Source organism: Vitis riparia, chromosome 19 (genome assembly GCF_004353265.1).
Source record: "Vitis riparia cultivar Riparia Gloire de Montpellier isolate 1030 chromosome 19, EGFV_Vit.rip_1.0, whole genome shotgun sequence".
Classification (NCBI taxonomy): Eukaryota; Viridiplantae; Streptophyta; class Magnoliopsida; order Vitales; family Vitaceae; genus Vitis; species Vitis riparia.
Window position 1 is genome coordinate 20,158,467 of NC_048449.1, and position 144,179 is coordinate 20,302,645.

The window sequence follows — 144,179 nt, forward strand, 5'->3', positions numbered from 1 at the left end:
TCAACCACTCAATAAGTTTTTTAAAATACTCAAAATAACCAGGGCAATCGTCAAGTGGACAGGGTAGAACCCATAACAATAAAGGACGAGGTCTTCATTTTAATGAACATGGATTAGGAAAATTATCCAGTGCCCAGTACGTGGGAAATCAGGTGATGTGACTCTCAATTGCTATCACAGGTTTGACTCAAACTATCAATCTCCTGTCACTAACAACTCTAATTCCATGGTTGCCAGTCCTGGAATGGTTTCTTTCTTTGATCTTCTTGACAAATTTGGTAAAATTATCAGAAACCCTAGTGGTGGAGCTCTTAGTTAGACGGATCTTTGATATTGGTGTGTTCATTTTGTTTCAATACCTCCTTCTTAGAGGCAAAAATCCAGTTTCTCTTCTTTCCAGTGAATATGTTTTTTCAAGTCATTTATCCTTCTACCAAATGCCCAGACTTCATTTTATTTGTACAACCCTTTATCTTTTCTGTTCATTGTCAGGAAAATTTTTCTTGGGAAAGTTGCTGGTGTTTTCTTAGGGTTTTACTTGATTTTTGCCAGAAACTAAATTGAAAGGAAAGGAAGAATGAAGTGCAAGTTCCATTTATAATTTTTCTTTTTAAATTTTCAAATTTTTTAATCTATGTATTCTTCTTGTTCTAAGATGGCAACCAGGTTACCTTTGATTATTACTTATGAAGAGAAGGATTTTTCCCCATTTTTTAGACCAAAAAAGGTCTCTTGGAGCTTTAGGTCACTAGGATCGGATTCCTTAGGCAAAGGGGGAGATTCCGGATCTTCTCCTCGCGTTGAGGACAATAACATAAAGGACGGTCATCTCCCGAACCAGTTTTGTATTTAGCAATGAAGATTTGATCCAAAGGGTGCATGAAAATGGCAATTGCTTCCCATTAATGGCTTCAAACATTAAAGACCCTCACCTTGAACCACCTTCCAATGGCTCGTAAATGATAATTAATAGACATCCATGGATCTAGCAATAAGCATGCATAGAATCCGAAAAGCTTACCAAGTATTGGCCATTCAAGGTGATTTTAACCTTGAACCACCTTCCAATGGCTTGTAAATGATAACTAATGGACATCCATGGATCTAGCAATAAGCATCCATAGAATCCGAAAAGCTTACCAAGTATTGGCCATTCAAGGTGCTTTCAAGGGATTTAAAGCTAAACCTTAAAATAAAAACTATTAATGGTTAACAACTACTTTTATTTAAAGCAAGGACAACTCCCACCTTTGCATTCAGGTCCTTCACCTAACTTCCATCACTCCAAGAAACGTAAAACCTAGCTACTCATCCCCTAAGAAATCATCCTCAGAGGTTGTTTGACTAGAAAGAAAAGTGAAAACAAAATGAGAAGGAAAGGTAGAGCAAAAACTCTGTATATTTCTTACTACGGGAATTTACAAGTGTTTCATAATTGATATCTTTGCATCTGTTTGTCTTCCTATATATCTACCAAAGATGTTACCAAAAGATATCAAAGAAAATATCTAGGTTGATTATAAGGAGAAAATAGGAAATTACTCAAAATATCTAGAAATAAAAAATCTAACGGAGTTGGTGCACAGAAGGATTTCACATACCATGCGAAATTTCGCATGGTGTGCGAAATTTCGCATGGTGTGCGAAATTTTGCATGGTGTGCGAAATTTCTTTGGCTCAATCCTGCAGCTCCTCCTCCTCTTGATCTCGCATGCTATGTGAGATTTTCGCATAGCCATGCAAAAATGCTAGTTGTTGGATTTCTTCTTTTGATTTTCTTCCTTGCATCACTGATTGGCTTGATAACCTATTGCCAAGCTTGGCAAAGGGCTATGAAGTGCTCCAAAGCTCGGATTCTTCATGCAGTTCAACTTCAACTTGCATTGCCATGGATTTCACAAAATTCTCCCTCATTCTTGGCTTGTTTCAATAATCAAATAGCTACAAAAAATACCAAAACTTGCCAAAAACTGATTAGTAACCCTTGCTAGGTTCCTTAATGTGTCAATTGAGTTAAAAGGTATTAACTACTACTCAAAAAGTGTTTAAAACAGTTAGTTTCAAGTTATAAAAGAGTACTTTTTTGAGTGGTAATCAAACATCTCTCTAAAATAAAAAATTAGAACTGATACTTACTATATTCTGAAGGCATTTGGAAAATTTCACTTCAAGGTCACATTAATTTAAATTTGGTTTTACCTAATTTCATATTAATGTCAAACCAAAGTATGAGAAAGATCAATCTCTTTTATAATTTCATGATAATTGGAGGTAAAGTGCTAGTATTTAATAAGTTTAGGGGGCAAAATGTTGGGTTTTGAATGTGAGAGAGTGAAGTATATATAAAACACACCGGTTTACAATGGTCGAAACAAAAAATTTCTATTTTAAAATATTTAACTAATGTTTTGAAATAGAAACATATATAGAGGAATTTTTAGTTGTATATCATCTATAAAGCAATTTTTATTTTTATTTTTTAGAAAAAAAATTAAGAATTTTTAAGGTGATGTTTGAAAAACTGTGTCAAATTAATAAAGCGCTTATAATCTTTCCATAATCATCTCTCATTGGGGTATTAAGTTTTTAGTTCAACATGAAACAAAGAGGGCTTGCATGTGCAAAGCTTGAAATTTTTGTTCGTTGGGCAAGAAGCAAAATTTAAATTTGTAATATTTACTTATTGTTATTTGACAAATTAATTAATTTTGAATATAGTTATAAAATAAAAAATATATACTATTTTAAAATTTAATAACAAAAATAATACAAACTAAAAGAAATTTCATTAATTTTAACAATTTTTGTAACAAAATATTCTAAAAAATATAATAATTTTATTAATAAATGTATGGATTTTTTGGATAATTAGTTGAGAGTGATAGAACTTTTAGTTCAAGAATTATATATCATATGTTAATATAACTATTACACTATCGTTGTTTGATGGTTAGAATTTTGATAAAATCATGAAAAAATATAAGTTATAAATGAAAGATTAATTTTAACCTACAAAGTCATAATAATATAGTTATATTTTATAAAGATTTATTTCATTTTCAAAATTAGTGGGGAGCATATGCCCCCTGAGCACACTTAGGCTTGACCCAGTGTGCAGGAGACAATGGGGCATGTTAGACAGATGTGTGAGATGAATTAGGTTCATGTAATAAAAGCCATTGATAAGGGAGTTGAGTCTCTCACCATATGCATGAAATTTATGTTCACTTTATTTCCATGATACTTTGGCATATAAAAGTGAGTTCCAAGAATGTTCTCAAAATTGAACTTACACTAGCACTTCTTATTTATTTATTTATTTATCAATATTTTAGGTCTTAATCTTTTGTCTTGATTTCCTAACATTAAAAATCAACTTTTTTTGTTCATAAATAAAGCATGAGACATTGGAAGAAATTAAATTAAACTGAAATAATTTGAGATGATAAGCATACAAGATCTTGTTTAGCTTCAAATAAGAGAAAAACGCTTGATGGATAATGATTTATGAAGCACGAAACATCTAAATGGGGCATGAGAAGGTTATTGCAGATAACTGACGATCTAATGTTCAAAATTAAGTTGCATTTGGAGTAAACGTTACGACAAGTTTGAATCCTGACTATATAGTCTAAAAACAATAAGATCAGCTTTTACAAAGTTGGTTCTGGTTGAACATCTAGGTGATGTGACTCTCAAGTGCAATCACAGGTTTGACTCAAACTATCAATCTCCTGTCAATAACAACTCTAATTCCATGGTTGCCAGTCCTGGAATGGTTTCTTTCTTTGATCTTCTAGACAAATTTGGTAAAATTATCAGAAACCCTAGTGATGGAGCTCTTAGCTAGACAGATCTATGATATTAGTGTGTTCATTTTGTTTCAATGCCTCCTTCTTAGAGGCAAAATCCAGTTTCTCTTCTTTCCAGGGAATATGTTTTTTCTAGTCATTTAGCCTTCTACCAAATGCCCCGACTTCATTCTATTTGTACAACCCTTTATCTTTTCTCTTAATTGTCTGGAAAATTTTTTTTGGGAAAGTTGCTGGTGTTTTCTTAGGGTTTTACTTGATTTTTGCCAGAAGCTAAATTGAAAGGAAAGGAAGAATGAAGTGCAAGTTCCATTTATAATTTTTCTTTTTAAATTTTCAAATTTTTTAATCTATGTATTCTTCTTATTCTAAGATGGCAACCAGGTTACCTTTGATTATTACTTATGAAGAGAAGGATTTTTCCCCCTTTTTTAGACCAAAAATGGGAGTTCACTGTCTTCTAATTCAAATCTTCATACAACCAGAACTGCAAACTAACTGAAATCATCCTCGTAATTTGTGGACACTCTTATACTCACAAGTAGTAAGTTTTCAATTGAACATGAAACAAAGAGTGCTTGTGTTCTAGGTAGAGCCTGAAATTTGTGTGTGTGTATATATATATATATATATATATATATATATATATTAGACTGTGTATCAAAATTTTCAAAAGAAAACAAAAAGTGATTGTAGGATATTTCATTAATTTTTTTAGGAAAAAAATTCTTAAAAAAAATTAATAATTAATTTTATTAAGGAATTGTAAAGCTTTACTAGATTATTAATTGAGTGATTGAACTTTTAGTTTAAGAATTATAACTTATAATGTCATAATAATAAGGTTAAATTTTATTTTTAAAAAATAAAGGTTAGTTTGGGAGCCTGTACCAGCAAACATTGGTTCTGCTCAGTGTGCAGGGGACACAATGGGGATGTTAGAGTGTGTGTGAGAAAACTCAAATTTATGCAAAAAAAAAAAAACCATTGATACGAGAGTTTAACTTAACACCATATGCATGAAATATATGTTCGCTCTATTTGCATGATACTTCAGCATATAAAAGTCGGTTGGAGGAATGTTTAGCTCAAAATCGAACTTACATCAATATGTCTTATTTATTTATTATAGATACTTTTCATCTTAATGTTTTGACTCAATTTCTTAACATTAAAATATCAACTTATTTATTAATGAAAAAGGCATGAGATATTGGAAGAAATTACAATAAATTGAGATAATTTGATATGTAGGATCTTATTTAACTTTAAATAGAAGAATTTTTTTTTGTTGTTTTAGCTCATGATGGAAAGAGGCATCATATGGAAAAAAAAGCCTAAAAAATATGCAAAAATGAGATAATAGAAATTAATTAACTATTCATAGATGTTAAAAATTGAGTTGTATTTTCTTCACAAAATCACAAGTTTTAAAATGTCAGATTATATTCTCCATAATACCATTATTAAAAAAACAAATCTCTTTTAACCATCCATTCTTATATAGATAGTAAAGTATTATCAGATATTCTGAAGCCTCTTCAACAAACTCTAATTTGGATGCTAAAACCTCTCCAACAAACTCTCCATACCAAAATGCATGAATAAATAGTTGCAAAATTGAATTTTTATTTCCAACTAATAATCATAAAATATGTGGGCCTCCACTAAGACTTCCGGCCTGCCTAACAACCATCAATCTCCTCAAATATCACCTGTCTTTCATAATTCAATCATCAAACTTCCATCCATGGGGCTGATAAACACAATTTAATCTCTGGCAATCCTAGGTTCTACAAAATCAAAGTCCATCAACTTGTTGGCTTTTTATTAGGCATACAAGCACCTCCAACCAAATTCATTCCCTTATCTGACTAGGAAACCACAGAAACTATTTGAATATTGAATATATAGTCTGAAACAACAAGATCAACTATCAAATTGGCTTTTGGTTCAATATCTGAGACCATCCTAGGGTACATGGTAGGATGTCAAACTTCTCTTGATCCTATTCAACCCTCTGTCAACTTTATGCCTTGCATGACCAGCAATTCAAAACAATCATCAACAACATTTTTCAACCATGAGGAAAATTCCCAAGTGGACAAGGTAGAACCCATAACAACAAATGAGGATTTCGTCATTTTAATGAACATCCATTAGTAGATTGTCCACAATGCCAAGTATGTGGGAAATTAGACTGTGTGGCTCCCAATTGCTATCACAGGTTTGACTCAAACCATCGATCTCCTATCAATAACAACTCTAATCCCATGGCTGCCATTGTTGCTAGTCCTGAAATGATTGCAAATTTGGCATGGTATACCAAGGATTAAAAAATGGCGTTACCAATTTTTAGTTATTTTTCGGTTCACCAAGCACCTTAGGAGAACGGTGGGCAAATTTGCCGTTATATATATTGAACCACAATTGGAAGCTTACGTTTCCATTTTATAGAAGGTCCATATGTTTTATGGAACCCCAATTCCACATTCAATTCAAAAGTCTCCCCTGCAGGGTTTGGATGGATCCTCCATTGTTGAGCTCTTACAAGCTCATAAACAACTAAGGGCTAAACAAATGCAAATAAGATCTCGTCAAATTACACCAATATATCCAAAATTGATGTCTACGATTAATGTTGTTTATAAAATAAAGGGAAAATAAAAGTTTCTTATAATTTATGATTTTATGCTAAAGGTTTCCAAAGATCAAAAAAATTATGAATGGCAAATTTGACACAATTAGTTAATACGACTCAAACAAATACTAATGTTAACTAGTTTGGATTAAATATAATTATTTTTGTATCATAATCATGTATAACTTGTTTAATGTTCAATTTATGTTTAAGTTTCACTACTTAGCCTATTTAATCAATTTTTATTTTTTTTTAAGAAAAAACAACATAACATCTAATGAAAGTATAAATAATGAGACTAAGGTGGTGTTTTTTTTTTTTGCTAAATGGAAAAAATAAAAATATTTGACCCAATTGAAAAATTCAAAATATTTTTCTTTTTTTATTAAGTTAAAAGTAACTTGTTAATATCAATCAATATAAATAAAATGAGCTTATATCAATAGGTTGAATTTAGTTATATTGCTTGTTTTAGTTGAATAGAAAAAGTCAAATATTTTGACTTTTTCTATTTAACCAAAACATAAATACAACCTAAGATACAAGAATATGATCACATGATGACATTGAACCTAAGACACACAAGAATATGATCAGATAAAGACAATGAAACATGGTGTAATTCCAGAACATCTCATCCTTTTTGGTAACAAAAACACCAACAACAAGTTTATATTGTTGAGTTGTAATTCAATGTTCCTTTAATATGGTGTTGTGGTGTAGTTGGTTATCACGTCAAATGTCAGTCTAACACATTGAAGGTCACCGGTTCAAGTCTAGGTGACACCAAATTCCATACTTTTAAATGATATTCAAGGACACTGATTTTGAAGATGAATAATTGTATTTGAGTTTATCCACCACTATATATATTTCAATACTCCAAGAAAACAAAAATAAGAGCTTTCGCACCCCCTTCCCAGGATGTCCAATGTCAAACAAGAGAAAGACGAGCATCTCACTTTCTAGGCTCTGTTATGGGTAGAGAAGAATGCAGGGACACACTACTACAAGAAAGTAGTTAAATATTTTAGCAAAAGGATTGTCATGTTATAGATAATTCTTGGAAATATTTAACGTGCATGTGTTGTGATCATAAATATTTAACTCTTGAACAACTCACATACTCTATGAGCATCTCATGTTCTAGGCTCTATTAGGGGTAGAGAAGAATGCAAGGACACACTACTATAGGAAAGTAGTCAAATATTTTAGCAAAAGGATTTCCATGTTATAAATAGTTTTTTGAAATGTTTAACGTGCATGTATTGTGATCATAAAGATTTAACTCTTAAACAACTCACACATTCTATGTCGGATAATAAATTTCTACTTTATTGATGTGCCTACTCATAGGTCTAGTTTATGAGTGCAATTGTTTCAATGAAAAGATCACCAAGATTCACATACAGCTTAAAGGCCAATATGTTTAGATCAATAAATGTAATTATAGTGTAACAAAATCATGAAGAATTTCTATATCAAATGCAATAACAGACTTCGCTCATTAATTAAGGATAGTTCATCATAGTAAATTACTATTATCCATCAATTTGGACATATGTGTATGTGAGAGAGAGAAAGAGAAAGAGAGAGTGATCATAGGAAAAAAAATGTACCACAGATCTTCTGTACAATTTTGACTTATAAATGATATAAAGGTTTCTCTAGAATGGCCTTTGAAACATGAAGGAAAGTAAAAGGTACTTTGCGGTGAAGTCGAAATCCTTTAAGATTTCTTTTGAGTTGGTGAAAAGGAAGTTTGTTGGGATGGTGTTGTAGAGGAGTCAAGGCTTCTCAAGTTGGATTGTATTTGGAGAAAAGATCTTAGTGGCCTTGCTTATAAGGGTGAGGGATTATTGTTAGATGAAATGCAGGCAAGATGAAGAGAGAATAATAGAGAAAACAGGGAGGCTGGAGAGGAAGAAAGCAGAGAGTATTCTAGAATTCCAGCCCAACACAAAATGAGCCTGGGACACATTTATATAGTGAAGGAAAGATAAAATCCACCATACACGTGGCAGAACCTACAGTTGAGTATAACTAATTACATTATTTATCATCCCCCCTTAAGCTGAGAGGGCTGTGAAGCACAGTCAGCTTGTTTCGGAGACTTTGAAAGCGAGGTGCAGACAGCGGCTTGGTTAGGATGTCTGCAATTTGCTCTTGAGAATGTGTAAATTTGACCAACAAGGATTTATGGAGCACACAATCATGAATGAAATGATAATCAATTTCAATGTGCTTTGTACGAGCATGAAAAATGGGATGAGCAGCAAGATGGGTGGCAGTGAGATTATCACAAAAGAGGACGGGGGAAGTGAAGAACGGAATGTGTAGTTCATTAAGAAATGTTTCAATCCAAATAAGTTCTAAAGCGACATTAACAAGGCCTTTGTATTCGGACTCAGCACTTGAACGAGAAACAACTTTTTGTTTAGTACAAGACCAGGAAATCAAATTAGGGCCAAGAAAACAATAATGGTCACTTGTACTTTTCCGATCATCCGGGCAGCCAGCCCAATCAACATCAGTATAACAAGTAAGAGAGAGGTCAGTAGATGGTTGAAGAGAAATACCATGATAAATTGTACTCTTAAGATAATGAAGAATCCTCTTCACAACTTGCTAATGAGTTGTGGTCGGAGAATGCATGAATTGGCAGACGTTGTTGACAGAAAAACTGATGTCAGGTCGGGTGATGGTACAATACTGTAGAGCCCCCACAATGTTGTGGTTCAAAGATGGATCCAAAAGAGGCTCACCATCATACAAGGACAAAGAAGATGAGGTGCTCATAGGAGTAGAAGCATGCTTACAGTCAAACATTTGAGCCTGATGAAGTAGATCAACAATATACTTGTGTTGACATAGATGCAAGTATGATAGAGTACAAGTAACTTGAATGCCCAAAAAATAAGAGAGATACCCCAAATCCTTGAAAACAAACTGATTATGTAGTTGGTCAATCAAGGAGTTCACCAAGGCAGAGTGACTACCTGTGATAATAATGTCATCCATATAAATCAACAAAACAATAATGGAAGAGCCTTTGTTGGAGAAGAACATTGAAGTATCAAATTTGGAGCCTTGGAAACCACACTGCAGCAGATAAGTACTGAGCTTTGTATACCATGCACGAGGACTTTGTTTAAGGCCGTATAAGGCCTTGTTCAACTTGCAAACATAACCTGGATTAGTAGCACTGATAAAACCAGGGGTTGCTCCATGAAAACAATTTCTGATAGGTTACCATTTAAGAATGCATTATGGACATCCAACTGTTTGATGGGCCATTGAAGAGACAAAGCTAAACTTAAAACAATTTGGATAGTAATGGGCTTAACAACTGGGCTAAAGTTTCAAAATAATCCAAGCCAAGTGTTTGTTGAAAACCTTTAGCAACTAACTGAGCTTTATATCTTTCAAGGGAGCCATCCGGTTTGAGCTTGACCTTAAAGACCCACTTGCAGCCAATTACTTTGTGATCAGGTAGGAGAGGCATCAATGTCCAAGTATCATTTCTAATAAGGGCCTCATATTCTGTAGTCATAGCTTTTTGCCAGTGATCATTTTGACTGCTTGGTGAAAAGTAGGCTAAAAAAGAGCAAGATCAGCAGGGACATCAAGTGCTACCACAAGGGTTTTAGGTTTATAAATCCCAGCCTTGGATCTAGTCACCATGGAATGAGTGTTGGTGGGAGGTGGGGGGTGGGGGGCGATGAAGAGCAGATTCTGGTGAGTCAGTAAGTACAACAACTGGAATTGGACATACTGAAGTAGTAGGATGAGTGTCCTGTGAGAGACGAGGAGAAAGAGATGTGGGAGGAGAAGGAGAATGAGAAGACAATGGGAATGTAGATTGATGAAGAGAATAAGAAGAAGAATAAATGGGATGTGGAGTGGTTGATAAGGGAAAGGAAAGGGAAATGGGGATATTAGGAGTAATGAAGGAGGAGGAGAGGAAGAAGAAGAAGAAGAGAAAAGAAAAGAGAACTCATTGAAAACAACATGACGAGAAACATAAATCTGACCTGTTTGTTTATTTAAGCACAAATAACCTTCATGGTGAGGACTAAATCCAAGAAGAACGCATTCAGTGGAGCGAAATTGAAGTTTATGTTGATTCAAAGGTCTTAAAAATGGGAAACAGGAGCAGCCAAACACTCGAAATGAAGAATAAGATGGAGATTTATCATAAAGCAAGTCAAAGGGAGTTTTGTTATTCAAGACAACAGTAGGTAATCTGTTGATTAAGTACACAGCATATTGGAATGCATATGGCCAATAGGAAATAAGAACAGAAGAATGTGCTAACATGGAGAAGCCAACTTCAACAACATGGCGATTTTTGCGCTCAACTCACCCATTTTTTTGGGGAGTATAAGGATAAGGATGGCGATGATGAATACCAAGATTTTCAAGAAAAGGCTTAAGTGGGCGAAATTCACCGCCCCAATAGTTTGCAAGGCCTTAATAGTTGTGTTAAATTGATTTTCAATGAGATTTTTGAATTTCAGAAATAGGAGAAAATTTCATCTTTACTTTTTAACAAATAAAACCAAGTAAAACGAGAGTAATCATCAATAAAAAGAAGGAAGTAACAAGCACCGGTGACAGATAAGATAGGGAAAGGACCCTAAAGATCAGAGTGAACCAAATCAAAAGGTTTCATTGCTTTAGATTCTGAAAGTACAAAGGGTAATCTATGGCTCTTAGCAATTGACAAGAGGAACACAAATAAAAAGATTTAGAAAATTTCAAATTACAGCTCCTCATAACTTGAGTAACTACATAAGAATCAGGGTGTCCTAGTCTATTATGCCACAATACAGTATTATTATGCTGAGTGATGAAGGCTTGAGCACGATTAAAGGATAGTTGAGTAACAGAAACGAACTGAAAGTGAAACTGATGAAGAGGAGACAACAAGGGATGGCGAAATACTGACTGATGATGAAACTTTGTAGAGTCCATCTTCAAGTATTCCCTGAAGAAGTACCCTCCCCGAGACTTGATCCTTCACAAGAAAATGAGAATGATAGAATTCAACAAAAGCTTGATTATCATAACAAAGCTTAGTGACACTGATGAGTTGTTTAGAGATTTGAGAAGTGTGCAAGACATGTTTTAAATGAATCGGTTTCACAGGGCTAGAAATCATAGCATTACCAATATGTGAAATTCCAATTGACTTACCATTGCCCACCATAGCCTACTTATCACCAGTAAACACACAAGAATCTGTTAAGTTGCCAAACTCTGGTGTGAAGTGATGTGTTGCTTCAAAATCCATATACCAAGGAGTATCACAGTTATTAGAGGGCATAGTGGGAGATGTTGAAGTAGTGAGCATTGCAGCTATGGGATTTGGAGGTTGAGGCTTGGGTTGAGAATTTGGAAACTGTGGTTGGTAGTTCAAGTTGGCTCGATGATAACAATTTAAGGCTATATGATTCAACTTCCCGCAAATTTGACACTATGTCCTTAGTTTAAAATTTCTAGTTCCTTGTTTTTGAAACCATTTAGAAGATGATTGTGGTTGTCCTTGAGGTTTTCCAAGAATGCTAGGCTGGGAGTTTGGACGAAAGGACTGATAGAGATTAATAGGTTTGTTTGGAAAATATGAATATGAACTTTGTGGGTATTTGGGAAAATTGGGTTGCTGATTTTTGTGAAATTTGTTTTGGTCGGAATAAGCAGTGAGGTTAACCTGAGGAAATTGAAGTTGTTGTGCAGTATTCCTTTGCTCCAACCGATATTCATAAGTGTAAAGAAGACTATGAACCTCTTTTAAATAAGGCTTATCAGATCTATTATAGATGGAGGTCACAAATCCATCATACTTCTCGGTCAATCCATTCAAGGTATGCATCAGTTTATCTCTGTAAGATAATGGCTCACCCATGGCAGAATACTTATCAAAGACTTCCTTAATACGGGCAAGATACTCAGAAATAGTAATACCTTCCTTTTTAATCTTTTGAAGTTAAGAGTTCAGCCCTAGCATTGTAGCAATCGAATGAGACTAATAGACTCTGTTCAGAGCTCCCCATATCTCCCAAGCAGTCTTGTATTCTACTATTCTTCCTACCATGGTAGGAGTTAAGGAAGAATAAATACAACTCATGACAAGTCTATTAGTTCATTCCCATTGTATGAAGAGTGGGTTGATCTATAGTTGGGCATCATCCAAGAACTTGGCTGGTATAGGCGTTTCTCCCTCAATGAAATCTTTCAACCTATTGGCTATGATCACATTCAGAAACTGATTTTTCCATAGGAGCAGGTTTGTTTCATCAAGTTTGATAGTTAGAGGCTGAGAAAGAGATGGGTAATTGGCTTGGGTAATGATCGGATTGGAGATTGGAGTTGGGTTAATATTTTAGGGATTTGTTGTTAGGGTTGTTGGAGATGAAGTAGTATTGGACATTTTTGGCTTTGATACCAAGATGAAATGCAGGCAAGACGAAGAGAGAATAACAAAGAAAACAGGGAGACTGGAGAGGAAGAAAACAGAGAGTATTCTAGAATTCCAGCCCAGCACAAAATGAGCCTAGGACACATTTATATAGTGAAAGAAAGATAAAATCCACCATACACATGGCAGAACCTACAACTTAGTATAACTAATTACATTATTTATCATTGTTTAAAGGTTGCAAGGAAATATTTCAAGAAGTGCAAGAAAGAGGAAATGAATTATAGATTAGAGCTTCAGAGTAATAATGTGGGTCGTTTTATTTTGTGTTTTGCTTGCATAGGAGAATCTAAGAGGTTCACCTTGATTTTTTTTTTTTTTTATAGTGAATAGCAAACAAATTAAAAGCACAAAAAAAGACACACTAGGTACACATGGAGTGTACAAGTAACACCAAAAAGCAATAGAAAAGACAAGAAATGGCAAACCATAAACCAAAACAAGGAACCTAAAACCAAGACAACACCTTGGGTGACAAAGAAGAAGAGGCTCCCAAACTACTACACCTAGTCAAAAGCAGCAACTATTTGTTTCACCAAGGACAATTTCCCTGAGCCTTTACCTTTACCTTGGTATTCCCTGAAGAGAAAGTGTATCTGAGAAATTGGTTTATGTTGGCGAGAAAGTAAAAAAGCTTTAGTGTTGCCCCTTATTCAAGTGCTTTTTCGGCCCCTTTGTGACCTTCCTATCTTCTATGGTGATGTGTTGGCTTTAAAGAAGAAGAAGTCTTATGCGAATGCTGTGGAAGTCATCAGGTAGTAATCAGTGTTAATCAAGCAAAAGTTCAAGAGGTAGTATGGATTGATATAGGGGAAGAGTAAGGGCGTTTGTGAGGACCTTCAACAGTGCTTAATGGAATGGTGAAGATAGCTTTTTGACTTTATCCTAGATTTATATTCATTGAAAATGTGGGTAGTGGATGGATTTGAAACTCTAGTTATTAATGGCCCTGGTCAATAGGAGGTAATGATGCAGTGGGTCGTCAATAACGGTGTTATTAGCCTTTAGTATGCCATTGATTAGAAACTGTTTCATCCACTAGTAAGAGAAACAATTTGAGGTTAGCCACCTAGTGTAAGATTACAAGTCCCACTATTTGGGCATAGTGTTATTTTGTGAGTTGACCAAAGTAGAATGTTTGTTAATGAAATCGTTTAGAATATGAATGGATTATGTTAAGTGTATTATGTTGTTTTATCTTTAAATTGAAAGTGTCCAATTTTTTGAAAAAGTGAATTAAGGTATTGAATTGAATGAGCTTACTTGTTAATTTGTTTTTTTAGTTTTTTTCCACAAAGATATAAGGCTCATTTGGCAATGTTTTTAAAAATTGTTTTCAAAATAGAGAACAAAAAATAGTTTTTAATTCTTTTTAAATAAGGGTGTTTGGCAAGATGTTAAAAAAAATAGTTTTTTAAAACAAAAAACAAAAAACTTGTTTGGATGAAAGAATTTGAATTATTTTTAAAAACAATGTCTTACTTTTATTTTATAAACTTAATTTATAATAATATGAAATCAAATTCAAGTTAAGTCTTATTAAAAATTAAATATACGATTATGTATGATTTAAAGATAAATATTTTTTTTAATTATGAAACAATTTTTTTATTCTAGTAAAACAAAAATTACCATAAGATAAAAATAATTTTAATATTCATTTTTAATACAAGTCAAATAAGTACTCTAATTAATTTTTTTTTTAATTTCTTGTTTGACCATGATTTCTTATACTTGTTTTTAAAAACTGAAGTCTTATTAAAAATAAAAAATAATTTTGTAATTAAAAATAAATTAAAAAATAAATATTTTTTAGTAACATTATAATAAAATCATAAATTATATTTTTAGTAGAAAATATACTATTTTATTATATGTTACAACATAAGGATATTAACATCTTTACGTTTTTTTTTTTTTTGGTTAAAAATTAATAATACTAATTGACAATAATATTTTATTTAAAATGAATAAAGTTTTACTTTTTTAACATATAAATGAGTCAATTTTTTTTATTACATATACTCAATTTTAAACATAATATTCTGGAATCTTTTGATTTAATCTATAATTAATTGGATTGGTTTTTTATTACAAATTATTTATAAAAATTAAAGGATTTATTAAAAAATTTAAAGTATTAATTATGTTTTACTTAATTTATAATCTATTTACTTATTATTTTTTTTAAAAAATAGTTGTATGTATGGGATAAATAGTAAAGTCATGACTTATGGTATATCGGTTTTCCTCACTTATTTTTTTTTTTTCAATGATTAAATTTATTTTTTAGTTCAAAATTATTTTAAAAAATTATTAAAATCATTAATAAATTCAATAAAAAGTGACACTTGATTTGAAACAATGTTTTCAAAACCGGACTGATGATCGAACCGGAAAAGTTATCGGTTCACGGTTCACTAGTTAGACCAGCGGTCGAACCGGTGACATCATAAATATATAATTTATATATTATTAAAATTAAAAATAATTATAAAATTTTAAAATATATATGAATAAATTAAAAATCAATAATATTATCAAATTAAATCATATTAATATTTTTAATTTTATTAAATGAAATATGTAAAATATTTAAATGTGAATATATTAAAAATAAAAATTTAAACTAATTTTATAATTTTTAAAAATATTATATTATTTTTATTTAATATTATAAAAAAAACCTTAAAATCCGATATATATTATTTTGTTTGGCATATTAGATAACAAAAGTTGTGTAGTCGAGTGGTGTCCTATGATGGCTATAGAATTTGGGTCCAAGGTTCAAATCCTCTTTGGTGGGATTTGTTATTTTATTTTTATTGATTAGGTTGGTTAGCAATCCCACATCGGATTCTAAGAGGAATGAGGATGCAAAGGATGCCTATAAAAGCTATCCTCATTGAGTAGGGTGTGGGCTTTTGCCAAAGCTTTTTATACAAGGGAGCCTTCCATGCTAGCAAAATGGTGGTTCAACTTAAACCATTCGGTTCGATTAGAACAGTCCAGTTCTATCGGGTCATCGGTCCGACCGTCGGTTTAGGCAGTTCGTGACTGATTTAATCCTCAAACGGTTTAACAAGGCAAACCGAACCAGAAATGTCACCAGTCGACGGTTGGACCGGTCGATCTGGTTCCACTTGGTCACCGGTCCGACTGCCGGTTTAGGCGGTTCGTGACCGATTTAATCCTTAAACAGTTTAATAAGGCAAACCAGATCGGAAATGTCACCGGTCAACGGTTGGACCGGTCTAGTTCCACTGGGTCACCGGTCCGACTGCCAGTTTAGGCGGTTTGTGACCGATTTAATCCTCAAACGGTTTAATAAGACAAACAGGACCGGAAATGTCACTGGTTGACGGTTGGACCGGTCGGTCCGATCTGCTTTTTAAAACACTGAAGTTCATTTTTCTAGTGGAAAAATTTATAAAAGTTTAATTATATGCAAAAAAAAAAAAAAAAAGTCATTATAAATCAAATTTTATCTATAAGTTTATTATTTGAGTTTTAAATTATTAGACTTGTTAATGAAACTAACACATTTACTCTTATTTAATTTGGAGTTCATTTGCCTAGTAAAAAAAACAATTGAAAAATAATAATTTTATATAGAAAAGAAATAATAAAATCATTTTAAATCAATTTTTGTTTATAAATATTTAGTATTAGTGAGTTTATTATTTGATTTTTAAATATATTTTTAAAGACTTGTTAACAAATCCAACCCATTAAATCTTATTTAATTTGGAGTTAATTTGCCTAACGAAAAAAAAATAATGATTATATGTAAAAAATAATAATAATAAAGTATGTGTGTGTTTCTATTGTTTTTAAAATAATGATTATATGTGTGTTTCTAAAAATTGTTTTCTATTTCACTTTGTTTTTAAAATATGGAAATAGAAATAGTTTTTAAAAACAAAAAACAATTTTTAAAAACTCCACCAAATAGGCTAATAATATTTCTCATAATTTAATTCTAGATTTTACTTGATCCTCTTTTTGAACTATTTTTTCTTATTGAGTTGCTAAACTCACATTTCTTTATTATTCCAATTTTTAGAGGATAGGAAGGGTACTTCTTTTGGAAACAACTTTAAACTTGTTTATTTAGGATTGGCTTAAGACTCTTTTCGGTTATATATATATTTTTTTTCATTCTTGTTCAAGTGCTTAAAAAAATATTTAAATTCATTATTTAGATGTTTTTATTTTGATTTTGTTTTAGGTTTGATATGTGAATTGACAGTGGTGCTCTCAGCCTCAAGGTTCGGGGTGTCACAGTTGATTAAGCCTTTTTGAAGAGAACCATGGGTTATCATATATATTTCATGCAACGCTCCAATTCATGTAAGAAAAGCCTTTTGATGTAATAAAGGATTTTTGATATGACAGTTATGGCACCATACTCATGAGACATGTGCTTATTTCATGTTTTTAGCATGATAATTAAGTCTATAAAGTTAGAGAGCTTGTAGAAACAGCTAAGAAAAACAATTTGGTGAATGTTTTATCTTGTAATATCAACGCTTCATATTCATTCATTGGAAATTTCTTTTCTAAGTTAGATTTAATTTCAATTTTGACATTAGATAATATTTTTTTATATATATATAAACAATTTTAGTTTAGAAAAAAAAGTGAGATATTGGAAGAAATTGACATTAATCTTGTCTAGATATGACAACTTTTGGGTGTTACCTCAAATCATTGCAACCAAAAAGGGCGCTGTCTGATCAATGGCCATTCTAAGCTCTTTCTATGTGATTTTGATTAACTTAATAAAATGTAGGTGAGAATCATCTATGAATATTGGTGAATATCATAATCATATACTCAAGCTAGCATGCCAACAAATTTTACTTTATAATTTTTATTTAATAACTTTGTATTGGATATAAAAAAATCAATCAGATTTTTTTTTCAAGAAAGAGATATTTTTGGAAGAGCATTTTAAATAAATTGGTAATTAAAAAAATTTATATTTAAGATTGTATTGTTAGATTTAAAAGAAATTATTTAGACTTTATTTATATTATGTTCCCTTAATTGTATGAACTCTTTTAAAAGTCGTGTCGAATTTAGTTAGTGGACAATAAGTTGAAGCAACAAAAAGTATGAAAGAAAAGAATTTAGTAAGTCAACGATAAGTTGAAGTAGCAAAAAACTCAACAAAATAAAATAAAATGATATAATACATCTCACCCAAGAAAGTATAGAATCCATAAAAAAAACTCTCGCGAAGATATTTTCATGCACTAAAAATTTAAAACAGGCAAAAGTTTTCTCTCCATTTATAATACACAAATTATTTCTATTTATATATATAAAAAAACATTATTTTATACTTTTTGATATTCTAAATTGGTAATTAGAAAAATTATGCTAATATTGTATTACAACGTGAGATCCCACATCACATATGTAAAAAATTCTTTTTATTTATATTAGGTTATTCATAGACACATTTTAAAATTTGGAGTACTTCACCACAAAGTGAATAGTGAAGCAAAAAGCAAGAAAGGAAAAAATAAAAAAGACACGTCTTGAATTCACTAGGGAAACTATCCAGAAAAGATTTTCATTAACTAAAAAATTAGAACAAAATCTAAAATATGACCTCCTCATCTATCCTTCCTATTTATGTTGGTAACCCTTTAATGTCTTCCAACTTCGGATACTTTGAAAATGAAAACTCATATAAATAACTTTGATATACTAGTACAAATCTTAAAGTTTCTTATATAATTTAAATATTACTCTGATACTAGTTGACTTAAACTACTTTTTTTTGGACTAGTCCTAGATCGTAAGTATACAAGGGGATTTTGAAAAAAAAATACCATATTTTAAAAATTTAGTAATTGAAAAAATATTTTCAAATCTATGATACTTGTTGAGACATTAATAGAAAGTTATCATTTGAAGAGGTAACTTTAATTTAAATATTGAATTTGAAGTTGTCTTTTAAAAAAAATAATTTGAAATTCGAAATTTACAAAAGAAACTACTTCAATATAAGTTATCACTTGAAAAAGCAATTTCAAAATAAATTTTAAATTTTAAAGCTAAAGTTATTTTCTTAAAAGATAACTTCAAAATTTATATAGTACTAAAACTAACTCCCTATTTGACTAGCTATATGTTTAGAAATATTTTTTGAATTGACATATCTTTAAAAATAAAAAGCGTTTTTTTAAAATAATTTATATCTAGAGCAATACCCATTTTTTTAGATAAGTTGAAAATTCAGTTAAATTGTTTCTTCAAAAAACAAATTTCAATTAAATTCCTTGAAAGCAACATAAATTTGGAAATAATTTCAAAACTATATATCATATTTGAATAAAATATTTTTTAAAGTTTTTTTATTTTTTAAAAAATACCATTGTTTTTCCTATTTAAGAGAGGTCTACCTAAATTGGACTTATATTTCACCTTGCATCAAAGTTCTAGAGATATATCTTTTTTCATATTTAATAAGTTAAAATATCATATTAAGTAGGTGTTTGGTAAACTAATTTAATAACTTAAAGTGACTTAATAACTTAATTTAAGTTATTAAGTGAATCAATTATGTTAGGTAAAATAACTTAATGGTATGATTTAAAGTAAAAAACAACTTTAAGTAATAAGTAAAAATAACTAACTTATTTTTAAGTCTACATCTTCATTTTACCTTTTATCTTCATTTGTCCTAATTACCTCTATAATCTCATTTGTTATTTCATGATCACCATCGTTACTTGACATTTTTTATCCTAATTATAGTTTATGGGGATAAATATATGAATTTGATGATTTAAAATAAATTGTAAGTTAATTTTATCAAATAACCTTAATAATTAAAGGAAAAATTAAGTAAAAAGTTTTAATAACTTAAGTATAATTTAATTTAAAGTCAACTTAAGTCGTTAAATAATAAGTATTAAGTTTTACCAAACATCCTCTAAGTGGGTATTTAGTAAACCAGTTTAATAACTTAAAGTGACTTAATAACTTAATTTAAGTTATTAATTAAATTAAGTATGTTTAATAAAATAACTTAATGATATGACTTAAAGTAAAAAAATAACTTGAAATAATAAGTAAAAATAATTAACTTATTTTTAATTCCATATCTTCATTTTACTTTTTTACTTTCATTTTCCCTAATTATCTCCACAATCTCCTTTGTTACTCTATGACTTTCACTGTTACTCAACCTATTTTACCATAATTTTTAATTTATGAGGATAAATATGTTAATTTGATGATTTATAATAAGTTTTAGGTCATAATTTTATTAAATAACCTTAATACTTAAAGTAAAAAATTAAACAATAAGTTTTAAGTCAACAACTTAAAAATAATTTAACTTAAAGTAAACTTAAATAATTAAATAATAAGTATTAACTTTTATCATACACATCCTAAAACTTAACTTTAAAAGATGATAATTTTACACTTCAATCAATGAAAATTCATTGTCATTATATTGTTTCCCTTGTCAAATTAGTGAGAAAAATGTTTTCAAAGAAAAATACCACTTTTTGATCGGTCTGGAATCCTATTAATTTGTGATCCCCATTATGTAACAACAACATTATCTTCTAACTAACTAGTCATCTTGACATGTTTATGCATTAAAGTCTTCCCTTTAAAGCAAAATTTTGTGGGTTATTGTAACACTTCAACCTTAACTTAGGGCAAATGGATAATTTAATTAATTAAGAAAATAAAATTTTTAGACTCTTGGAAAATAATAATAATTTTTATAAATAATGAAGGGTGGGATTGTCTTTTCTCCTTTAGAAACCTTAAATATTGGGCTCTCTCTCAATATTCTGCATAGTCAGATCGATCAATTTGTATATCTCAAGGTAAGCATATCCAATACTTTGGATTGATATTCCTTTATATTATTTGAAGTAAATAATTTGAAATGGTTTATTTATCGAAAATCTGAATTTTATTAAATGTTTTATTTCAAAAAAAAAAATTATTGTTTTTTCTTGCCATGAAAGGCATGGTTGGTTGGGAAGAGTATGGGCAAGGCAATGCCACTGGCTCAAGGCTAGTGCTAGTTTCATAAGTGGTTGCAGGTTAGTTGTTCCCACCCTACTGCACAACCAACTTTTGCTAGTGGTAGAAAGTATGAAGGATAAAAATAAATAAAAATAACAAAAGATTTAGAAGACTAAGAGTTTTAGTTTAAATAAGTGGAATAGGATACATTCTTGGATCAGAGTTGAAACCTACACAATTTTATAAAATTTAAGAACTTACTAATGTTAGATAATTAGTTAATAATAATAATGTTAATTTTGGTAATTTATTAAATGCAATTATACAAAATGAAATTAGAGTCTTAAAAAAGGGCTTAGAACTTAATACAAGATTTACACAATTAGGAAACCATTAATTTAGATAATTAATCATTAATAATAATTATTTTTTATTTATGTTTATGCTAGGTGTGGATTAATTCTTTCAGAAATTTGAGTGATTTTTTTAAGCTAAGTGTTAATAGTACAAGTTGTTTTTATAGTTCCTTATTTGTCATCATCTCCCTTTTTTTTTTTTTGAAGATATCAAAATGTTTAAATTCCTCAAAGTGGATCATGTAATATTTTTTTAAATATGTTATGTTTTGGTCCTTATTTATTAAATAAATTGAGGATATTATATGATTTGTTTATTGCTTTATAAATGAATTTTATCTTTTAATTTATTATGATGATTTTGAAACTTTAGTTATTAGTTGTCATGGTTAACAGGGGATAAATTGTTAACCTTTATTATCCTTAGTGAGGGCAATGATGCGGTGCAACCCTAGTCAATAAAGGTGTTATTAACCTTTGATATACCATTGATTGGAAACTCTTTGGTCCATTAGTAAGAGGAACAATACCTAATGTAAATTCTCTATTTGGACATAGTGTTATTGTGAGTCAAGCAGAATAAAATGTTTGTTAGTGAAATCTTTTTAAATATGAATGGATTATATCTAGTGTATTATGTTGTTTTATCTTTAAATTGAAAGTGTCGAATTTTTTGAAAAAGTGAATTAAGTTATTGAATTAAATGAGCTTATTTGTTAATAGTTTTTTTTTTTTTTAAAGATGTAATATCTCTCATAATTTAATTCTATGTTATACTTTATCCTTCTTATTGAGTTGTTGAATTAACATTTCTTTATTATTCCAATTTTCAAGGGATAGGAAGGGTGTTTCTTTTGGAAATGACTTCAAGAGTTGTTTATTTAGGATTGGCTTTAGACTTTTTTCAGTTGTATTTTTTTATTTTTTATTCTTGTTTAAGTGTTTAGAAGAATTTTGGTTTGATATGAGAATTGACCATGGTGCTCTCAACCTCCGAGTTCGGAGTGTCATAGTTGGTTAAAGCTTTTTGAAGGGAACCATGGGTTATCATATATATTTCATGCAATGCTCCAATTCATGTAAGAAAAGCCTTTTGATGTAATAAAGGATTTTTTATATGACAATTATGCCACCATACTCATGAAACATGAGCTCAATTCATGTTTTTAGCATGATAATTAAGTCTATAAAGTTAAGAGGCCTTGTAGAAACAGCTAAGAAAAACAATTTGGTGAATGTTTTATCTTGTAGACTTAAATAGCTATTAGTTAGCCTACTTCATATTCATTCATTGGAAATTTCTTTGCTAAGTTAGATTTATTTTTAATTTTGACATTAGATAATATTGTTTTAAATATATAAAACAATTTTAGTTCAGAAAAAAAAAGTGAGATATTGGAAGAAATTGATATTAATCTTGTCTAGATATGACAACTTTTGGGTGTCATATCTACATGTGTTTTGTATTCCAAAAAGATTATATTCCAATCTCTTTCCACATGTGATTTTTATTTATTTAATAAAATATAGGTTAGAATCATATTCATTTACTCAAGCTAGCACGCCAACCAATTTTAATTTATAATTTTTACTTAATTTTTTTAGTAGATATATATATATATATATATAAAATCAATCAGTTCTTTCTTTTAGAATGAGAAATTTTTGGAAGGGCATTTTAAATAAATTGGCAATTAAAAAATCTATACTTAATATTGCATTGTTAGATCCTTTGTTACATTCAGAAGAAATTATTTAAACTTTATATATATTATGTTCTCCTTAATTGTATAAACTCAATTTAAAATTGTGTGGAATTTAGTTAGTGGATAATAAGTTGAAGTAACAAAAAATAAGAAAGAAAAGAATTTAATAAGTTGACAATAAGTTGAAGTAGCAAAAAGTAAGAAAGAAAATAATATAATATGTCTCACCCAAGAAAGTATAGAATTCATATAAAAAAAATTATTGTGAAGATATTTCCATACACTAAAAATTTAAAATGAAAGGCAAAAGTTTTCTCTCCATTTATAATACATAAATTATTTCTATTTATAAAAAAAATCATTATTTTATACTTTTTGATATTCTAAAATTGGTAATTAAAAAAAAATTGTGCTAATATTATATTACAACGTGTGATCACATCACATATGTAAAAAATTCTTTACACTTTATTTATATTAAGTTATTCTTAATTTTATAAATATTTCTTAAAATTTTGAGGACTTTACCACAAAGTGAATGGTCAAGCAAAAAGAAAGAAAGAAAAAAATAAGAAAAGATTTTCATTAGGGAAACCATCAAGAAAACATTTCATTAACTAAAAAAATTAGAACAAAAACTAAAATATGACCTTCCTTGCATCATCTATTCCCCCTATTTATACTAATAACCCCTTATGTCTTCCAACTTATACGTAGAAAATGAAAAGCATATAAACAACTTTGATACTAGTACAAAGTTATGTAATTTGTACTACAAATCTCAAAGTTTCTTATGTAATTTAAATATTACTTTGATACTAGTTGACTTAAACTACTTTTTTTGGACTAGTCCTAGATCATAAGTATACAAGGGGATTTTGAAAAAAAAAATACCATATTTTTAAAATATAGTAGTTGAAAAATTATTTTCAAATCTATGATACTTGTCCAGACATTAATAGAATGTTATCATTTGAAAAGAGATAACTTTAGTTTAAATATTGAATTTGACGTTGTCTTTTTTAAAAAATAATTATCTCTTCAATATAAATTACACTAAAACTGTTTTTTTTTTTTTTTTAAGAAAAAAGAAAAGAAACTACTTCAATATAAATTATCTCTTCAAAAAGGAATTTCAAAATAAATTTTAAAATTTAAAATTAAAGTTGTTTTTTTAAAAAGACAATTTAGAAATTTATATGTGGTACTTAAAATAACTCCCTATTTGACTAACCATATGTTTAGAAATATTTTTTGAATTGACATATCTTTAAAAAAATAATACACTTTTTTTTTTTCAAAATCTCTATACACAAGGGAGCAAATCTTACAAAAACAATTAGACTTGGGCTTGAAAGACTATAAATCATAATATTTATTAAAATAGTTTAGGTTTCGATAAAAAAAATGTAGACCTCGACACAATATTTCATAGTGTGAAGGTTTTACTAAGTTCTTTTGGAGACTCATGGTGCTTGTGAAACTTCCTATTGAAGTTATTTTAAGAAGTTACACTTGTGTTAAATGCATTAAAAAGAAAAAAACTATTGGAACTTTTAAATGTTTTTCAATGAGCATGATATGGAACATAATTTTTTGACTCCTAGAACATGTAAAAAAAAAATGATGTTGAAAGGAAAAATAGGATTTTACAAGAAATGGCAAAAAACATGCTAAATAAAAATTATTGAAGCAAAAGCGAAGAGATCACCACTCTCTCGTCCACCACTACAAGGAGAGGGATCACACCAATAACTTCCAAAAAAGTAGAAGTTTGTTTCTCACCATCCTTAAAAGCGAATCATAGGTATTGCAAGTAGTGAGCTAAGAATTAGATCGTCTCTTACAAATATTTGCAAAAATCTTTAGATTCTCTCCTACAAATATTTGCAATAACCTTACTTTTCTTTTTCAAACTAAACATAAGAATATTCATGAAGCCAAAAATAATGAAAATTAGCTAATGATTGTACAAGAAAAATCAAATCAATTTAGAAGAAATTATGTGTGAGAATTAGTACCTTGTTTGCTAATCAATCATTAATCAAAACATGATAAAGAGATGTTCAAGATTTATCCATAAAGCAAAACACACAATAAATTGATAAATAACCAAAGTAGCTACAAAATACACCCATAGCAACAAGTAGCTAAACAAATTAGCTATCAAAATACATTAAGAAAATCTTAACAGCATCTAGCTAGAACTATTAGAATGTGGGAATTGACGAGTACTCAAGCTAGATTAGGATGATAACCATCACTCCATAGAAGTAAGTTGATGTGTTTAAAAGTCAGCTACGGTAGTGTTAACATGTACTCTCAAATGATCGATATAAAGAAGCAAGTGCTTAAGCGAAAGTTAAACCCTCCATGGGTTAACTCTCTATCATGAACTACTAACCTGACCTCTACTACCTTGCCCTCTAGTCCTAAGGTTGTTCCTCTCACCATCTTACTTCATACACCGAATCTTATCTTTCTTAGCGCCTTTGGTGTGGCTAACATGCTTGGACCAAGAGCTCTAGTCATAGGGAGACTTTTGATCTTGAACTTGGGTATCATTATGAAAGTCAAATCCAACATCAACTAGTATATGATATGCTAATAGTGAGTAACAAACTCTAACTGTAAGAGGAATCGTGATAGCAAACCATGGTATCTATGATAAGTTGGGTGATGTCAATTGATTGCCCAAAAATAATATAATGAAAGAACTTCACTATCACTTGTTGAATCTAGATCCTTCGGTATGATGGATAAATGGTGTAGGTAGCAAACATTGGAAGGATCTAGGCTAGCTTGGTGAAGCCACAAAAAAAAAAAAAAAAAAAAAAAAAAGTGCATGAGAAGATCTCATGCCTTAACATAGAGACTCATAAGAATATCATAAAGCTCAAAACAGATTAGCTATTGAAATTTAAGGGGAAAAAGAGGAATGGTTTCAAATAAGGCTCTATGACCTAAGACTTAAGAACCAAATGAGCATAAACCAATATGATCTTACCATTTAAAAGATATGCCTGAAGAAAAAGAATGGATGTTCACATAGAACATCTAGAAAAAGTGAGGTTAAGGAATCTAAGCTTTAATTCTTTAAGTGGTCAAAACACCATCTTGATGAAAATCTTTCGAAATTTAAACAAGAAGCTTTTGAAATTATGCAAATTCTTCATAAAAATTATCTAGATAGAATTAATTAAATTAATAAAAAGTTAGACTTCAAAAATTTTCAAGAGTCAATAAAATATAATAAGAATAAAAGCATCCAAAGTAACTAATCTCAAGGCTATCAACTTACTATTTGATTTAAAAGAAAAATTTACAAACCTAATTGGTTCATTAGATCATATCTAACTTTAAATCAATGTACGACTTATTTAATTCAAAAATAGCTCTTCCAGATTTTTGTTTAATATATAAGACTTTGATATTTAAAGAACAACTTGAAACACTTCCTCTTGACCCTCTAATTAATGACTTTTGATTTTCAATAAGTTTCTTATAATCATGGAAGCTTCCCATAAGTATAGAAAAGTACTTTTCATGCATGGAGTCTTTCCATAAAGGGTTTTCCCAATTTTCAAAGTGATTGATTCCACCCTTGGTTTAAAGATATAAATGTTGGAAACTCTAGATTATTTCATTCTCAGGCCCTAGATCATATAAGATGAATGCAATCTAATTCTAAGCATCTCTAAACCTAATTTAACGGAAATAATGGCATCAAAAATCATAATGAAGACTAGATCTAGAGATTGGAAAAGAAAAATACTTGTAACTTGGATGTTCTTAGATCGAATCCAATTTAAAGAAGATGTAGAATCTTCAATAATCATCCTAAAACTTGTCTCTCCAATGACTTCCACTCAATTCCTTGATAGGTCCCAAACTCAAATAATATAAAAAATTAGTAAATGGGTTTCTCTTCGGGTGAGAAAGTACCACAAAATTCTGAATAGCAAGTGATTATTCTCCACTGATATCTTCCGGCTGCTTTAAATAAGCCAAGCCATACACGGAAACCGAAATAAAAGGAAAGCTGGAAATGGAAACAGAACAATACCCATACTAAACACAAACCATGACTAACAGAAATTGACGTAAAACTCGCAACCACAACGCCACTACCACAACGCCAGTGACCCAGTCCTACCCCAGCTACATGCACTTCGCCTGCGACTCTTTCCACGTACAACTTCATCCCAAATATTTGGGATTTGGCCTAAGGGCCCTTGCTGACCGTCGTGGCTTATCAATACCTCCCCCATTAGGTGGATCCTTGTCCTCAAGGTCCACGCTCAGAAACCTTTCCAACAGCTGTTTGGTGGGTTCCCACGTTGCTTCTTCTACTGGTAGAGTTTCCCAATGGACCAAACTCTCTTCGATAGTCTGGGCTCCCTGTTTTATCCAGCGGCGATCTAGTATAGCCCGTGGCTTCAGCATGACTATCCCCTCGTCTGTGAATGGTGGCAACTCTTCGCTGTGGTTCACCCCATTTTCTTCATTAGTGTTGTATCGTTTGAGTAGGGATACGTGAAATACGGGATGAACGCGCGACCCTTCTGGTAAGTGGAGCTTGTATGCGACTGGACCGATTTTCTCCAAGATTTCGTAGGGCCCATAGAAACGGCTGGCTAATTTCTGGTGAACTCTTTTGAAAACGGTTTGCTGGCGGTATGGATGTAACCTTAGCAGCACTCGCTCTCCAACCTCGAACGACACGTCTCGTCGTTTTTTATCTGCTAGTTGTTTCATCCGATTAACCGAGCGTGTAAGGTTGGCCTTGAGTTGTTGGAGTAATTCATCCCTGTTTCATAGTTGCTGATCAACTTCATGCACTGGTGAGAGGCCCTCGTTGTATGAAGGAATGGTGGGTGGCAATCTACCATACAATGCTTGAAAAGGGGTCATTCCCGTGGAGATGTGGTAAGTGGTATTGTACCAGTATTCAGCCCAAGGTAAGTAGAAGTTCCATTTGCGTGGCCACTGATGTACAAAGCATCTGAGATACTGTTCAACACAGCGGTTGACAACTTCCGTTTGTCCATCAGTCTGCGGGTGATACGCGGAGCTGAGCTGCAGTTTGGAGCCCGACATCTTGAAGAGCTCTTGCCAGAAGTTGCTCACAAAAATTGGGTCTCGGTCACTAACGATTGATCTGGGCATCCCGTGTAGCTTAACGACACCTTCCACAAATTTTTCTGCAACACCCTTGGCCGTAAAGGGATGGGTTAAAGTAAGGAAGTGGGCTGACTTACTGAGCCTATCGACGACTACCATGATGGTATCCTTGCCCTGTGAAATCGGTAACCCTTCAATAAAATCCATCGTGATGTCATCCCATACTTGATTTGGAATGGGCAACGGTTGTAGGAGTCCTGTCGGTGCCAAGGTTTCAACCTTTGCCTTCTGGCACACCATGCAACCCTTGACGTACTCCTGGACCGATCTGAGCATCCCTGGCCAATAAAACTGTTGCCCTAATTTTTTGTATGTGCGCAGTATGCCTGAGTGTCCGCCCATCTTGGTGTCATGCATCTCGTGCATCAGCTTGGAACGTAAGGCAGGATCGGCTGGTACGATGACCCGTTCTTTGTAACGTAGTAGACCATTGCGCCACACATAGTGGTCGTGGGGCTGGTCCGCAGCTACCCGACTCATGTTTTGAATATACGGATCCTCCTTTGCAGCTCGCTTGATTTCCTCCCATATGTTAACCTGAGGAATAAAGATATTGTGAAGAACCGGGCTACCTTGTTTTCGTGAAAGGGCGTCAGCTGCCGAATTCTCACGTCCCGAACGGTAAGTGATCTCGTAGTCATAGCCTAAGAGTTTGGCTACCCATTTTTGCTGTTCAGGCGTAGAGATGCGTTGTTCCAAAAAATATTTTAGGCTTCTTTGATCCGTCTGAATATAGAATTTTCGGCCTAGGAGATAAGGCCGCCATAGTCGTATTGCTTCCACGATGGCTAGCATCTCTTTGGCATAGGTGGACCATGATTTTTTTGCTACCCCAAGGGCCCGACTCATGAAAGCTACTGGTTTACCTTGTTGGGACATCACAACTCCAATACCATCTCCTGATGCATCGGTTTCAATAGTGAAGATGTCGTTGAAGTTGGGCATTGCCAGTGTTGGTGTGGTGGTCATGGCTTTTTTGAGAGCCAGAAAAGCATCCTCCGCTTCCTCGTGCCACCCGAATTTGCCTTTCTTAAGAAGGTTGGTGAGGGCACGTGCTATAATGCCATAATTTTTGACAAACTTCCGGTAATATCCTGTCAACCCTAAAAACCCACGTAGCTCAGTAATGTTAGTAGGTCGTGGCCATGCCACCATCGCTGCAATCTTACTGTCGTCTACTTTCACTCCTTGACAGGTGACTATGTGCCCCAAATACTCCAACTCTTGTTGCCCGAAAGCACATTTGCTAGCCTTGACAAAGAACTGTTGCTGCTTCAATATGGCCAGAGTCTGTTTTACATGCACCAAATGCTTGTCCCAAGTAGGACTATAAACTAATATATCATCGAAGAAAACTAGTATGAATTTTCTAAGATGAGGACGAAATATAGAGTTCATAATAGCTTGAAAGGTAGAAGGTGCATTACACAAGCCAAATGGCATAACCAAATATTCGTAATGTCCGTTATGAGTTCGGAAAGCAGTTTTAGGAATATCTGGGGGATTTACTCGTACCTGATGGTACCCAGCTCTTAGATCTAGCTTGGTGAAGTACGAGGCACCATAGAGTTCGTCCAACATATCCTCCACCGTGGGAATGGGAAAGCGGTCCTTCACAGTGGCAGCGTTGAGTGCCCGATAATCTGTGCAAAAACGCCAGTTTCCATCCTTCTTCTTCACTAGTAGTACTCGTGATGAAAACGGGCTCGTACTGGGTCGAATGAGGCCTGCATTTAACATATCGTGGACTTGTTTCTCGATCTCCTCCTTTTGGTAGTATGCATATCGATACGGTCGGACGTTAATCGGCTCGATGCCTTCTTTGAGAGAGATGCAATGATCAACTTCTCTTATGGGAGGTAGACTTGAAGGTTCGTGAAATACTTCTGAAAATTCTTGTAATATTTTCTGCATGTCAGGATGCATTTTTCTGTTCGACTCCTGGGCATTGATGGATAGGCATATCGCGAAAATGGAATGGCCCTGTCGAGCCTCCTTTGAAAGCTCCTTGAATGATGCGGCTTGAATAACTTCACCATTGGTCCCTTGTAACCGCCTGATCTGATTCTCCCAAAGAAACTCCATGGTTAACTGCTTCCAATTGCACACCACGGAACCTAGCATTTCAAGCCATTGAATTCCCAGAACTAGATCCAATCCTGTCAGAGGAAGAGAGTAAAGAGTTAAAGAGAAAAAAGTGCCTTGGAGGTCCACTCGCACCTCTTCGAAACGCCCCTGGCATTTTAGTTTGTCCCCGTTAGCTATCCGCACAGTGAACCTCTCGGTTGGCACTACGGGCAACCTCAGTTCATGGGCCAACCTCTCACTGATGAAGTTGTGAGTTGACCCACTGTCTATGAGTATGATGATTTCGTGGGAACCGATCTTGGCAGCTACACGCATGGTCTTAGGCGCGGACCATCCCGTTAATGCATGCAACGTAATCTCTGGTTCGAGGGGCTCCTCTCGATTTTCTTCCACTAGCTGTTCTTTTGTGGTGTCGTTGCAGAATTCATTGTTGCTGTCATCACGTCCTTCCAACATAAGTATTCGTGGCCCTTGGCATTTATGTCCTGCAGTAAACCGTTCATTACAATTAAAACATAAACCTTGGAGACGTCGCCGCTGCATTTCTTCCCAACTCAATCGTCTGACAGGTGCTACGGGTGCTGCATGATTTGCTAGCGGAAGAGCCAAGGGAGCTCGCACTGGTGGTGCAGGTCGTGTAACCCTCCTTTGTCTCATTAGTTGGTCATCTCTCATCCGCGCGAAGCGAATAACATCTTTCAATGTCTGTGGTTTAAACATGCGGATCCCGTCAGATATCTCAGTCTTTAAACCACCCATGAAGGTTCCCACCAGAGCCTTTTGCGTCCAGCCGGTGACCCGATTGCCTAATTGTTCAAATTCCCGTTGATATTCGCGCAAGGAACCAGTCTGTCTGATCCGTGATAGAGCTTCGTCAAAATCCTCGCAATCTGAAGGTCCAAAACGTGCCCAAAGTTCATCTTCAAAATCTGTCCATGAGAGAACTCGTCCTTCTTCTTGGAACGTCCTGCGGATCCATTGCCACCATTGATTGGCCTCCCCTTCCAAGTGATAAGAGGCCAAAGAAACCTTCTGGTTATCAGGAGTGTTTTGGAATTCAAAGAATTGATTCACACGATTGAACCACTCTGTCGGGTCATCTCCGGAGAATCGAGGAAACTCTAGTTTTGCCGTTTTTGAGGATACGACAAGTCGTCCCCCATTGTGGCCTTCACGGTATTGGTTACCATGATTTGGAGGCTGCTGATCTGCAAGGAATACATCAGAGAGACGGTTAAGAGTCTCTTCCAAATGTCGCAACCTATCTGGCATGCCGAGCTCTATCCGGTGTAGCCCCTCTTGCACTTCACCGAGCCCAGCTTCCAACAGTTCAATTCGCTCTTTATTGGTGCCCATAGTAGCCTGGCTCTGATACCAATGATAGGTCCCAAACTCAAATAATATAAAAAATTAGTAAATGGGTTTCTCTTCGGGTGAGAAAGTACCACAAAATTCTGAATAGCAAGTGATTATTCTCCACTGATATCTTCCGGCTGCTTTAAATAAGCCAAGCCATACACGGAAACCGAAATAAAAGGAAAGCTGGAAATGGAAACAGAACAATACCCATACTAAACACAAACCATGACTAACAGAAATTGACGTAAAACTCGCAACCACAACGCCACTACCACAACGCCAGTGACCCAGTCCTACCCCAGCTACATGCACTTCGCCTGCGACTCTTTCCACGTACAACTTCATCCCAAATATTTGGGATTTGGCCTAAGGGCCCTTGCTGACCGTCGTGGCTTATCATTCCTCCCTTTATGAACCTTGGCATAAGAGAAAGATGAGCTTTTCTCTCTTTCTCTTAAGGGTGGCTAGGGTTTGCTCTAATTTTTAGATAATTGAATGGTAAAAATCTAAAGCCCTAACCCCTAAAGGGGTATTTATAAGTTTCCCTATGGGCTTAAGTGACTTATGTCTAACTAGGACTTGGGTCATCTAATCTAGCTTACTTCGGTCCTAATTAATTAATTACCCATTTTGGATTTTAATTAATTAACTAACTAAATCTAGAAAGTTCATTCATAAGATCTTATGCAACCCTATATTTTTACCAAAACACCCTTACACACATTTATGAACTATAAACCTAAATCTCTTAAACAAACATGCTACCACGAAACAAGAGCTTGACCAAGGACCACTAGCGTCCATAGAAAATATTGGCTCCCTCATAATCCAATTATAAAGTTAACACTCCACCAAATAGAGTTAATCACACTCCAATATCAGATGTAATTACAATGAGGCAAAGTTTGAGTCTATGACTTACTATCCATTGCATGTATAATCCTTATGAACTGGTATTCATAATCTAACGAGGTAATGTTATCAACCTCTCAAGTACTAGTGAATAGAATGAAAGAACTCCTTTCATTATCTAAACCAAAATAAAAAATTAAAAGATCTATCATATTCCCCTATTTTGTATTGTGTACGAAATTTATGGTTTCCGTTGATGCAAATATGATCACCTAAATTTAAGATGATAAACAATTCCCCATTGGCAAAACGGTTATCCATTAAGCGACGAAAATCAACAAAAAGATCAAGCTCTCACACTTGCAATGACAGACTAATAGGGTCAACTACTTAGCTAACCTTCATAATTAAATACCATTACTATATTGGTAGATCTCATTGTGAAAGACCTATTACTGTATAATTCATGGGTAGAGCCAAAGAATGTGAACTGTACAAGTTACCAATAAGATTTATTAAATAATCATTGAGTTATAAACCCCCATATTATGTTATCAACTGACATACTCTACCTCACAAAGATCATATTTCAAATTCCTCTAAAGGAATTATTATAACCATGGTTTCTTGATTACATGTCATTAGGATCACCCAAGAGGACACGTTGTCTCAATCCCATGTAATATCATGGTACATATATTGGAAACACCTGTTGTCACTAACCTCCATCAATAGTGACCCAATTCGTAGGGAACATGTGACCATCTTAGAGTCTTACCCATAGGTCAAAATCTCCCATTAATTTTAACACAAGCTCAATATCATCTCAAGGTTGAGAGTCCGTATAATATTGTAGTTTAGCGAATCATGACTACACAGTATCTAATATGTACCACTCTTTTCTATAAATAAACTAAAATAGCATATGCATGAAACTAGAAGGATGGTTAAGTAAACAAAGTCTACAACTTTTAATTAAGCCAATGAAAAAAGAACTTCAAATACAAAAGCATGATGTTCCATGAAGTTCATAATTTAATCAAAAACCCATATTTCTATATGGGTGGCACTAGACATCACATTCTTGTTTTCCTTGAACGGCTCTTTCATATTGCTTTTTGGACCAAAGCATTCTTGTTAAAATCTTACTTGTAGTGCTAATATTCCTTTTCCCATTATTAATTCCATTGCTTCATTCCACTTCTTCTAATATTCTCTTGTACAATTCAAGTGACTTCTCATGAGATAGTAAAACAAACGTTAATTATACTTCAACTTAGATCATAAATAAAAAATTCATATTTACACCCTATAATCAAGTTAAACCTACAAAGATGATTGTAATTTTTCTACTTTCCCATCTTATATGATATGGGAAGTTATCTAGGCTTGAGCCAATATGAATTTAACTATTGTTGGCATTTCAAAAGCTAAGTGTTCATTTGGGTGCACTTCCTGATTTCTATTTTGAAAATAAAAAAATTAATATTAATTTTTATATAAAATGTAAGAATTTTTATCGATTTACATTGAAAAAAGTAATTATTTAAAAAAAAAATTAAAATTTTGAGGTATAAAATTGATTTTAAGGTATAAAAAAAAATTATCTCAAATTTTAAATTTTTTTTTGAAATAATTTTAAAAAATATAAGGTAAATCTATAACATTTTTTATAAGATTTTTCAGCTTTTATATTGAATTTATTATTATTATTATTCATTTTCAAAAACAAAAAATAAGAAGTATAGTCAAATTTACACTAAGTTTTACTTAGATTAACATCTATTGGAAGACTTTCATACTATTATATTTCCCTTATAGGAAATTTGGAAAACAAAAAAAAAGTGTTATACATAAAGGACCTGCAACTTTCCTTATAAATAATATATTATCTTTAAAAATAAAAAACTTATAAATGTAACTTTCCATGGCCAAGCTCTTGATATGAAACAAATTGCATTTTAATCGGATTGAAAATTTAAAAATTTTTCATATTTTTAAATATTTTTATCCTATTATACCAATTTTTCCCTTTTTAAAATTGATTTATTTTCCTCTTTAATCTCTTTGATAATATATCAATATTATGATGTGATGACATCTAAAAATGCAAATATAGAGTAGGAAACGTCTTAAATTAAATTCTAATAGAAAAACCAATAAATTTCAATAAAAAATAACCATAATTTCAATAATTTTTTATGGCAAAAAGCTAGCTCTTAAAATTTTGTAAAAGTAAAAATAAATCATTTTAGTAAGAATTTCACAGTTTTAATTTTCTTCAAATAATTAAACATAAGTTGATTAAGAGTTATGAAACTTTTCGGTTGAGAATACACCTTCTCTAAATATGTTTTGTAGACAGGAATGTTCTTTCTCTTTTTAGTAACTTCATACTGGGACATGGTATGTTGCTTTTTTAGCTACCTGGCATTACATTCTTGTTTTCCATATTCTTCTTCCACCTTTTCCAATACGTACCAGAGCACTTTGGTTGAAACCTTCCTTGTAGTGCTAATGTTCTTTTCTTGTGCTTGTATATTACCCCATTGTTAATCTCATTGCCTCATATCACTTTACCTTTTTTAATATACCCTTGTATAATTCAAGTGACTTGTCAATAGAGTTTGAAAAGCAAAAGTTAATTATACTTATCTTAATATATACTCAAGAAATATTTCGAAACTATAATTTTCAACTAATAAGATTGTACGTGTCAGTGTAATAAACATGCGAAGAAATATAATGGTTGTAGGTGTAATTAGAAATAAAGGTCTATCTTTTATATATAGATAGATAGATAGATAGATAGATAGACAGACAGATATTTACCCACTAATATTTAAGATTCCTATTACACCCTACAAAAATGATTCTAATTTGTTATGTTTTTTACTCTCAGGAAAGTTTTTTTTCCTTGTTTTTTCAGATTCCAAACTTTGACTCAAGAAAACTCATTTTTTGTCCTTTTTTTTTTTTATAGAGAAAAATGCAAGTCTTGTTTGACAATTGCTTTACGAAACAGTTTTCTAATCTTCAAAATATAAAAAACATGAAAACATGTTTACAATCAGAAAACAAAAAACAGTTTTCTATTTTTTATTCTTAAAAATGAAAAATATGATTTTTTTTTCTATAAAACACCTTTTAGTTGTTTTCTAATGACAAATTCAAAAAATAAAGTACTACAAATGAAAGTTATTTTTAAAACATATTTAAACATTAAAAAAATTATATATGTTAACAAAGTTTCAAGTTTTCAAACAAATATCATGTGACAACTTTAGAATTTGTTCTCAGTTTTTCAAAACTGTTTTAAAAAAACTTCCCAAATAGTAAATAAATTCCCACACAAAAGAACGACTTTTGTTATCAACCTCTCCTCTTGCTACTAATGCTTATGATAGTGTTGTTAGTCATAGAGCTCTTCACAAGACCAAGCACTAGCCTTATGATAATATATCCTATGATCACTCAGTCTAAAATTGGAATTTTTAAACCAAAGGTTTTTACTACTACCTGTGAACCTACTTGTGTTAAGAAAGCTTTATGTATGGATCATTGGAAACAAGTAATAATTGATGAATATATGGCTCTTTTGAAGAAAACATTGTCCTTAGTCTCATTACCCCTTAAAAGAAAGTCCATTGGCTGCAAATGGATGTTTAGAGTGAAAGAAAACCCTGATGGCTCCCTTCAGAAGTACAAAGTCAGGTTAGTGATAAAAGGGTTTCATCAAGTTGCTAGTTTTGATTTCATTGAAACTTTTAGTCCAGTTGTTATACCCAAAATTATTCAAGTAATGCTTATTATAGCTTTGTCTAGAGATTAGCTAATTTATCATCTAGATGTTAATAATGTGTTTTTGAATGGAGTGTTGTATGAGGAAGTTTTTATGGAACAACCTCCCAGATTTATACCGTCCAACTAGTCTCAGCTTGTTTGCAAAGTAAATAAAGCTCTATATTGCTTAAATCAAGCACCAAGGGCATGGTTAGAAATTTTGGGTGTAGGAAGTGAATCGGTTTAAGATGTGAAGTTGTATAGATTAATTGTAGGAGCTTTGCAATATGTACTAGTTACTAGGCTTGAAATTGACTATACTACTAATTAAGTTTGTTAATATCCATTGGAATCTCACTGGAAAGAAATCAAAAGAATTGTCTGATACTTGAAAGGAACTCTTCATCATAGATTTCATCTAACAAGATCTTTTGTTCTTAATCTTGTAGCATTTTGTGGTGTTGATTAGGCCACTAATGACCAAAGATCAACCTTAGGCTTTTGTGTGCATTTTGGTTCAAACTTAGTCACTTGGTAGTTAAAGAAGCAACATATTGTGGCTAGATCAAGTACAGATATTGTACCTAGATGAAGCACAAAAGTTTAGGTAGTTTGGTTGTAGAAATTACTTGGTTACAATCTCTTCTCTCATAAATTAAAATCACTTTGCCTATACCACCAGTTATTTGGTATGATAATCTTAGCATTGTTATGTTGGTTGCTAATTCAATATTACATGCTAGGACAAAACACTTCGAATTGGATTTATATTTTGTTAGGGAAAAGGCTCTATAGAGAATGGTTTTCATCCAACATGTGTCTTCTATTAATCAAGTAGTAGATGTCTTGATGAAAGCTATTTCAAGCACTCAATTTTTAAATTTAAGAAACAAACTCAAAGTAAAAAATCTTTCTTCCTTGAGTGTGAGGAGAGGATGTTAAGAAATAGTTACATATTATTACAAGATGTTATACACATGTCATATGTTAACTAGTTGTCTTCCATTATTGGTAGATAATTTGTTAAAGGAGTTTATGATATGTTTGCTATGCTACATATATATATATATATATATATATATATATATATATATATATATATATATATATGTTAGTATGTAACAACTAGGGTGGTTCAAAAAAAAAAAATTAGAAAAACTTATCTCGGTTGTTACTTTCTTTACTATCTTTCTCTCTAATTACTTTCTTTAGAAGTAGAAATGTGGCGAAGTTGCAAATCCAATTGAAAATGTAATGTAAGATAAAGGGCAAAGCGAAAGGATCTATTTTCTACAGTTGGCAAAGATAAGATTTGAAGAGCATAGGGTTTTTTGAAAAGACTAATGAAGAGAGGATGTGGAAAAAAAGTTATGATCATATGAGGTTCATGTCTTTCTTTTTTTTTCCCTTTCAGATAATATTTTTACATTGATGAGTTATTTTTACATCATAATTTATTCACTTATAAAATATTTACTTTTGAAAAATAAAACAATTTCTTATCATTAAAACTAAAAAAACAAGTTACAAATGCAGCCTTCCATGACCGGCCTCTTGATAAGAAATAAATTTTGCATTAATCAAATTGAAAATTTAAGGCTATGTTTGGTTTTCACAAAGTTTGAAAGAAAATGTGAGGGAAAGAAAATAGAAAGGAAAAGTAGAATGAAAATAAAAAATAAATTTAAAGTCAATAAATTATTTGTATACATTATTTCAAATTTTTTTTTTTATAGATTTAACTCTTATATATATATTGAAAGCAAATAGAAAGGAAAAGTAGAAGGAAAATAAAAAATAAATTTAAAGTTAATAAATTATTTTTATACATTATTTCAAACTTCTTTTCATAGATTTAACTCTTATATATATTAAATAATTTAAAAATATAAAATTTCTTAATAATTTTAATCGTATTTAACTTTCTTTTGCATTTTCCATAGTAAAACCAAACATTAAAAAATTATTTTACTTTTCGTTTTTTTTTTCTTTCCTTGGTACTTTTCGGGAACCAAACATAACCTAAAATTTTTCATAATTTTAAATATTTTTATAGCATTTTTCCTTTTTAATATTGAATTGTATTTAACTTTCTTTCATATTTTCCATAATAAAACCAAATATGAGAAAATAATTTTTCTTACCATTTTTTTCTTTCCCTAATACTTTCCGGGAACCATACATAGCCTAAATTTTTTCATAATTTTAAATATTTTTATTATGTTATACCATTTTTCCTTTTAAATATTGATTTTCATCTTTAATATCTTTTATAATAAATCAAAATTATGTCTAGATGACATCTAAAAATGAAGAGTTATGAAACTTTAATTTTCAGTTGAGAATGCACCCTCTTGGCATATAATTGACAACAATTTTGTAGACAGAAATTTATTTTCACATTTAATTTCATATCGGGATCTGGTATTACATTCTTGTTTTCCATATTCCTCTTCCACCTTTTCTAGTACGTACTAGAGCACTTTGGTTGAAACCTTTCTTGTAGTGCTAATATTCTTTTCTTGTGCTTGTATATTAGCCCATTGTTGAACTCATTCTCTCGTACCACTTCACTTTTTCTAATAATGTCTTGTATAATTCAAGTGCCTTGTCAACAGTAAAGCAAAAGTTAAAAAAATTATACAAACATATAGAATAATTTAAAAACAACCCTAAATGTAGAAATTATTTTTAAAACATATTTAAAAATATTAAAAACATGTTAAAAATATTTCAGGTTCTCAAACAGACTTTTGTTTTACAAAACATTATAAAACAGTTTTAAAAAAATATTCTCAAAAACTGTTTTAAAAAACAGTTACTAAACAAGTTCTTAGTTGTTTTAAATTGTTTTCACTTGTTTTTAAGGCCAGTTTCAAAAAGTAATTATACAAATATTAAAAGTGATAAAAAAGAAATAAAGCACTATAAATAAAATTTATTTTTAAAATATATTTAAAAACATAAAAATAAGTTAACAACATTTCAAGTTTTTAAACAAAACTTTTGTCCCACAAAATGCCATATGATAGCTTTAAAATTTATTCTCAAAAACTGTTTTTTAACATTGTTTTGGAGAACACTTCCCAAATAGTAGGTAAATTTCTATTTTAGCATTTGTTATTCTTTTGTTATTCTTTCAACCACTATATATACATGATCACTAGTTTGCCCGCTATCCTCTCTTACAATCCTCTCAACTTATTTCCTTACCAGATTTTCTTGCTCCTCTGCACTTCCAGCTGTTCAAAAAATGGCGGAACAAGTCCCATTCAGTATTGTGGAGCACATATTGATGAAGCTGGGGTCCAAGGCGTTTCAAAAAATTCTATCCATGTATGGTCTTCCGAAGGAGCCAGCCAAGCTTAAGGAGAAACTGGACACCGTCCGAGCTGTACTCCTCGATGCTGAGGAGAAGCAGCTGAAAAGCCATGCAGTACAACATTGGGTCCAAAGGCTCAAACTCTTTATGTATGATGCTGATGACTTTCTTGATGACATGGCAACCCATTATCTGCAGCGAGGAGGACTAACAAGTCAGGTTAGTCACTTCTTCTCTTCTTCAAATCAAGTCGTATTTCGTTGTCAGATGAGTCATAGACTCAAGGATATCAAAGAAAGGCTAGGCGATATCCAAAATGATATCTCCTTGTTAAATCTGATTCCATGTGTACACACAGAGGAAAAGAATAGTTGGAGAGACACACACTCATTTGTGTTAGCGTCTGAAATTGTAGGAAGAGATGAAAATAAAGAGGAGATAGTAAAGTTGTTGTCTTCTAACAATGAGAAAAATCTCTCCATTGTTGCCATTGTTGGTATTGGGGGATTAGGTAAGACCACCCTTGCTCAATTAGTATACAATGATGAGAGAGTGGTAAAACATTTTGAGCTTAAGATATGGGTTTGTGTTTCTGATGATTCTGATGATGGTTTTGATGTTAATATGATGATCAAAAAAATTTTAAAATCTATAAGTAATGAAGATGTTGCAAGTTTGGATTTGAATGGTTTGAAAGATAAGCTTCATGAAAAAATAAGAGAAAAAAGGCTCTTGATAGTTCTTGATGATGTTTGGAACCAAAATTTTGAAAAATGGGATAAAGTGAGAATTTTGTTGATGGTCGGTGCTAAGGGGAGTAAAATTGTAGTGACCACCCGAAAAACTAAAGTTGCATCAATTATGGGAGATAGTTCTCCCTTTATTTTGAAAGGTTTGGAAGAAAATCAGTCTTGGAATTTATTTTCAAAAATTGCATTTAGAGAAAGACTAGAGAATGTGCATCCAAACATCATAGGAATCGGAAAAGAAATTGCAACAATGTGTAAGGGAGTTCCTCTTATCATTAAGACTTTAGGAACAATGTTGCAGTTTGAATCTGAAGAATGGAATTGGTTGTCTATTAAAAACAATGAAAATCTCTTATCACTTCAAGATGAAAATTATAATGTTTTACCTGTGCTAAAATTGAGTTATGATAATTTACCAACACATTTGAGGCAGTGTTTTTCATATTGTGCCTTATTTCCAAAAGACTACGAAATTAAGAAAAAGTTGTTGGTACAATTATGGATAGCGCAAGATTACATCCAATCTTCAAATGAGAATGAGCACTTAGAAGATGTAGGGGATCGATATTTTAAGGAATTGTGGTCAAGGTCATTGTTTCATGAAGTTGAAAGAGATGCTTTTAATGATATAGTAAGTTGTAAAATGCATGACCTTATACATGATCTTGCACAATCGATTATAGGATCTGAGGTCCTAATTTTAAAAGACGATATAAAGAACATTCCAGAAAAAGTTCGCCATATACTCTTATTTGAACAAATGAGTCTTATGATAGGGAGTTTAAAGGAAAAACCCATAAGGACCTTTCTGAAGCTTTATGAAGATGATTTTAAAAATGATTCAATTGTAAATTCACTTATTCCAAGTTTGAAGTGTTTACGTGTGCTGAGCTTGGATAATTTCAGCATAAGGAAGGTACCAAAATATTTAGGTAAATTAAGTCATTTAAGGTATCTTGATCTTTCCTATAATGATTTTGAGGTGCTTCCAAATGCTATTACAAGGTTAAAGAATTTACAAACACTAAAACTCAATGATTGTTGTAATCTAAAAGAATTTCCAAAATTTACAAAGAAATTGATCAATTTGAGGCACTTGGAGAATGATAGGTGTGATAATTTGACTCATATGCCATGTGGAATAGGAGAGTTGACTTTGCTTCAAAGCTTACCATTATTCATTGTTGGCAATGGGAGAGAGTTCTCAAAGAACAAAAGAATTGGTAGCTTGAGTGAATTGAAAAGGCTTAGCCAATTAGGAGGAGTATTGCAAATAAAAATTCTTCAAAATGAAAGGGATGTTATACCAATATCCAAGGGAGAAATTTTGAAAGAAAAACAATACCTTCAATCCTTGAGATTAGAATGGAGATGGTGGGACCTAGAAGCTAAGTGGGATGAGAATGCTGAGTTAGTGATGGAAGGTCTCCAACCACACCTAAACTTAAAGGAGCTTTCTGTATATGGTTATGAAGGTAGGAAGTTTCCAAGTTGGATGATGAATGATGGGTTGGATTCCTTGCTTCCCAACCTATGTCACATTGAAATGTGGGATTGTTCAAGATGCCAAATTCTGCCACCCTTTTCTCGACTCCCTTTTCTCAAGTCTTTGGAGCTCTATAACATGAAAGAGGTGGAGGACATGAAGGAGAGTTCACCAGGAAAACCATTCTTCCCATCTCTTCAAATACTCAAATTCTATAAAATGCCGAAGTTGACGGGATTGTGGAGGATGGACATACTAGCAGAGCAAGGTCCTTCATTTCCTCATCTTTCAGAGGTATATATAGAGAAGTGCTCTAGTTTGACATCAGTTCGACTATCATCGTCTCCTTCTCTTTCTAAACTATATATCAATGGATGCTCTAACTTGACATCCTTTGAATTGCATTCATCTCCTTCTCTTTCTGTAGTAACCATACAGGATTGCCATAAGCTGACATCCTTTGAACTTCATTCATCTCATTCTCTTTCTATAGTAACCATACAGAATTGCCATAACCTAACATTCATAGCACAACCTCCATCTCCTTGTCTTTCTAAAATAGATATCCGAGATTGCCCTAACTTGACATCCTTTGAACTACATTCATCTCCTCGTCTTTCTGAATTAGAGATGAGTAATTGCCTTAACATGACATCCTTGGAACTACACTCAACTCCTTGCCTTTCTAGTTTAACGATCAGAAATTGCCCCAACTTGGCATCCTTCAAAGGGGCTTCATTACCTTGTCTTGGGAAACTAGCCCTGGATAGAATCAGAGAGGATGTATTACGACAGATAATGTCTGTCTCAGCTTCTTCTTCATTGAAGTCTCTGTATATTTTGAAGATAGATGGTATGATATCTCTCCCAGAGGAGTTGCTTCAACATGTTTCCACTCTCCATACTCTCAGCCTTCAGGGCTGCTCGAGTTTATCAACATTGCCACACTGGTTAGGCAACCTTACCTCACTTACACACCTTCAAATAATAGACTGTCGTGGCTTGGCAACATTACCACACTCCATAGGCAGTCTCACCTCACTTACAGACCTTCAAATATATAAATCTCCTGAGTTGGCATCACTGCCAGAAGAGATGCGCTCTCTCAAAAACCTTCAGACACTTAATATCTCTTTTTGTCCACGCTTAGAGGAAAGATGCCGACGGGAAACAGGTCAAGACTGGCCCAACATTGCTCATGTCACAGAAATTAACATTTACCCGCAATGATGAAGAGTAAACTGATACATAATGTCATTTCAGGTCAGCATCCCTAACCTTTCTTGCAATCAAAATGCTTCGTTTTCCTTTTGTTTTGGTAATTCTTTTACATTTGCGCCTTATATATAATTTTTTATTTTTTATTTTTTTGCATTTTTAAACCAACTGTGATGCTCTCTACTAAGCTAACTTCAATCTTTACATTCTAAGAGTTGGAGTAAATACTGAGGTATGAACAAATAATATTTGTCACAGATTTCATCTTGCTTAAGAAGATTATGGTTTCACATGGCCCAGAAATTTGTATCTTCTAGATGACTAATGAAGAAAAAGAATTCTACTCTGTTTTCAATTCAGTTGCATCAGCCATATATTTCAGGCAACCCTCTTCCCTCTATTGATGGTTGCATCATCTTTTCTTTTGCTTTAGATCTGTTGAGAGTGTTATATTGATTTTTCATATTTGTGATTGCGCTGAATTGACATCACTTTCAGAACTGATTCATTTCCACAAAAACCTGCAGATAATCAAAATCTTTCATTGTCAACACCTCTTGGAAAGATGCCAAAAGGAAAGATATGAAGACTAGCCCAAGATTGCTCATATCTGATGAAGATTCCGCTGACACAGAGAGCCATTGCAGGTCTAAAATCCACCATTTTTCTCATTTGTGGCTTCATTTTTATTCAATATCCTATAATGAAATGAATTATTTTATTTTTTTAATAATCCTAGCATGTATTAGAATATAAGGCAAAAGTGATTTTTTTATTTATGTTCATAACATATCCATTTGATGAAAAACTTAAGCAAGTTTGAAAATTTGTCTCTTCAAATAAAATGCTAATGCAATGTAAAATTAGACAGTTATGAATGGTAGTCGAAGGCCAAACTAATCATGTTATTTTAAGTTTTGTATTCTAAAGTTCCGGAAAATACTGGGGTTTCATTAATTACTATTTTGTTGCAGATTTCAGCTAGCTTAAAATGCTTGTGACTATTCTTTGGCTCAATTTGAAATCACTGCTTACATTCTTGCATTCCCCAACTTAAATCCCAAGGAACTAGAAGCTTGAGTTGTCTCTGCCATTCTGGCATATTTCAGGTTCATGATCCAGCCTCTCAGATTGCTTTCCTTCGCTTCATATTATATACTACTTTGCAATCAATGATCTAAGAAGGCTATATTTTGTTCACCTGATTCTTATGCATTGGCAAATATGAAGTCACAGCAAATATGTTTTCCTTCCCTCTTCTACGAATTTAAAATATCACTTGTATTGCATGCACATATAAAATTAAAGCAACTCTTTTTCCATCATTACTTTAATTTTTTACACTTTGAGTTGGGAAAATACTTGGGCTGATTTAGTTTCTATTTTCTTGCAGATTTCACCTTGCCTTTTGATTATCCATATAATATGTCCTTCATCTGATAAGGGTTTAAAAATTCCAATCTCTATAAAATTCAGATGTGTTGTCTGCAATACATTTCAGGTCTGGAATTCCAACCCTCTTCTTTTAAAGATTGAGCAATTACTAGTGCTTTTACTTTGGTAGTTATAAACTTATACTTATTGTGTGATCTTGTCATTTCATATTTGCATTCTACATGTTCAGAAAATTTATGACATTAACTACTTTATTACAGATAATCATTGCAAAGTTGAAGCAAAATCAGATATTGATGTGGCTGCAAATGCTCGCTTAATAGAGAATCGAACATCGCCTATACAGCTTCAAAGTCATGGCTTCTGGAGATGGTTCTATTGGATTTCTGTAAACACTAACAATTCAAGACTTCTCTGGTTTGGCAGCTCTACCATGCTCAATAGGCAGCCTCGCTTCACTTTACATACCCTGAAATTAGTATCTGCCCTGAATTCACATTGCTGACAGAAGAGATTGGTTCCCTCATATCAGTGCAGACCCTCATAATCTTCAATTGTCCAAGTCTATTGGAAAGAAGTCAAAGGGAATCAAGTGAAGATACTCAAAATATTTCATTGTCAACACCTCTTGGAAAAATGACAAAAGGAAACATATGAAGACTTGCCGCAAGATTGCTCATATCCCACACATTCATATCTGGTGAAGATTCCACTGATATAGACACATTACAGGTCTAAAATCCACACTATTTCTCTTTTCTTTTTTTTCTTTTTTTCTTTTTTTTGTGGCTTCATTTTTATTCAATATCCTACAATGAGATGAATTTTGTTTTGATGATCCTAGAATGTATTAGAATATTAAGAAAAAGTGATTTTGTTATTTATGTTCATAACTTATCCATTTGATGAAATGTTTCAACAAGTTTGAAAATTTGTCTCTTCAAATCAATTGCCATGTGATGTACAAGTAGGCAATTATGAATTGATAGTCAAAGGCCAAACTAATCATGTTATTTTAAGTTTTATATTCTAAAGTTCCAGAAAATATTGGGGTTGATTTAATTACTATTTTGTTGTAGGTTTCACCTTGGTTAAAATGCTTGTAACCATTTTTTGGTCTCAATTTGAAACCACTGGTTGCATTCTTGCATTTCCCAACTTTAATCCCAAGGAACTAGAAGCTTGAGTTATCACTCTCATCTTTCTTTTATTGGCTTACATTATTATGCCACTTTGCAATCAGTGATCTAAGAAGGTTACATTTTGTTCACCTGATTCTTATGCATTTGCAAATATGAAGTCAAAGCAAATATTTTCCTTCCATTTTCTATGTATTTAAAACATCACTAGTGTCACATGCATATAAAATTTATAAAACACTTTTGCGTAATGCAAGCCTTTTCTATCATTACTTTAATTTTTTTCACTTGAGTTTGGGAAAGTACTAGAGTTGATTGAATTTCTATTTTATTGCAGATTTCACCTTGCTTAAGAAGCTTTTGATTATTCATCTAATATTTCCTTCATCTGATAGTGTTAAAAAATTCCAATCTATTAAATTCAGATGTGCTGTCTACAATACATTTGAGGTCTGCAATTCAACCCTCTTCTTTTGAAGATTAACTAATTGCCAGAGGTTTTACTTTGATAGCTATAATTAATGTCTAATTTTTTTACTTCATGTTTGCTTTCTACATGTCAGAAAATTTATGGCTTTAACTATTTATTATAGATATAATTGTTGCGAAGTCAAATAAAAATCGGATAGTGAAGTGGCTGCGAAAGCTCACTTCTCTGAAGTAAATGGAAAGTGAAGTTTGCCATAGATTAAGGTCTCTCAGTGGTTGCCACACTTCATATCTCTCAATTTATCAAAAATTTAGTGGTACAATAGTAGGCCTAATGTCTCTATCGATCTCAAATGATTCAGCATCTCACCACCCTTGAAACCTTAGTTGTCTACACTTGAGGCTTCGTATTACTGTTGTTAATTGGCATACACAATATGATATCTTCCCCAATTAAGCTGCTTCAACATGTTACCATGCTTCAAACTCACTTTATTATGAGCTATTAGGGTTTGGGAACATTAGCATAATGGACAAGTAGCTTCTCATCACTTGCACAGCATAAAATTCATCCTTGCCCTGAACTCATATCAATGCCATAAGACGTGTTCCCTCAGCACTCAACAGACAACCATAGTTTAGGACTACTAGTTTTGGCAACATTATCAGACTTGATAGATAGGCTTCCCTCACTTACAAACCTTCAAATCTATGACTGCCCAGAATTGACATTACTTCCAGGAGACATGCATGCCCTCACCACCCTATGGGCACTCACAATTGGGAGTTGTTATGGTTTGGCAACATTAACAGACTTAATAGAGAGCCCTAACATCACTTATAGAGCTTCAAATTCATGACTTATTTGGATTGATATCATGCCGAAAGAAATGGTTCTCTTGGATCTCTGGTTTGACAAATCTACCATACTCAACAGGCAGCCTCACTTCACTTTACATACGCTGAAATTAATATCTGCTCTGAATTCAAATCAATACTAGAAGAGATTGGTTTCCTTGTATTAGTGCAGACACTCATAATCTCTCATTTTCCATGTCTATTGGAAAGAAGTCAAAGGGAAACAAGTGAAGATTGTCCCAGATATTGTTATTTGATGAAGATTGAATTGATACAAAAAGTTATTCCAGGTTTGAAATCCTAGCCTTCCTCCTTATTTCTTATGGTTTCATTTTTATCAATTTGCTTTGATCACTCCAAAATGTGTATTCAAAGTGTGGTTCCCTAAGTATGGAGAGTGGGTTGTAGTTTTAAAATCTCAGTGATCAGTCGAGAGTCGAACCTCAAGGAGCTGACCTTAGGAGGTGTAAGGGAAATGAAAAGATTTGGAAGATGAATAGAATTTTAATACGAGAACCACATTAACTCGTTTGTTTGAAAAAGGGATGATAGATTTTGTTAAAACAATGGAAATAGACTAAAATTGAGCTAAGAATTAATTTAGTTAGACTTCCTAAAATGTTGAGGATTAAGGGATCGCATGTGCTCCCTTTTTTCAATGAAATGAACCTTGATTGAGCTAATACAATTGAGATTACTATGGATACTTCCAATTGGACACAAGTACATTTTAACCAAGCCTAATGCCTCATAATTATGAGTTAAACCTTCATATGCAATGCTTAAAGCCTCACTATTTTGCTTCCAAATCATAGAATTAAGGACTCAATAATGGTTATCTCAAGTCAAAATATCTTTCAACAATTAAGTTCTTTGGGTGCCTTCAAAAAGGTCCCTAAGCTCCAATCTCAAGCATCAAGTCATGGTATTCTAATTGAAAATAGAGAGGTTTAAAGTTACAAGTTGACTATATTATTAATTACTTAAGATTTGAGGTTCATATCATGGGCACAACGAAGATCCTAAAGACCACCTTTTCCTTAGTCTAAACTACTACTTAAAAGACAGAAAAGTAGAAATGAAGAATAAAAATAGATTATATAAAAATCATCATTAAAATCACACATTCAACTTCAATATTATATTGAACTAAAGCTTAAAAGTAAGCAAATCTAAGTATAATCAAAGGAAATGAGTTTGAAACATTACAAACCAACTAAAATGAATAAAACACTAGGTAAAACAAGGTAGTAGCAACAAGCTTCAGCTAAGGTAGTTCTCATTTTGTTCCAAAAAAACATAGTTGAGAGTGGATGGGAAAGGCTTCAACTCTGTTTTAGGTGGTGCCAATTCAGCCTATTTTTCTTCTTCATCAAGCTCCATCAATTTCTCAAATTTGGCCATCCAATTGGGAATTTCTATAACCAGAAATGAATTCAAAGATTGAAAAGCATTAATTAGCTCTAAAGATTCATTCAAGAGGGGACTTAATGAATTGAATCAAGCATAACTCAAGAGGATCCTTCATGCAAAGAGTATGAATGTGTGGAGAATCAATTAAGCATTCTCCTCATGCACATCATCAACATCTAGGGGTACTTGTTTCATCAAATTGATAATATTAAGCTCTAGGGTCTTATTTTCAAATGTTAATTGCATTACCTAATTATTTCTAACAATTAATAAATGCATTGGAAGTAGCAAGGAAGGGCCTATCTAGGATAACTAGGATAGGATTGATGGCAATCAAAACCGGTTGGGTGTCTAAAACAATGAAGTCTATAGGATAGAAATTTTTTTCCACTTAAACTAAAACATCCAGAACTACTTCTTATGGTATTTTTATGGAGCTATCAGCTTAGAGAAGAGTGTTGGTGGGTTTCAACTCCTCCAATTCTAATTTGTAATACACCAAGTAGGAAAGCAAGTTAACGCTTGCCCTTAAATTAAGCAATGCCTTATCTATTTTTAAGTCCTCTATCACACATGAAATGGTGAGGCATCCTAAGGCTTTATATTTAACTGAACTCTTGTTTTGTATGATCACACCTGTTTTGTCAAGAAGGCCTTTTTTTGCATATTCATCAATCGTTCTTTTAATAATACATAAATATTTTAAAAAACCTTGTGCAAGTTAGCACTTGATAAATGGCTTCCAATAATGGTATGTTCATCTTAACTTGCTTGAACATCTCCAAAATTTGTGGGTATGTGTCTCTTTTTCCTTTGGGTTGTAAATCATAAGGGAAAGAGTGTGTAACTGGCTCATTGGGTTCCCCACTCTCTTTCACCATTATCTTGCTCTTTTTTTTTTTTTTTTTTTTCACTTTTCCCTTCAATTTCCTTCTTCTTTTCTTCTTCTCTCACTCTCTTACTAGTCTCTCTTCCCTCAACTAACCCATTTATCACCTTACCACTCCTCAAAACAAGATAGCCTTCACCTCATCAATTCTTGGCTCACTTAAGTTCCCTTCATCTACACTAAATTATCCCTTAGGATTGGGTTGAGGTTAAGAAGGGAACTTACCCTTTTCTTAGGTTGACAAAGCATTTGTGAGCTTTGTTATGGATAACCTAAGGTCATTTAAGGTTTGAGTGGCCTAATTATTAAGGTTAACTTGGTTTTTATGAAGGAATTAAAATTCTTGTCTTCCCAAGTTTTCTTTAGAGGAAGGACACATAGAGCTATTTGTTGTTAAAGAAGAGAAAGGTAAGGGAATTGTTCATTGATTAGGGTTGGTTTTGTGGAAATCATTGAGTTTGAGGTTGAGAAGGCCCTCCGTTGACATTCTTCCAACTAGATTTGGATGCTTAGGTCATCCCAAATTATAAATTTCTAAAAAAATGTGAGTTTTAGGAGGGATTTTTTTAAAAGCACCTACAACATTAATGGGCTCATGCTTCCTCTTTCAACTTAGGAATTATAGGACAATGATAGATTATGTGTGATGTATTATCATATTGTGCGAAAGCATACCTCATCAGGGCTTATAACCATACTATTTACCTCAATCAATTTCTTCAAATCCTTTACCTCAACATCTAGCCAATTTATCTAATTGGGTATTTATGTCACATTCCTCATTTAGATTAAATCCCCCACCCTCCTTCCTCATGGCGTTTGATCGTTCTTTTCCTTTAATAACCATTTCCTTAGGCTCATAAGAGTACCAAACTTAAGATCTTTCAACTAATTGCTCTAAGGAATCATTGGCTTGATTAAGCTCTTTGCTCAAATTCCCGATTGCACATAGTCCCCAACAAATTGGCATAATTGAGGAATTAATGCATCATAAAATAGGCTAAATACACATCATGTCTCATAGCCATAATAGAGACACGAGTTGATCAAATCTCACTACCTCTCCCAATAATCATGGTATAGACCCTTATAATTTTATTTAAAAGGTATAATTTCCTCTTTATGGTTGTTGTATGTTGAAAGGAGAAGTATTGCTTTAAAAAATTAGTTTTATTACAAGTTAATTACCAATAGACCTTGTCTTAATCCATAAAGCCACAACTTCACCTTTTCTTTTAAAGAGAATGGAAATACCTTAAGTCTCATAATGTACATATTGTAATTAGGCTATTGAAAAGTACCATATATTGCCTCAAATTCTTTAAAATGGAAATAAGAATTCTCCCTATCTACCCCCAAGATTTAAGGAAGTAGCTAAATCATAGTCAGCCTAATGTGAAACAACGAAGTATTGTAGGGAATTACTATGCTGAAAGGGCACTTGACATAGGCTCCTAAAGGAAATCTCTAAGTTTGAATTTGAGGAATCTCATTTCCCTCGATCATTCTTATCATAATTGCCACCATCCTAAACCATGTTGGAAGGTTAGGATGGGTCAATATAAATATAAATATAACTAATTGGCCTTGACAATCCCTAGTCTAATCTAGTCTATTAAGATAACCACTAATATGCAACATCTCAACCAACATAATCTTCACAATCTGCCACAATCATCAGGTAAATGAATAAAATAAATAAATAAATAATGATATGTATAAGTGCAATAAAATGAAATAAAAGGAAACAAAGGCAAACATAATTCATTAGGTTTTACTTATCATTACAACCAAATAAACCCCTACTGGACTTCGTTGCCCCCCTTGTGATACTCCTTTCTTAGCAACAACATCAAAAACTTGATCGCTCCTAAATGTGTATTTCAAGTATAGTTTCCCAAGCATAAGGAGTTGATTGCAATTTTAAAATCCCTATGAGCTAAGTGTTGAACTTCGAGAAGATGACCTTAGGAGGTGCAAGGGAAATGGAAAGATTTAGAATATAAATAGAATTTTTATCAAGAAACCTCTTTAATCCATTTATTTGAGAAAAAATGGATGATGGATTTTTTTAAAACAAGGAAAATGGTCTAAAATTGAGCCAAGAATTAATTTAATTAGACTTGCCAAAATGTTGAGGATTGAAGGACCCCTTGGACTCCTTTCTGTCCATGAAATGACTCTTAATTAAGCTAACACAAATGAGATTACCTATGGGTGCTCTCATTGGGGGAATTCTCAATACAAGTATATTTTAATTAAACCTAATGCCTCATACTTGTGAGTTTGACCTCTATGTGAATCCTTAAAGCCCCCACTCCCATTTGCTTGTCAAATCATAGTCTTAGCGGCTCAATAATGGCCTCAAGTCAAAATGGCTCTCAACTATTAAGCATTGAGATACCCTCAAAAGGTCCATTAAACTCTAATTTTCAAGTATCAAGGCATGGTATTCAAATTGAAAATAAAGAGGTCCAACTTATAAGGTGAATATATCTTTAATTACCTCCTAAGGAACCCTTTCTCCCTAGCCTAAACTACTATTCAAAAGGCATGAAACTAGAACAAAAGTGAAGAACAAAGATAGTGTTAAGAAATCATCCTTTAAAACCTAATTATATTCTACTTTAATATTGTATTAAACCAAAGCTTAAAAGTAAGTACATCTAAGTGTAATCGAAAGAAATGAGTTTGAAACATTACAACCAAAATAAAACGAGAAAAATAGTAGGTAAAAAAGGGTAATAGCAGGAAGTTTCAGGTGGAACAAGGTCTCTTCCCTCAAAGCTCTTCTAAGGCTCTCCTAAGAAGAAGAAAAGAAGCCTCTAAGAACTAAGAAATATACATACATATATATATATATATATATATATATATGTATGTATGTATGTATATGGTATACCATTGAAGCATCATAAATCAAAATAAGAGGTATGATGGCTTAGGAAGTGTCTAAAAATGCAGACCCACCTATTTCCATAGTTTTAGCATAAAATGATGGCAGAGGAATGAGAAATGGCACAAAGCAAAAGGTGATGCCACTTAGTCTCCATGTTTTCCAAAAGTTTTACTTTTAGAGCTCAAAATGGTGTCAAGATAAAGAAGAAATGGTGTCAAGGCTTGTGCTTGTCCATCCTAGCACCATTTTTGGCAAAAAAAACTTCTCACTTATGAAAATGATCTCCAAATCTTCTAAAAATTGGTGAGATTGATTTTCAAAAAATCTAGAACTTAAAATTTTTACATGAGGTTATTTGGATGATTCTAAGCCCCTCAACTAGCCTAAAACTTTTGATTTATGGAAATATGATTACTCCATTGATCTACCGGCAACTTTGATACTCTAACTCTACTCAAATTCTACTCTTGCATCTAGTATATCCCAAGAGGCTCCCATGACCATCATTATTCATGAAAATAATTGCAAACATCAAGGATTAAATGGAAATTTTGAAAAAATTAAAAAAAAAAATTGAACATATGTAAGGTAGCATACAATTAACTAGTTGGGCAATGTGATTTTTTCCCTCATTATAAAAGAAAAAAATGGCATCAATCTTGCTTTTTTTAAAATCTATTTTGGTAATTGTGGTATACATTAGCATATGAAGCAAAAAAGGACTTGATTATTAATTTTGAAAGTTAGCATTTTTAAACCAATGTACATTTTGACATAGTCATTAATTGGTAATTCAAACCAAACTAATTGTGTTACTTAAAGGTTTGCATTCGAGAAGATTTAAAGTTGCTTAAGAAGTTATTATTATTCCTTCACCAAAAGATTTCCCTTGTCTAAGGAACTCATATCTATTATACGGTTAAGGAATCTAGTGGTGTTTAAAATTTCTGCTACCTTTCAAATTTAAGATATAATTTTGCAATTTTAACATTTGTCCTACTTTTGAATGTTGCGTCATTTTTATTTTACTATCAATGGGTTAAGAGCAATTAGGATAGTGGCTAGGTAATCGAACTTAGCAACATTTGTTGAGAGTATAATTATGTCAACTATTGATTATTAGATGAGTTAGTTATATATTTTTTGGTCACTTCACCTATTTTATAAAATCCATAGATTAGTAAATTTCAAATTGTGTGTCTTCAAAGATATCAATCTTTAGGGTTTTATACTTCAATGATTGATAACTGTTTGTCAAAATGATTTTGTTTACTCTATGCTTTTATTTTACATGTTGGGAAAATTTCTAAGGTTAACTATTTTATTGTAGGTGTTGTTGGGCTTTGTGGAGCCTTGTTTTGTTTTATCCGGTTTGACGACCTGACCCGAATAATATTGCATGGGTTTTTAATGGGAGATTTACTGAGGCTTAATCCATGGAACGAAGGCTTGGGCCGATAGGCCCGTTTAGCCCATTGTGGAACCGCCTTTTGTAATTAGGGTTTTTTAGTGTGGTGTGGTTGTTGTGTTTTTATACAAAAGAGAAAATATTGTAGCCGCAAGTTGTACTCTGTATTCTTCCCTGGTAATAGTGATATCCCTACAACTCCGTGGATGTAGGCAAATTGCCGAACCACGTAAATAATGTCTTGTGCGTGTGATTGTATTTGTTTGGCGTGTGTTTTCTTTTTTTTTTTTCTCACGGGTTGGGAATTTGGCTTAATTCCTTTCCACTGGTATCAGAGCCTAGAGTTAGGTTTAAGTGGGAGCAATGGTAGAGGAAGCAGGAAAGGCGTCTGGAATAGAAAAGTTTGATGGCACAGACTTTGCATATTGGAGGATGCAGATTGAAGATTGTCTCTATGGGAGGAAATTGCATTTGCCACTGATTACTACTCAAAAAGTGCTATTTCATAGCTTGTAATTAACTCTTTTAAACACTTTTGAGTAGTAGTTATTGCCTTTTAACCCAATTAACATGTTAAGGACCCTTGCAATCAATTCTAATCAAATTGTGTAAGTTTTGGTGTTTTTGTTAGTAATTTGATCACCAAAGTAATCCAAGATTGAGGAGAGTTATTTGGAATCCATGGCAAAGCAATGAAGAGCTCAAACTCATGAAGAACCAAGATTTGGAGCTCCATAGCCCTTTGCCAAAGTCGTTCAAAGTATGCAAGGAAAGAACAACGGAGAAAGGAGAAAAGCAAAGAGGAAAACAGAGGACAGCAGCTTCAGTCTTCTTTCACACTTTTGGAGCACTTACCAAAGTCCATTTTCTACATGCTATATACCATTTCAAAGCTCAGGAAGTCAAGAATCCAATGCTTCAAACCGTGTGCAATTTGGAGTCGAAATGAGGAAGTTACAGCCGTTGGAAGCCGATTACTCCAAGCTGAAGGAAGATTTTGCAAAGTGCTGCGAAATCACCCTTTTGTTGCGAGATATTTCGCAGCCTTTTTGCACAGTGCTGTGAATTCCCCCTGAAGTTTCACGCCGCGATGGAAGCCAAACACCACAAGATGAAATCCAATTAACAGCGGTGCGAAATCAACCGGTTGCTACGAAGTAATTTCGCAGCCCTTTTTGTACATCTGCGAAATCTCGCAGACCTTATTTTCACCTGCGAAACGATCCTGAAGTTTCCCGATAGTTGTGCACCGACTCTTTTAGATCTTTTCTTCTGATATTTTTGTGTCTAAATTTCCATTTTCTCCTTGTATTCAGCCACTCATGTAATTCCTTAGCTAGGAAGTATCCAATGAAGGGTAAATTACCTTCCTATATAAACTCCCTTGCATCCATTGTAAAAAAATATAATCCATCATATAATATATCATATATAGAATCAACGAACAGAGCACTTGCTCTATTTTTCATATATATTCTTGTTTTCTTATTAGTTTTCTTTCTAGCCAATCAAACTCTGAGGATTTTTCCTTAGAGGATGAGAGGCTAGGCTCTTCGTCTCTTGGAGTGAAGAAAGCCGGGTAAGTTCCCTCATGCATAAATTGGAAGTTTTGTTGTTTTAGTTTTTAATGAAGAGAAAGTGTGACCCGTTGATGGTTTTTATCTTTTTAGTTAACTTAAAACGCCTTTAAATCACCTGGGCCAACACTTCGTAAGGCAAGTGATCTCCATCCATGGAGATTCACGAGTTTACCCCTTGCGAGCCTTTGGGAGGTGACTTGAAGGTAGGATTTTCTAGAATTGGTAACACTTGGTAAGCTTTTGGACTCCAATGAGACATCCATTAGTTATCTCTTGCGAGCTTTTGACGGGTAATCCAAGGTTAAAGATCACCTTGAATGGCAAGTGCTAGGTGAGAGGTATGAGCCATTGCAAGATGCATCAGTGAGAGGGATTTAGTGTTTGAACCCATTAATGGGAAGCATCTGTACAACACCGGTTAGAGAATTAACTATATGTTAATTCTCTAATGCAAGGAAAAGAAACAAGTGACCGGAACTCTCCTTTTTGTATGATGAATCTGAGCCTAGTAATCTGAAACTCCAAGAAACACTTTTCTTTGTAATTAAAATCAGTTACTACTTTTGGTTAGCTTAAAACCAACCTTTTCCACCAAAGATTATGTTTTCTTTTAAAGCTAACCTTGAAATGAAAAGGCACCAATTCAGCTTTGAATTAATATCATTTGTGAAGTGAAAACCCATCCCAGTGAACGATCCTAGAGCCACTATGCTATAGTAGCTTTGTCTTTGCTACCCTAGTATATGGTGTAATAGGTTATAAATTTTGTTGATTACTTCCTCAATCAAGGAGCACCAGCTGGACACGAATCAGCTGAGACACCAATTAGGCATGAATCAGCCACTTTTGGGGACAAAACCTGAGAGCATGAAGGCTGAGGAATGGGTGCTTCTTGACAGACAGGTTCTAGGAGTTATTAGGTTAACTTTGTCTAGGTCTGTTGCACATAATGTTGTAAAGGAGAAGACCACAACAGATCTGATGAAAGCTTTGTCCGGTATATATGAAAAGTCGTTTGCAAACAATAAGGTGCATCTAATGAAAAAATTGTTCAATTTGAAGATGGTAGAGAATGCATCAGTAGCACAACATCTGAATGAATTTAATATAATCACAAATCAATTGTCGTTTGTAGAAATTGATTTTGATGATGAGATTCGTGCTCTGATTGTCTTAGCTTCTTTGCCAAACAGTTGGGAGGCAATGAGGATGGCAGTAAGCAATTCTACGGGAAAGAAAAAGCTCAAGTATAATGATATACGAGATTTAATTCTGGCTGAGGAGATTCACTGAAGAGATGCAGGTAAACCTCAGGATCTGGTTCTGCCCTAAACCTTGAGACAAAAGGCAGAGGTAATAACAGAAATTCAAACCGGGGTAAATCAAAATCCAGAAATTCTAATCAAAACAAAAGCAAATCTAGATCAGGCCAACAAGTACAATGCTGGAACTGTGGGAAAACAGGTCACTTTAGAAGGCAATGCAAAAGTCCTAAGAAGAATAATGAAGATGATTCTGCTAATGCTATAATAGAAGAGGTATATGATGCATTAATTCTTGCAGTAGATAGTCCACTTGATGGTTGGGTTTTGGATTCAAGAGCTTTGTTTCATACCACTCCACATCGAGATATCATACAGAATTATGCTACAGGTGATTTTGGTAAGGTGTATTTAGTTGATGGTTCAGCCTTGGATGTTGTGGGTTTAGGAGACGTCCGAATATTGTTGCCCAATGGGTTTGTTTGGTTATTAAAGGAGATTCGACATATTCCTGACCTAAGGAGGAATCTGATTTCTGTTTGACAACTTGATGATGAAAGACATGCAATACTATTTGTTAGTGGTACTTGGAAGGTTACAAAGAGAGCTAGGGTATTGGCTCGTGGAAAGAAGACCGGTACTCTGTATATGACCTCATGTCCAAGAGACATAATTGGAGTTGCTGATGCAAGTACTGATACAAGCCTATGACACCGCAGACTTGGTCACATGAGTGAGAAAGGGATGAAGATGTTGTTCTCAAGTGGAAAACTACCAGAATTGAAGTCCATTGATTTTGACATGTGTGAAAGTTGCATCTTAGAAAAGCAAAAAAAATGTGAGCTTCTTGAAAATTGGCAAGACATCCAAGGCTGAAAAATTGGAACTTGTACACACTGATTTGTGGGGGCCTTCTCCGATTACATCCCTTGGAGGTTCAAGGTACTACATCACTTTTATTGATGACTCAAGTAGAAAGGTATGAGTTTATTTTCTAAAAAATAAATCTGATGTATTTGAAACTTTTAAGAAGTGGAAGGCCATGGTTGAGAAAAAAACAGGTTTGAAAGTAAAATGTTTGAGGTTAGATAATGGAGGAGAGTACATAGATGGAGGGTTCAGTGAGTATTGTGCTGCACAGGGAATTAAAATGGAGAAGACCATTCCTGGGACACCACAGTAGAATGGTGTGGCTGCGCGCATGAACAGAACTCTCAATGAGCGTGCTAGAAGTATGAGGTTGCATGTTGGACTACCAAAAACTTTTTGGGCTGATGCTGTTAGCACTGCAACTTACCTGATAAACCAAGGACCATTAGTTTCCATGGAATTCTAACTTCCTAAGGAGGTTTGGAGCGGTAAAGAGGTAAAGTTTTCACATTTAAAAGTTTTTTGTTGTGTTTCTTATGTTCATATTGATTCTGATGCTCGTAGTAAACTTGATGCAAAGTCTAAAATATGTTTCTTCATTGGCTATGGTGATGAGAAATTTGGCTATAGGTTTTGGGATAAACAAAATAGGAAAATCATCATAAGTAGAAATGTGATATTTAATGAACAAGTTATGTACAAGGATAGGTCAACTGTAGTGTCAGATGTTACAGAGATAGATAAAAAAAAATCTAAGTTTGTCAACTTAGATGAATTGACTAAAAGTACTGTCCAAAAAATGGGTGAAGAAGATAAGGAGAATGTAAATTCACAGGTAGATCTGAGTACACCTGTAGCTAAAGTTCATAGATCTTCCAGGAACATTAGACCTCCACAACGTTATTCACCTGTTTTAAATTATCTCCTACTAACTGATGGTGGTGAGCCAGAGTGTTATGATGAAGCCTTGCAAGATGAGAATTCAAGCAAGTGGGAGTTAGCCATGAAGGATGAGATGGATTCCTTGTTGGGAAATCAGACATGGGAACTGACTGAATTGCCAGTAGGAAAGAAGGCTTTGCACAACAAGTGGGTATACATAATAAAGAATGAGCATGATGGTAGCAAACGTTACAAGGCCAGATTAGTTGTTAAAGGGTTCCAGCAGAAGGAGGACATTAACTACACAGAGATATTTTCTCCAGCTGTGAAGATGTCAACAATCAGACTGTACTGGGAATGGTGGCTGCAGAAAACTTACATCTTGAGCATTTAGATATGAAGACAGCATTCCTTCATGGTGACTTGGAGGAAGACCTTTACATGATTCAGCCAGAAGGGTTCATTGTTCAGGGATAAGAGAATCTAGTCTGCAAATTGAGAAAGAGCTTGTATGGCCTTAAACAAGCTCCTAGATAGTGGTACAAGAAGTTTGACAGTTTTATGCATAGAATTGGGTTCAAGAGATGTGAAGCTGATCACTGCTACTATGTTAAGTCTTTTGACAATTCTTACATCATATTACTGTTGTATGTGGATGATATGCTTATTGCAGGGTCTGGCATTGAGAAGATTAATAATCTGAAGAAGCAATTGTCCAAACAGTTTGTAATGAAGGATTGGGAGCTGCAAAGCAAATCCTTGGTATGAGAATCATTGAGACAAGGCTAATGGTACATTGAAGCTTTCACAGTCAGAGTATGTGAAGAAAGTTCTCAGCAGGTTCAACATGAATGAAGCTAAACCAGTGAGCACACCCTTGGGTAGTCATTTCAAATTAAGCAAAGAACAGTCACCGAAGACAGAAGAAGAAAGGGACCATATGAGCAAGGTGCCCTATGCCTCATCTATTGGCAACTTGATGTATGCTATGGTGTGTCCAAGGCCAGACATTGCACATGCAGTGGGAGTTGTAAGCAGATTCATGAGTAGGCCTGGAAAGCAGCATTGGGAGGTAGTCAAGTGGATTCTAAGATATCTGAAGGGTTCATTAGATACATGTCTTTGCTACACAGGTGCAAGTTTGAAACTGCAAGGTTATGTAGATGTTGATTTTGCTGGTGATATTGATAGTAGAAAGAGTACTATTGGGTTTGTTTTTACTCTAGGTGGTACAACTATATCATAGGCTTCAAATCTACAGAAGATTGTTACTTTGTCTACTATAGAAGCTGAGTATGTTGCAACAACTGAAGCTAGAAAGGAGATGATTTGGCTACATGGTTTCTTAGATGAATTGGGTAAGAAGTAAGAGATAGGCATTTTACATTGTGACAATTAGAGTGCAATTTTTCTTACCAAAAATTTGGCTTTTCATTCAAAGTTGAAGCATATACAAACAAAATATTATCCATTACCTTGTTGAAGATAAACTGGTAATACTTGAGAAGATTTGTGGATCTAAGAACCCGACAGACATGTTGACTAAGGGTGTCACTATTGAGAAGTTGAAGCTGTGCACAGCTTCAATTGGTTTTTTAGCTTGAGGATAGGAGGATGAGTTGCAGGAATGAGGGATTGTTTCTTGGAGGATAGCGGTTTGATGTTGGTGATTGAACTAGTCTCCAAGTAGGAGATTTGTTGGGCTTTGTGAAGCCTAGTTTTGTTTGATCCAGTTTGACGACCCAACCCGAATAATATTACGTGGTTTTTTTAATGGGAGATTACTGAGGCTTAGTCCATGGAGCAAAGGCTTGGGCCGATAGGCCCGTTTAGCCCATTGTGGAACCGCCTTTTGTAATTAGGGTTTTTTAGTGTGGTGTGGTTGCTGTGTTTTTATACAAAAGAGAAAATATTGTAGCCGCAAGTTGTACTCTGTATTCTTCCCTGATAATAGTGATATCCCTGCAACTCCGTGGACATAGGCAAATTGCCGAACCACGTGAATACTGTCTTATGCATGTGATTTTATTTGTTTGGCATGTGTTTTCTCTTTTTTTTTCTTTTTTTTTTCTCACATGTTGGGAATTTGACTTAATTCCCTTCAGGTGTAATTTTTCAAAGTTAAAGCAAAGTAGATAGTGATGTGGATGCAACACAATACTCATTCGAAATAAGTGGACAATGATTTAGCACCTCATTTCTCTAAGCTATTGAAAATTCACATGTGGTAGTGTAATGTCTCTAACTCTTAATTGTTTTGCACTTCAATGCCCCTTGACACTTTAGAAGTTATCTATGTAGTTGGGATATCAACATGTTATTCCAGAAATTCTAAAAAAAATTACCTATTTTTTCAATTTGATCAAATTGGATAGGCAACTTCAAATTGCTAATAGTCTTGAATTGAAATAATGATAGCAGGGATGCTACACCCATTAACACTCTACAGAGAACTCATGATCTACTACTCTTACAAGCATGTCAAAAGGAAGAGATGAAAATTGATGTAAGAATAGTTTGTTGTTGATTCATAAATTACTTGTGCCTTCCTTGATTCAAGCACGCCATCCACGTTATGTTTACAATCTATCTTTTATGAGTGTTTTAATATGCTAGACTCTACTATGAGGTCTGATTTTTGTAATTTTAATATGCAATAAGACACTAATGAAATGTATGAGGAGCACATATTAATGAATGTATGCCAATCTATTCACCGTTGTTCTCTCAAGGTTTTTGAAGTTTGAATTAAAATGCTTTAGAGTAAACAAATGATAATGGTAATGAGCCTTTTTCATCATCTACAATTTTATTGAGAAGCAATTTGTCGCATTATTTTTCGTATTCCTAAAAAGACTCAAACTTGGTAGTTTGCAAAATTTAGACATGTTTGATCAAATGAGCTTCTTACCTCATGTTTGCTTTCTATACATGTGAATTTTTTTATACTAAGTATTTTATGATAGATATGATAGTTTTCAAACTAATGCAAAAAGGGTGATGGTGAGAATGTTGAATATTACCTATGCCTCAGCTCAATTGTTGACAAGCTCTTAAGGGTTAGTGTAAAGATAAGCACTCAGTGCATTTACATCATACTCCTTTTCTACTATCTCTAGTTGTTGTCCAAGGTTCATATTATGACTTTAGATTTTCTTTTCCAACTTTTTTTCCTTATTTTTGTCTCTTTATGATTTATTACATGGCAACCAATTTCTTAGAATCTATCATACTCTATTCACAAATCTTGTTTTTCTCTTTGTTCTTATGGGCAATGAACTAACATGTTAATTGTATGAAAAGATGAAAATATTGTTTTTACGGAAATATTGATGAAAATTTTGACAAAAAAAATATTAATGAGATGGAATTGATCAAAACTCAGAGTATTGGTAAAAAAAAAAACTTTAAAAAATTATAAAACAAACAATAATAAACATATCAAAGTTATCTCATTCAAGAAATTGATACACGTAAGATTATAATTTGTGAGATTCCCAATAATATTCAGAATTTGAAAGCACATTTTATACAAATCTATCCAATTCGGATGTATTCAATGACATAAAATAAATGATAATACATATATATAAGTATTTTTATTTTCAAATATTGATAATTTTATTTATAAATTTATATTTATTTTGTATTTAGTTATAATTAAAATTAATTTATAATATCTATATATACAAAAATATATATATTAATTTATTCATGTATATATATAAATGTATTATATGATATATTTATAATATAAATATATATATATATATATATATATATATATATATATTATGTATGTATATGTGTGTGTGTGTGTGAAAGAGAGAGAGAGGCTTTTTGGGTTGAATTCGGATCACCAAACTCTAACAAAAGGATAATTAGTTTAACTATCCGTGAAAATGTTGTTATGCAGAGGAGCATATAATGAGATAATTACTAATGTCACTCCTAAAAAACTGAGTTGCAATATTCCTTACACTAGAGATTTAATTAAAATTTAGTATCAGAAAAAATTACACTACCAGTGTAGAAAGACCATGCATGAGATGCTTCCTCTGAAGTCTTATGAGTTGTCTTCTAGACTGATATTTGGTTCTTAAAAAATAAAATACCGAGGGAAAGAGAATAACAAGAAAAAGAATAAGAAAAAAAATAATCTTTGTGGAAGGGGATTCTTTGTGGATTTTTAGATAGTACCGTATCCACTGCTTGATTGTGTTTTTCTTTGTGTTTCCTTGTTCTGTCAGATGGTCCATGTTGCACCTACCTTGGCTGTGGTTGTGTTTCCTTTTTGGCACTTTTGGCAGTTTCCTTTTACAGTTTACTTGCAAAAATTAATTAAATTTCTGACATTGTATAAGGTGTCATTCCAGTTAAAATTCTTGTAATGCATTTACTCTTTTTGCAGGCCTTGTGCCAGGATTCTAGTTGAATCCTGCCATGCCCCCTAACCTAATGGAACCTGCCCCTGAGGTCACCTCTCATAGGAGGCACCCCATAGAATCCTTTCAACAGAGGATTAGCATTGTAACTGCTGAGTTGCTCTCTCAGGTACATACTAGCATAAGTTGTTGAGTCTGTAGATTCTTATTTGCTCAGCTCTTGCTTTCTAATTGGAAGATGTTCTATGACATTAATATTCTGCACTTGGTGAAAAGTCATATGCATTTTAAGGTTGTCACTATATTGTCCATATAGTTGTTCTAATTTGTTGAGCAAACTATTGTTGCAGTTGCAAAATTGGAACAATAGGCGGCAATTTGCACCTCCCAGTTACTTTCATGCTGATGCTGTCAATGAGTACTCAAGTGAATAAAAATATCTTCCTATTTGCATCTTTGGGTTCTAATGTTCAAAATTTTCAATGACTGATTGTTCTAATACTGCTTTGTCCAGGCTGTGGTTGAAAACACCTGGCCATATACTATATTGAAACTGAGCTTTCTTGATGTGCAGATATTTGCATCTGACAGCTTTCTTTAATTAACAGAGTATATTCGTGAGAAATATTGGGAAGAAATTGTCGGTATGTATATTTTACTTGTTAATTTAGTAATTCAATTTGCATTTTCTATCATCAACATCAATACAATTCTCATTAGCTTCATTTGTTGGACAGATTTCTTCAGGCGCCTGAAACTGATCAAGGAACTGTTGCAAAGATAAGAGATGCTATCAGACAACAAAGGGAAATCATTGTTCAGTTGATCAACTGCACAGAGCGGTATGGTGCTAATAATCTTTTCTTAGCTTGGAGACATCATGTTGGACAGTATTTGTGCATCCCGTGATGTATCTGATTTTTATACTGGATTTTGTCCAATTTTGTTAGCATTTAAACACTTAGAAAATCAAGTACTGGCCATGCACATGTACTTCTACTTTCTCTAACAGAATGCTTAGACATGGTTACTTCCATGATAAAATTCTATTGCACTCGCCATTTACGAGTATAACTTTTTCTGTACTAATTTCTTCGTGCAGGTTGGTTCAAACAATGGATTACTCTGTAATACTATTTGATACAGCTCCTACTGGTCATACACTTTGGTTATTGCAATTTCCATCATTAGAGAAGGGGCTTGCTAAAATGATGTCCTTAAAAAATAAATTTGGTGGTTTATTAAATCAGGTACGTCCATAAGAATCTTCCAATTTTAGCATCTCCCAGGTTTAAGGAATTATCTGCTGTGATGTGGTCAAGCCTAGTTATCATGTGAAATGGTGCATTGATGATTGAACATTGATCAACTCGTAATGTGGCCAATCCTGAGGGAAGTGAGTTGTCCAGGTTGATTCTATGACAATTTCTCAATAGGCTTCCCAATATCATAGAAGGTTAAGTCTACCTGTAACGATCATGGTAACCAATTAGACAGCAATTATGGATGAATATCTGGAAGAGCTTTGCTTGTGTCGTGATGAAAAGAAAAAATTGCTTAATGAGTCCAGTATGGGATTTGTTGCTTCTTGAAGAAAAATTCACTACTTTTGAATGCAAATGTAATCAACTACATGGTCTCCCACTCCTGTTTGTCAATAGTTTCATGTTAAGCCTACTATTTATTCTTCCTTGACTGCAGGCATGAGTGGTATTAATGTGTTATAGATCTAGTAATCTGCATTTGTCCTTGCCATATGAATTCTAACAATGCAATAATTAAGAAAGAAATGTTGAAGTTGAACCAATGAATATTCCTCCATTTTATCATTTTAGTGCATGGAAAATTTTGTATGCATATGAAGTTGGTTTCATGTATTGGATTTTTTAGTTACTTGTAAATTTTTAACCATTGAATATTTTGATTCGAGTCATCAAAATTTTCTGTATTAACTGTTGCCAATGTCCATTCTCCTTCAATAGTACTGATATGTTACTCATCAGTTCTTTAAACTGTTCATGGCAGATGACCCGTCTCTTATTTGGTGTGGACGATGTATTTGGTGAGGATGCACTTCTGGGAAGGCTTGAGGGCATGAAAGATGTGATTGAACAAGTGACTAAGCAATTCAAGGACCCAGTAAGATCTCCCATCCTAAAATATTTTCTGTGGCTGGACACTAAATCACTCCTGTAGCACAAATCCTTACTGAATTTATTCATGTAGACTTGGACCATTCACCAACACCTCAAGGATTTTTAAACCTTCCTGGGCGTGCCTGTGAACAAAAGAAAAAGACAACAAGACCAAAAAGGGCTCTGGGATGTGCTGTACAGAAAAATTAGAGGGTGTCGTGGCAGCTAAATCAGCTACAGTTCAATAGTTGACAATTATTTTGTTTCTCAATCATGGTATTCATCAATATCCCCATCTCATTTTGTTATTTAGCTCAAGATGGAAGACTATATCTGTGTAACCAAGAACACACTTCCCTCCTGTGTTAGGATTCAAAAGCTGTCTGATAATCACAATGAATGTCTCTAGCATTTGCAAGATTAGTCTGCTTTCAACTGTACCAGCTCCTGGAAGCAAATTCAAACCATCAATAACATGCAGAACCGCAATTTGGAGTGGGAAGTTGCAACTTAACATGAGCTAATACCAACTTTGGCTTGCAGAAAACATCTGAAACATTCTGTAAATGTAACATAGGTTTATAAGGCAAAAAATCCATTTTCTTAGTACCTTGTCTATTTGTATTTTGATTGTATTCTTAGATGGGGTCATTTAGAGATTGATTTCATCTCGTTGCTATTGATGATACCAAGAGTGTATAATTCTTTTTTACTAATCTCTGGAAATTCCAGCCTCTGCTCTTTTTCAACTCTTCTTACCTTTGTGCAGAACAAGTAAAGTAGTTTTGTTTTGGCTACCTTTTTTTGTAGTTCATTTAGATACAGTTAAAAGCAATCAAATAATGTGGTGTATTTCCATTATCAACTTTATTTGAAATGAGCTATATCTTTATATAATGAAAGGGTTAGGTGAGAGTTCTTTCTAGATGTCTTGTGTTCGTGATTCCTACATTGAAATGGTGTTGGAAATTCAAAAACTAAGAAGAGAACCTTCAAGTTCTACTATTGAGCCAACTGTAGGTCGTACCATTAATCTGGCTCTGAAGGCTTATGGGGACCGAATTTATTCCTTCTGGCCAAGATCTACTGGGAACTCTTTGGTTAATGAACCTTCTGATAACAGTAACTTAATTTCAACCAATGTTCTTAAAGCTGATTGGGAATATCTGATTGAACAAGTAATTAGGCCTTTCTATGCTCGCCTTGTTGACCTTCCTGTCTGGTAACTCTATTCTGGAAATTTGGTCAAGGCTGAAGAGGGTATGTTTCTTTCCCAACCTAGGAATGGGGTTGGTGGTAATTTTCTACCAGCTACAGTTTGTGAATTTGTGAAGGAGCATTATCCAGTTTTTTCAGAACCATGGGAGTTGGTAACTGAAATCCAGGCTGTGGGAGTTACAGTTCGCGAAGTCAAACCTAAGATGGTTCGTGATCTTCTTAGGGTTGCTTCGACATCTATTGTTCTCCGGTCAGTTGATACATATGTGGATGCCCTTGGTGAATTCATTGTGCAAAGCTTCCAGGTGTTCCCACCTTCACAATCAGGACTATCCATGAATCACATACCTGTGGTGGGATTACACATCTCGGTCATCAACAAGCTTCAGTACAGTGGGTCGCAAGTTCAGTTGAGCAAAGCCTGAAAGAAAACCCTCATTATAAACCAAAGGAGATACTAGAAGAGATTCACCGAGTTCATGGGATTACCCTATCATACAAGCAAGCCTGGAGAGGAAAGGAGCGGATCATGGCTGCTGTTCGTGGGTCATTTGAGGAAGGATATCGTCTTCTTCCACAGTACTGCGACCAAATCAGACGGACCAAGCCTGAAAGTATTGCATTGGTTTATGCAAATCCTATGGATAACTCTTTCCACCGCCTTTTTGTTTCATTTCAAGCTTCAATCTATGGATTTCTGAATGCATGCCGGCCCCTAATTGGGCTCGACAGAACCCTTCTGAAAAGCAAATACCTTGGGACATTGCTTTTTGCCACTGGTTTTTGATGGAGATGGTGCTCTATTTTCTTTGGCATTTGGGGTTGTTGATGAAGAAAATGATGATAACTGGATGTGGTTCCTGTCTGAGCTGCACAACCTCCTTGAAATTAATACAGAGAACATGCCAAGGCTTACAATCTTGTCTGATAGACAGAAGGTTATTGTGGAAGGGGTCGAAGCTAATTTTCCTACTGCTTTTCATGGATTCTGCATGCGGCATCTCAGCGACAGATTCCGAAAAGAGTTCAACAACACTCTGCTTGTTAACCTTATTCGGGAAGCTGCCCAGGTTCTTACCGTAATCAAACTTGAAGCAAAAATCCTCCAGATTGAGGAGATATTCCAAGAAGCTGCTTACTGGATTCGACGAATCCCGCCTCGCTTGTGGGCAACAGCATATTTTGAGGGAACCATCAAGCATTCACTCGACAAGCAAGAGAAACACATAGGCCGCACCATTCTCCAACAAGACACGGGCTGCATCCTTGAAGAAATTGCTAGGTAAGTCAGGCATACATCACTTCCCATATCCACATGCATTCAAAAAAGGAAATAGAATATTCAATGATGGAGAGGCTGCCATAAAAAATCCCCACTTCCCATAAGAAGAGGATCTCTACATGCTGGCTGTACTAAGGGGAATTTTGGAGATCCTCACGCAGCCATATAAAGAGGGGCTGTCATATAAATAAGGGGCAGGAACAGGCAGAGAGGGAGACTTTTGGGCAGAGAGATCCACACACAAGGGAATTTTTTAGAGAGAACACGCGGGGGATTTTTTTTTTTTTGGTAGAGAGAACACGCAGGGGATTATTTTTTAGAGAGGACACGCACAGGATTTTTTTTAGAGATCCAAACATAAAGCAGAATTCCTCCACAGAGGACACGCGCAGAATTCAGGGGGAGCAGCAGGACTCTTTGGACAGGGGATTCGGTTGCACACAAGATCCACGCATTTCGAGAGGGGTATCGGCAACACTAAGTAGGCAAGTTCCCGTTTTTTTATTTTGATTTAATTTAGTTTTTAATTTTATTTTTTAATTTGGATGTGTTTGTGATTTTAATTCATTAACTTAATTAATTTTGTTAGATAAAGTTCACTTTTAATTCGGTTTTAGTTTAGTTTTAATACATTTTTTTAATTTGGGTATATTTGAGATTTTGATTCATGGGTTTTATTAATCCTGTCAGATAAAGTACATATTTTTAATTTCAATTTAATTAAGTTACAATTTACTCTCTTAGTTTGAATGTGTTAATGATGTTAATTTATTAGTTTAAATAATGTTGTGAGATAAAGTTTATATTTTTAATTCCAGATTAATTTAGTTTTAGTTTATGTTTTAGTTTGAATGTGTTAATGATGTTAATTTATCAATTTAAATAATCTTGTGAGATAAAGTTCATGTTTTTTAATTTCGGATTAGTTTGGTTTTAGTTTATGTTTTTATTTGAACATGTTAGTGATTTTAATTCATTAGTTTAAATAATTTTATCAAATAAAGTTTGTGCCTTTAATTCTAATTAGTTTAGTTTTAATTTATTTTTTAGTTTAAATGCATCTGTTGATTTTAATTCTTTAGTTCAAATAACCATGTCAAATAAAGTTTGTGTTTTAATTCTAATTAGTTTAGTTTTAATTTGTTCTTAGTTAAATGTATTTATTGATTTTAATTCATCAATTTAAATAATCTTATTAGATAGAGCTTAATTTCAATTTAGTTTAATTTTAATTTATTCTATAATTTGAATGCGTTAATGATTTTAATTCAATTGTTTCATTAATCCTCTTAGATAAATTCCATACTTTTAATTTCGATTTTAGTTTAATTTTAATTTGCCGATTTATTTATTTGTTTTGGTTTAAATGTATTTACAATTTCAATTTGATAGTTTAGCCAATCTTATTAGATGATGTTGATGTTTTAATTCTAATTTAATATAGTATTAATTATTTTTTTAGTTTGAATGTGTTTGTGGGTTTTTTATTTCATTAATTTTGACTTTAATCCATTTATATCCAATTTTGTAGTTGATTATAATTTAAGTTAAGTAATTTAGTTAATCACGTGTTATTATTTTCATGTCCTAAATATTGTAATTTTAATTTTGACCCATCAATATTTAGTTTGAGTGTTTTTAGAGTTTTGGTCAATTAATTTAGCCAATCACATGTTATTATTTTTTATATTTTGAGTATCGCATATGTTGGTTTTGATCTATTAATATCTAGTTCGAGTTTTTAGGAATTTTAGATAATCAATCTAGTTAACTGCATGTTATTGTTTTCATATTTTCAGGATTGCTAAACTTTGTTTTTTTTTATTTACCATATTTTGTTAGAATGTTAATTTATCTTAATTGACCCCACATTATTATCTCCATATGCTAAGTTTGTTGATTTTAGTCTTTGATTGGTTATTTTTATTTTAATTCATGTGTTTCTTGAAATCTAGATGTTAGTCTTAGATGATAATTTTGTTAGTTTGCTTGATTAGGAAATCATTAGTTTCTTGCCTTAGTGTTTGTTGATCAAATCCCCTTTTTTTAAGGCCACTGAAACCCTACTCTCACCACTTTAATTGGCATGATTGTCTAAAACTTTATTTTGTGATTTTTGTTTTCTTTTATTTTGGTTGGTATTTTATTTTCTATGTTTTGTTATTTTAAAAATTAATTTCTTTTATTTTAAAACAAAACAATTTTTCTCAAAAGATCCCTTTAAAAAAATCTATTTAAAAAGAAAATTCATTTAGAGTCTTTAGAATCAATTTTTTTTAAAAAAAAAATAATGTGCAACCATATCTTGATCGGTTTGCACCCTTCTCGGTTTTCAATGAAAATTTTGGTTTTGAGTAAAATACGAATCAAAGCTTGTGGTCCCAAATAAATGGGATAATTCTAGGCTAAATTCGTGTATGTCGATTGGGGAATTGGTGAAACCCTACATAAGAAAATCTTTTCAAAACTTATTTTTGCTACCACCCTTGCTATTTGTTGTAATCATATCTATCTATTTTTTTTTAGGAATTGTATACAAGATGTGTGTGATAATTTATTTTTCGTATATTCTGATCATTTTTACTATACTAATTAGATAAGCATGTTAGGATTTCTTGTTTTATTTATTATCTACCCCCATGCCCTAAGGAAGTGAATTACGAGTTATCTATGTTATCCAGGTATGCTCCCTTACACCCACTTTCTGAATTCTATAAATATGATTGTCACTGTGAACTATGCCTATGTTTGAGAATGCTTGGGTGTCTCGATATATGTTTCATTGTTCGATTATCTATGATAAAGCGCATGCTAGGTGATATACTATTTAAATTAACTTTGATTGTTTTATGATAGCGCTTAAGAAGTGGCCTAGGTACACACCCTAAATCTTCTATATGATTGTGATTGGTTTTCTTGTTAGGCACGTCATTCTTTTGAAATCACCTAGCCTACTTAGGTATCTATAATTAACCAATTAATTGTCATATTTCCCTTAACTTAGTCAGTAGAGACCTTTATAGGGCTTAGAGGGGTACTACCTTTTAAAGGTACCTTTCCAATAGGTAACCTGCTCCCCGAACTTAGACTCGGGTTTTTCAAAAACACGCATTTCCAAAAATTATGGAGTCATTTTTTAGGGTTTTATTTCTTGTTTTATTTTTCCTTTAAAATAAAAATAAAATAAGTGGTGACTCCGACTTTTCTAGAAACAAAATTTTCACCAAATAAAAGCGAGTCTCACCGATCGAGTGGGGACGCACGTGAAAAATGTGGGTCCACAAGCGAAGTCACCAATTTGTAGACCCGCATTTTTCACGTGCATCCCCACTTAATCGGCGAGACTTGCTTTTATTAGTCAAAAATTAATTTTGAAAAGAAAAGTCAGAGTCGCCACTTATTTTATTTTTATTTTAAAGGGAAAATAAAACAAGAAAAAAACCCTAAAAAGTGACTCCATAGTTTTTTGGAAAAGCTTGTTTTGAAAAACCCGAGTCTAGGTCCGGAGATCAGATTACTTATTGGAAAGGTACTTCTATGAGGTAACACCCCTCTAAACCCTATAAAGGTCTCTACTAACTAAGTTTAGGGAAATGTGGAAATTAATTGGTTAATTGAGGGTACCTAGGTAGACTAAGGTGATTTCAAAAAATAGCATGTCAAACAAGATCAAATCACGATAAAGGAGAGTTAGGGTGCGTACCTGAACTGCTTCTCAAGTGCTATCATAAAACATTAAAGGTTAGTTTAAATAGTATATCACCCAACATGCACTTTATCATAAATAATCGAACAATGTAACAAATATCAAGACACCCAAGCACTATCAAACATAGGCATGATTCACAATGACAATCATATTTATAGAATTTAGAAAGTGGGTGTTAGGAAGCGTACTTTGATAGCATAGATAACTCATAATATGCTTCCTTGGAACATGGAAGGTTAGATAATAAATAATAAAATAGGAAATCCTAACATGTTTATCTAATTAGTATAACAAAAATTATCACAGTATACGAAATAATCAATTATCACATACATCTTATATACAATTCCTAAAAAATAGACATGATTACAACAAATAGCAAGGGTGGTACCAAAAATAAGTTTTGAAAACATTTTCTTATGTAGGCGTTCCACCAATTCCCCAATCGATATACACGAATTTAGCCTAGAATTATTCCATTTATTTGGGACCACAAGCTTTTAGTTATGTTTTGTTCAAAACCAAAATTTTCATTGAAAACCAAGAAGGATGCAAACAGATCAAGATATGGTTACATATTATTTAAGAAAATGAGATTTTGATTCTAAGGACTCTAAATGAATTTTTTTTTAAAATAGATTTTCAAAGGGATCTTTTGAGAAAAGTGTTTTGTTTTAAAACAAAAGAAATTAATTTTGAAAACAACGAAACATAGAAAACAAAATACCAACCAAAAAAAAAAAAAAGAAACGAAAATCACAAAATAAATATTTAGACAATCATGCCAATAAAAGTGGTGAGAGTAGGGCTAACCTTCATGGGTTTCCAATGGCCTTCAAAAAAAGGATTTGACCAATAATCACTAAGGCAACAAACTAATGACTTCCTAATCAAACAAACTAACAAAAATATTATCCAAGACTAACATCTAAATTTCAAGAAACTCATGAATTAAGATAATAAAAACCACTCACGGATTTAAAAATCAACAAACTTAACATCTAGAGATAATAATGTGGGATTAATTAAGGTAAATTAACATTCTAACAAAATATGATAAATCAAAAACCAAAATTTAGCAATCTTGAAAATATGAAAACAATAACATGCAATTAACTAGATTGATTATCTAAAATTCCTAAAAACTCAAATTAAATATTAATAGATCAAAACCAAAATATGTCATACTCAAAATATGAAAAATAATAACATGTGATTGACCAAATTAATTAACCGGAACTCTAAAAAACATTAAAACTAAATATTGATGGATCAAAATTAAAATTGCCATACATAAGACTTGAAAATAATAACACATGATTAACTAAACTAATTAACTAAAATTATAATCAACTACAAAATTGGACATAAATGGATCAAAATCAAAATTAATAAAATCAAAAACACACAAACTCATTCAAACCAAAAAATAATTAAAACTAGATTAAATTAGAATTAAAAACATCAACATCATCTAAAAGATTGGCTATATTATCAAATTGAACATACAAATACAATCAAACTAAAACAAATAAATAAATCAGCAAATTAAAACTAAACTAAAATCGAAATTAAAAACATGGAATTTATTTAAGAGGGTTAATCAAACAATTGAATTAAAGTCATAAACGCATTCAAATTATAGAATAAATTAAAATTAAACTAAATTGAAATTAAAATCTATCTAATAAGATTATTTGAATTGATGAATTAAAATCAATAAATACATTTAAACTAAGAATAAATTAAAACTAAACTAATTAGAATTAAAAGCACAAACTTTATTTGATAAAATTATTTAAACTCATGAATTAAAATCGCTAACACGTTCAAATTAAAACATAAACTAAAAGCAAACCAATCCGGAATTAAAAAAAAATACCAACTTTGTCTCACATGATTATTTAAACTAATAAATTAACATCATTAACACATTCAAACTAAAACATAAACTAAAACTAAATTAATTCGGAATTAAAAAATATAAACTTTATCTCACAAGATTATTTAGACTAATAAATTAACATCATTAACACATTCAAACTAAAACTAAATTAATCCGGAATTAAAAAATATAAACTTTATCTCACAAGATTATTTAGACTAATAAATTAACATCATTAACACATTCAAACTAAAACATAAACTAAAACTAAATTAATCCGGAATTAAAGACACAAACTTTATTTGACATGATCAATTAAACTAATAAATTAAAATCACTAACAAACTTAAACTAAAAGGTAGATTGGAGCTAAACTAATTGGAGATTTAAAAATAAAATAATATGAACTTTAATACAAAGAATTAATCAAAAATTAAAATTTCAAAAAAATCTAGGCTAAATAAAAGTACTACATAGAAAACTAACTTGTGAAGTGAAAGAGAAAATCCTCTCTTGATGATTAAAGTGGCAGCCCAATCTCCGTCCGACGTCCCTTGTTCTCCTCCAAAATTCCGCATGTTTTCTTTAAAAAAATTCTTTCAGTGCCTTCTCCTCTGAAAAAAAATTTCGTTTTATGTTTGGATCTCTCAAAAAAATCCCTTTGAAACTCTATTTTAAAAATAAAATCATTTAGAGTCCTTAGAATCAAAATCTCATTTTCTTAAATAATATGTAATCATATCTTGATCGGTTTGCATCCTTCTTGGTTTTCAATGAAAATTTTGGTTTTGAACAAAACACGAATAAAAGCTTGTGGTCCCAAATAAATGGGATAATTCTAAGCTAAATTCGTGTATATCGATTAGGGAATTGGTGAAACCCCTACATAAGAAAATCTTTTCAAAACTTATTTTTGCTACCACCCTTGCTATTTGTTGTAATCATGTCTATTTTTTAGGAATTGTATATAAGATATATGTGATAATTGATTATTTCGTATACTGTGGTAATTTTTGTTATACTAATTAGATAAGCATGTTAGGATTTCCTATTTTATTATTTATTATCTAACCTCCCATGTCCTGAGGAAGCGTATTATGAGTTATCTATGCTATCCAGGTACGCTCCCTAATACCCACTTTCTAAATTCTGTAATTATGATTGTCATTGTGAATTATGCCTATGTTTGATAGTGCTTGGGTGTCTTGATATTTGTTACATTGTTCAATTATTTATGATAAAGTGCATGTTGGGTGATATACTATTTAAACTAACCTTTGATGTTTTATGATAGCACTTAAGAAGCAGTTCAAGTACGCACCCTAACTCTTATTTATCGTGATTATATCTTGTTTGGCATGTTGTTTTTTTAAATCACCTTAGTCTACCTAGGTACCCTCAATTAACCAATTAATTGCCACATTTCCCTCAACTTAGTCAGTACAAACCTTTATAGGGCTTAGAGGGGTGCTACCTCATAGAGCCGGAATCCAAGTGTAAAGGTGATTAGAAGTTTGGTTGAAGCTTCAAGTTAGTGGAACCCTCACTCGGTTAGGAGCTTGAGTAGAGTGGACGTAGGCAAGGAAGTGTCGAACCACTATAAAATCTAAGTTTGATTTCTCTAACTCTATCTTTTTATATTTGCTTCTCTTGTACTTAAATTTGTTGTGTTTCAAAAGAATTTTTTAAAAACCCAATTCATCTCCCCCTCTTAGGTGTTTTTCTTATTTAAGATTAGTTTTTATTTTTTCGATTGGTATTAGAGCTAGGCCTCTTGTTTAAGACTTAATCGTCTAAAAGGAAATGGCTAATCCATCAAGCTCATCTCACATTGAAAGTTTTGCAAAAAATAGACCTCCATTTTTTATGGGAATCAATTATCCCTATTGGAAAACTAAAATGACTTGGTTTTTACAATCAACCAATTTAGACGTATGGGATGTCATTAAAGATGACCCAACGTTTCCTTCAAAACTAGTTGATGGAATCATGGTTCTAAAACTCAAGCAAGAATGGGATGAGCATGATAAAAGAAATTTTCAATTAAATGCTAAGGTCATTTATACTTTGCAATGCTCTATGGATAGAAATGAATATTATAGAATATGTCAATGCAAATCGGCTAAAGAAATTTGGAGATTGCTTGAAATAACTCATGAAGGAACAAATCAAGTGAAAGAGTCAAAAATCAATTTACTTGTTCATAGTTATGAATTGTTTTTTATGAAAGATAATGAGACTATTGTTGAGATGATTACTAGGTTCACTGGCATTGTCAATGGTTTTGAAGCCTTGGGAAAGACCTACAAAGAATCCGAAAATGTGATGAAGATATACATGATGCTTTTGAAGAATTGTATGAGGATTTTAAAAAACTTAGTTTGAAAAATATTTCTCTTAAAAAGAAAGTTCAACAACTTGAAAAAGAACTTGGAGAAGTAAAAAAAAAAATCAAATGTTGAAGTTTCTAAAACTCATCTTGAAAAAGAAAATGAGATTCTAAGAAAGAAAAATGAATGGTTGACCTCCTCTCTTTCAATCTTTTCTTATGGACAAAAATGTTTTGAAATGATTCTAGTTATCCAAAAATGTGTTTTTGACGAACAAGGGCTAAGTTTCAAAACTTCAAAAAATTAAAAGTATTTTAAAAATTATTTTGTAAAGGAATCCACAAGTGCAAGTCCTTCCACTACTTGCAACTTTTGTGGAAAATGGGGGCACATTAATAGTACATGCCTTTTAAGAAATGGTTCTCAAAATAATTCAAATGGAAAAGCTAAAAAGATTTGGATTGAAAAATTCAAGGTCACCAACCCTCAAGGATCCAAAAAGATATGGGTACCTAAATCAACTTAAGTTTTTATGTTGTAGGGTTCAAAGAATGATAAGTGGTTCTTGGATAGTAGATGCCCAAGACACATGACTGGAGATGAATCCAAGTTTGCTTTTCTTGCAAAAAAAAAAAAATGAAGGATATGTTACCTTTGGAGACAATGCAAAAGGAAGGATCATTGGTCAAGGTAACATTGGTAATGACACATCCTCTCTTATTGAAAGTGTTTTATTAATAGATGGTTTAAAACATAACCTTTTAAGCATTAGTCAACTTTGTGACAAAGGTTTTAAAGTAATTTTTGAAGCATCTCATTGCATCATCAAAGATATTCAAAATGATAAAACCATCTTCATGGGTCATAGACATGATAATGTTTACGCTATAAATATTTCAAAATATGATGGTCATGATAGATGTTTTTCAAGCATGCATGATCAAAGTTGGTTGTGGCATAGGAGGTTAGGACACGCTAACATGGACTTCATTTCCCATATCAACAAAGATGAACTTGTTAGAGGCCTTCCCAAAATAAATTTTCAAAAAGATAAAGTTTGTGAAGCTTGTCCAATGGAAAAGCAAATCAAAAAATCTTTCAAAAACAAAAACTTCATTTCCACATCTAAGCCACTTAAGTTGTTGCATATGGATTTATTAGGTCCCTCTATGACACCAAGTCTTGGAGAAAAATCGTATGCATATGTTATTGTGGATGACTTCTCTAGATACACATGGGTCTTGTTTTTAAATAAAAAAAATGAAGTCTTTTATGAGTTTTCAAAGTTTTGCAATAAGGTTCAAAATGAAAAAAGGTTTTGCAATTACTTGTATAAGAAGTGATCATGGGAGAGAATTCGAAAATATTGATTTTGAAGAGTATTGCAATGAGCATGGAAGTGACCACAATTTTTCGGCTCCTAGAATTCCTCAAAAAATGGGGTAATTGAAAGGAAAAATAGAACTCTTCAAGAGATGGAAAGAACCATGCTAAATGAAAACAACTTACCAAAATATTTTTGGGCTAAAGCAATTAACACTTCTTGTTATGTTTTAAATAGAATATTATTGAGGCCCATTCTTAAGAAAACTCCCTATGAGCTTTGGAAAAATAAGAAACCCAACATTAGCTATTTCAAAGTCTTTGGATGCAAATGTTTTATATTAAACACCAAAAACAATCTTGGAAAATTTGATGCAAAATCGGATGTTGAAATTTTTCTTGGTTACTCAACTTCAAGTAAAGCTTTTAGAGTTTTTAACAAAAGAACCATGGTTGTAGAAGAGTCCATCCATGTTATTTTTTATGAATCTAACAATTCTCTCCAAGAAAGAGAGAGGATGATGACTTAGGTTTGGAGACCTTCATAGGAAGATTGCAAATTGAAGATAGAAGACAACAAGAAGAAAATGAAGAGGATCACAAGAAAGAAGAATCACCATTGGAACTACCCCCTCCTCAACAAGTGCAAGATGAATCAAGCCAAAACCTTCCTAAAGAATGGAAGTTCGTCATCAATCAAGCAAAGTATATAAGAGATCTTCTCAAAAGGTTCAACATGGAAGAAGCCAAAACAATGAAGACTCCAATGAGCTCATCCATCAAGCTTGATAAGGATGAGAAAGGTAAATCCATTAACTCTACCATGTATAGAGGCATGATAGGTTCTTTGTTATATTTGACCGTTAGTAAACCTGACATTATGCATAGTGTATGCTTGTGTGCTAGATTTCAATCTTGTCCTAAAGAATCTCACTTAAGTTTCGTAAAAAAAAAATCCTCAAATATTTGAAAGGGACAATGGACATAGTCTTATGGTATCCTAAGAGTGATAACTTTGAATTAATTGGTTTTTCGGATGCCAATTTTACCAGTTGTAGGGTTGAAAGAAAAATCACTAGTGGCACTTGTCATTTCCTAGGACACTCACTTTGTCTCATGGCATAGTAAGAAGCAAAATTTGGTAGTTTTGTCAACGGCAGAAGCTGAATACATAGCAATCGTTTCATGTTGTGCACAAATCCTTTGGATGAAACAAACTCTTAGTGGTTTTGATTTATCTTTTGAGCATGTTGTTATTAAATGTGATAATACTAGTGTCATAAGTATATCAAAAAATCCCGTGCAACACTCTAGGACTAAGCATACAGAGATTAGACATCATTTTCTTAGACATCATTTTCTTAGTGATCATGCACAAAAGGATGACATAACACTTGAATTTGTAAGCACAAAAGATCAACTTGTCGATATCTTTACAAAACCTCTAAGTGAAGAACAATTTGTTGATATCAGAAGACAACTAGGGATGATTTCTTTATGATCTAATGTTTGCTCAAAGAATTCTTGATGAATATGTCTTCTGATTGCATGAATTTCATGTTATATGCATCATATAGAGATACTTAGATAATGGTCAAATTTGGACCAAAATTCAAAATTCCCTTGGCATTGGGCATAAAAAATTAAGGATTTCAACTAAAAATGGCAGAAGGGGATCACAAATTGAGAAAGTACGCAAAATTTTGAAAAATCAAAACATTGACCGCGTTGACCAAGCGGTCGATCAACCAAGACCAATCAATCGGTTTGTTAGGATTGGGGTTTTAAAGAGACTCTCACACTTCATGTTCTCACCCATTTCCTCTGGTTCTTCAAGAGCTCTACCGATTCAATTGTCAAATAGTGATTTGTGAGGTCATTGCAGCATATTAAAGGCTTTGGATTGGATTTTTGGGAAGTTTGGAGGCTAGGGCTTCGAATTTGGGCTGCCTTCTCTTCCTCCCATGCGTCACAGTCAACTTCCTCTCCATTTCCACACGCTTAGGGTTTCAGTTGTGAGCATTTCTCTCTCTACCAACCCCTACTCCCTTGTTTCTTCTTTCTCATGGCTTCTAGGCTAGAGTTCGTTGCCTCTAAGGCACAGGGCAAACACCTAGCTGAGTCGTCTCAGTCGAAGGCATGTTGAAAGGCGAGGTTTGACACCTTTTTATTTAGTTCCATGGAGGGCTACCAACGGTACAAGCAACACTTTGCTCAGAGACGAGTAGTTCCAGGGAGAAATATTAATTTTCCCCAACTTCAGCATTTTGAACTAGAGGGCATTTTCACTAGGATGGGTTGGCTGCCCGTGGTGACTATTTCAAAGCCGATTTTCCCTACTTTGGTGCTAGCATTTTATTCGAGGGTAACTTATGGCATGGGTGGCCCTATCATTTCTACTGTCAGAGGAGTCGAAATCTGTCTAGACCCAAAGAACATCTGTCACATTTTTTATATTGCTCCGATTGGACTCAAAGTGTACAAGTCCAATATTTGGCCAATTGTGTCAGGATTCAAGCCTAGAGAGGCCATTTAGAGGATTTGCAAACTTGCAGACGCCCAAGGGATTGACAAACCCTCAGTCCACAGCTTGACTATCATCAACAGAGTGCTACACCATATGATATTGTAGACCCCCATTTGGGGCTCATTTTCTGCAGCTGACTTTGGACAGGTGTCACAATCTCAAGGAACCACGTGTCACCTGGTAATTGGCTTTCAGTGAATCAGGTAGTGGAGCTGAAGGAGCCAATGAATGGTTGACACCTAGAGGGGATCTTCAGAGAGGAGTGCGTTTCTGTTGAGGAGTAGCAGGCCGTTGCGATGGAGCGTCTAGAGGAGGAGAGAGGGTGCCTTTTTCTGTTGGAGAGAGGAGCGTATGAGTGTGGCTGGCAGCTGCAGGAACCGTGGTGCTTTTTTAGGTGGTGCTTTTTCAGGAGGGTGCTTTTTCAAGGAGGCTTTGGAGGGAGAGAGATGGCAGCGTTTCTGTGAGAACAAGCGGGAGATGGTGAGTAGTAGCAGAGGCTTTGGGAGAGAGGAGATCCCTGGAGCTTAGGGGAAAGCTGCTAGAGAGAGTTATCCAGATAAGGAAGAGCTGAGACAGAGGGAAAAAAGGGAACGTTCTCAGGTACGTTTGCTAGACCTCATTTTGATTGCCATTAATGTTTCTTTTGGGGTTGCTGTGACCTTATTGTGACATATCTACTCCCTGTTCTTCATGTGAGGTTTGATTTAAAATGAGAAATCTTCTTTTGATATCCTTTGTGTGTTTGAGTGAGATCCTTTAATCTCATTCGTATATGGTTTAAATCTCGTTTCCATCTGGTTTCTTTTCCCACCTATGCATAAGTCCTATGGCTTCAATATAAGACGGGCTTGGGTCATTGTTTTCTGGGGATTCATTTTATACTCTGTTTTGGGTCCTTGCTTCATTGTTGTTTACCCTCTATTCTCGGTGGTCACTGGTATGCCCAAGGAGAAGAGTCTTGGCTAGTACTGCTCCTGGTTTGGGTATGGGCACATTTTGTGAATCTGGGAAGATGTCGTTGCATGGCTCAAGGAATCACTGGAATACTCTGCTTAGAATGGGGATTGCCATATTCAGGGATGCGGTGAGAGCAGAGCATAGTGCCATAACTTGAAAACCCCAATCTAAGATGTCTCTGCAGGGATGAAATCATCTTGAAAGTCCAGTCCGAGGCTCTATTACATTCTCTTTCTGAAGCCTAGGTTTGGTGGTCTTCCTCCAAAGCACCCCATTCAGGTAATGGACATGTTATCCACCTTGAAGAAGAGGTACCAGGTAGAATTGCAGAGAATGAATAGTGGGATTTGTTGGTGAATTACTGGTATTGGTTCCTAAAAGATGAAGGCCATTATTGTGGCAGCTGGCTGTGGGAATGGGTTTTTAATACGTGATTTAATTAGAAATTCAGAAGTTGTGTTGGATGTCCCTGTAAAATCCCGGAGGTCACCTGCTTGTGCTAGAGAATTTCAATTTCCTCCAACTGAAACATGGTCTGATGGAGGTGGGATATACTGATCATGAAGTTGCAGCTCAGCATACCACCAGTCCAGCATCAAGAGATCAAGGGCAAGCCTTGTCTATTTCAATGACAGCCACCATGGACACAATGGGAAACCTTGTTCTGGGGAGCAGCCGCCAAATTTTCTGGATTTGATACAAGTGTAAATGAGTATATACTTGATCCCATATAGGAACGAGCTAGGGTGTTCTTCCTCTCTTTAAAAGAACTGCCTCTGAATGATATCACTTGAAGTAGAGAAGTGAGAGAAGGAGTACACCCTTACATGCCTGATGGCAAACCATTGATTGGACCTGTTCCTGGCTTCTCGAAATCTATTCCTTGCTACTGGACTTGCAGAATTGGTTCTTGAAGAATGATGATTTGCCTAGGATGTGGAAGAGTCTAAAGCTGCAGATCTTGATTCCATCATCCATACAAACCACGCCATTGAGCTTCCTGATTAATTAACAAAATCAGACGTCAGAGCAGTATGTTAATTCATGTGTCAATACCCTTGCCACTGTTTAGGCGCAACATATGCCGGCCAGATGATGGGGCGCAAGTGTAATCATTTCCAAGGATGGTTAACAGGTCTTGAATTCTGAGAAGGAACTTCTGAATGGGATTTCAAATGTGATGGATTTGAAAATTGTGAAGATGCAGCTGTTCATGTGCTGCAAGTGCATGAAAGTTTCACATATTGCCACCTCCATTTAATCATTTTTCTAGCTATCCTAGTCTATCTCTCACTTAACCGTTTTTTTTTCTAATTCCACGTCCTTCCTATCCCCAATGCACATACCCATTTTTCATACCCAGTAGACCCGTTTCTCTTCATTACTCATTCCACTAAGCCCATACCCATCCTTTCTAACCCTGCATGCCTTCCACCCATGACTCCTACCCACCTTATCCACTTATTCACCTTCCAATACAGAATACCCATGCTTCTCTCATCACCTCACATCCCTTATGCCCCTCTCATCTCCATATTCTGTCACTCGTCCCACTAACCTATACCCATTTTTCACTAACCTCCTTCATCCAATCCATTGATTCCGCGCCTACATTCTCCCATGTTGTTCACATCCTTTCCTTCACACCTATCAAGCCCATTTCTATCACTCCACTTCTACTCATCCAACTAACCCATACCCATGTCTCTGAACCTCTCCTCATCCCTACATATCCATCACCCCACAATCTATCCCATGCAAACTCGCCACCTTCACGTACCCATCCCTCACTTATGCACCCATGGCTGCCATTCACAATCTCCGTACCCATTGGATCCATGCAAACCCTCCATACCCATTCAACCACACCCATCCAACCCATTTCATCTCGCTACCTTTCCACCCTTCATGCCCTGTAGCTCACTCACCAAATTCATGCCCTGCCCGTCATTACACTCCCCTCTCCATCACTCATCATCCATCCTCCATCCTCCATTTCCCGTTCCCCATTCTATATTCTCCCATTAAGCGCAGTCACCACCGTCCTTAATTCCTAACCCGTTAAACCCACTGCCCATGTTCCCAATCCACCTTTCATCCATCATACCTGCCATCTTCATACCCATTCCTCTCACCAACCCAACCCGTATATCTTCATCACTCATTCCCCGGTCATTTTCCACTCATTCATTTCCATTCTTTCTCAAATGCATGTGCAGCCATGCTTCTAATGACACTATCCAAGACTGAGAAGAAGATCATATACAACCAGAAGCTGCGCCAACTTCTGTGTGAATTATATCAGATTTTAATCATTGCTACTGCCGATGTTGGACACAATAGATTGCAAGACATTCGCAAGGTTTTGCGTAAAGATTCTGTTTTTCCGATGGGTAAGAATACCATGATGAATTTGTCAGCAAACGACATGGGGGTTCAGAACAATTCTCCAAGTGCTTCCAGATCCTCCTTGCATGAGGTGCCGGTCAGTTGACTTTGTACTGCTACAGGTGGCTGCCTCTTACAGTCCTGCGGTAGCAATTCCAATGACCAAAGACATGAAGATGTTAAAGTACATTACGCGAGATAAGGAGTTGCGACGCATACCCATTATCATGATGACTGCACAGGACGAGGTTCCTGTTGTTGTGAAGTGCTCGTGACTTGGTGCAGCTGACTACCTTGCAACAGGTCACGGAAGAATGCCGATCCAGATAAGGTTGTTTCAGTTCATCAAGAAGATGAGTCTAATGCTACTATTGATAGCACTGATGTTGCTGCTGAGCCTCCAGTCGTGAATCAGTTGGAATGTTGGCCTGATGTTCCAAGAATTAGTGACATGGCAAACAGGACAACTTCTTTCAGGTCCAAGGAAGAATGAACTGAAGGTTGGCAAGTCTTCTACCTTCTTTACATATGTCTAAATCAAGCCTGATTAAAACTAATTCTCAAGGGATTCCCAACATCAATGAAAGTGTTCCTCAACATCCAAGGATGGAAGAGAGAGTTCAAGCATGGAGTGAAAAGGGGTTAGTGATACCCAAGAGCATGAAAATGGAGGGGCATGGGAAAACTATTCACAAAGGAGAGTTCTCTAATACAGAACAGCCAACCCCTAATGCTGTGAGCAAGCTCCCATTTTCTATGTCCAGATGCCAACCCAATGACACTGAACCCGAAGTTTTCTGCCAGTCCACTCACCGATAACAGAGGAGACCAAGCCAACCACGCATGGCCACCTTTGATAAGCCACCTTTAGGCCACATCTTTCTTCATTTTCCTCATTATTTCTTCATCTTCGAATTTTAAAATAATTTCTCACACCTCATTTTGCAAATAATTCTCCAATTTTTATTTCTTTTTCTTTACTTTTATTTATTTATTTATTTATTTTATTTTATTTTAAAAGAATTCTACTCTTTAGTTTTTCATCTTTAGAATTTTTAGGATCACTCAAAATCTCTTTTTAATAAAAATTTGGTTGCCATTTTCTTTTCGGCAAGCCACTTTCGGACTTTCTCTAATTTTTAAAATGTTTTAAAATACGCAAGAATCAAATTCTGTAATTCCGAGTGATGGAATTTACGGAATTAATTCATGCAAAAATAAACGGGCTTTGGTGGGGGCCCAACATCAAATAAAATTTCTTTAAAATAAAAATAAATTTTGAGTGGAGTGTCATGCGTGCCTTTGATGATTTTGTACTCGATCTAGTGACATGTGAGCTATGTTTATGCTCTTTATTTTGCACTAACCGTCTCTCTTGATAGCGCATAGTGGTTCGCTGCTCAGGTACACACTCATTCCTACTCTGTTTAGTCTATGTGCATTTTCAGACTCCCGTATGTGCATATTTCGCTCTGAGTATTTCATTGATTTATTTATCCATTACCACGTCAGCTTCATTTTATTAGTAGAGACCCGACTTTAGGGACTTAGAGGGGTGCTACGGTCTTTACCGTACCTTCCCGATAAGTAACCTGACCCCCGAACCCAATCCGGTTTTTCACAGACCACCTTTTCCAAAATAAGGAGTCGCACTTAGGGTTTTCTTTCTTATTTTGTTTGCCCTTTAAAAATAAAACAAAAATAAGTGGCGACTCCAAGTCATTTTTCTTAATCAATAAAATCATTTTTCAAAATAAAAATCGAGCTCGCCATTGAGTGGGAAACGCATTGAGCCGAAATGCGGGGTCCACAGATATATTCTATCTTTCTACCATAGGGCGGACACCGAGACGAGGTCTCTTATTATGAGGCATTTCTCATTGACTTGATTTTGACAAGGAGACTAATCTACTTGGGGTACTTGATGATGATGCACATAATCTCATGTTGTGAGAGCACGACTCACGTACTCCCCTACGATTGCTTCTTTACCAAAGTGTTCAAGGATGTTGACGTTAACTTGAGCAAAGAGACTGACTTTGAGGCCCCCAACGCTTATGACACTTATGATGACCAGTCGATGGGGTAGATGAAATTTGATAAGGTCCCCGATGGTTCTTAGGTTAGGAGAGTAGAGAGAGAACCAACATAGGCCCGGGGACAAGAACAGACACATCCCGGAGTAGAGAAGAAGGCAGAGATTAGAGAGATGGAGGGTGGAGTAGACCGCAAGAGTGGCTATCAGTAGAAAGAGCCCGAGCTCCACATTCCTCCACTTCAGTCAAAAGGTGTTCAATTTGAGGTCACCTTTTCTGAGCAGATGATATTTGAGCCGACTTATACAGCGAGACCATCTACTCAGCCATCATTCACTGAGTCTTTCTCTGGACCTACATTCACTGAGCCTTCCTCTAGACTTGCATTCACTGAGCCTCCTCAGGCACCTCTCGCCTCCTAACCATGCTCCTTGGATGGATTTATCTGCTCAAATTAGCTCTTTAGGTACTCGCATGGAGGAGTTTGCTATAGTCAGTGATACTCAGTTCTACTCCATGGAGGATCGCATGGATCGGTATTAGGTTGGCTTCACTTTTCAGTTTGAGCATCTCCAGTAGAGGTTTGAGTGTCTTGAGGATCGCATAGATCAACATTAGGTTGGCTTCACCTCACAGTTTAAGCATCTCCAACAGAGGATTGAGCATATTAAGGATCGCTTGGAGAGTCAGCATATGGAGATGATGGTTTATCTGCACTCTGTGTTTCCACCTCCTCAACCTTGATTTCTTAGAGACCCCCTTTGTTCCTTTTTGATGTTGCCAAAATGGGAAGATATTTAGGATCTAAGAGTCTATAGGAGGCTTACATGCATATCATTGTCATATCATTGTTTGGATTGTACATTTGACTTATATACGATATGCTTATATGTTTCATGACTTACATTGTTTCTTATTGTAAATTCATTCTCTCTAGCATGTCTTGATTATCATGGTTTTAACTTCGTAAATTTTGATTGTTGACCCATGATTGGTTTAAGGGGGAGATTCTTCTTCTCCTAGATAACCAAGGTTTGTCATCATCAAAAAATGGGAATTGTTAGCCCAAGGGTTCTCTTAATCAAGTTTTGATGATAACAAACCATGGTTAAGTTACTAATTGGTTTGAATTATAAAAAAATTCAGATGTTAATTTGGAAATTCATCAAAGAACCAAATGGGTGCAAGATCAAGACCTTTGGAAGACCTTTAATCATAGGAAACATATGTAAGGTGAATGCATGGGTACACTTAGGATTTACATATCATTTCATGCATCTTTGAAAAAGTCGGTTTATTTTTTAAAGTTACAGTTTCATCAAAACCCTAGTTTTATCAAATGAACCTTAGGCAAATCACTTCAAAATTGGCATATTAATTTACCTAAAAACCTTACATAAGAGTTAGAAAAGAAAATACTAGAAAAAGATAGGTTTTCGGGCCAAAAATGATGAACTAGTCGAGACACTGGCTAGGGGTATCGGTCGACCAATTCCCTCTTCTCGATCGAGGAGTGAAAAATAGCACTATCTCTCTTCCAATAGTCTTTCCTTCCCAGTCAAGGTATGTGTCTTCCCGGTCGACCTCCGCTCGAGGTCTAGTTGAGGGTAACGGTCACCTACTAAGCATTAAATGCTTCAATGGCTAGTGAACTGGTTAACCCCCAGCTCGACCGATTGAGGCTGTTTTTTGGTTTTCTTGGCTGTCGAGGTTAGAAACCTATAAATAAAGAGCTTCACTTCATTTATGAGCAAGAGAACACCTACATTTATTTGTTTACCTACTTGTTCTTGCCTTAAAAGCTCTCATTTCTTTTCTTGGAGCATTAAATCCCATTTGCATATCCTTTAGTGCACCTTTGTGATTCATCCTAGCCTTGAGTTGTATTTGAGCCTTTGTTGAGCTAGGTTGAGAGATTCGAATCTATTAATTGAGTGTTAAAGCCTTCAAGTGAATTGAAACTTAAAGAAATTGTATAAGAGCCCATTGGAGGCGGAATCCAAGTGTAAAGGTGATTAGAAGCTTGGTTAAAGCTTCAAGTTAGTCGAACCCTCACTCAATTAGGAGCTTGAGGAGAGTGGATGTAGGCAAGGAAGTTCCAAACCATTATAAAATCTAAGTTTGATTTCTCTAACTCTATCTCTTTATATTTGCTTCTCTTGTGCTTAAATTTGTTGTGTTTAAAAAGAATTTTTTAAAAACTCAATTCACCCCCGTCTTGGATGTTTTTCTTATTTAAGATTAGCTTTTATTTTCTCATATTATTTTATAGTTAATTTGTCAAAAACTTCATCATGGGTTTAAATTTTATATTTTGGTCCTTATTTGCAACAAAGTATCAATAAGTTGTATAAGCATCACATAATATCTCATTAGAGGTCATGGATTAGGTATTTTAGTATTTCTTGTACTTTAAATTTTTTATAATATTAGTTTATACTTTTATCTTGATTAATTTAGCAATTATATTGCAAATATATATTTGTATTGGAATTTTATAGATTTATACTTTTTTTTAGTACACTAATGATATTTATGCATTAATGTAATTGTTAACTAGAAGGTTTCAATTATAAGGAAATATTGTGCAAGCCTAATTTCATTTTTTTTTTTAATGTGGCGAATTTCAAATAATTAATTCTTGTTTGATTATTTGTAGGAAAAGTAGGCAACTTGTATGTGTAATATGAAAGAGGATGTGGTGAGATTTTCATTGGCAGGGTGCAATGCAAGTCTTGGAGATGATTATTATGTTCAAGATAGTTGAAAAGTATGTTTCACATGCTTTATCTAACAATTTTGTATTTTCATAGGGTTTTATCCTTCTTATTTTTCAATGATTAATTTTAATTTTTTTCTTGTTGAAATAAGTGTAGCTCATGTAAGAGAAATTTCTTGGAATGAATGAGGAAGAGGAAGAATTGTATTTAACTTCTTATACATGCAAACTTAAAAGGTCAGGCTCAATCTTCAATCATTACAATGCATTATGTTACAATTAATTAGATAGATGACTGATTGAAAAATGAATGATGGATGCAAAGTCCTCCATGATCTCAATTACTAGTGGTTCTTAAAGTTTTATTTCAAAGTCTAAATAACCGGTTATAACACTTACAACTTCTAAATGCCCTTGAAATGCATTCGTTTTCTAAATCAATGTAGCTTACTTTCAATCCTCATAACAATTACAACATAATAATTTTTTCCTTGAATATCAACTGCTAATTTTTGTTCTCAAGCTTTTTGTCAACTACATGGTTGGATGTTTTTTATGCTTGTTGTTTGCTAGTCCTTTTGAAGTTATTCAAATGTGATGTTTCAATGACTTCCTTTCTAGTACTTAAATCCAATGTAAGTTTTTGTATGTGAATTTCAAAGCTTCTTTTTATTTCACTTTTTTTTTTCTCATGTTTTTTTGTAATAAAAAAGTATATGGTATACTTCTTAAGGATGTTGGTTAATTGCAATTTTCATTTTCTTATACCATCTCAATTCATTATTTTGGAGGTCAAAATTAAATAAATTTAAAGGAAGGTAATCTTAAGTAAAATACTTTAAAGTATAATTAAAAATGGGCTTTAAATCATTTGGCTAAAACATTGACACCAAAGATCTTAAGAAACATATTTATAACATGGGTCTACATATTTTGTCTAAGGATTTTAAATTGAGATATTATAAGATCTTTTTATTGTTTATAATTATTATATTGAATCTTGTTTCCATTATGTGTACATTTTGATAGAATAATATACAAAACAAGATTATCATATAATTGACATTAAAGTTGGACTATTAAAATTCATGCGGATAATAGAATTATTTTAACTCAAATTCTTCACTGAACGTTGTTTGAACAAGACAATTGTTCATATTATGGTGCATATTCAAAATTACATTGAAAGAGTAATGTAAGCCGCTATAATTTATATTAGTAGTTTTTTATTCAAGCTTAAACTATTTGGAATTTAGAGTAATTGTGATTATGAGTCATCATTTAATGAACCTAAAAAAGTAAAACTTAAGTCATTATTATAGACCAAGTCATAAAATATTGAAACCAAAAGTGGTCTTCATGACCACATTTATAAGTTTTCTTTTCCCACGCATGAATGTTGGTAATATTAAATTAGATTTATCTTGAAAATACACAAAACTTATTAAGTTCACATTCCAAACATTAATAAAAGAAAAGTTCAAATTATCTAATTAAAGGTTCATTGATAGGAGAACCATAAACCACCTATGTATAGAAGAGTTTTTGGTCCCTCTCTTCATTTACAGCTTTTGAAAATATTTCCATACCTATTCACTAAGGACTACGTAAGATAGAAAGTAGAGAGTACTAAAGGTCAAGGGTAACAATCAAGAAAATTACTTAAAGATCTTCAAACCATATTAAAGTTAAAGATTATGAATCAAAATATGTTTTCTTCATATCCAAGATACAATTTTAAAGTTGACATTAAACACCAAATGAAAATTTTTCAATAGTTAATTAGGTCTTGTTATAATGTTTCTTATGTCTTGCAATGAAACCACAATATTGTAATATGATGTGCTTGTGGTCTATCAACAACAACTAGATCATGGGTTTGGTTGGGACATTGGTGTTCAATAGGGAGCATTTAGAATAACATAATTTCACCCTATTACAATAATGTCATATTAATTTTTATTTTTTAATATAAAAGGTTGATAATTAGTTGACTCATTCAATAAATCTTATTAAAAAAATACATATTATTTCCTAAAATTAAAAAAATCAAATATTATTAATATTTGATTGCTCTTGGTTTTTGAAATTATAGATTAGAGCATATTCCTCATTATGAGTTTGATTTTATGTTTCTTTTTTATTATTTCCATTTTATCATGGATGGTTTTAGGTATAGTACAACTAGAAAATTTTAAGAGGAAAAAAAAACAACAATACAAAATAAGTTTAAACTTATTAAATTTGTTTCCCTTATTCCTTCTTAATTTTATTACTTTTAAAATAAAAAGAATTTAAAAATATATAAATGTTTTTTGTTATGCTAGTGTGTGTGTGTGTCTCTCTCTCTCTCTCTCTCTCTCTCTCTCAATACATGTATATGGCAAAAGCAAACAAGGAAATAAGGTTCCTCTCTTAGTTTACTCTTTTTTATTTATTTCTTTTTTTAGAAAATTATGTCTGATGGAAAAAATATATATATAAATATAATTATGTATGTTTAAGGACCTATAAATGTGGTATGTAATTATGAAAATCGTGGATATTTGAGTCCTTTTTATGTTTTTTTATGACTCTCACACGTATAAAAAAAAAAAAGTGTGAAATATCAAGGATTTTTTTCAAAATTTCAAGTATTAAAGCATATGGAAATAGAATAGTGCATGGAAAGTCAAATGAAGTAATTTTATTCCAAAGCTCAATGATATTTTAAATAGATGAACCAATTTTAGGCAAAATTCAACATGAAAATATCAACAATGGGTGGAAATGGGACGTAATAGAACTTAGCACTTCCATTGTCAAATTATCAAACTTATCATGGTACCAAAGTCTTGTTTCATGGGAGGTCATAAATTCAAACCTCATCACTTGTTTATTTTCTCAATTTATTAAACTCTTCTATAAGCCCAAAGGATGTTATATGTGATTAGGGTGGGTGTTGATGATTGATATGTATTACAAGCTTAAATCCTATAAGTTAAAGCTTTTGGGCAAATTAGTTGTCTAACATGGTATTAGAGCCAAGGAAGAAGGCTTAAACTCAGGCATTCTCCAAAAGGCTCCCTTATTATCAAGTCAAATGATGAGTTATCCAAATGGGAGCAGTCAAATGTCATAAAAGACTTGGTCTAGTCTCACAAATCATGTTTTCCTCTTTAAGTAAAAAAATTCAACCTTAATATCCCAGTCTTCTACTAGTGTTATAGTTTGATCACAATCAAGCTAAATACCATAAACCTCCTACTGTGGCAAAACCAAATCAACCCCTTAGTTTGTAACATTATTATTCTTCATCATCTCTTAAACAGAGAAAAACTTACTAAATAAATTAAGAATGATAAAGAAATCAAAAGTTTTATCTTACAATGCCAACTATGAATCAACAACGATGGGTTTCTTACTTTAAGGCTTCTTAGAATTATGAAGGAAGACATTTTGAATATGATCTTTGGTGTTGAAATGGTATATGAAGGATAGACTTCTCTTAAAGAACACTTACTTCTTGTTACAATTGAGAAAAAAATAAATTTGAAAAATAAGTTGATGATTCTCTAAGAAAAAAGGGGGTCATGGTCTCTTAAAAGAATATTTAAGAGACTTTCAAAAATATATGCGATAATCTCACCACAATCAAAAACTTAATTACAGACTATGATAAAATTTTCCTATTCACTCATAGTTTAAAATAAAGATATGAATTTTTTTTTACTTGTTATGCTTAATAAACTACTTTATCCTTCTTTTAACCAATTCATACTAGCTCTTTAAGAACATGAACTATCAGTCGCTACCCAAAAAATAAAAATAAAAAGGAAAAAACATTCCTAAAGCATACTCAAGCTTTCTTCTTCTTTTTGTGGAGGTAGAAATTTCAATTCAAGGGACAAAGGTTTCACCCTTATTGGGCATTACAATATTCCAAAGTAAAATATAATCATAATAACATGAGATTTTTACCAAGTCTTTGCCAAAAAATGTTTTCACCATGTTTGAGGCAAGTTAGGCATCTGTATATATTCTCACTGCAACTTAAGGGGCATATCAAGGGAAATAATAAAAAATATATATAAAAAGAAAATAATTAAAGAGATACACAAAATGAGCGTATAATGGGTATGAATTTGTTTCAATTTATAATTCCTTAAATGAAAGCAATCAAATATAAATAAAATTGTATTCCCTTAATTTTAGGAAATGATATTTGTTTTCCTTAATTTTTGGATATTCAGTGTTATTTTCTTTAAATAATTCATCATCCACCCTAGTGAAAATGTTTGCACAAACAAATAATAATAATATAAGTCAATATATTCATATTGCAATAATTGCATTGCATAGTAAATGATATGCATTGTGGGTCAAAATCCTACAAGTTTAATTTTTTAAGAAAATTGGTGGGCTACAAGTCTACCCACCCTTCCTAAACTTCTCAAAAAAATTTATTATTTTTTACACTCATATTTTTCAAGATAACCAAATTTTAACATATTATTTTTTTAATATTTTCTTGAATTTTGAAAAATCAATGATTTTAATCAACTAAAATTTACATAGTTTTTACCAAATAAAAAAATTGAACTCTACTAACTTTTAATTATGATTATAATATCTCGTATTTGAAATTTGAAATTTTGAATGCATGGTATTCCCTAATTTAGTTCTAATACTTAAGTACTTTTATTTTTTATATTTTATTTTTTTTAATATATGAAAAATACTAACATATTAAATTGATATACTTGCCTTATTACAATTGCAAAACAATATTTTACATAATATAAAATTTATATTATAAAAATATTTGTATTTTATAAAATTACATTACCTAGTACAACGCTTTGATGATTTGATTCTAAGTCAAATAACTTTTTACACATGAAATAATTATAAATTATCAAAAAAAAAATTAAATTCAAAACAATAAATCAAAATAAATACATATCCTATTAGTAGTATAAAAGCAACAAGATTACAAATTTGGGCTAATATCCTCTATGTAGACCTAAAAATGGTTCTTTGAGCTTTACATGTGAGAGAATAAGAGAGCCCCACATAAGGGAAAACTTTTTTTTCTTTCTTTCTATTGTTAATTTAAATTTGTTATTATAAGAATGGATTGCTCTCCTTTTTTTTTTCTTCGCTTTGTTTTTTGTTTTATATTATTGAGTGAGAGAGTGCTTTGCTTTGTATTTGTTGGAGTAATATTGGAGCTTCATTAAGAAGCTGCAGAGAGCATTAATTAACTAAACTTGGTACTATCAGAATCTGTAGGGAAAAAAAATAGAACTTGTAGAGAAAAATAAATAATTTGAGAGCTAAGAATTGAAGGAAGGCACGCATCTATTTCACAAATGAGAATGCCTATTTATAGGCTTACAACCAAACGAAAATTGCAAAAAAATCTCAGCTACTGTCAGATTTTATTGGAACCACTTCTACTAACTAAAAACAGAAAATTATGGAGTAAGAATCTGATATGAAACAACAACAAAACTAAGTCTAACTGAGACTTTTTCAAACTTCAGAGGCAAACTCTCATGATTTCTAACACTCTTCCTTGATATTTTCCTTAGACATGTCAAGTTTCAACCTTAGGAACTCCAGTCTTGATTTAGGAAGTGCCTTAGTCATTATATCAACAAGTTGCACATCAGTTGAGCAATAATGCAACTTAACAAGTGAATTATTTTCAGCTTCCCTTATAGAGTGAAATTTTACATTTATGTGCTTGGTCCTGCCATGTTAGACAGGATTTATGGCAATGGCAATGGCTGACTTGTTATCACGGTAAAGCTCTGTTGGTGAGTTTTGTTCCTAGCCTAGATTAGCAAGCAATTTCCTTAACCATATTCCTTGATTTGCAGCAGCTGCTAAGAAGATATACTCAGCTTCTACAGTTGATTATGCCACGACTTCTTGCTTTCTTGAATTCCAGCAAATGACACCTGAACCGAATGTAAATACATAACCTGAAGTGCTCTTCATGGCATCAACACTTCCTGCCCAATCACTATCAGCATAGCCATCTAGCTTAACTTCTCCTATCTTTAAATACCAGATGCCAAGATTTTTTGTACCTCTAACATACTTTGGCACCCTTTTTGCAACTCCTATGTGAACATTGCTAGGTGAACTCATGAATCTTGAAAGCAAACCAACTAAAAACATCAAGTCAAGTCTAGTTGCTGTCAAGTATAGTAGGCTGCCTACCAAGCTTCTATATGCAGAGGGTTCCTCAAGTTTCTCACCATCATTCTTTGAAATTTTCTCATTTTGTGTCAGCGGAGTTGCTACTTCTTTGCATGATTCTAGCTTGAATTTCTTGAGAATATCAACAATATATTTTCTCTATGAAATGAAGATACCCAAGTTGTATTGGTATATTTCCATTCCAAGGAAGTAGTTCATGATACCAAGGTCAGACATCTCAAATACATCTTGCATTTCCATTTTGAACTCAGCCAGTAATCGTACATTGCTTCCAGTCACTAGCATGTCATCAACATAAAGTGACACTACCAATTGCAAACCATCCTTATTTTGTTTCAAATACAAAGTAGCTTCATTTTCACTCCTCCTAAATCCAAGTTGGATTAGGTGAGAGTTAATTCTGCTATACCAGGCCTTTGGTGCTTGCTTTAAACCATAGAGAGCCTTGTGCACCTTCTACACTTTGTGTTCATGCCCAGTAACCTCAAAGTCTTCTGGTTGTTGAACATAAATTTCTTCAAGAAGTATACCATTTAGAAAAGCTGACTTAACATCTAAATGGTACACTTTCCATCCCATTTGACCAGCAAGTGCAAGTAGCAACCTTATAGTGTCATGTTTGGCTACTAGTGCAAATGTATCACCATAGTCCACTCCAGCAACTTGAGCAAAACCCTTCACAACCAATCTAGCATTGTGCTTGAAGATTGAACCATCTGAATTGAATTTGGTTCTGAAAACCCATTTCACACCAATTGCCTTCTTAGCTTCAAGTAATTCTGTCAATTTCCAAGTCCCATTTCTTTTAATAACATCAATTTTAGCTTTCATAGCCTTAATCCATTCTGTAAATCTTACAGCTTCTGTGTAACATGTAGGCTCAACATGTACAAGATTGCACCTCTCATCCACATCAGATGATGGACTTGCCTTAAACACTGGTGTGTCTAAAGTTGCTTCAACATCAAGTGGATCTTCAATACTTGTACTTTCTACTACTGGTTCAAGAATAGATGGAGTGGTTTGATCACATTTATGGACTTTCTTCAAGTCTTAATTCAAGTAGGAATTTTCATCAAAGTGCACATCTCTACTTATCACAATTTTCATTCTACTCAAGTTATAAATTCTGTAACCTTTTGATTCTGCTACATACCCAACAAAAACACCTTTCTCAGCACTTTCATCAAGCTTGCCTCTCTTGATAGATGGCACATGAAGGTAACACAATGAGCCAAACACTTTCAGGTGCTTGATAGATGGTTTTACACCAAACCATGCCTCTATTGGTGTTTTGCTTTGAACAGACTTAGTTGGTAGTCTATTAAGCAAATATACTGAGGTGTTAACTGTTTCAACCCATAGAAGCTTTGGTAGCTTTTTAAAATAGCATGCACCTTGCCATCTCCATTACCGTTATGTTCTTCCTCTCAAAGACTCCATTCTACTACAGTGAGCATGGAGCTGTCAGCTGGTGTACAATTCCAGCTTCTTGACAAAAAACATTGAACTATTTTGAGGTATATTCACCTCCATTATCAGTTCTGAGCACCTTAACCTTCTGGCCACTTTTAATTTCAACCATTTTCTTGAAGCTTTTTGAACACAAAAAGCACTTGTGATTTGGTTTTTAGAAAATAAACCCAAGTCATTCTACTGAAATCATCAATAAATACTGCAAAATATACATTATTGCTCAATGAGGCTGTGCTCATTGGTCCACAAATATCTTATTGAACTAATGCCAGTTTGTGAGTAGCTCTCTTGGACATATTTTGAGGGAATGATTTGCGATGCTGCTTCCCTAGCCCACAACTTTCACAAGTTTGAGCATTAACTGTTATTTCAGGCATGTCTTCAACTATACCAGCTTCTTGCATGAACTTTAGTGACTTCAAGTTGAAATGATCATATCTTTTGTGACAAACAACACTCTCATCAATCTTGGCACTAAAGACATGACCTTCAACTAAATCAAGCTTCAAATAAAAGCTATTTCCATTCATTTTAATTTTTGCTATCTCTATTCCATGTACATCAGTGATAAAACAAAATTTTTTCTTTAAAAGAGACTGCTTATCCATTTCTTAGCATTTGTGTAACACTAAGAAGATTTTGATCTAGTTTTGGAATGTAAAGAACATTAGTAACAATTTTATTACCTCTCTTGGTGCTGATAGCAATTGTCCCTTTTCCTTTGGCCTGCACAACTTCACCATTTTCCAACTTGACCTTTGGTTGAACTGATCTGTCAATGGAGGTATAAATTGACAGATGTTTGGTCATGTGACTGGTGCAGCCACTATCAATGAGCTAAGTATTTAGTTCATGAGAACTGAGTGCTTGTGATGCCATAAATAAATGCTCATCATATTTTTTGTCTTCTTCAATCACATTTGCATGTTGTTGTGTTTGCTGCTGAGATTGTTTTTTCTTGGCTCTACAATACTTCCCACTGTGGCCAAGCTTATTATAGAAATTACAATTAAAAGGAGGTTTTCCTTTGTACCAACAATCTTTCTCAGCATGGTTGGTTCTGTTGCAATGAGAGCGAGGCGAAAAGTTTCCTTTTCTTGAAGATTCTTCAGCTTTCCCTTTGTTGTTCTTAAAGAACTTCTTTCCTTGCAGGTTTCCAGAACTCTTTCCCTCATGCTTCTTGAAAAGCACCTTCAATAGCTTCATCACCTCTCATTAAGACCCTTTGCTCCTATGCATGAAGCTTGCTAATTAACTCTGCAATTGTGAGACTTTGCAAGTGACAAGACTCTTCAATTGCAGAGATCTTGGCTTCAAACTTTTGAGGCATTGAAACCATGATCTTTTCTACCACCTTTTAATCTGTAAATGCCTCGCGAAGAAGCCTCATTTGGTTTACAACATCCATTAACCTACTAGAATAATCTTTTACAGATTCGTTATCTTTCATCTTCATCAATTCAAACCCTCTCTTCAATGTGAGGAACCTGACAGTTTTGACTTTGTCACTACCCTCAAATTTACCTTAGAGTTTGTCCCATTCCTGTTTAGGTGTTTCCAAGTCCATGATTTTGGTGAAGATGTGGTCTGCAAGTCCTGAATGTAGGCAAGTGATGGTTTTGTCCTTCTTGAGTTTTTCCTCCTCATATGCTTTCATCTAAGCAACTATATGATTTGCTCCCAATGGTGGTGGATCAACTTTAGACATCCCAACATTCCACAAACCTTGAGACCTTAAGTAAAACCTCATCTTGACAGCCCAAATGTGATAGTGTTCACCATTAAACACTGGAACTACAGAGGAAGTACTGCTGGAAATAGACATGTTTGCACCACAGCTGCCTGAAAAAAAAAAAAAAAAATCATTCAACCTCATTTTGTTTAGCACTCAAAACACTCAAAGAAACTTTGCCTCACAACCCGTGGGAATAGAATTCAAATACCACTGTCAGAATTTGTAGGAAAAAAAAACTAGAACTTGCAAAGAAAAATAAATAATTTGAGAGTTAGGAATTGAAGGAAGGCACACATCATTTTCGCAAATGAGAATGCCTATTTATAGGCTTACAACCAAATGAAAATTGCAAAAAAATCTCAACTACTATCAGATTTTATTGGCACTACTTCTACTAATTGAAAACAGAAAATTATGGAGCAAGAATCTGATATGAAACAATAACAAAGATTAAGTCTTACTAAGACTTTTTCAAACTTCAGAGGCATAGTTCTAATAGGTACATTATTCTTGCTCTTTCATTTGTTTAGTTTTTATTTCTTCTTATTTATTTCATTCTAGTTATCTTTTGTTATTTTTGGTTTGTAAATATTTAATTTGGAATATTGATTAGTTGTATCTTTTGCTTTCCTTTTTAGTACTCTTATTTGTTGTATAGATGAATGGTTTGTGGTTGGTTTTTATTACTTATTTCATGTCACATTTGTTTTATCTCTTTTATTTGCATCCATTTGTATATTTTCTATATCGTTTTATTTTTAGTCATCAAAATCTAGAATTATTTCTTTTAAGGAAAATAAAATTGTAGTCTTTGTAAAAAACGTAGAGTTGTAGATCCCACATTTCTCACGATACGTTCCCACTTGATGGCATGACTCGCTTTTTATTTATTTGGTGAAAATATGATTTTTAGAAAGACTTGGAGTCGCCACTTATTTTTGTTTTATTTTTAAGGGAAAACAAAATAAGAAAGAAAACCTTAAGTGTGACTCCTTTTTTGGAAAAAACAGTCTGTAGAAAACCAAAGTCGGGTTCAGGGGTTAGGTTACTTATCAGAAAGGTATGGCAAAAGTCTGAAGCACCCCTCTAAGTCCCTAAAAACGGGTCTCTACTAAATAAGGTGAGGTAAGTGTGGCAATTAATAAAGAAATCAATGGATACCAAATAATAAAATGAATCATGCATGAAAATAAGTAAAGTGGAAGTGAGATCGTACCTTAGCATCAAGTAAAGATGTGCTATCAATGAAATGGGGTTAGTGCATAATGATAAGTGTAAAACATCTCACACAAAACCAATCAAAATCGAACAATATCAATCATGCAATTCATTTGAATTATTTTCAAAAGAAATGTTATAAATGTTGGGCCCCCACCAAAGCCAAATTTATTTTGCATGAATTAATCACACAAATTCTATTATTTTGGAATTATGAAAATTGTCTTCATGCTTGCTAAAAATCAAGGAAAACGGAAAATTATTTTAAAATCAAAGAAAATTTGTGAAAGTGCCTTACCTGAAGGAAAGGTAGCAAGTTTATTTTAAAATGGGATTTTTAGTTACTTAAAGGATAAAAAGTGGTAGAAATAAATATATAAAAAATGAAAACTAGAGTGGAATTAAAATTATTTCAAAGAAAACTAGAGTTTTGAAAATTATTTGAAAATTGAAATCTTTAAAATAAAATTTAAAAAATGGAATTTAAAAAAAAAAAAAAATATATATATATATATATATATATATATATATATATATATATATATATATATATATATATATATATATATTTGAAAATGGGAGTTTTGAAAATTGGAATTTTGAAAAATTATTTGAAAATGAGAGTTTTGAAAATTAAATTTAAAAATTGGAATTTTGGAAAAGTATTTGAAAATTGAAGTTTTGAAAATTAAATTTGGAAATGAAAATTTTGGAAAATTATTCGAAAATGGAAGTTTTGAAAATTGGAATTTTGAAAAATTGTTTGAGAATGGAATTTTTAAAAATTAAATTTGAAAATTGGAATTTTGGAAGATTATTTGAAAACGGAAGTTTTGACATTTAAATTTGAAAATTTGAATTTTGGAAAATTATTTGAAAGTGGAAATTTTGAAAATTGGAATTTTGAAGAATTATTTGAGAATGGGATTTCTTAAGAATTAAATTTAAAAATTGGAATTTTAGAAAATTATTTGAAAATGGAAGTTTTGAAAATTAGATTTGAAAATCGAAATTTTGGAAAATTATTTGAAAATTGAAGTTTTGAGAGTTAAATTAGAAAATTGGAATTTTGGAAAATTATTTGAAAACGAAAGTTTTGAAAATTAAATCTGGAAATTGAAGTTTTGAAAATTGAAATTTTGAAAATTAAATTTAGAAATTGAAGTTTTGAAAATTAAATTTAAAAATAGAATTTTGAAAAATTATTTAAAAATAAGAGTTTTGAAATTTGGAATTTTGAAAAATTAAATTTTGATATCAAAAGATGAAGAATTAAAAAAAAAAAAAAAAAATGAGATGTGGTAGTTGGGATTGCATGCCAAAGGGTGTCCATGCTTGAGTGGGGCCCAGGTTCTGGAAATCATCCATTACTGCAACTAGTACATGCACTGTGAAGAAGTTACTGTCCACTCGAGGAGAAACACTGGGATATTTTCATGCATTGCTCTAGCTTCTAATCTCTTAGAACTAACAAAACAAAAAAAATACTCCATCTAGTTGTGAGTAAATGACGTCTAGGTTAACCTAAAAAAAAGTCGAAAATGATGTGCATTTCCATGTAAATCTTTAGCAACCCAATTCTTGCCATGGTGACACATAAAATAAGTATCCTTCTTAGGATCAAATTTAGTGGTCATTTCTGGTCCCCAATTCCCAAATTGTTGAAGGTAAAGAACCTGAAAACCTAGCAATGACGCTTAAGCCACTTCATCAGGTTCTCGAACATCAATCAATTGAACCTCTTCAAAAAAAAATGGGATCTTGCATTTTTGCATGAAGTTCCTCGGGTTGAATGTCTTGAAGTAATGATTCTTTCCTTTTAGATATAACTTGCAACTAGTGTCATCCAAATTTTGTTTTACACCTTACAACTTTGTTTACAGGTGCATTAAATGCAACCTCCTCAAACTCTAGTACCATTTGCCCATTTCTCACTCATCCAAGCATTCCACCCCTCTTCTTTAGACGGACATATTGAGTATTCCACAACCAGATCACTTAAATCTACTCCGCCAGAAATCCTATGTTGAAGCTCCAATAGAAGCTTAAGGTCATCCTCCTTGACAAGCAAATGTTGCACCAATATTTCCCTACCACTTCCAGAGTTGCCCCCAAAACTAAATGAAGCTTAGAGACATGGTTGAGCCACCATGGGGGGGAATCTCTTTATGCCAAGAGAAAAAGGATAAGGTGAACCGGAAAGGAATGTTTTGGGAAGAAATGCGTGTAGAGAAGGAAATGAAGAGAATTTGCGAATGATTGAAGGGGATGTGAGGTTGAGAGTGGGAATCAAAGATAGTTTCAGTGCAACGAGAGCTGGAGATGCACCTAGTGGGAGATGAACAGCTCTCAACATTGCTTTCTCTTTTGAAATCTCTTCTCCTCTTTCTTTGTGTCGAGAGTGAGGCTTCGGGTGACAAGTCTAGACCAAGGGTGCATACCAGATGCATAGACACAAACTAATACGAGGAACAGAGAAAGTAATAGCCTAAAACAAAGCATGCCCAAAGCAATAAATAATCCATTAAATAAGGCCTCATTTCATGTTGAAATCAATGAGCCTAAAGTAGAGAAGGAGCTAAAATAAATCTTAAACAAAAGCTGGATATAACTTCCAAGCATCGAGCATCAAATGTAAGTCCAGATTCAAATTCATCATCAGATTTAAACCGAAAGAAATAAGAGAACAAAACAGTGTGAAGTTTGCAATCAATCCAAGATCAGCAAGACAACATATAATCTCTTGTAATCACACCCAAACAACAAATAATGCTTAGAGAATTAGCTAAAAATGAAAGTAAAGTAGTGTAAAAAAAATGAAAGACATGGAGATGACAGAAACCTCACCTGGAGAGTCTCTTCCCAATCTGTGCTATCTTAGCTTCAAGTGAGTTGTGTCTCCTTTTAAAAACCAACAAAGAATCCCCAGTTTTCCCTCTCCTCTTACCTAGCTCACCCCCAAAAAGTCTATCTCATTCCTCTGTTTTTCTCTCAATCTCTCTCCTATCTCAGTCTAGCTTTTCTTTTCATATCAACTTCCCACCCATTCCACTCCTTGGTTCAGCAAAGATGTCACCACCCTCAACCACCACCATGGCAAGTTGGTAGTCCTTGCCACACGTCCCAGCATGCAACTCACTTGGAAAGTCATCCCCTACTCCTAAAAACTGAAACACCCATCTCCCGAGGTGGTAAGAAATACCCCTTGGTCCACAAAAGGGGTCTACAAGAGTTTTTTCTTTGAAGAAATTGTAAAATACCCATTAAAAAAAAACAAAACAAAAAAACTGCAAGATTTGTAAAATTAATTTTTCCATATAAAAAAAAAGATTTGTAAAATCACTTTTTCTAAATAAAAATTACAAAATCACTTTTTTCTAAATAAAAAAACTGTAAAATCACTTTCTCAAATAAAAATTATAAAATTATTTTTTGAAATAAAATTTGTAAAATCCTTTTTTAAAAAAAAAAACTATAAAAATACTTGTTCTAAATAAATTGATAAAAACTTTTTTAAATAAAATTGTGTAATCCCTTTTTTTTGAGTGAAAACAGAAAACTTTTTTCAAAAAATAAATTTATAATATTATCTCTTTCTTAATAAAAGTAAAGAATTTTTTTTAAAATAAAAGAAAATTGAAAATTTCTTTTTAATAAAGATAAAATATTTTTTTTAATTTTTATTTTAAATAAATTGGAAACCATTTTTAAAAAATAAATTTGAAATCTTTCTTTATTCAGATCATTTGTAAAATTAAAAATTCTTTCCTTCAACCAAACAAGAATAAACCCTTTTTTAAATAAAATTAAATAAAAAATTATTTTTGGTAAATAAATAAAAATAATAGACTAAAAAAAGAAAATCATTTTTGGTAAATAAAAAAAAAGAATTGAAGTTTCTTTTGTAAATAATTTTGAAATGTTTTTCTATTAAAAATCATTTTTTTTTTATTAAAATTGATTTGAAAATATTTTTATAAACAAAAGTGGTAAATAAATCATTTCCTTAATAAAATTGAATTGAAATATTCCTTTTGTAATTAAATCAGTGAAAGTTGCTTCCTTAGTAAAACCGTGTTTCCTAAATAAAAATTTAGTTGATATCTTTTTTGAAATAAAATTATAAAATCTTGTTTTCAATAAAAATAATAAAAATCATCTCCCTATAAAAAAAATTCAAATTCAAATATTTATCTTTCAATAAAATTATTCTCTATAAATTCTTTAATAAAAATAAGGAAAAAGTCTTTTCAAATAAGTTTATAGATGTGAATAAAATTAAATCTGTTAATAAATAAGTTAAAGTTTTGTAAATAATCAAATTAATTTTTAATGTAAATAAATTCTTTCAAGATTTCATGAGGTTGTATTATGATATTTAAAATAATAAAATTCTTTCAATAAATCATTTTGGGTATTTCTCATGTTTCAATTCTCTATACTTATCGTTACTTTGTTATACACTTGTATTATTTCTTTGTGGTATCTATGATTTATTGATCAATTATCATAATTTTCTTTCCTTCTTTTAGTAGAAATATTTGGCATATGATTTTAGAGGGGTGCTATGACTTATCAACGCAATCGATAGGTGTTTTTTTTTTTAGATTTGTTCTTTTTTCAAATAAAGAGTCATACAAATTTTTTTTATATTTTTTTATTTACCTTTATAAAATAAACTAAAATAAGTTATGATTCCAAATTTTTGAAAATAAGTTTTTTACAATAAAAAAACAAATTTTGTCATAGAAATAGGAATGCACGTAAAAAAAATGCAAAACAAAAATTGAAATCGGAATCAATTAACTATAGCCCAACCCAATCCTACTCTAATTCGACCCGGCCCGGCCCGCTGAGATTGCACATCTGAAAGCGATGCCCCTCAAAATATCCAGAAACGGTGAGCTTGTTGAAATTCGGAAAAAAAAAAAAAAAAATCAGTTTCAAGGAATAGTTTCCTTATCTCATTCTCATTTTTCACTCCACTTTCAAACCCACCGAAGTCCTTTACGTGAACACTTCTTCTTCTCTTTCTTCCTCACTCTCACTGGAATCCAAGGATCTCCCAATCGAAAGGCACTGTCAGCGGTTCTTCCAAAGTTATCACTTTTGAAGTGCTCAGCTTGAGAAAGCTTTTCCCAGTTTTCTAGCTTTCGGAACTCCAAATTCATTCAGGTAAGACCAGTAATTGTGGTTTTGAAACTCACGTTCAGAGTCAGCTTTGATAGAAGATGGTAATTTTCTTTGGGTTGTTTAATGAATTTCGTTGCGCTTTCTTTTCTTTTCATTGTTTGTTGGTGGGATTAAATGGTACTGAAGATGATTTTTTTTTATAAAAAAAAAAAAATCGATGGTGGGGACTTGATTTTGTTCGTGGGTTTTGGGTTTTGAATGTTGTGATTGAAATTTGGGGTGTAGAAAAGAGAAAGTGGGTTTGGATTTAACTTTGAAAGTAAAAGTTTAGGTTGTGAAATGGAATTTGAGTATATTGAAATCAGGGTTTTGGGTTTTGAAATTTGGCTTGGAAGGTTTTCTCATTGAAAGAATTGTGACAGAAAATGCATAAACAATTTTGGGTTTATTGAAATTTGACTTTGTAGTTTTTTCTAAAAGTTAATAATTCTGTAACAGTGGCTAAACATCAATGCTTCTGTGCAAGTTACATTATCATAAAAATGAGTCTTTTGATTTCCAGTGAATATAATTGGATACTAGAAATGAGATTGTGCATAATTGAAACTCCAAACTATGAATTAGAAAAGAAAGCAAAACAATTTAGAAACCTGGCTACTCGAAAATTGGACTTCTATTAGCAGTAACTTCATAGTATATTAATACATTTGAAATCAACATTTGCTAGATGTCAAATGCTCAATTGGCACAACATGACCATGGAGTGCTATGTTGAGAGAATGCATCAAGAAATATGTTTCTGGAATTGTTTTGTAGCTTAATTAAACGGAGGGGCTGATGGAGAAGACACTAGCCTACTATTATTATATGAGTGGGGAGGTTGGTAGAATGGGATGCTGGGTCGATGATGCAGTGAATCATTGAGATCCTAATGAGAACAAATTGTAATCTTGTCCATTATTCAATTTATTCATTGATAGCCTATTATTTTCAACAAGAGCAATTGGATACACACAGCTCTTAGTGTTGACTAAATATGATGTATAAAGCACCCATTCATTTAAAGATTAATAATAATGACCAGTGTCTTTTCTTGGATTTCAAAAGTGCCCTAGCACAGTTCAGTTTATATGAGGAGACAATGACAATTTTTAAACATAGAAGAAAGAATTTAAACTTTGTCAAAAATCACTTGTCATAGATTTTAATTATTGTATTCTTTTCAAGACTAACACATCATTGGTACCCTATTGTTGAGATTTGTAACATTGAGGCTATGTTTAATTTCCTGAAAAATTAAGGGAAAGAAAATGGAGTAGAAAAATAAAAAATAAAAAATAAAATGTAAAATGAAACTAAGAAAAATAGATTTAAACTTAATAAAATATTTTTACATGCTTCAAATTCATTTCATTTATTTTCCTCATCTTTATAAAGATTAAACAATTTTAAAATGCATAAGTTTCTAACAAATTTTAATTATATTTGATTTTATTTCATTTTTTCCATAATAAACCAAACACAAAAAACCATTTTCTTGAGCCGTTTTTTCATTTCCTTAGTAATTTATTGGAACCAAATATAACATTAAACTAAAATTCTGAATATGATAGTTAACATTTGAGTAGTTGTTAAGGTTAGAAATATTATTGTATTTTCAAAGACCTTTTATCTGCAATTATTATGATTTTGGCACATCTATCCCACTGCAGGGGAATTTCATTCCTAAATTTCTGATGCATATTGTGCTGTTGGGTAGTGTTTGAGCAGCAGAGAATAGAAAACAATGCAGGCATCCACTAGTCTCTTTTCCTGCCCCCTACCTTACAAATCCTTAGCCGCTCCCCAGCTTCCTGGAGAATGTATGCCCTTTGTAGGACCCATAAAGCTTTCTTGGTCATCTTCGCTTCAGAGACCTGTGAAGTTCAGTTCAGTCACAGGCTTGTCCAGGGACTTGTCAATGTTTTCTTCGATGGCTTTCAATCCGGTATGAATATTTATATAATAAGCTATTTTTTTTATTGGTTTAGTTTAATTTGCTGAGCCTCTTAAGAAATTTGCATGATTAGTTGAAACATTCTGGAAGTTTACCTCATTGATTTGGAGAGTATGTGATGTTTCTTTACTTCTATGTCTTGATATTTTGCTGGTACGTCAAAATGAAATAAAAAATAAAATAAAATCATCTAAGGCATAATTATGCTAGTTAAAAATTTTGAAATGAGAGGTTGTTCTTGTTGAACGATCCAAAGATAATATTTCATGAATCCTAGGATTTCATTGTATTAGTGGCGTTCTTTATACCCAAATCTTCAGATTTGAAATTCTTTGAAATTAAGATTGACTCTCTTAAGTTGGTCCTTTGTTGGGAAAATTGGAAGAAACCTTGGAAGATTACTCCTTTGTGCTTGTTTCGAATTGTTTAGGAGAAAAATTGGAGATAGTTAAAAAATGTGGAGCAAATAGAGCAAGCGCTCAAATCCTTTTTTATGTGTAATTTTTTGCATTGAGTTAGATTGTGAACAGATGAAGCGTCAATGTGCATGGTCAACTTAGTTGATTGGCTGGGCTCTAAGTAGGTGAGGAAGTTGTTTTTATTTCTTTGTTCTTGTTTTTTTGTCTTTTATCGCCCTTTATATGCACCCTGTAGACTTTGATGTGCCCTTTTTCTAGGTGCTATTGTTATATCTTTTTTGCTTGCCTATTAAAAAAGGAAAAAAAAATCTTTGAAATTAAATTTGAAATGATGCAATATGCAAGAATTTAAACCCTAAAAAAAGTGTAGGATTTATCAAATCCTGCCTTTGAACTATTAATCAGGCTATGAATCCTGTTATATCCTTTATGCCACAATAAATCTATTACAATCATAGATGATTATAAGCTGCATTAGAGTTATGTTGTCCAGAATGACTCATCTATTAATCTCAAAATTGTTAAACTCATGATTGGAATTTTTAAAAATACTAAATATTTTACAAAATATTAGATTGGATTTGGGTCATCCTGAATCCCATTGGTCAACTCATTTTATTTAAAATTTGAAGAAGAATGTTCATAAATGGGTTTAACTCATGGATAGAATAAAATTGCAAAATACTCTTATCCAGTAGGATGTACCAAAGCAACCTTCAGTTCCCTCAGAGTGGTCTACATTTTGTGAGATTCATGTTGGGGTCACTAGATAGAAGCTATATATCTTGTGAATATTCACCATTGCTACTCACTAGAAATGTTTTCAGAACAACATGATCAAAATAAAACCTGCTGCAAAATAGTGTTATCTTTATACCACTGAGTACACTCATAACTTTAAGAAACACATGTTTCAACTAGCTCATTGTTGGATTTTGTGTTCCTTTGATGGTTGTCATGCCCTTTAAATGCAAAGTTCTTTGGAGAGTGGGAGTTGTCTCATCCATATTATGCTTTGGATTAGAGTTTAATTTTAGTTTTTTCATTAAAGAAACATGAGATTCTGTATCAGATAGCTTCCTTCTCTACTCATACTCCCCTCCCTCTCTCCGTACTCAAGACATGACATCCAGGCACATATTTACTCTCATAGTGGTTGTGTAAACAGTGGGTGTAACTGAATTTGTGATCTATTATTAGAAATTCCATAATTATCTGCATTCCTTTTGTCTTTGTCCAAATGGGACCAAGGGTCCCTAATTTCAAGTTTATTATAGGCTAGGGGATCAGAGGGATTCCTATCAGAGTTAGGAATCTAATTCTTATTACTTTAAGATTTGTATTTCAGTTAGTGTTTTATTTCCTTAAAACTTCTTGAATTGATTATAAATAGAACTGATTAAAATTGCTTCCACTTTCCTACATCACTTTCGCTCTCTATATGGGCACACACACAACACTCAGGTACATACAAATATCTTACAATTTAGATGGGAAATAATAAATGTATTCTCATAATGGTATATAAAATCTAATGAGTTGTATGTATAACTGATTTTTTGATTTTTTTTTTTTTTTTTATATATGTCTGCATCTTCTTATGTAGTCCTGACTGGGTTGCTGAATTTTGCTCCATTCGCACAAGCATTAGGTAATGTACCTTTTGTGGATTCAAGGATGCAATAGGTGATTTAAATGATTTTCTTTTCCTCTTTGTCAGAATGTAAGTGAAGATACTGATGATATGTATGACGAATTATTTGAAAAATATGGAAAGGTGGTGTTGAGAAGAAGTGACAAGAAGCCTCATAGTGCAGAGGTTGATGATGATGCCGAAAGCCTAGCATGTACGCTTGTTTCATCTTAAATCAAGATGAAGATACTTGTGATGTTATAACTTGCATAAGTTGTCTTTCTTGTTTTATTTTGAGTTTATGTATGTTTCAGCTAGCATTTGGTTTCTCCTTATTTTCTTTCTTCTCTATTTTGTTGTAGTTGATATAGTGAAAAATGTTTCTGGTGAGCTCTTATTAATTCTTTTATTGTGCTCCTATGTTTATTATTTCTATTTTCGTTGTTGTTATTTATGTAATTCTGCTTGTGTTGCATTTATTAGTATTTAATAATCACCATCTTGTGTTTAAAGCTTGTCTCTTGCACAGATGGTTCCAAATCCCAAGTCCAGAAAAAGGTGATTTTGTTAGGTTGACAGCCAATGTAACCCAACCTTAAATAATTTTTACTCCCTTGTGGGCATGAATCCTGAAAATGGCACAGAAGTATTTGTCTAGTCAACCCCAATCAGTTGGAATAGGACTTTGTAAAGTTGAGTTAGGTCTAATAGGTGAATTGTTTTTGCTCTTGCAAATTCTGCAATTGGATTGTTCTGTAGCATTTGAAGACACAAATATCACATGAATGGAATTTCTCTAAAATCACCAATGGTCACAGAATGGAAAACATAATTTGAAGTATTTCTTCTAATCCTGAAACCCAATCGGTTTCAAAAAGTGAGAAAAAAATCAAATAGATATAGAGAATAAAACATGGGAACCAAACACTTACACAAAGTGGATAACCTTAAGTATGGTTGTGACAGCAGTAGATTTCCATCATTTTCTGAGAGTAAGCTTGGAACAGGAGGAAGCTAACTAGGAAGTGGTGGCATTTGCAATTTTGTGTGTGTTTATTCTTTTTAAATGATACCAAATCTCTGAAAGTAGTTGATGATAAACTCTTTGAATCCTTTTGCTCCTCTCTGGTCTAAAGATGTGAGATTTTGATAGCAGATCTTTCACTAGTCTGTCTTGATTTGTTTTGTTTCATGCCAGTTCTTGTGATTTTTATTTATTTTTTGTTTCTTTGTGGACTTCGATGGTTGTTATATTTAACTTCTCTTCCTTGTAATAGCCCCTTGGATATCAGGATAAGAACAAAACAAAATACAACCATAAACCTTTGTTTGCTTAATTGATTTTACATAATTTAAATGACAGTTTCCTGCCATCTGTGTAGTTGCGGTGGCATTGGCCAAGGTTGCCAGTGATGTCAAGGCTGCCGATATAAGGGTCCTCTTTGTGAAGCCTTTAGTGTATTGGACTCGTTTTTTTATCATTGCCACAGCATTTTCTCGCCCCCAAATTGATGCCATTGGGTATGGTCTTAACTCTAGTTTTATGATTTTTGTTTGTTTGGCAAGCTATCTTATTTTTATTTGTTTATTTTAATTGGTTTTATTTTCTATGCGGGTGGATATGCAGCAATGCTTGAAATAACCTTTTATTGTATTGTAGGTCCAGGATAAGAGATCTCGCTGAAAAGCAGTATGGAAAAGTTCCATCCGGAGATTCAAAACCTAACTCTTGGACTTTGTTGGACTTTGGTGGGTGTTCTTACTTGACAATTAAATGCCTTTTGTTAATTCTGGAAATCTGACACGAAAATCCTAGCATTAGTGTTGCTTATGACCATTAGTTTTTACTGTTGCATACAACCATTAGCTTTTCCTTGCCGTGGAATAAATTAGGGCCTTGTCATATGCTTATTCCAGCTGATATGCTTTGCATTGCCCTTGTGCTTCTAATTCATATCAAACCAGTTTAAGTGAGGTGTGATCACAGTGACGGTCATCAATGACTTAATCTGAAATTATATAATAGTTACAGGGGCTATTTGTGGTTTCATATGAATTATGACTTATGAGTTGTTTTTGGGTTTGACACAAATACACTAGCTATATTGCCTACAAACTTTTTCATGCCAGCTTGCTGGGGTGCCTAAATTCAGCCAAGCTGCAGCTCAACTTTTCTACCCTCATAGTTTGACAGCACTGACTACAGTGACATGTAAAAGATAGGATATGAGCCTCTCAAGAAAACAGTTAATTGAGATGTTTCCTTTGAACTTTCTAAAGATTTCCATTATTAGTTTTGGCCAGTGAAAGGGCTAACCTATTCAATCACTGTTTTTGTTGCCTAACATGAACTAATATTTGGGCCTATTGTTAGGTGTTTCTAACTAAATAATTTTATCATTTATATTCTTCAAAGGAAGTCTTTGGCAATGTGCATCACTGATCTTCCTTGCTATCAATTGTGGATGATTGTAGGACAAAACCAAGGACTTATGAGTCAGTTGCAGTTAATTGGACTTGAATATCTGCATTTATTTATATATTTATTAATGTCATACACATTTGGGTTAATATTTGCTTCATTTCATTACCTTTTTCATAGATTTTGAGCTTCATAATTGTGGACATTTAAGTGATGCTGATGGTGAGAGAAAGTAGCCCCTTAAGACAAATGAATCCTAGGATAACTAGCTCACAAGTTCAAAGTAGGTACATGCTATATGGTTGGTGTTTCAAGGATAGGGATTTTAGAGTGTTTTGATGTTCTAATGTTCTCAAATATACAGGAGTGAGGTTCCCTAAAAGCTTGGTGGTTAAAACTGATACTATTAGGTCACATTTGGAACACTGGAATAGAGGATGGGAATAGAAATCAATTTCATTCCCATTTATTGATTTATTTGGATTGTTTTTTAGAATAGGAATAGGAATCAAACAAAAATTATTATTATAAAAACCAAATATCACTCTCATTAGGATTGTGATTCCTCTCTTCTACATGGGATTATAATACATGGGATTATAATTTACCTTCCTTCTCATTCTATATTCAATCATATTCCTACGTACCAAACACACCCTTAAGGTATGTGTTTGATATATGGTAACAGAAATGACTTAACAATGGAAATGTAGGTGGATCACAAGACCATGTGTGAAAAGTTATTAAAACCTTTATGAGAAAGGGTTTTGGTTTTCATGAGAAGGAACTTTGTATTCTTGTTTTCGTTTCCAATTGTAATTCAAATGCCCTAATAAATCAGGGAATTAATTTCTCATTCTCATTTTGTATTCCATTATTCCAAATGCCCTCTTAGTGATATCTTGATTGATTAGAATAAAAATAATCCGCCCAGGGTTTCTTGTCTTGATGCGCATACTGCCATTTATTTTACTTATTTTGGCTTTTCATCTACCACTCTTGGTTACTGCTGGTGGATAGTTTAGCTACGCGTACAATAGTTGTCATTCTGCCATTGTAGACCACTGAAACTATAACCACGGATTCGTCTTCCCAAATATTGTTGATCCAAGTAACCATTATTGACTCATATGTTGATTGTAGGTGATGTAGTCATCCATATATTCCTTCCTCAACAGCGAGCATTCTACAACCTGGAAGAGTTCTATGCTAATGCAACACTCATTGAGCTGCCTTTCGAAAACTAGCAAACCATTCTGCAGCTGAAAAAGGTTTCTCAAAGTTGCCTGTGAGTTATGAATGCTGGCCAATTTAATTGAAGTCAGTCTCACCTTTACTTGGATGGCATCCTTTTACCTCAAGCCTTGCAGAGAGGCTGAATGATACCGGCCATGAGTTTCCTGGCTCAGACTATCCCTTCAAAGACAACGAGGCATTTCTCATTGTTGGAGGTGTTGGCACAGCAAGGCAAAGCAAAGCATTGTTGTAAACTCTATTTGTAGCCCTTACTTTTGTAGACATTTATGATTTTACCCTGTTTTCTCAAAGTAGCTGTCAACAATGGGAAGGGTTTTAGCATGAGAAGCTTCAGTTCATTAAATGCTTTTCTTATTATTAAGTGAAAATTTGATGACTCTTAACATGTTTTATCTTGTGACAAAACAGAGTATGAAGTAGGAAGTAGAATCACTTCAAGATATTAGGGTTTACACCCTCCATGATGTTTCAAGGCTCCATGTATAAACAAGCATTCATCACATGTTCACATCTTCATACCCAAACCAATGATAATGCATATATGCTCATCTGTAATCCATACCATGGATGCTACTACAATTAACATGCACTTACAAGAATGGTTACATCATCTATTCTTATGCTACTTAAATTTGTGCAGAAGAGTAGGTTATTTCAAATGGTATCAGAATTGGTCCGCTTATTTAAATTTGTGCATAAGAGTAGGTTATCTCAAATAGTACTAGAATTGGTTCATATTAAGGGTGTAAGTATGTTTGTCTAGACATGTAAAGGGTGTTTATCTATCTAATCTCGTAGGGTGTGTTTGTATGCTCTCAACTCTTATGATAAATAGCGAGGACGTCTTCCTCTTGCTTGTATAGGAGAAGGATTGTTATGTTTCATGTCAATTAAAAAAAGAAGTTTTTGACACTTTATGTCATATGCCCTTCTTAATTATGTACTTAAGCATTAAAATCATATAGGTCTTATTCCAAAGTGAACGATATCAAATTAGGTCATGAACTTTTATGAATAAGCTCATCAACTAATGTTAACCTCCATTTGAAATCTATGTTGTTCGCAACAAACCTTCACTAATTAGTTCGAATACAAACTCAAGGCTTCTCATGAAGTGTCCTCATTTTTGTTTCTTAGTGGAGAAAGCTACAAGGTACTTATCAAGTTTGAGGTCCATTTCTTAGGAGTGTTTCTAAAAAATGCTAGATGACAAGGGGATGATGACTTTAGAGAAAGAACCCTCCCTTTTTTCTTAGCTTCTTAAACTATTCCTTCTTCTACATAGGAGGGAAAAAATCAAGGTCTTTTCTCATATTCTCCTTGATAGCTATTTATTTTCTCTTCCATTCAAGTGAATTAAGTTCCTCAATGGAAGTATTACTCAATGACTAAGCAAAATTGCTTATTTACCATAGTGAAATCATACAAACTCAAGACATTACATGCACCATGACACTCAATTAGTCTTGTTTTATGAATATAAGGTACCTTGATCAACCTATACAAGTTTTTCAAGGGAATAGAGCTTAGAAAGGGATTTAAACGAAACACTTTGGAAGGATTGGTAATCCTACAAGGAAGATACCACAATACTCTCTCGATTCCCTTAAAAAAAAAAAATACCAAAAAACACCTGAGAATAGGCTACCCTAGTAAACATTGGGTTCACTAGTAAACAAAGTTATTTCCCTTATTATATATTTTTTATATAAGAATTAAATAATTTAAAAATATATATGTTTCTAATTAATTTTAATTATATTTTAAAAAAATTTATGATAAAACCAAACATGAAAAAATCATTTCCCTCGTCACTTTGTTTGATTCGAGAAAATGTGAAAAAAAACATAAGGAAAATAAAATAGATAAAAAAAAGTAAAGGAAATAAAGTAAACATAAATAAAAAATATTTAAAATCAATAAATTATTTTTATATACTATTTTAAACTTATTTAACCTATTTTAACATTTTTATATAAAGATTAAATAATTTGAAATTACATAAGTTTCTTATTAATTTTAATTATATTTGACAATAATTTTTATAGTAAAACTACGGGTGCAATTTAGGTGGATTGATCAATCCAACTTGAACCAAACTTGACGTTTGGGCGGACTTAGACAATCATTTTCAATACTTATATTGAACTTAGGTTATATTTTTTCAATCTGAAGTCAATTTGGGTTGGTTTAAGTTCAGACAACTTGAATCTAACTCGAACCCAATCGAATGTTTTTATAATATTTATAATGTGTCTTATCCTATATAATAATATTCATTTTCTTTTTTTATTTTTAAAAAATATCAAATTATATTACATCATATTTTTTTCATCATTTTTAGAAAATATATAAATTTATATTTATCCTTTTATTGCTATCTTGAAATTTTGTCTTATTTGTTACTTAAATTTTCATATAAATACATTAAAATAAATATCATAGATAGATTTTGAATTATGCAACCCAATTAACCTAAGTCTAACTTCAATAACTTGAATTCAACCCAAATTTAAAAAAAAATGAGGTTGGGTTGGACCTAGATTAAGTACCTCGAGGTAGAGTTCATGTTGGGTTGAATTCAAGTTGATTATTTCTAAACTTGAGTTAAGTTTGGGTTAGTTATTAACCTAACTAATTCACCAAGTTGCAACTCTAAGTACAACCAAACATGAAATTTCTTAGTATTTTTTTTCATTCCTTATAATTTTCTAGTAACCAAGCATAACCTATCATTTTTTTTTCTTTAATATTTCTCATATTTCGTTATATTATGAAAAAAAAAATATAAGAGAAAATCAAGTATAATCAAAATTAGCAAGAAACATGATTTTTTAAATTATTTAATTTTTAAATAAAAAATTAAAAATAAATTAAGTGAATATGAAATTGCATAGATAAATAATTTATTAACTTTAAATCTATTTGTTATTTTTCTTCTCTTTTTCTTTTTATTGTATTCCCCTTCTATTTTCTTTCACATTTTTTTCAAAATTAAACATCACTTAAAAAAAAGATTTTAACCAATTGGATAATGCATGAGGTAAAATTTACTTTACATTGTTCTATTTTTAAGTTAGAAAATTAAAATAAAATAAAATAATTTTAAATATATTTAATGTTTATTATAAAAAATTTCAAATGTAATTAAAAACATTTTTATTTTCTTTTATTTTCAATTTTAAAATGGCATTTATGTAATTCTATGAACAAATGAGGGTCCAATAAAAACCCAAAACCTCTATATACCACCCATCCAATCAGATCCGAAAACCCTAGTAAAGGAGGAGCGGCAGCGGAGAGAATATCCAGGCGCCACCAAAAATCCCACAGAAATGGTGAAGTTCCTCAAACCCAATAAGGCCGTAGTCCTCCTCCAGGGCCGCTTCGCCGGCCGTAAGGCCGTGATCGTGCGCTCATTCGACGATGGTACACGTGACCGCCCCTATGGCCACTGCCTCGTTGCCGGCATCGCCAAGTACCCAAAGAAGGTGATCCGCAAGGACTCGGCCAAGAAGACCGCGAAGAAGTCGAGAGTCAAGGCCTTCATCAAGCTTGTCAACTACAACCACATCATGCCCACTCGCTATACTCTCGATGTAGACCTCAAGGACGTTGTCTCTCCCGATGTGCTGCAGTCAAGGGATAAGAAGGTGACGGCTGCCAAGGAGACTAAGAAGAAGCTCGAGGAGCGGTTCAAGACTGGCAAGAACAGGTGGTTCTTTTCCAAGCTCAGGTTCTAAGTTGTTTATTGTTTTTCTGAAAAAGATAGAGATTTTGATTGTATTTCGAGTTGAGAGGGTTTTTTGGGGATTTATTTGATGGATCTTGTTGATGAATTCATCTGGGATTTGAAGATTTTGATTATTACTTGAAATGCATTTTTGTGTTTTATATACCTTTTTCCTGCATTTTCTGTTTAGCTGAAAATTTTGATTGGTGGGTTTCTATTTTCTTTGAAACTGAGAACTTCTCTTCTTGAATGGTGAATTTTGAATCTGAATCTGGATGCCTGGGAAAGGGTAGGATGGGATTTTGCCCAGGGGGCAAGGAAAAGATATTATCTTTGTATTTTTTTTGTCTTTTTAGAATTGAGAAGGTGAAATTTTCTCATGAATTTAGATGGGTACGGATGATTTTGTTTACAATTTAAAATATTTTTGGCTGTCTTCATAACTTGTTTTGGCTTGTTCTGGGTATTAGGGAATTTTGGCTCTCATTGTAAATGGGATTTTTCTGCTTTCTGATTATCTTAGTTGCTGAACTTAGAAGGCTATCGGCGGATAGGCTGGAATTTTTGGGGAGAAATGTAAATCTTCTTGCTGTTTGGTTGTGTTTTTGGCAGTTCATATGTCTGCGAAGATTTTGATTATTACTTGAAATGTTTCTATTCCTTCATGTGCTTGCTTCTGCACCTATTGTCTTTTCTCCATTTTATCTGATGAAAAATTTTGGTTCTCTTCTGCATGACCTACCTAGTTTATGCAAAACAAAAAAAAAAGACAAAATGGATATTTTTGTTATTGCTGTTTTGAAGATTTAGTCTGAATTTGCTGGGAAAATCTTGTTCTTGTTTTGTTTAATAAATGCATCTTTTGAAAATTTGAAAATAAAAACAATTAAAAGTTGTCTAAAAATGCTTGTCTAATGGCTTGATGGTTTTTTTGGTTTGAATTCAGAGAAAATTTTAGTTTTCTGTCGGCAGAGCTCCTTTTCTTGGTTGAGTAAATCCAGTCTATATTTGTGTTGGAAGTTGGGATTTTGCCCCTTGAATGGTGAATTTTGCCATTGAGTTGAGAGGAGTTTTATAAAAGGATTAGGATGTGGTTTTATTTATTTATTTCTAGAAATATTGAGCTGGAAATTTTGTAGTTTTGGTTTTGAATATAATGGCTTTTCATCCCTGACTACTTTTTGGATACTTGAGCAAATAGCTTTTGTTGTGATTACCATTTGAAAATTTTAATCTGCATTTCTTAGGGGATGCTTGGGGGCCTGTTTTATTCCAGACATGCATTTTCCTTTTCAAAAAAGAGAGAGAAGTATTTTAGTTTGGAAAATTAAGAACAGCAAATTCATCAAAGCATGTCAATTTCTGTTTTTGTGTATTCTTGTGCGCGGGCATGCCCACATGTGCTCTTTTTTAGACAAGATTTGAACATGAAAATGCAAAAACTATTTTTTACAGTTTCTGGTGATTTTTTTCAGAGAATTTTGTCGGGTAATTATATGGGAGAAGACTACTTGGAGTGCATATGAATGCACAAGAGTTGTTTTGAGAAGGGTTGAAATGGTGAAGGCCTATTCATTTAGTAAATTGATTTATTTTGTTTTCTACATCTTGTGCTGCATTTCCTGTTGTTAGATACAAGAAGCTATCTGACATGGGCCGTCTGATGGATAGTACACATCTTTGTGAAATTTTTATTTTTAGGAAATTTCAGGTTTATCTATTTTGTTTAGATTGGAAGATAGATGAAGTTATACTTATTGGCCACAATTAATATCCTTATGCAAAGGGTTCTTGGGTTAGTGCTGGGATTGGTATAGTAAGGCGAAATATAATGACAGTAGTTCTCATTTTTATTTGTTTAACCCATGAGATAAACAAGGTTTTAGTTTCTTTGGTTCCTTTTCCTTTCCTCACCTTAGGTCTATGTATGTTGTGTTTGCAACATGTTACAGAACTTGTTTCATAGAACTTAATGCTCCTGGAGTCTTTCTGGAATTGTGTAGTTTTCATTTCCAGGTAGACATTTGCATATCTTATGGATTTTGCAAAATTCTGCCCCTTGTCCCTTTAATCTCCAATCTGTCATAAGTGTGGAGGTATAACAAACCTTATTCCCAGTGTGGGCATATTTGATATGTGAAATCGTCTACCATCTTATTTGAGTAAATGCCATATGTAAAAAATACTGGTACTATGCCTATATCTTCCTCTGCCTGCTGGCTTTATCTCATTGAGCAAAAGACTCAATCTGGAAATAATTCCCAACCCTTTCACACACTGTTAGTAAAGATATCCACAGATTATAAAACCTCAACATGCTCTTTGATCTTCCTTCTCTGGCTTTGAGAGATCAGTTTATCTGTTCAGTTTGTTTATTAAAATATTCAAGCACCTACTCATCAAAGAGTTGAAGCAAAACTCTTTTCAACTCTCTAGAGTAGTTTCTAAGGCTACAAACTGATCTAGACCTGTTTTTTGGTTGAGATTTTTGCTTTATATTATGTGATACGATTTGATCTAGACTTAGTTTTAGGACTTGGATTAAGGTCCATGAATTTATGTTATAATTTTGCATATGGTATACTTTTTCCTAGGTTATGATTGGTTCCCAAAAAATGTCAAGAAAAAAAAAATATTAATGAAAATAATTCTCACATTTGATTGTCTTGTAGAAAATATATGAAAGAAAAATCAGATATAATTAAAATTAGTTAAAAACTTATTTATTTTTTAAATTATTTAATCTTTATACATAAGAATTAAAATAAGTAAAATAAATTTTAAATAACATATAAAAATATCATGTTAAATAATATCAATTTACATAACTGTGCACAAGGCATATGGCCAAGCCAAAATGTGGTTGAGTTTTGTTTTTGTTACTATTATTATTTGGTTTTTGAAAGTCTGGTCAAACAACTTAATAATTTTGAGACCTCCATCTCAATCAATGCTAAAGAATACAATAGCCGTAGACTTGGGTTCCTCCCCTTCTCCAATGTGAAAGGAGGCGAGGGGTTACAAAAGCAGTTCAGATCGGTTAAAAGCAGCAGTCCAAGACACAGCAGCAGCACAAGGCAGCAGCACTGCCAAAACCAATAACAAAATGTAAGAAAAACTTAACAAAAATACAAGATCATATATTGTAGATGAGAGTGGGGGACTATTACCATCCTTTCCAGAAGCCGTCACCCCTGCTTTTGGTCTCAACCGGACGGTGATTTTGTGGGTGCCCTTCACCATCTCTCATGGGGTACCCCACTGGAGGCGGCGCTGCAACATAGATAACTTGATGCTGCCCCTCCCACGATGGTGGTGGTGGTGGATACACCTGCCCTGGTGGAGGATATGGAGTCGGAGGTGGATAGACATGGCTGGGTGGGGGATACGCGGTTACTGCAAAGAAACACAAACAAACCAGCTGTCAGAATTCAGAGCCACATTGGTGTAGAAGTTCGAACTCTGGAAAGATAGAAGTAGAATTACCTGGACCTTGGTGGTGACTCATGAGTGCCTGGTAAAGGGGAGATTGAGGGGGAGAGGAAGAAAAGAGGCAGAGTGGGGAAGATGGAGAATTGAAGGAGATGGGATATGTATAAGTAGCAAAGGCGTGTGGAGGGGTTTGGACGAAGTTTACAAGGGCCTGCATTGGCTGCCAAAGGAACCTCCCATCACCCATATCGCCCATATTGCTATTTGTTATCATATATGTGTTTTTTAGTGGCTTGTTCAAAAAAAGTGGTTTGTTCAAAAAAAGAAGAAGAAGAAGAAAAGCAACCCTTTTACTAAAAACACTTCAGATAAACACTGTGAAATGCACTCTAATTTTTTTTTTACAATAATATCAACCTTAAAATATGTCTAAATATCAGATAGAGTCTTTTAAATTTATTTTTATCAAAAAAATCTATTGCGACATATCAAATAGACGTGCATGTTACAACTTACAAGCATATAATGGGCTATGAAGTACTCACAGATTTGTTGTAAGATTTTGTCCATCCATTTTGATGAAATTTTTTGACAGAAAAGTAAATTTAATATCTAGATATACTTTCGGATTGGCATTGCTTTAAAAATAAAAAAATTAAAAATTAATTGAAATGTAATTAAAAGTATATGGATTTTTTTTCATAATTAACAAAAAAAATATATCTGTCTTGGAAAATTGTTTTAGAAATTGTGTCCTCACAATATTGTCATTTAAAAAAAAATGGCAAAACATTTTATGCTAGTTGCTTTTGTTTTCAAAGGGCTGCTTTTTCTCTCTTTTTTTTTTTCCTCTTTGCTTTTTGAAAAAGAAGATAGTAAAATAATTTTTTTGCTTCTTAGTTATTGTTAGGAATAAAAACAATTTGAGGAATTTTGCTTAGTTTTTTTGGAAAGCATGTTGTAAGGCTTTGGCAATTGTGTTTATCCCAAACTTAAAAATTATTTCAATTGGTTAGTCGTTTCAATTTTACTTATTAACAATGACTTTGTTAGTATTTCTCCTTAAAACGTTTTTGGTAAGTGTTTTATTTGAAAGTGTTTTTAGGGGAATTACTTATAAAGTGTTTTTTTGTTTTTTTTTTTCTTTAGATAACACTATAAATGATTTTTCAATATAAATGATTTTAAAAAATTTTTAAAAGTGTTTCAAAAATTTTGTCACACACTTAGAGTATATTTGACAGTAATTTTAAGAAGTATTTTTAATATTTCTAATATTTGAAATATAAAAATTTTTAAGTGTTAGAAATATTAAAAATATTTTCTATAATCACTATCAAACACACTCATAGAGTGTATTTGAAAGTGATTCTAAAAAGCATTTTTAGTATTTCTAACACTTGAATAATAAAAATTTTTAAGTATTAGAAATATTAAAAGCGCTTCTTAAAATTACTACAAAATGGGCTTTTTAATGTTTATTTTAAAAAATGGTTTTTTTTTTTACACCTAAAAACACTTGGGAAAGTTGTGTTTGCAACCAGCTATTTGAAAGTAATATGACAATCAAACTCCAATAAGTTGGAATATGAGATTTGATTGTCAAAGAAGAAAATATTATATTTCTCTTGCACTCTTTGCTGACTCCATTTTATGTTCCTAAATTGCCCTTCCATGCCTCCATGTCAATTGCAACCTTGTCTCCATAACAGTAGCAAGCACTCTATGTCATAGGAAAGACAAAATTTTAAAAACAGAAAAATCTGAATTTGAAACCTATGAAAAATCACCTGACTCAACAACTAGTTGTAATTTCCCTAATCTGAAACCTTTCTTCTCTCTGATTTGGGAGCATTTCTCTCTCTCTCTCTCTCTCTCTCTCTCTCTCTCTCTCGGCTTCATCATCCACACAATCCTAAGACCCATCTAAAATTTCCCAAAAATTGTCTCATTTGAGAGAAAAAACTATTAATCCATAACTCCAACTAGCGTGTTTCTCTCTTGTCCACATAAAAGTGCAACAAAATGGAGCATTCCATCCTAAGAATGTCCAGTTAAAAGATGACTTTAAGAGACGCATCTATGATTGTGAATTTACTATAGCAACCCGTACCCAAACGGAAAGCTAGAATCCAAAATATTGGCTTCGTCAACAAGATATCTCTTCTTGTCATTGAGTTGCATTTTGCCCTAACCCTAAATTGAAATTTGAAGGTAAATAATTTTTATTTATTGTTCTTTAGTTCCTTTGTTTGAAATGGAGCACATCAACAATTTTGGAGTCGTTGACGGACTTGAACTTTTATGTTGGGTTATGGAAATCATATTATTCCCAAATAACCATATGACCTACAAGTCGCATTGAATCCAGATGAAACTTACATCATATCTAGTTGCAAGTTGCATTGTTATTTTGGGGACTGTACCTTAGTACTACCTTAATAGCCCTTAGATACTGCCTTAATAGCCCTTAGATACTACCTTAATGTATCTTAGGTACTACCTTAACGGAGCTTAGGTACTACCTTAGTTAAACTTGGGTACTACCTGTTCGAAACCTTAGAACTTCAATTGTGGACATTACTTACTTCATTTATGACCCTTAGAGCATGTTATTATGTGATTATTTAGTGTGGTGAAATGGTTCACCTTTCTTAGTTTGGGGATTGTACCTTATGTACTACCTTAATATCCTTTAGGTACCACCTTAATGTACCTTAAGTACTACCTTAATGGAGATTAGGTATCACCTTAGTTAAATTTGGGTACTACCTATCTAAAGCCTTGGAACTTCAATTGTGGACAGTTCTTACTTCATTTATGATCCTTAGATCATGTCATTATGTGATTAATTAGTGTGCTCAATTGGTTCACCTTTGTTATTTTAGGGACTGTACTTTAGGTACTACCTTAATAGCCCTTAGGTACCACCTTAATCAACCTTAGGTACTATCTTAACAAACCTTAGGTACTACCTTAGTTAAAGATGGGTACTACCTATCCGAAGCCTAAGACCTTCATTTGTGACCCTTAGAGCATCCCATTATGTGATTATTTAGGGGTTTCTTTGGTTTCCATAGACTGATATGGAAATATTGGTAAAATAGAAACCCAACTTAACATTTACTTTTTGTTTGAATGATTCACTTTTAAAGGGTGATTCATCAGAAGGCAATGCACGAGATGATAATGACACGTCATCTGTTGCTATGCCCTCAAGTAGAGTTGAAGACGCAACATCATAGACTAATGAAATAGGTAATTTGGACTATATGCTCATCTTTTCAAGTAATTGTGTTAAATTTTATCTGTAGTTGATGCAACCTTTGTAATCTTTATTGGTTTGCATCTTTGACAAGAATGTTAACATCCTTGTTTTCAATTTTCTTGTACTCAACCAAACAACAAAAGTTAACATCTTTGACAAGAATGCATTTCCTTGAAACAAAACAAAAAAAAAGTGCATCCAAAGTTCAAACAACCTCATGACCATCATTTTTTACTACAGAATGAGTACTTGTTTTGTAGGAAGTTAAGACTGTAATCCACCAGCTGAAGAAGAAAGAACCAATGAGAGAGACATCAATTTGGACCAGAACCCTCTTCACTCTCTTCTATACTTGATCAGCTCCTCAACACCAATAGATAGTCTTCTAATGCAAAGGCACATGCATTTTTGTGGGTGGATCAGTGATAATGAGCCTAATGATATTTGTACCAAGCAACTCATACCAGCTATTGTGATGTAATTGGAAAAGGTGATACGTGGGACGGGTACACACAGCAAGAGTAGGTGGGATGAGAAGCCTGAATGAAGACCTTTTTGGTTGTTTTGTATCCTTTTTATGTTTTCTTTCTTCAGGAGAAGATGACTCTATCATGTTTTTTGTAGTTTTTTTATATGAATGTTAGTATAGTTCCAATGGAGAAAGGTTAAAAAATTATTGGAAAGAAAAATAAATGTTTTTATTTTATTTTATTTTATTTTATTCTCATTGTCCTAAAAAAATATCCTGGAAAATTTAATTTTCTCTTATTTGGACATTTTCATGGATGATCAAACAAAGAGAACAACTTTATGAGAATTAGAAAAATACAGGGTGTACAAGAAGATTTTTTGGAGAATGTTTGGAATGTAAGAGGAGATGCCTCATAGAATGCTTGAAAGGTTGAGATATGAAATGGAAATGACAACCAAACCCATTGTACTTCTCTCACAAGTCAAATGTACCTAAGTCAAATGACACATTAGAATCATACGGAACAAAACATAAGTCACTTTCCTTTTTTTAAGAAAGAAAACTTAGGATTTGTATGCAAATTGTTTAAATAATAGTTCTTATTATTTAAAATAGAAAATAGTAATTTTACTTAGAAAATATGTTTAATAATTTTTTTTTAGAAGATAAAGAATGATACGAGAATTTGTGTATTGTATAAATGTATAGTTTTTTTTTTTTTTTAGGGAAAATAAGTCAATAAAATTGTTTTTTCATTATTTAAGTTCCCAATAAAGGGTTTTTTTTTTTTTAAAAAAAAAGATTTTGAAAATTTTCACACAAAAATAATAAAGAAAAAAATTCCTATAATTTCATTGTCCGTGATTAAATTATAGATGAGGAAAATTTCTTAGCCCTTCTTCTCTCTTTTTATATTTTTTAATTACGTTATTTTTGCATTATCCAAATATAATTTCTATAAAAAAAAACAAACATAATTTAAATAATTAGAAATTTATTTTTGTTTATATTAACAAAATTTGCACATATTAGCTTTAATTTAAATTTGAAATATGCTAAAATTTAATTTCCCTAGATACAGTTTTTAGCTTTACATCTCAACTAAAATTTATTCCAAAGCTTATGATGTGTAAAAAAATCTCAAATAGTCTTATGTTGTGAGCTTTAACAAATAAATTGTCTTATGTTCCAACGTTTAAGTCATCATTTTCAATTTAACAAAGTTGATAATAATAATAATCACATAGTACTTGTAAACACTACGAAAAATACATTACTAGACATTAATATTCATAACACATTCCCACAACCTATGTTAAACTAGATATTACAATAAGCAAAACACATGCTACAAAGAAGCCAATAAAGAAACTGATTACATATGTATATGAAAATATTTTGCAAGGAATGCTTATCATCAACTACATGTTCAGACTTTGGTTTGCCAGCTGATGAACATTCATCACTTTTCTTCCATCTTGGTGCATAGAACAACCAAACTCGGACAACTTCCTCTTTAGAAGTATATGCTTTGTACACACTCCCCTTATAAAGAAGCACATTCTTTTGACATTCAAGCCAAGAATCGTACACTCCATGTTTGTGACCCACAAACACTATATAGTATGTTTGCATGTTCGTCATCTGATGACATAATTGTTGTTGGTTAATTTTTGATAATCAATCAATCAAGTAATGACTATTGCAAAAGATAGTACAAAACGTATATAATTCACACATGTATACCACATTTTAGGATAATAATAGTGATGATTAACTACAAAATTCAAAAAATAACCATTAATGTGTGGGATTCAAGTTTTGAGGCTTCAGATAGGTAGTACCCAACTTTAACTAAGGTAGTACCTAAGATTAGTTAAGGTAGTACCTAAGGTTAATTAAGGTGGTACCTAAGGGCTATTAAGGTAATACCTAAGGTACAATCCCCAAAATACCAAAGGTGAACCAATTGAACACACTAAATAATCACATAATGGGATGCTCTATGGGTCACAAATGAAGGTCTAAGGCTTTGGATAGGTAGTACCCAATTTTAACTAAGATAGTACCTAAGATCAGTTAAGGTAGTACCTAAGGTTGATTAAAGTGGTACCTAAGGGCTATTAAGGTAGTACCTAAGGTACAATCCCCAAGATTCCAAAGGTGAACCACTTGACCACACAAAATAATCACATAATGGCATGCACTAAGGGTCATGAATGAAGTTCCAAGGCTTCAAATAGGCAGTACCCAACTTTAACTAAGGTAGTACTTAAGGTCGGTTAAGGTAATACCTAAGGTTGATTAAGGTGGTACCTAAGGTCAATTAAGGTAGTACCTAAAGTTGATTAAGGTGGTACTTAAGGGTTATTAAGGTAGTACCTAAGGTACAGTCCCCAAAATGACAAAGGTAAACCAATTGAGCAAACTAATTAATCACATAATGGTATACTCTAAGTGTCACAAATGAAGTAAGTAATGTCCACAATTAAAGTTCCAAGGCTTCGAACAAGTAGTACCCAAGTTTAACTAAGGTAGTACCTAAGCTCCGTTAATGTAGTACCTAAGATATATTAAGGTGGTACCTAAGGGCAATTAAGGTAGTACCTAAGGTACAATCCCTAAAATAACAATGCGGCTTGCAACTGGATATGCTATAAGTTCCATCTAGATTCAATGCGACTAGTAGGTCATATGGTTATTTGAGAATAATATGATTTTCACAAAACACAAAAGGTTAAGTCCACCAACGACTCCAAAATCGTTGATGTGCTCTATTTCAAACAAATGAACTAAAGAACAATAAATAAAAATTATTTACCTTCAAATTTCAATTTGGGGTTAGGGCAAAATGCGACTCAATGACAAGAAGAGATATCTTGTTGATGAAGCTAATATTTTGGATTCCAGCTTTCTGTTTGGGTATGGACTGCTATAGTAAATTCACAATCACAAATGTGCCTCTTGAAGTCGTCTTTTAACCGGACATTCTTATGATGGAATGCTCCATTTTGTTGCACTTTTATGTGGACAAAAGAGAAACATGCAGGTTGGAGTTGTGGATTAATGGTTTTTTTTTTTTCTCTTAAATGAGACAATTTTTAGGAAATTTTAGATGGGTCTCGAGATTGTGTGGGTGATGAAGCTAAGAGAGAGAGAGAGCGAGAAATGCTCCCAAATCAAAGAGAATAAAGGTTTCAGATTGGGGAAATAATAGTCGGTTGTCGGGTCGGGTGATTTTTCATAGGTTTTAAATTTAGATTTTTTTGTTTTTTAAATTTTCAATCTCTCCTGTGACATGGAGGGCTTGTTGTTGATATAGAGACAAGGTTGCAACTAATAAGGAGGCATGGAGGGACAATCTAGGAACATAAAATGGAGTTAGCAAAGAGTGCATGAGAAAGATAATATTTTCCTTTTTGATAGTCAAATCTCATATTCCAGCGTATTGGAGTTTGATTGTCATATTACTTTCAAATAGTTGGCTGCAAACACAACTTTCCCATTTTTTTTCCTTACTCAAATATAGAAATTTAAGATAAATAAATAAATGCATAGTTGGATGGGTACATGATCCCATAGAGGAACCAAGACATGACTAGTTGTTCAACCACTCGGCTTGTAATAATCCTAACTTGTCCTTCCATGACGTAAAAAAACTTTTTAGAACCATTTCTCAATCTTGCTTTCTATTGTTGTTGCAAATAACTCATCAAGATTAATTGGTATTTCCATAGGGAAAAATGTTACAAGTACCATGTTGTGATACACATTAATGCATAGCTGATTAACTAAAATATTATGTTTCCTTGGATATATTGTTGGAAGGGTGCATGTGTGTTAATAGTGCAAGAGTTTAAAGGTGTCAATTCTATATTGAAAATGGATTGAAACATTTTTCACTTTTATATAGTTTTTAAGTTCCTTAATCTCTTGGGTTTATGAACAGGGAAGTGTGATTCGGTTTGTCCATGGGACCTAAGTGTTAGATTTTCCTAAACGGGTCTAGAAATATGATTCATAATCTTCCATCAAATTTGGGAATAATGCTACACTTTCTTATATGGGTCTAAAAATGGGCTCATAATATTATGAAATTTTCGCTGATTTAGTTTTCCTTTTCATTGTCATCAGTAGCCATAAATTATGAAATTTGACTTTGTGATGGGTAGATTAAATATAAATAGAATCTTTGTGGTTAAGTCCTTGAACCTTCAATCTTCATTCAGACATACATACATCATTGTTTGTGATTGATTAAGGGTTTAGAAGTACCTCAACCCATTTGCATATCAAATTTGATTTCCAAATTCCCAAATAATCAATGGTTGGAGGTCTGTTTATATGTGTAAATATAAAGAGAAGCTTTGTAGTTAACAATGGTGAAAATATCTGTAATCACGGATATATCAGTGGATATTTTGACATAAAATATCGGTAGACATAAAATTGATCAAAACTTATAAAAATATAAAATAAAACTTTTAGAAATGAAGTTAAAAGTATAATAGACATTTTAAAGTTGTTTTGTTGAATAAATTAGTGTATATATATAATATTGTACGTGTCAATAAAAAAATATAAATTTGATAAATGTATATTGATTATTAAATTATATCAAATATTATTTGATGATTAAATTGTGATATTTGATTATAATATATTTTGGTGGATATTTTAACACAAAATATTGGTAGACCTAAAATTAATCAAAACTTATAAAAATATTAAAAAAAAAAACTCTTATAAATGAAATTAAAAGTACAATAGACATTTTAAAGTTATTTTTTTTAATAAATTGATATATATATATATATATAATATTGTACGTGTCAATAAAAAATATAAATTTGATAAGTGTACATTGAGTATTAAATTATATCAAATATTATTTTATGATAATATTGTGATATGTGATTATAATATGTTTAATTTTGAAATCTATTTAATATTAAAATTATGATACATTATAAAATAAATGATGATAAATGTATAAATTTTTAATATTTAATTAATATATTAATAATATTAAAAACACTATGAAGAAACTTATGATATATTTTTACTAATCAATTAAACGAAAATTTTCAAATTTGTTCTTTAAAGTGTTTTTTTTTTTTTAAATATTTTGTTTATATCCTAACTTTTGATATATATTTCTTTAGTGCATATTATGCATCAAAGGGTAAGCTTGCCCTAGTAGCGCCCTTTTGTTGGGGGTTCAAATCCCCCCAATAGCAGCAAGAAAATAACTCAATTTTGAGCGTTGACCAGTCATTGACCACCAATATATCGAGACCCGCCAATATCGCGATATTCTTCTCACTGGTAGTTAAGTCCCAGAACCTTTGTGGTTAAGTCCATGAACCTTTAATCTTCGTTCAGACATATATATACATCATCATTGTTTGTGATTGATTAAGGGTTTAGAAGCACCTCAACCTTTCAAATTCCCAAATAATCAATGGTTGGAGGTATGTTTCTATGGGTCTTGATTATTATTATTATTATTATTATTATTTATTTATTTATTTATTCTCCTTCGGTTCCTTTTGTGTTCATGACCTTCTAATTTTTAGCCAAGATCAATGTTAAGAGGTCAAGTTTACAATAATAAAAAATTTAAAAAAAAAATTGAAATATTTTCATAAATTTAAAAATTCGGGTATTTTGTGAAGATTTCATAAATTTGGTATTTTTTGAAAAAATTTCATATTTTTTATGTTTTATGAAAAATTTATAAATTTGGCATTTTATGAATACCTTTTTTTTTTAAATTGAGGTTTGGATATTTATGTGCTTAAAATTCTGTCACTTTTGTATGTATAATTTATTGTTTTCATTATACATGGAATTTGAATTTTTAAAAGATAAATTTAAACAATGTTCATATATATATATATATATATATATATTGCTTATGATTGCATGTAATTTATATGAACAATTTTGTGAATAAAATTAAATGTCGAGTGATCCATATAATTTTAATTAATTAGGGATTAACCACAACATCTTTAATTATGCAAAATTATATATTAAGTGCTTTAGGATCACATATAGAAAAATGACATTGATTATAATTAATTACATTTAAATATAATAAACTTTATCTTACATGAATATTTTATTATATTTGTATGATTAATTAGGATAGAATATTAAATTATATTCTTAATTTATCCACAAGAATTAGGAAAAGAATATAATTTGACAGTTTTATCATAAAGTTAAATGGATCTAATTTGATTTAAATTCTTTTATTTGTATTAAAAATTAAGTAGGAAATAACATAATATAATTGAAGATAATAATAAAAAATTAAATTTATCTGTATTTCTAGAAAATAAAATAGTATATAATATAATTAATTACAATTTTACACTTTTTAAAAAATTATTTATAAAACAAATAAAAATAATATTATTGTACATGATAACATAAAATATAAGTAGTGTAAAAATCTTAAATCAAAATTTAGTTAGTATCATAAATAAGTTTGGATAAAAATAATAATAAAGCCCAAATTAAACAAAGATTAAAAATGATTTTCTTAACCCATTCAAAAAATTAAATTAGTTGGGTGGGTCCAACTCCCTTTAATAGAAGGGTACAAAGTTTTGAAACCATTCATTTAGTAGTGCAACAACCTTGGCCCATATTATTTTTTTTTTCATATTTTAAAGTCAATATAATTTTTTTTAAAAGGGAAAAGGACTATGGCATTTACATTGGCATCCCTATAATTACCTATCTTCAAATTTTTAACCATTTGATATCTATAAAAAAGTTGAATCATAATAATAGCTAAAATAAATTTTCAAGCATATCATACTTCAAAAATAAAAAATAAAAAATTGAAGTTTGATGACTATAGTGAATGTTAAAAAATTTCCCTCCCATTATTTCATACCACCAAAAATTATAAAAATAAAATGAAACATTATTAAAAAAAAAATTTCTAATTATAAGAGTTTCATACTTAACCAATTAGGGCAATTCGCATACATAAGTTCTAACTTCTTCCATTATTATTTTGTTTTCATCTAAAAAATGGAATTTTGTCTTTGATCTATTCCATTGAAGCCACTCAATTGTATTTGAGAAATCACCATCCACTTTGACATGACCACCAACGACATAATCTACGAGAAAAGGGTATGTCTTGCAATAAGGTAAAAGAATATAATATTCATCAACCAAAGCAATGCTCACGAGGTTTTCAACTTTTGACACTCATTTCAAAGAAATGCAATTAAAAGAGCATTTTGTGTTTTGAATAAAAGCTTTTCAATAATAGTTAGTGAAACAAAGCCACACCACCCCGTCACCATACAAGCTAATATCATTTTAGCATATCATATCTTATATAATCATCTTATGAGTGTTGATCTAATTGAAAGACTCATAATAGAGGTTGAGACTTGAGAGAGAGCTTTGTAGTGAAGAAGTGGAGTTGTATTCAATGATCTCGAGTTTAAATGAAAAATATAAGAAGGAAAAAAATCTTAAAGAAGAAAATAGTCATGAATACGTAGAGAGATTACAACTACATTAGTTGGATTCAATTAGAGGCATAATTAATGTATCCCATATGAAAGTGCCTCAAGTTCTTATCCGTGATCTTTAGCTTTCCTTACTTAACCAATTGATCAACACAAGGTTTAAATGTGAGTGAAATTTGGACTTATATTTTTTAACATATAGCTTATGATGAAGATTTATTTTTATTTTTAGTTTTATTTTGATGGTCATATTCAAAAGTTTAGCATCAAATGATAATTGAATGTTCAAATTTTATTTGATTTATATATACAATCAAATAAAAAAAAAATTGAATTTCTATTGTTGTCTTTTTATTTCCTTTCATTTTTCTTGCTATATTTTTTTTTCTTGACATTTTCCAAAAACCAAGTAAAAACTTAGGTTGTATTTGGTTCTCATACTGAGGAACAAAAAAAATATTAAAAAAATGGTTTTCTTAAATTTGGTTTCAACATGAAAAATATAAAAGAAAATAAAATATAATTAAAATTAATTAAAAATTTATACATTTTTAAATTATTTAATTTTTATAATAAAAAGAAAAAAATAAGTAAAGTGAGTTTGAAATAATATATAAAATAATTTATTGATTTTAAATTTATTTTTTATTTTTATTCTCTTTTTCTTTCTTTCTCTCACATTTTCTGAGAACCCAACATAGCCTTGATGAAAGGAAATTCATCCAAATATTACATCTTCATCACTAATGATTTTTTACCACAGTACAAGTATAGTTTAAAAAAAAATCATTATCCAACAAAAGATTATAAATGTAATTTTAAGTGTTTAGTTTTCTTATATGAAATAAAATCTGTTTTAATCTTTTTGGGTTGAAATAATGTAAAATAAGCCACATAATTTCGAATATTTTTGTCCAATTTTACTTTATCACATTTTTTTTCAAGATGATATATTTAAATTAAGATATTCTCCAAAATAATACACTAAAATTAAATTGGAGAGAAGAAATTGAAGGAAGCTTCTTTTTTTTTTTTTCCCCCTCTAAAGGAGATCTTATAATTTACACAATATTATAAAAAAAAATGGACTCAAATAACAAAATTCTTGATTTTCTTATGATTCACTCATTAACCATGACTTAATAATAAATAAATAAATTTCTCAAAATATCCCTAAATTTAAAAGATAATTCCAAAATTAAACCAACCTCACTACTAATTAATTTGTAAATTACCTTCAAAATATCCAAAATTCATGTGGTATATTTTATTGACTACTCCTGCCATTAGATATTTACCTTACTATTTTCTATCTTTGAAAATCCCAACTATGTTCATTTAGGCCTTCTAATGATACCCATTATCAATAGCATTGTTGGGTGTGGAATTCGAACCACTTAACAACTCCATCAAACAAAGTACTAATGTGCTTGCTGAGACAATCCTCCTGCAAAAAAGAAGGGAAAGGTGGTAGACTCAGTCTCCCCCTTTGAAGGTCAAGTTGGTTCTAAGACAAGGATAAAATGTTAGGAGGCATCAAGTGAATAGGATTAGGATGAATGTCAAGAATGGTGATGGCTCCGGAGGATTAATAGTTTGGCGTGGGGGAATTAGTCTGGGAATGAAACAATGTATCTTGCAGGCTCCCATGCCACTCCTTTTAAAAGACATTTCTCCTACCAAGGTTACCATTACCATGATTTGGATAGGTGCCAACCATGGTTGTCAGGTCATATTATGCCCATGCTACTTATCTAGTCTTGTACAGCTCAATAAGCAGCAGACGATTAAGGAATGTTGGGAGGGCGATAATGTTGGATGAGCTGTGGTAGGCACCTACAATACTTTCTTGTCATGATATGGGACCTGCTTTGTTAGAGCTCAAATATTTTCTCAGAAGGTACTTAAACAATATGATTGATGTAATACAAAAGGCTCAAATCACCTAACTTAACTTGAAACGGTGATAGCAGCTCAACTATAGATCAAACATCTATTTTGAACTTGATTTTAAACAAAAATATGAAAGTATGCGAAGTAAAAAAGAAGTCACTTCAACTAAGATAGAGAAAGAGGATTGATCATTCAAAGAAGGAGATTTAAGACTTGTAAAGATGATGAGAGCCTTAAGTAAGGGTAGAAAGAGAATGGCATGAACATGAGAGATGAGTGATGAAGTTTATGAAAAAAGTTAGAGAGAATCATGAGGGAGAAGGTTTGAAGTCTCATTTTAAAGTTCACGTGGAAATTGGAACTCAACAAATTTGAAGAAATCAGCCTTGACTTTGAACTAAATGTTAAGCCATTTTCCGTTGCTTTTTAGTTATTATTGATTATGTTTCAAAGCTTGAGAAGTTAGGGATCTAAAGCTTCAAATGAAGTTCAAATGAGAGAGTTATGGCTATTTGAAGAGGAGTTGTGCAGGATGCACTATTCTAATAGGAGAATTTTGATCCATTCTAATTTTGAATTGAAGAGGAACTAGAGGAGCATAATACACCAAATTGAAGAAGTGGAGTTCAAAATCACCTTAGATTTTGAACTCAATTTGAACTAAGCATGATGAAACCAAAGATTCATAAAAGCTAAGCTTGAAATCCATATAAATTTTGAACTAGAATATGGATTTTGAACTACTATAACACTAGCATTATTCTAGTTAGAAAATCTCGAACTCGAGAATTTGGATGAACTCAGTTTTCCAACTTTGAACCATGCACTTCTAAGCTTCTAAACTTCAATGTTTGGGCTTTCCAAGCACCAATCAAGGCCGCAAAGAGTCTAAACAGTTCAAGAGTTGAGGATCATTTTAAACCAGATTTTGAACCACTATAGTATCAACACTATTTCAGTTCAAAATTTTCGAATAACTCTGAACCATGCACTTCTAAGTTTCTAAACTTTGATTTTTGGGCTTCCCAACCACCAACCAGGCCCTAGAATAGCCCAAATGATTCAAGATTTAAAGATATAATGTTCTTTATGAGAATTCCATTTTATTTTTGGATAATTTGACCAATATGGCAATGCCATGTGACTAATTTTAGTTTCAACAATTAAAACTCAATTGTTTTTAGGTTTAAAGAGTGAGAGATTTCATTTTTGAGAATAGAGAGACTATGCAGGAGATTACTTTGAAATTTTTATGTTTGTTTTTCTTTATGCATTTAAGTTTATCATTGTTTCTAGTTACTTTTGATTTAATATTAATGTCTTTCTATTCTTCTATGGATTATGTGAGTGAAAAGACCTCCATGAGAAGCTAAAAGCTATTTTAGGGTGTAAAACATGAAGACTTAGGGTTAAATTAAACTTACAAGGAACAATGGATAAATGGATAAATAATGGATTTGATAATTGTTTAAGGCATAAATTATAAGATAAAAATTCTCCCTAATGTTGGTTTGAATGAGGAGATATTACAATAGTCTACTATCAAATCCTAGAGATTCTTGGTAACCCTTAATCCCTAGTAATCATGGTTATCTCTCTCAATACCTACCCTAAGACAAATCTATAAGAGTAGTGTGGACTAAAAAGTCGAGACTTGAACTTGAATTATTTTTCATTCATCATATGGTAATTAGGAATTTGGATTAAAAAGGAATAACTAGGATTTGGATACAACTCTCAATTATAGAACTTAAGTTAATCTCGATTGACTAAAGATCTTAAGATCACACATGAACTAAAAAGCCTTTGTTTGCTTTGATTTCTATTCTCAAAGTTGGATTATGTATCCCTATATTGAATTAATTGAAGTAGAAATTTGTAGTCATTTTGTTAGTCAATTAGATTTGTTGTCGTTATTCTTAAGTCACTAAAATCAATCCACTTGATATTTTCACTTTAGATTTAGGTCAAAGTAATAATTTAACCTTGTATTAACAACTTTCATAGGCTAATCCCTAAGGATGATACTCGAGTACTACAAAAGTTGTAATAACCTTTTTATGGTTTTCCTTTGTCAAAGTTGCTACATATAAAAAGGTTTAATATTTTGGGTAATAGAGAAACATGCATTGGAATATTTTGGATAAATTTAGTCTAAGTCTTGAGGGTGTATGCATCTAATCTTCTTAAGGATCTAGATCTAAGCACAATGGAAGTATTTATAATCAAAATTTTAGAACTAAGGGTTTAAAAACAGTATCTTTGATTGAAAGTCAAACATCCTCCACCTAGTGGCTTTCTCTTGAAAGTTGGCACTAGAGAAGGGTAGACTTTTTTCTCTTAAAGAATGGCGGCTAGGTTCTTTCTATCTTTTTCTTTGAAAAATAATAACGAACTAAAACATCTAACCCTAAACCTTTAAAAGGTTTATATAGACTTCCTTGTTAGCTTAAATAACTTAAGCTCAAGTTCGTGACCTACTAACCATTGCATGAAGGTTCCCCATGAATTTGTACATGTAATCTAATAAGGCAGAAACTATCAACCTCTCAAGATTACTTCTAAGTACTTGAGCCTCAAATTCTTCTATTATGTAATCAACTTACATACTGTAACTTTGAAGGAGCATATGTCAAATTTCATTAAAGGAATCTTTGTAACTATAGATTTCATGATCATAAGTCCTTAAGATTACCTAAGAAGACACATTGTCTAATACCCATGAGATATCATGGTATCTATCTTTAAAAATACTTCTTGTCATCTACGTTAAGGTCTTAATCCATAAAAAACTATATAACAATTTAAGGGTCGCTAAAGATCTCAACATTAGCTCAATATTATTTCAAAGTTGAGAGTTTATGCAACATAGTAACTTGGTGAAATCATGACTATCTAATAACAATATTATGATTTATCATAAATCCTACCTAATGTGTAACCACACATGCTAATATACTCATCATAAGAAACTTATTTTAATGATCATAACAAGTCATTCTTCTAATTAGAAGGTAATACACTATAATCTTAAACGGATTGTCTAAGTTCATGAACTAGTTGTGAACTAATAAAATTACAAAGAACTCATGTTTTGGTTTTTCTATACAACTCCTAATGGATTCAAGTTATATATAATGTAAAAGATGCATACCTAAATGCTTAATTAAACAATAATGCATAAATAGGATGGTAAAATGAATTTGAAATCATAATATTAATGAAATTATATCTTATTATATCATGTCAGGCTTTTAAAGATTTTGTCTTAACATCACATCACTACTCAACCAATAATTAAGGCTAATCTAGGGGAAGATTGGCCCACCCAAAAGGAATTAAATGCTTAATAGTGCTTGGTCTTCACTATACCTCTCGTAACTAAGAAAGTCGCCTAACAAGTGTTGCTAGCTAGTTTGTTAGCCATGATTATGTTAGGCCAATGCTAGCCAAGTCATCTAGGTTAGGAGGCCCTAAGATCTATCTATTTTGGTAAGGTGCCTCCAATTAGGTTGCAACTCTTGACAAGTTGGTGGCTTAGAGCAACCAAAGTACAACTCGAATTAAGACATAGTGGTGAAATTGGGGCAATTTGGCCATCAACCACATAGTTGCAAACTTAGAGATTACTTTATTACTCAAATTAAGTTTGAGTTGCATTTTTTCAACTTAAACTCAATTTGAGTTGGGCTCAGGGTTATGTAATTTGAGTCTAACTCAAATCAAATTTAAAATCTTTATAATATTTAAAATATATATTATTTATAAAATTAAAAAAAAATCAATTTTTTATTTTTATATTGAAATGTTTTATCATTTATTATTTAATTTTAATTTTAAAAGGAAGAAGTGTCAAATTATTATATTATTTACCATTTCATTTTTCTAAAAAGATATATGGATTTCTTTTTCCTTTTTATTTTTATTTGGAAATGTGTTATGATTTATTACTTAATTTTTGGTAAAATTTTATAAAAATAGAGTTTGAAAAGGATAGTATTTGTGAGTTCAACTCATACAACTTGATTAAATCGACCGTGTGACCTCATAAACCCAAGCTTAATTTGAGCTTGGAAAAATAGGTTGGATTAGGTTTGGGCTCACACCTTAGGTTTGTGGTAGGCTTGGATTTGACTTAGGCTTAAGTTGAGGGTTTTTCAATTCAAGCTGGACTTCAGTTAATTGAAAGCTTCGCCCATCCTATTATAAAACCCAACCCTACTATCTCTAAGACTCTAACCAAGTACTAATCTATTTTCATTTAAAGTACTTCAATTGGTTGACTTAATTAGATTGCATGGAACAAACTTGGTTAAGATAACATTAGTTTAAAATTTTAAACCCTTCTATTTGTATTAAAAATTAACTAGCAAGGAACATAATATTTAATAATAATAATAATAATAATAAATTTATCTATCCTTCTAAAAATAAAATAATACATAATATAATTATAATTTTACGTTTTTCTTTTAATTATTTTAAAAACGAATATTATTATACACAATGATATAAATTATATATATTCTAAAAATTTTAAATCAACCCCTTAGGGGTCAAGCCCAACTCAAACTAAGTTTGGGTTAAGAAAACTAAATCCAAGCCCAAAACAAATATAAAAAATAGAAATAAAACGATATTGATTTCAAGTTGGGTCTGATCAACCCACTCAAATTACATCCTTTTCAACTTTCCTTGATAGCATCTTGTCACAAGAGGCACATTTATGATTTACCACATATAAATACATAACGTACCCAAAGAATAATTAGGTTAGAGCACTATATGAGTACTATTTTCGGTGACTTCCTGGCAAGTCCTTTTGATCTTTACTCCACTTTATGTCACTTGGGTGTCTACGGATTCACCCACCAACTCCATTTAAAAAAGGGTACAAAGTTTTGAAACCATTCATTTAGAGGTGAAAGAACCTTGGCCCATATTGTGTCTTTTTTCTTCACATGAAACATGCTATTGATGATTTTTTTTATTAAAAATTCAATATTATTGTTTTAAAAGTGTATCCCAATAACTATCTATCTTCAAAATAAAATTTAAGAAAAAATATATTTTCATAAACTCATATAAAAATAAATCATAAAATAGGAACTAAGTTTTATCTTTGATCATTCAGATATTACCTTTCAATGATACGGGTATTATCTTTTGACCATCTTACGTACTATAACATCTTTTATCATTCAAGTACTACATTTTAATAATGTGGATATTTCTTTGTTCATCTTACGTACTATCTTTAATTAGTGAGTACATAAAACTTAAATTATTTCTAAATAATTCTTATTTATAGTTATTTTTTGCGTAAGTGCATATAAACATACTTTTTCCTAAAATTTGGGTTATAAAATGAAACATTACTTAGAATTGTATTTTTGATAATTATGAGAGGTTGATGTATACTTGATCAATTAGGGCAATTCCCATTCCAATTTTTACTTTGGTTTCATCTAATGAATGGGATTTTTTGTCTTTGAATGATTCCATTGAAGCTTCATTGAAGCCACTCAATTGTATAGGAGAAACCACCGTCCACTTTGAGAGGACCACCCACAACATATTCCACAAGAAAAGGGTGTGTCCCTTCAACAAGGTAATCAGACCTTTTCTTTTGGGGTCTTCACCTCTTTTCTCTCCGATGGGACCAGAGTGAAACTTGACTTTTTCTCAGCATCATCCAAAAATTAATGCCTTTTTTTTCCCATTTTCAAAAGTGGGTTTTTTTTCTTTTTTATCTGAATTTATAAAAATAAATAAATAAAATAAAGGGGAGTGGGGGAAGGGGGGGATCATGGGTATGTTAGTCAACTCAGATTGCAAGTGAAAGGGATTGGGTGGCCATGTTGTTGGGATCAACAAAAGCCTCCAAACTCCAATGTGGACCCTCTTTTTCTTTCTTTTCTTTTTTCTTTTTATTTATTTAATTTATATTTTGGTACTGTCCTCTATGTATGTGTGATCCTTTTCCGTGAAGATTGGACAGATACCTAGAATAGCATGCTTTGAAGATAATAATGAAGGCATATAACCACCTGTCACCAACTAGCATTTATATGATAGAGGCAAGTGGGTACTTTGTGGTTTGCTTTTATGATTTCATTTCAACTGCCCCCTAATCTAAACAACCTCAACAGTCAACATTACCTTTATTTGATCCAATAAATCTTATTATTTCATAAATTTTTCTTGACATATATATATAGAGGTGATTCATCATTCTTGATTTATACATTGATTGGATTATGAAATGAAAGCATTAGAGACAACTTGGACAACACGTCACATTGTGATAGGTAACCACCAAGTATATAATTGAAAAATTGGCCAATGGTAACCATGGTCATAAATTTTTTTATTTTCTAAATCTTTTTGTGACAAAAAAAAAAAAAGAAATATGTAATATTATTGGGCAAGACATTTCAGTATTTTCGATATAATTCTTTGTATAAATATATATTAAGGTAAACGAACAATAAGATCGAATCTGGTAATATGTCTAATATACGTGTTATAATTACATAACTATGATGAGCGATTATTCATCCGAAATAAAAGGATTAAAATCTTTTTATTTGTACTTTTCCAATTAGTTCATAATGGTCGGACCGAATTCCAAGGCCATAAAGCTTGTTACATGACAAAAAATGTTAAAATTGGAAGGAAATCCATCATAATAGATATAAAAGAATTTAATAGATGTTAGACATATTCGAAGAAAGGTGATTATAAAATCTACCTCAGCGTAAAGTTAAATCTTATTCCAATGGGTTGGCATAAAAAATTATAGGGCATGTGACAAGGGGGCATGGGCATAAGTATAAAAATAATATATAGTATTAAGTATTATTGGGCACATTGTCTCACTCATCATAAGTTTGTTAAAAGTAGCATGGTGACATTGTCCAACACCGACACAAACAAAGGCCAAATGTATATAGACAACATTGTCCCATCTCATTCAACTTGTCTCCTACGTTACCAGCTGTATGGAATTGAAATCATTTATTGTACCCATTTTTCTCTTTTAACTCGTGATTCTTCTTTACAATATTTATAATAATTTTACAAGATTGATGAATTTTATCTCATTTACTTTGGCTTCATTTGGTTACACTTTAAAATTATTTTTAATTTTTATTTATAAAATTAATTTTTTTTAAATTCGTATAAATTATTCCTTATCTTTCATTTACTACCTTCAAACTTACGACATATTGAAGAATATCTTTTCCAACAAGAAGCCAACAACTTCACAATCTTTTATTAAAGAAGAGTTTGATACATTTTTAGTCAACCAATTTTTCTAAATTTTAAATTATTAATTTTTTTTTTATATAAATATACATAAAAATGGAATGATTCATCAATCTCTAATCTTCGACCATCCTCAACCCCCTAAATTGGGAAACGGGTAATTTACAAATAAAGATAATTACTTGGCACCTGACTATAATAACCCTCTTGATATCTTATTGGAGTTTTGTAATTGGTGGCCGATTTCCATCTTTTGGAACAAAAAATGGTTTGTTTTCTTATTATGCCTTTTAAAAGAAGATGGAATATAAATATTTTCATATTTAATAATAAAAATATTAGTGTATAAAAATTGCATGTTAATTATAAGAAAATTTCTACTCTTTATGGCAAAAAAATTAATTATGTATTCAAAATAGAATTTTATAATTGGAAGAAGAAAATTGATTTATAAAATAAATTTTTATGATAAATTACATGGGAACCTTATTTAAAAATGTTTTTTATTTTCCATATAAAACAAAAAATAAAGATATATATATATATATATATATATATATATATTCAACAATTTGGTGGTTGATGACTAGGGGAAGAACACATTCATGGGCCCGGCCCACTTTTGGTCCAATTTAATTAACTTCTCTATCATCCTTTCTCAATGGCATCTTGAGTTTGATGTCACATGGAAATCTTTCAAAATTCAAGTGTTGTGGCCCCTGTTTGGATGTAAGGAAAAATAAAAGAGAAAATAGAAGAAAATATCAAATTTTCTTCAAATTATCCTTTTTTTTTAACTTAATTTCAATATTTTATTTTCCTTTTTCTTGTTCTTCCCAAAATACAAATAACTTTAAGATGATGATGATCCATGATAAACGATCTTATTAAATCTTTGTGAGTATTTTACAAAATAGTGCTTTATTTTTCTTAACACCATACAATTCCATGACTCAAAAAGAATTTTTTAAAAATTGAAACGTTTCTTAAGTTTGTTTTGTCAATAAATTTAATGACAAAGCAAGATCAAAACAAATATTTTGAAACTGCAAATACTTTGAAATAAGAACTAACAAATATATCAACTCTAATTTTTTCTTTAAGCTATGATTAGAGTATCTTGTAATGATTTGAGTATGTTGTAATGATTTGATATGGAAAAAGAAATTGAATTTTAAAAATCATAAAGATCGGAAAAGAAAATAAGCATTTAGATGATAGATGCAAACAAATGGGCCTATTAATAGGTGAGGCGTCATCATCGCAAATCAATTAAATCAATTTTCAAAATATGAAATAGGCCAAGGAGCATACACAATTCCCAATTAATATGAGTCATCCATTGATCAACTATTTGATCAAGAGATTGCAATTGATGTGATTCATCAATTAGCGTCAATCCTTCCTCGACTATTATGAGGTCCAATTGATTTGACATAGAATCACATGCTAACAAGATTGATCAATATTATCATGTCAAGTTTATCGACATATTTAAAGAAGCAATGAACGTGGAACGAAAAAGTATGTTCAACACCGACCAAACAATACTTGGTTTAATAAACTTGAGAAACATGTGTAAGACTACATCACAAATTGGTCGACAAAGACTAATGCAATTAAAGGCCATTTCATTTGCATAATTATCGAGCTAGGGCTTGATTTTCAACCACAAAAATACACCGGGTCCCATTAATGGTGACCTAATATCAGTACATTTGTACAAAGAGTTGTCACTTTCTCCTTGTTGATCATGGCAAATATTTCCTCCATGGATCGTGACCTTCAAGCCTATTTTTCACTGCTAAGAGGGGAGTGCAAAACTTACAAAAAGTGAAAGAAGGTTAGAAACATAGTACATGGTCCACGGCTCTTGGTGTTTATAGGAATTATTGGAATGGAATCACTTTTGGTATTGAATATTTCAACCAATGCTCTCTCTCCAACCCAATCCATGGCCATGAGAATCCACAAAGAAAATCTTTCGCCACTGCATATATATGAGTGGGAATTTTAAGGAGTATCGAAGTGTTGGAATAGTTTATTGATGTCAAACACTAAGCCACCACTCAAAAAAGCTAAACCACTAAAATTGTTGATGTTTGTTTGGTTAAGTGGGGCTACATGGATTAATTTCAAATCCATCTCTGGAGAAGATGGGGGGATTTGGGTTTGCCATCACGATCTTCAAGACCCCATTAATGGAATGAGTTGAAGTCTTGAGCACATGGGTTTTGAGCTAGTGGGAGAGGCTGATGTTTACACTTCAAGGCCAATCTGTCGAAAAACCCTTGAAAAGAATGGTTGGAATAGTTCCTTTCTTTTCTTTTCTTCTCTTGTTTTCTTTTGGTTTCTTTTTCCAATGCCACATCTATCTCTAGGGTAGTGGGGGGGTGATTTTTAAAGATTCAAAAATGCAATAAATATGTCTTCTATCTTTAGCTTCACTCCACTACTCATCACACCAAATCCATCCATGTAAAGTAGAGTCATGGCAGAGTCATTGAAATTCCCACAAAAAGGAAATTGATGTCTAGGAGATATGATTTCTAGGTGAATGGTCTATGCTCTCTTTCTCTCTCTTTCTTTTGGGGGTTGTGGATTCTTATCTTGACCCACCACGCTTCTCCTTTCTAAAAGACAATCCAATTACCCTTTCATATAAGAGAGAGCATATACCATTAGTTCTTCCTCAACTTCAATCAATTAGATCTTCATATGTATTATAATTCATCACACCTAACAATATTTGATTCTTCTCCTTTACATATATATTTTTGTTGATTCGTCTTAGTATTAATACAACCCTAAGTTATCACGTCAATTCTTCTTGGTCACTTGTGACATGAAAGGAGGTGGGGTCATCTTGCGATGGGGAATGTGTAAGGAGAGAACAAAGGAAGAAACCAAATCAATTCTAACACGATGGAGTAGTACATGGGTGCCCCTTTTCACAAGGGAGAAGAAAGTTAGGGTTCCCATCAAGGCCCCATGCCTATTGATTAATTGGATCCATATTCTATGCTTTGTAGTTTGTACTGTCCATTCCTCTACCCCACATCGACTGCAAAATGGAATATGGATTATATCACCAAAGTGGACAACTTATGTGACACATTTTTATCTACATATGCTAGACCTCTCTTAAGATAAATAAAATAAAATAAAAGCACGAGGATAGGCCTAAATAATTGAAGGTTTTCTTTTACTTTTGGTTCACGAGAAAATGCCATTGGGTCTAGTGTCATTGTCCTCATCGTCAGCATTTCCTTGGTCTAGTGCAGGACGATGAGTTCAAGCATGTCTTCCTTTATTAATTTGTCTATCCATATGCACCCGAGGAGAAGAAAAAAAAATATAAAGGAAGAAGACAAAGAAGATGGAAAAAAGAGGAGGGCCCATATGAAATGGATCTATGATTTTATGGGAAGGAGACCAAAGCAAAGGAGATAGATTTTATTTATTCACACATCTCTTTCTTGTATTCAATCAAGGGAGGGAGACATGGAGAGGTTGGTTACATATCTTTTTTGCTTTAATAAATGTTAGTTTTGGTGGTGATATGGGGAAGGGGTTGGGACTCCAATGTGCAATGCACCATCCAACTAAAACATCCTCATTTCCACAAATTACTACTTAATTGATTCTCTCCTTGGACAATCCCAATTATCTCCATTGATACCATTTCTTGAACTTTATCATTAGAATAAAATAAAAAAAATAACATCATGTGTTGTAAGGTCACAATCGAATCAATCGATATGGGACCCACAACATAAGTATACTAATTGACCAGTCGATGATGCTCCATCGGTGTAATCCACCATTAACCAATTATTTTGGAAGGTAATCAAATCACGATTTCTAAGTTTTTTATAATAATATAACAAGATAGAATCCTTCAATGAGATCATGTTAGGTTTTGCTTTGGCTAGAAAACATTTCCCTTTCTTAATCAAATTCAAAGAAAATAATGTATCCTATATATCCTTAGTTCAAATCTTATAACAGCAATAATACACCTAAAATTACCCATTACCAATATTTTGATTGGTTAACTTTCTTATGCTTAAAGACCAAAATAAATTATGGGTCCAACAACTAACTTGGTGATCAAGGATTTTCAAAAATAGTTTTCAAACCTCTGTGCAACACAAATTAGAGAAGGTCTTAGAAGGCATTGAGAGTTTTTACTTGTCAAGGCAATAAAATTATATAATTGCACAAACATTCACACAATACCAAAAAAATATAAATATATCCATATATTTTTAATATAATTTTTAGCATTCATATATTTTTCTAAAAACTCACACCCAAGTGCGTAAATATTGTCTATTTTAAGCTCAAATGGGTTTTCATAACTTTAAAACGCATCGATATAATTAAGAAAAACTTATGCTTATATAGTATCATAAACTTTGTTTTATATCCGATGTGAGATATCATACCTACAATATATATAATTATATAAGTGATATGAGTTTTTTTTTTTTCATCTATTAAAAAAAACATTTAATTGATAATGAAAATACAGTATTACTATTATAATTTAACCTCAAATAATTATAAATGATATGGTCTTGGAATTTTACTGAAAAACTTAGAAATATAAATCAAAGATGGACATGGAACATTGCATATTGATTTGAATGAAAAATTGAAATTTATTGATCAAATTAGTATAATGTCAAATCCAAGGAAGGTCAACTTATAGGGTAGGGATATGAGATGACTTGAGTGAATGCATTCTTGTGTATGTGTGATTTGGATGATACTTACCAAAAAGACCATAATTATGAAGCATATTAAGTTGGAAAATGAAATAAACCTAACAACACATAGAAAAGTGGAAAAATAAAGGAAATTATGACAAGTCAAAGTAGAGAAATAAAGGAAATTATGACAGCCAAATAGGAGTTTTGGAGTGGAATCCTTCAAATTTCAAGCTTGGAGTTGAACAAAAGTTGTTCTAAGGTAGGTAATTGGAACATTCTTAGGAAAATTTGACGGAGAAGAAAGAAAATCAATTCAATATCTAGAAAATGCAACCATTTACTTGAATAGGCTTTAATTGATTATTGACAAAAAAATAGGGAAAAAAATTAATAAAGCAAATACAAATTTTGATCTAGGTTGTTTTTTAAACTATTTTTCATGTTTCTAAACTATATAGAATTGAAAATGAAGAATTTTAAAATTTATAAATTTTCTTTGAAATTTCATTTTAGTGTCCTTCCTTATTATTGTTATTACAATTAACTAACAAAAAATGAACTTTATTTTTTAATTTTTCTATTTTTTGTGATTGTATGATATATTTTCTTGAAAAGTTTGTATTTAAACTTATTTATTTACAAATTAGAAATTAATCACGTCTATCAACTCGCTTTACATTCGAAATGTTATAGGTGCTTCGATGAATGCATTATAAGGTTAAGGTATACGAATATTTTAACTTAATGACTAGAAAAAATTATTAACTTTCTTTTTAATATAAATGTTGTTCCTTATTGTGAAGGCAAATGTTATCAAAATTCACTCATTAAAATTACAAAATCAAGAGAAAAAAATTTCCCATCTCAAAAAATGAAAAAGTGGGAGAGAAGGTAGAAAAATATACCATTCAAATAAAAATTTAAAAAGGAAAAAAAAAAGGTTGGAATCCAAAAGTGACCCAAATCATCCAAATGGGTGTAGTACCAACATGATCATGTGAGTCTCAAGGACAAATATAGCAAAAACCAAGTCCTCTTGTACTCATTCGAGGACAATGTCATATGTGGTTGCTTCTCAATTGCCATCATCATTCCTCCCACACTTACAAAGTTAATAATATATTGAAAAAGAAAGCCCAAATAGTACAACATCTCCATTATCATTTCTTTTTCCATCTATAATGTTCCCTCACTTTTATAATGAGATTCCTAGGCAAAAACCCCTTTTCCTTTCTTCACTCATTTCACCCCACTCTTTCAATTTTTTAAAATAAAAAAAATTACTTTAAATGAACCATTATGGGTTAGTGAATATCAATGACTCTCTCCAACAATAATTAATAAATTCTTTTATTATAAAATTCAGCACTAAAACAACTATCAATAAAATTAAAATTTTAAAAATTAAAAAATAAATAG

General features: G+C 32.4%; 4 protein-coding genes, 3 long non-coding RNA genes and 1 pseudogene across 8 annotated transcripts; 6 read left to right on the top strand and 2 right to left on the bottom strand.

Moving 5' to 3' along the window:
* Window positions 1-27,821: 27,821 nt before the first annotated feature.
* On the bottom strand, window positions 27,822-96,479 carry LOC117908304 (annotated as a pseudogene).
* Window positions 39,472-43,413, top strand: LOC117908611 (putative disease resistance protein RGA4). Its single transcript, XM_034822268.1, has 2 exons — window positions 39,472-43,092; window positions 43,306-43,413. Exon 1 carries the CDS (start codon window positions 39,526-39,528, stop codon window positions 43,057-43,059), a length of 3,534 nt encoding a protein of 1,177 aa, XP_034678159.1. The 5' UTR covers window positions 39,472-39,525; the 3' UTR covers window positions 43,060-43,092; window positions 43,306-43,413.
* LOC117908612 lies at window positions 43,580-60,344 on the top strand. Of its 2 annotated transcripts, XR_004650225.1 has the most exons (5): window positions 43,580-43,694; window positions 44,022-44,156; window positions 44,441-44,548; window positions 44,703-45,174; window positions 60,177-60,344. It is a non-coding gene; the product is annotated as an uncharacterized LOC117908612 (long non-coding RNA). The 2 variants fall into 2 exon arrangements; XR_004650224.1 differs by lacking the exon at window positions 60,177-60,344 and having other exon boundaries at window positions 44,703-45,221.
* LOC117908613 lies at window positions 62,487-63,290 on the top strand. Its single transcript, XR_004650226.1, has 4 exons — window positions 62,487-62,625; window positions 62,807-62,882; window positions 63,031-63,100; window positions 63,194-63,290. It is a non-coding gene; the product is annotated as an uncharacterized LOC117908613 (long non-coding RNA).
* On the top strand, window positions 63,573-65,340 carry LOC117908614. The gene is made up of 4 exons (XR_004650227.1): window positions 63,573-63,706; window positions 64,482-64,595; window positions 64,683-64,867; window positions 64,961-65,340. It is a non-coding gene; the product is annotated as an uncharacterized LOC117908614 (long non-coding RNA).
* A 6,069-nt stretch (window positions 96,480-102,548) lies between the features above and the next one.
* On the top strand, window positions 102,549-110,905 carry LOC117909515 (protein Iojap, chloroplastic). Its single transcript, XM_034823558.1, has 6 exons — window positions 102,549-102,782; window positions 104,500-104,727; window positions 106,876-107,002; window positions 108,171-108,309; window positions 108,449-108,537; window positions 110,354-110,905. The coding sequence occupies exons 2-6, from the start codon at window positions 104,527-104,529 to the stop codon at window positions 110,455-110,457; spliced, it is 660 nt and encodes a 219-aa protein (XP_034679449.1). The 5' UTR covers window positions 102,549-102,782; window positions 104,500-104,526; the 3' UTR covers window positions 110,458-110,905.
* Window positions 110,906-113,737: 2,832 nt separating this feature from the next.
* LOC117908570 (60S ribosomal protein L27) lies at window positions 113,738-114,365 on the top strand. The gene has a single exon (XM_034822217.1). The coding sequence runs from the start codon at window positions 113,803-113,805 to the stop codon at window positions 114,208-114,210; it is 408 nt and encodes a 135-aa protein (XP_034678108.1). The 5' UTR covers window positions 113,738-113,802; the 3' UTR covers window positions 114,211-114,365.
* Window positions 114,366-117,084: 2,719 nt separating this feature from the next.
* LOC117908076 (cysteine-rich and transmembrane domain-containing protein B-like) lies at window positions 117,085-117,745 on the bottom strand. The gene is made up of 3 exons (XM_034821734.1): window positions 117,687-117,745; window positions 117,371-117,596; window positions 117,085-117,286 (listed from the first exon to the last, which is right to left on the bottom strand). The coding sequence occupies exons 1-3, from the start codon at window positions 117,706-117,708 to the stop codon at window positions 117,241-117,243; spliced, it is 294 nt and encodes a 97-aa protein (XP_034677625.1). The 5' UTR covers window positions 117,709-117,745; the 3' UTR covers window positions 117,085-117,240.
* Between the last annotated feature and the right edge of the window lie 26,434 nt (window positions 117,746-144,179).

Coding starts and splice junctions, on each gene's coding strand:
- LOC117909515 (XM_034823558.1), top strand. CDS start 104,527: ATGCAGGCATCCACTAGTCTCTTTTCCTGCCCCCTACCTTACAAATCC. Junction 107,003..108,170: donor TGATGCCGAAAGCCTAGCAT/GTACGCTTGTTT, acceptor CCATCTGTGTAG/TTGCGGTGGCATTGGCCAAG. Junction 108,310..108,448: donor CCCCAAATTGATGCCATTGG/GTATGGTCTTAA, acceptor ATTGTATTGTAG/GTCCAGGATAAGAGATCTCG.
- LOC117908570 (XM_034822217.1), top strand. CDS start 113,803: ATGGTGAAGTTCCTCAAACCCAATAAGGCCGTAGTCCTCCTCCAGGGC.
- LOC117908611 (XM_034822268.1), top strand. CDS start 39,526: ATGGCGGAACAAGTCCCATTCAGTATTGTGGAGCACATATTGATGAAG.
- LOC117908076 (XM_034821734.1), bottom strand. CDS start 117,708: ATGAGTCACCACCAAGGTCCAG. Junction 117,597..117,686: donor GAGTCACCACCAAGGTCCAG/GTAATTCTACTT, acceptor GTTTCTTTGCAG/TAACCGCGTATCCCCCACCC. Junction 117,287..117,370: donor GACGGCTTCTGGAAAGGATG/GTAATAGTCCCC, acceptor TGGTTTTGGCAG/TGCTGCTGCCTTGTGCTGCT.